The 144,179-nt window shown below is 34.5% G+C and overlaps 9 protein-coding genes, 1 long non-coding RNA gene and 2 pseudogenes across 12 annotated transcripts; 3 read left to right on the forward strand and 9 right to left on the reverse strand.

Annotated features, from left to right (window-relative positions):
• The first annotated feature begins 23,164 nt into the window (after window positions 1-23,164).
• On the forward strand, window positions 23,165-27,861 carry LOC143629189 (uncharacterized). The gene is made up of 6 exons (XM_077098530.1): window positions 23,165-23,282; window positions 23,400-23,544; window positions 25,139-25,296; window positions 25,494-25,578; window positions 25,672-26,759; window positions 27,292-27,861. Exons 1-5 carry the CDS (start codon window positions 23,194-23,196, stop codon window positions 26,746-26,748), a joined length of 1,554 nt encoding a protein of 517 aa, XP_076954645.1. The 5' UTR covers window positions 23,165-23,193; the 3' UTR covers window positions 26,749-26,759; window positions 27,292-27,861.
• On the reverse strand, window positions 26,951-27,506 carry LOC143629232 (non-classical arabinogalactan protein 30-like). The gene has a single exon (XM_077098555.1). The coding sequence runs from the start codon at window positions 27,504-27,506 to the stop codon at window positions 26,973-26,975; it is 534 nt and encodes a 177-aa protein (XP_076954670.1). The 3' UTR covers window positions 26,951-26,972.
• Window positions 27,862-28,815: 954 nt separating the features above from the next.
• LOC143629233 (non-classical arabinogalactan protein 30-like) lies at window positions 28,816-29,343 on the reverse strand. Its single transcript, XM_077098557.1, has one exon. It carries the CDS (start codon window positions 29,341-29,343, stop codon window positions 28,816-28,818), a length of 528 nt encoding a protein of 175 aa, XP_076954672.1.
• A 733-nt stretch (window positions 29,344-30,076) lies between these two features.
• On the forward strand, window positions 30,077-32,084 carry LOC143629234 (uncharacterized). Its single transcript, XM_077098558.1, has 4 exons — window positions 30,077-30,081; window positions 30,257-30,568; window positions 31,089-31,542; window positions 31,619-32,084. Exons 1-4 carry the CDS (start codon window positions 30,077-30,079, stop codon window positions 32,018-32,020), a joined length of 1,173 nt encoding a protein of 390 aa, XP_076954673.1. The 3' UTR covers window positions 32,021-32,084.
• A 61-nt stretch (window positions 32,085-32,145) lies between these two features.
• Window positions 32,146-35,166, reverse strand: LOC143629262 (putative methyltransferase PMT23; annotated as a pseudogene). The gene is made up of 8 exons (XR_013152920.1): window positions 34,701-35,166; window positions 33,957-34,106; window positions 33,571-33,841; window positions 33,358-33,468; window positions 33,078-33,240; window positions 32,704-32,943; window positions 32,426-32,620; window positions 32,146-32,341 (listed from the first exon to the last, which is right to left on the reverse strand). The product of XR_013152920.1 is annotated as a putative methyltransferase PMT23 (transcript).
• A 1,901-nt stretch (window positions 35,167-37,067) lies between these two features.
• LOC143629235 (ferritin-2, chloroplastic-like) lies at window positions 37,068-39,969 on the reverse strand. The gene is made up of 9 exons (XM_077098559.1): window positions 39,609-39,969; window positions 39,067-39,137; window positions 38,358-38,442; window positions 38,193-38,253; window positions 37,968-38,055; window positions 37,780-37,841; window positions 37,597-37,662; window positions 37,448-37,511; window positions 37,068-37,355 (listed from the first exon to the last, which is right to left on the reverse strand). Exons 1-9 carry the CDS (start codon window positions 39,872-39,874, stop codon window positions 37,306-37,308), a joined length of 813 nt encoding a protein of 270 aa, XP_076954674.1. The 5' UTR covers window positions 39,875-39,969; the 3' UTR covers window positions 37,068-37,305.
• A 3,792-nt stretch (window positions 39,970-43,761) lies between these two features.
• Window positions 43,762-45,148, reverse strand: LOC143629264 (uncharacterized). Its single transcript, XR_013152921.1, has 3 exons — window positions 45,053-45,148; window positions 44,883-44,971; window positions 43,762-43,808 (listed from the first exon to the last, which is right to left on the reverse strand). It is a non-coding gene; the product is annotated as an uncharacterized LOC143629264 (long non-coding RNA).
• Window positions 45,149-48,223: 3,075 nt separating this feature from the next.
• LOC143629263 (LOB domain-containing protein 12-like) lies at window positions 48,224-49,650 on the forward strand. Its single transcript, XM_077098578.1, has 2 exons — window positions 48,224-48,382; window positions 48,911-49,650. Exons 1-2 carry the CDS (start codon window positions 48,224-48,226, stop codon window positions 49,313-49,315), a joined length of 564 nt encoding a protein of 187 aa, XP_076954693.1. The 3' UTR covers window positions 49,316-49,650.
• A 9,175-nt stretch (window positions 49,651-58,825) lies between these two features.
• LOC143629236 (cytosolic endo-beta-N-acetylglucosaminidase 1-like) lies at window positions 58,826-63,940 on the reverse strand. Its single transcript, XM_077098560.1, has 11 exons — window positions 63,255-63,940; window positions 62,048-62,185; window positions 61,815-61,924; window positions 61,621-61,732; window positions 61,423-61,530; window positions 61,226-61,338; window positions 61,056-61,137; window positions 60,904-60,984; window positions 60,747-60,802; window positions 60,516-60,651; window positions 58,826-59,524 (listed from the first exon to the last, which is right to left on the reverse strand). Exons 1-11 carry the CDS (start codon window positions 63,732-63,734, stop codon window positions 58,826-58,828), a joined length of 2,115 nt encoding a protein of 704 aa, XP_076954675.1. The 5' UTR covers window positions 63,735-63,940.
• Window positions 63,941-76,048: 12,108 nt separating this feature from the next.
• LOC143629237 (cytosolic endo-beta-N-acetylglucosaminidase 1-like) lies at window positions 76,049-81,151 on the reverse strand. Its single transcript, XM_077098561.1, has 11 exons — window positions 80,466-81,151; window positions 79,272-79,409; window positions 79,039-79,148; window positions 78,845-78,956; window positions 78,647-78,754; window positions 78,450-78,562; window positions 78,280-78,361; window positions 78,128-78,208; window positions 77,971-78,026; window positions 77,740-77,875; window positions 76,049-76,747 (listed from the first exon to the last, which is right to left on the reverse strand). Exons 1-11 carry the CDS (start codon window positions 80,943-80,945, stop codon window positions 76,049-76,051), a joined length of 2,115 nt encoding a protein of 704 aa, XP_076954676.1. The 5' UTR covers window positions 80,946-81,151.
• A 4,167-nt stretch (window positions 81,152-85,318) lies between these two features.
• LOC143629190 (abscisic acid receptor PYL4-like) lies at window positions 85,319-87,042 on the reverse strand (annotated as a pseudogene). Its single transcript, XR_013152897.1, has 2 exons — window positions 86,662-87,042; window positions 85,319-86,226 (listed from the first exon to the last, which is right to left on the reverse strand). The product of XR_013152897.1 is annotated as an abscisic acid receptor PYL4-like (transcript).
• A 30,781-nt stretch (window positions 87,043-117,823) lies between these two features.
• On the reverse strand, window positions 117,824-120,244 carry LOC143629265 (laccase-12-like). The gene is made up of 6 exons (XM_077098579.1): window positions 119,968-120,244; window positions 119,732-119,883; window positions 119,362-119,606; window positions 119,146-119,274; window positions 118,102-119,058; window positions 117,824-117,996 (listed from the first exon to the last, which is right to left on the reverse strand). Exons 1-6 carry the CDS (start codon window positions 120,073-120,075, stop codon window positions 117,866-117,868), a joined length of 1,722 nt encoding a protein of 573 aa, XP_076954694.1. The 5' UTR covers window positions 120,076-120,244; the 3' UTR covers window positions 117,824-117,865.
• Between the last annotated feature and the right edge of the window lie 23,935 nt (window positions 120,245-144,179).

The following is a 144,179-nucleotide window of genomic DNA, read 5'->3' on the forward strand; positions in this document are numbered from 1 at the left end:
ATGTCGTGTTATTACCACCACCGGCGTCACCATTGCCATCGTCTTTGCTGCTGCCACCACCAACATCACCTCCGTAATCATCACCACCCACCATCATTGTAGTCATCATCGCTCCCATGTCTACGCCACTCATTCCACTCCCATTCCCTCCACAATCATATTTCAACTTTTTTTAACTAAATATTTACAAACTAAAAATAATTGCCAGTTATTTGTTAACCAAGTGTATCATAAAAACCATTTTATGTCAAAGATTCTAATTCATTCCAACTTTCAATCCTAATTGTTCAAAGTTTTTTTTAAATCTGATTACTTCAAACTCAAATTTCTTTTAACTTTTCATTCCATAAAAACGAATACATGAACCAAACACCCCTTGAAGTCTAAAGCATCCTAAATAAACAAAAGGTCATCCCTATTGGTGATATTTGTATCAAATCATTTTTAGTTACTTGCTATTTGCTTACGATATAAAAGGGTAATATGATAAATACTTAGGGTTGTCATAGCATGTCGGACACGACATGATAAGACACGATGATTTGTTGTGCTAAACACGAACACGACACAATAACTAATCGTGTCATTTTTTCAAAACATGAACCTGTTTAGTAACAAGTTAACCTGTTAAGGGGCCTGCTTAAATACTTAATGAATAATACATGTGTAACGAAACAAAAATTTTCAAAACGAGCATAAAAGTCTAAATTAATAAATAATACATAACTATTTGAAACAAAAAACCACAAATCTCACAACAAACTAGAAACAAAAGATGACAAATGCATATCATACTTGAAACAAAAAACCATATAAGCAAATCATAACATACATAAAAAATATAATATCGGGTTTTGACGGGCATTAATGAAATGTCTTTTGTAAGTATGACTATAGGTTTAAGACTTTCGGAGTGTAAGGGCTACCGTGTTGGATTTACTCATAAACGCAGTTCTAAATATCAGAGTTAATTAAAACATTCGCGGAATATAAAAGCTTTCGTAAAACATTTCATAGCAAAACACATCTTGTCTTAAAACAACATCTTGTCTTTCAAAATAAACAAAACATTAAACTTAAACGTCTTGAGTCTTCCGATGCCAGCCTCTTATTCAGTGCCACGTGTCTCCTCAAGCGAGCTGCTTCATCCTACTCACCTGCATGCATACTAAAAGTCAGCTACGCTGAGTGAGTTCTAGTTAATCATACATTATACAATACACATAAACTTATATCCTTTCAATCATACTTTCATACTTTCTTTTGTACTAACTTGCTTTCATATCTTATGTCATAAAGAGCATTACGCCCTACATTCCTCGAGTATTATTAAGGCTCGGTACCCTCCTTCCTCGAGTATTATTAGGGCTCGGTACCCTCATTCCTCGAGTATTATTAGGGCTCGGTACCCTCCTTCCTCGAGTATTATTAGGGCTCGGTACCCTCCTTCCTCGAGTATTAGTAGGGTTCGGTTCCCTAGTTCTCGAATATTAGTAGGGTTCGATTCCCTCTTCGTTACCATACAACCATACATCATACCTCAAGTATTATTAGGGCTCGGTACCCTTTTCGTAACCATACAACCATACAACCATCCTTTCCTTCTTTTATTAACTTTATCACGTTCATACACATAAGCATACGTATCATACTTACCTTATACATAGCGTTACAACCTGACAGTACGTGCAATATCCGAAGATCGTTCACGTACCATCAAGCAATCATTCATACATTCACATTATTCACATAAGGCATACACTTATCTCTTAGGATAAGCGTATTAACAAACATATTGAGTATGCACACAACCCCGAAAATATAACACATAATGGGGCTAGAAACTCACCTGAATCCTGTTACGCTCTCCGTTGATCGTTATTCCCTTCTTGAGCTGTGCACGGCTAACTGTATAATATTTACATGTATCAATTAACTACTACTACTCATGTTGTATTTCTATCTTTATATAACCCACAACGAACGGGGGTCCGGGGCAGCGCCTCTGGCAGCGGGGTCTAGGGGCGGCAGCCCCTAGCAGGGTCCAAGGGGCAGAGCCCCTGGCTGGGGTGGAAAAATTTTATTTCCATTAACTGTCGTAACACATTTTCCATTATAATTTCGAATCATTAATTAATTTGCTAACTCAAAAGTTCAAGGGATGAATTGTAATTAATTCATTCTTTTTCTAAGTCCAGGGACTGTTCTGTCATTTTATTAAACTTTCTAATTCGTTATTCAGTCTTTAACGAATTGACTTATCTTAGCGAACTGGTCATTTGTAACGAACTGAACCCTCTAACGAACTGGACCTCTGACGAATCCATCCTTGTACGAACCATTCCACATAGCGAATCAGTTCAAGTAACGAATTGGACCTTCTAATTCGTTATCTCCTTTAACGAATGGCTATAACGAAATGGGGGGGGTTAATTCGTTATCTTTTCCTTAACGAATCAGGACACGAACTAAGGCTAGTTCGTTATCTTTCCTCAGCGAATCTACTTAACGAATCACCCTTAATTCGCTAAATTCCCGTTAGCGAACTAGGGTTAGGTCAGGGAATGTCAGAAAATTCCCTGACATACCCTTAACCTCGTATTACTTTTCCGGCGCCGCCTTTCCGGCGCCGTCATTGCCGGAAAGCCGCCGGAAAAACGCGAACTCACCGGAAAAACGATTCTTAACTCGTTTTTCACCGTTTTTCGCCCCGTTCGATCCAGATCTGAGCTAGGGTGATCCCCAAGCTCATCATAGGTTCGGTTTATACCCGATTCCACCCGGATCTCGTGATTTAAACGGTTTAACGGTGTCGGCTCGTCGTTTCGCAACTTTATCTAACGGGTTAAGCTCATACAATATTAAACTATCGTTACCTCGGGTCGGTGCTCGGTTTCCTTCTTGATTTCGGCTAGAGATAAGGAAGAATTAGAGAGAAATCTTAAGTGTGTGTTTTGGGTGATGTATGGAATATGTGTGAATGAGGATTAAATGGATATTAAGGGTTTATATATTTATGGATCATGGGCTTAAGCCCATGGTCTTTCCTTCTTTCTTTCCTAACCCAAGTCCATAACCCATATTCATTTACCCAGCACTGGCCCAACTCGTATTCTATTTATCTAAACCGATAACGACCCACTATGAAATAACGAAATTTATTTTTATTATAATAACCGAAAGTAGGATGTTACACGGAGTATATATATTTATTTTTTAAAAAATAAAAATCTATGTAGGTTACTAACAGATTAACATGTCTTTAATATGTTAGGACATGAATTTAAACATGTCTTAAACAGGTTGACCACTCGACTTGTTTAAGACAAGAAACCTATTAAACTCAAACCCAAACATGTTATAACCCGTGTCGTGTTAACAGGTCCATGTCATAAATTGACAACCCTATAAATACTTATAAGTGTTAGAAAGTGTGGAGTACATCATTTCCGGTGGGTCCGAGTTGTTAAGCCTCTGATAGGGGTCTCGTTGTCTGGTTAACAAATTTACGACCATTGTGGTAAATTTCTTGAACGCCATAGTGAAATGCTAGTAAACGTTGCTTCGGATTTACATGGTTGATTGATAGTTGCATAAAAAATGATCATTTGTGGAAAAATGGTTGTCGATATTGAATGATCGCCTGTAGTTACAAATTGTCAGTAAAAACTTATGACCAGCGAGAATTGTGGTCTACAACAATAACTAGCGGAGTCAGCGGTAAATGAGACAATCAGTAACTAATCATAACTGGTAACAACAATCAACAACTTGGGCGATTGAGTTACTGCTGAAAGACCAATCATAAGTGGTAACTAAGTTATTGTTGAAGTAGTTCCAGCTAGTATTTTTTTTTTTGAACGGTCAAACTTATATTAAGAGTTAACGAGCAACAGTTACAAACTGATCCAGAATGTTACTAAATACGAAGAGGTTTATTGCTTGAAGATCAATTTTGTGTAAAAGCTACTTTAACACTATAAAAATGAGTTAGGATGAAAGTCATACCTCAGGAGGTCAACATCCAGAGATCTAATCCGATTTGAACAATGCATAAATTTATTAAGGGGATACTGACCCTTAAAAAGTCAACATGTAGTCCAACCAAATACGCTAATTTATTTATAAGTTTGATTATTTTTTTAATTTTAGGACGTATGTAGGATATAATATATTATGAATTTATGATATGTGACAATGTTCTCATATTATACTACCTCTAAAAGCTATAGTTTATCTCATTCTTATGGTTCACATGTCTCTCACACTCTTCATCTCACCAGCCCATTATTAAGGATTAGGAACCGATATACCATATCTTTGTAAATACTTGATGCATAAGCTTGCTATCCATGAAAAATATATGAATATTTCTAACTCCATCAACTATAAACTTTTTAATCTAATAATTCCTTTCGCAAGCCCAAATATCGGTGCTCTGTTATGTTTCAATTCGAAGAGGATTGTGGATCACATATATGGAGAGCAGGATTGCGACTAGAGTATGGAAGGAACAACATTACTAAATGGCTCCATTTGGCTCATATCCTTGATTTTTCGTTGGGTCAAGACGTTACCAGTAAGAAGAGGAAATTGATTCAGGGTATTATTCTCTTTGCATGATGGGCCATTTGGAAATCTCGGAACAAAGTGGTTTTCTCTCGCGAAGATAGAAGAAAAGATTTATTTTTAACTCTCTTCTTAATTTATCGTTTTCGTGGATTAACAATATAGATAGCAAAAATATTGTTAGTTGAGCTGAGTGGTTAAAAATCCCCTTCTTATAATATAGATGTACTTGTTTTATATTCTAGCTTTGCTAGCTTCGTTATAATATAAACCGTTAAAAAAATCAGAAAAAATGGACACCAAATTCTCATTTCACATTATACCTTCAAAATATTTTAGCAACCTCGACAACATCTAATTATTGTAAACAACAACAACCTGTCAAATAGAAAAGGGCGTGATATAGACAAACCGTACAAGTTACTAATTAGGGTGACTCTCAACTCCAAACTAAGTCGAAAGTCCATTTTATATTAAAATCGTTTCTTGATAGAATATCCTCTTTTATCGTTTAGTTTTTTCATATCGCAATCAGTAAAGAGTTGGTAAGCGATTAGGGTCCCAGATCGTCACTATGGAATAAAAATTTGATATTGAAATTAATGTAGATAGGACAATAATTTAGGAAAACATTACCAAATTTACAATTCATTAAGGTCCTACACCTTCCATGTTAGGTATGTCTTTCTCATGGTTAGCAAGAAATTTTGATGCTCCAAATTAATAAAGATACTAGTTTGATTTTTGTCGTGGTACTATATTAAAATGTGGGTCCTGTCATTGATCCACGAATCAAGGGACGACAATTATTTTATCATCTTAGAAAATCCAGTCAGGCACTAGTATTAATAAAATGGGAAGCGTGACAATATAAGAATTTCAGTCAATTCAGACATTCGTTTTTTTTTTCTTTCAATACCCCCGAATATTTTAACGTGGCGTAAATCTCTTGAGCCGGCCAAATCTTGAGCTTGGCTCGGTTTAATTTATAAGAGCTAGAGATCGAGTAAGGCTTATTTTAAATTTTATTTCTGAAACTTGAGTGGACACATAACTAGTTTTCTTTTTCTTCTTTTCTCACTCTCTCTCTCTTTATTAATTTCATCTTGACTACTCTATTATTTATTTGTTTCTTAATTAATTTATTTACATGTATAGCTATTATTATTTTTATCATCAAATGATATATATTGGTTAGTTAGTTATCATAATTTTACATATGATAATAAATATTATGTAAATTTATTAAATACAAAATTAAATACAAATTAGACCCATTTAGGCTAATGAACCCGTCCAAGTTTGACACGTGAAGCTTGGATTTGAACTTGTTTATTAAACGAGTTTATTTTTAGACTCGAGATTGAGTCCCGACTTGTTTAAGCTCGGCTTGATTCAAGCTTTTTAACGAGCCGATTAATTTTAAGTATCTCACAAACAACTTGACTCGCTTAAACCCCTTCATCCAACTACATGGTCATTCCGTCACATAAAAAATAAGTTTATTAATAAAAACAGTTTTCTTCACTTTTTTTATCCTGTCATTATATTTTTGTATTTTATAAAACTGGAATTAAGGATTTTTTTTCTCTCAAAATTTTTAATCTTGTTTAGCCTTCTTATTTAATTGAATTTAATATTAAAAAAAAGTATATGCATACTTGAGTGATTATATAATAATTTTGATGTATATTATCCTTAAACCAAAATCATAATTTTAAAAGGATTCACTGGTGTAGGAACCCTTAAAACCTTTTTGTGTCTTATTCACCTTCCATAGTGATTAACTTGTATGTTACAACTTAGCTTGCTATGCATTGTCAATTGTGCATCATGAGGCCCCTCTAGAAACATCTAATTCTCACTCTTATTACAAGTAATCAAATATTTCTTGACCCAAACTCTTGTACATTGTCCACATTCCACAACGTTGGCAAACCAACAAATTCTGTAGTACCATTTAAAGGGTAGGTATTGAAGTTTCGGACAAAGTATTAAGATCTTAAAATTGGGATTGCTTTCCCAACATCAAACATCTGACTAACATAGAATTTATATTCAAGAAAATAAACTATCTACTAATACTAACTTGCCCACTATTTTACTCTTTTAACAGTAGGCTCTAGAGATGCTAGTTGTAAGCGGTTAACCAAACCAAAACCGGAACCAAAATAACCATAGCCGAAACCGTTACTAGCCCATTGTTAAGATCCGGTTAGGGATTTTCACATAGAGTTCAATTAGGAACCGAAATTGGTTAACCAAACATAGATTTATAATCCGGTTAATGTTAATAAGGTTATCTAAATAGGTTAAGGTTATTATCGATTAACTGGTCAATAATCAAACCAAAGCGGTTACATTGGTTAACGATTTTCCACTCAAAAACCAGTTGGGAACAGTAACAGTTACCAGCAATAACCAGTTTTAATCGTTTGGCTAACAATCAATCATGGTTAGTAATCACTATTTCAAAAAGTGGTTAACCGGTATTTGAATCTCTAGTAGGATCTAGTAACAGGTTAACAATATCGTACCGTGATTAATGCATTTGTTACACGAGTAAACGTGACGATTATAAAACAGGAAAAAAAGAATTAGTATAAAGTGAACGAGTTACATCATACATGAGTCGAATTTGTTAATGGTTCAAAATTTATCCGAATTGTGTTTAGGGGGTGTTTGGGATTCCTTATTTTCATCAACTTATAACTTATAAACTTTTTGAAAAGTTAATAAGGTGTATAAAGTGTTTGGCAAACCATAAGACTTTATGGATTTTAACTTAATGAGAAGGCAAATTAAAGGGGTTTTGAAAAGTTAGGAATTTGTAACTTATTAACTTAATGAGTTTGATTTACCCATTACACCCCTCCAACCCTCAAAACCCATTACACTCATTTTAAAAAAGAGTGTCCTTTTTAGTCATTTTGGTTTTCCCCGATACATAAGCTAATCCAAACATGTTTTTATAAACTTCTATAAAAAAATCATAAGTTAATAAGGTCTTTTAACAAAAAGTCACTTTTCACTTAAATAAGCAATCCCAAACACACCCTTAGTAATACACTAGACGGGTGCCCGCGTGATGCAGCGGGTGTTTGAACCTGTTAATCACGTACAAATATAAGTGTTTATAGTTCGGTTAAAACCTTGAAATCGTTTAAACCGGTCATTGGTTTGACTTCTTTTTTATTTTTCTTTTTTACTTTCGGTTTGTTGGTCGGTTTCATAATTTTTAAAACGTAGTGAACGGTTGGTTCGTGGTTTATATCGGCAACTGGGCATATGAAACCAGAAAAGACTGTAAACTAACCTAATTGCAATATGATTCATTTTGTAAAATTTGTTGTTATTATTTCACGTCCTAGATCTTCCATTAATATTTATCATTTATGTAGTTAAAATTATCATTTTTTTATTTATGATCATCTCAAGTATCATATTATGTTGGTTTTAGTTAAAATTGATGGTAAATTTAAATTATTAATTATTTTAAACTAAATTTATTATTAAAGTTTGAAGCGTGAAACCACTGGAACCAGGCCGTTAATAACTATTCAGTTTCAACTTTCAATGGTTGAGTTTGGTTTTGGACAACAACAAATCAGTATTAACGGTTGGACTCAAAAGTTTAATTTAAAAACCATCAAAACCGACACTGAACACCCCTACGTGACATATTAATTTATTTAAAATGAAAAAAAATTACAACATTGCCATATCCAAATTAAAGAGAATAAAATGCTCGTTTTTATGGTGCAATTTGTTTATAAAAATATTAACGTATGAAAATGTTATAGTCGTTTATAAATCATGGGTGGGAAGTTAGTTTACAAGTTAAATTAAAAACATAATATGGTTAAACATAAGGGACCAAACTTGTAAGTTTAATAGATTGTGTTTAAAAGACATGTTTACCCTTACTAACACATGTACCTCATGCTTTAAATGTTGTAAATTAGTTAAAAATGAGTGTCTTAATTTGCCCTTGCTTGGTGTATTATATACTAGGTTAGTACGCTTGTTACACATGGGTTGATATTAGATATATAACACAATGTATATAAACTAACATACAATATAATAATATATAACGATATATAAACATTCAAAAACATCCACAAAAGGAAGTACACCAAACCATTGTCTACATAATCACCTAATAGAAACAAACGATTCATTTGTCTTATCAACCACATTAAACCATTAGATATTAACATTACTTGAACAGGATGACCTTGAAAACTTCCGTCCAAAACAAAACCATGCACCTTAACCACCTGAAAAATATAAACAAACCATGGAACGTTATTAACAATTAAACCAAAAAGTTAATGAATATTATAATGAATGGATGATATCTACAATATGTAGCTACTATGTTGAGGTCAAATAAAAATAAAACAATTTTATAACTTAAGTTTATAACCAGAAATAAAAAAAAATTAATCAATTTGGTAATTACAAATGAAAGTATATTAAAAATATAATATTAGAGAGACGGACATATTAAAAGTAATCAATAATACCAAATAATTAAAATTCTAATACCGTTAATAAAATATTCATGCTAACACAAACTAAATATAAACATAAAAGGTATACTCTAAAAGAATATATAAACATGTGGATTTTAAGTTTACTAAAAACGAACTTACATCACAACCCACCAAAAACAACAAACAACAAACTGTCATAACAAAATATTAAATAATTAAATTTTTAAAAACGTAAAATAATAAAATTAAAACTAAAATATATGAGTTCAAATAAACAAAAAAACCAAAATAAGATAAAGGATGAATACAAGAAATTAAAAACCACCATCATAAATAAGAAATGTATGTAAATAAAATCAAAACCGAACTATAAAGTCTTCAAAAACACCACCAAAATGAAGTCTTAAAATATAAATAACACCGAACACACTCAGGTGTATTTATTATTAATTACTAAAATGTAAATAAAATACTGTAGACTGCATTCGGTTACCCTGGATTTTTAAAAAATCAAACAACAAATTATGAAATAATAACAAAAGGGACAAAAAATAATAAACATAAATGGTAAAACTAAACATTACCGATTCATCCATAAAAACCATCTCAATCAAGAAATCTTCATTAGGTTTAATGTTATCCTTGACACTCCAAACCTTCAACACTTTTACCTTAATGGTAGAAGGAGTAGATCTAAGAACATCAATCTCGTGTAACATAGTAAACTTCTGGGACTCCATTGACCTTAAGAAATAAGAACACAATGAATTAGTAACGTATAATGAATGAAAAATGTGAAAGATAATTCAAAAAATATTAAAAGAAAACTGACATTAACTTGTATGAAGAAAAACAATGGAGGTTATAATTGTTCTAGGTGATTAGAAAGCTTAAAAACTGAACGAATATATAGTGTAAATTATTGAGTTATTTATGTTAAATTGAATATAAATAGAAAGGATTTCGAATAATGGGAAAATATAATTCTTGACATGATATAACAATTCCAAGGACATTATTATTTTGACTAATGTGTTTTGGACTAAATTTAAACTTGATTTCACATATATTGTTTAAATCAAATAAAATATATTAAATAATATGTAAAATTTGAATTGCATAGAATAATATAAGTTTAAACATTTAGAACCAGAATTAATGTAATTTGAATCAGTTTTGACTAACTTATGATGTTTCGTGGAATTGATTTTAGGAATTAGGGTATGTTTGGCAAAACTAGCTGGTAGCTATAGCTGGAAGCTGTTGGCTGTTAGCTGGAAGCTGTTGGTGCATGTTTTGTGACCGTCGCTATGCAATTCTGTTCAGCGTTGTGGAAGTACGAAGTTAGAGCAACTTCGCCATAGGCGAAGTTGTAACAACTTCGCCATAAGCGAAGTTGTAACAACTTATGCCATAGGCGAAGTTAGAACAACTTCGCCATAGGCGAAGTTGTAACAACTTCGCCTACAGGCCCAAGCCCGCGAAGTTTATATATATATATGTTTGTCTTGTTTAGGTTTGAGCATTCAGAAATTAAGAGTTTTGTGTGTTAAGTTCAAGTAGCTAGAGAGAAACCGAGAGAGAGAGTCGTGTGGGACGACCCGAGGTAGAGCTCACCTCGGGTCGGCCGTCATTTGTTTTCATGTTTGGTTTGTAAGTGTTTCGGTTATTATGAAAAGATCTGCAGATGTGTTTATTCCATTCGTGTGTTTGTTTGGCGAAGTTGCTCTAACTTCGTACTTCCACAACGCTGAACAGAATTGCATAGCGACGGTCACAAAACATGCACCAACAGACTCCCCTTTGACCGTTGCTCTCAATTCTAACAAACACAAAAGATCATCTGTTACAAAACATGCACCAACAGAAGCTGTAGCTGGTAGCTGTTAGCTGTAGCTCTTTAGATATATTTAGATGTTTGGCAGAGTAGCTGGAGCTTTTAATAAAACGTATAGAATTACTAAAATGGGCATAACTAAAATCAATAATAGTAAATGTATTTATTTTGGAAGGTTATTTAAGTAAATTATCATACTAAAAGCTTGTAGCTCTTTCTAAACGCTACTAGTAGAAGCTTTAAGCTTTAAGCTTTTTCTTCTGACTTAAAAGCTTCAAGCTCCTTGAACCAAACAGAGCTTTTAATTGAGTATGAGCTTTTTCTTAAAAGCTTGAAGCTTGTAGCTCCTAAAAGCTCCTAAAAGCTTCATGCCAAACATACCCTTAATGTCCTTGAATTGTTAGTTAGAAACAAAAAAAGAAACATGTTAAATAGGAAACAATTCATTTTTGACGGTATATTAAGAGAATACAAAGGAAACCTGTTAGTCAAACAATTAATATTCATATTTATTATAAATTAAAATTATAATTCAAATCATATACCAAAAATGTATAGAGATACAATAGATACATTCTATAACCTGATTTACTTATTTATAATTGGTAAAGTTGTTAGTCCGTATTATGTATTATTATTTATAGATTAAGAACATTTAATTTTAAATAAATTATTATGATTTGAATTATGGAATTTATTATTTATAGATTTATAGATTAAATTTGAAAAAAGAGTAATAATTTTAACTTAATTTTAATTTAATTTTTATTTCGTTATAATTACAAATTAGGAAATACTTAATTGAGGAAAGTCAATGTATAATATTATTTTATTAGGGTTTAAATTCTATAATTAGAATTTTATTATAGATGGTAGTGACAAAAATTAGGAAATAATTAATTGAGGAAAATCAACGTATAAAATCGAATTCGCTTATGTCCACAAATTAGGAAAGTCATACTAAATAATTAGAATTAATGAAATAGTTAATGGTGTGATTTATTATCAAAAACAAAAACAAATACTATTAACTTTTAACTATGATATATGAAATTGAAATATTGTAATACATGAATAAATTAAATCTATACATGAATGTTTAATAAAAATACAAATACTTCAGTCTTCATCAATAGTGATATTAGTATAGATGAGTCGAACAACAACCTGAAATAATAAAAATGAGAATTAATCATTATATTGTGGACTTTTAAAAAATAATTATAAAACGGAAAATTTAAAACGTGTTACCGGAAAAACGATATTGTCAGAATAGCCATGGTATACCGGAAAAGCGATAATAGTATAGATGAGTCGAACAATAACCTAAAATAATAAAAATGAAAATTAATAATTATATTATGGACTTTTAAACAATAATTAAAAAACAAAAAATTAAAAAGCTGTTACCGGGAAAACGATATTGTCATAATGACCATGGTATACCGGAAAAGCGATATTAGTATAGATGAGTCGAACAATATCCTGAAATAATAAATTAGATAATTAATATATATATAATAATTAAAAAGAAGGAAAATTTAAAAGGTGTTACCGGAAAAACGGTATTGTAAGAATGACCATGGTATACCGGAAAAGAGAAAGAAACTTCTATTAAGCATGAAAGTTCATATTTTGATTAATTAACAAAGTTAAATGAAGTTTTGAAACAAATATAAAAAAATCATCGTTATAAACATGATAGGAAAAATAAACCGGCAACACTTACCGGAAAAACTTAAAACGTCCACATATCACCTTCATGACCGTGTATCATGTCACCAACCTAAACTGATTTTTTTGAAATCAGTTATATCTGAAAATAAACATATAAAACTTATAAGAAAGAATAACCGGAAAAAATAATAAGGTTGCCGGAAATTAATTTATTGTAGTTTACCTTGGATCGGAAATATTAAGCAGAAATAAGAGGCTAAGAGCGGCCATCAGGGTTTGAAAAGTGTAAGCAGAAGAATTTAGACTTAAATACAGTATTTGAATTTACGGGTTAATGGGTTAATGGATAATGAAGACCCGCGAGAAATTAAGCTAATATGGGTTAATGGGTTAAATGTGGTTTAATTGTTGAGTTGGAATGATTAAGTAAGGAAATGGATGACATGGAGGTGAGGTGGCATCCTCTGTGGACACCCTAGAATGGTGCCATGTGAAAATTGTGTCATACTTTAATAGTATGTATAGATAGTATAGATAAAATAAAACTTTGAATTAATTTTCAAAACTTTCATTTTAGTCTTACACTGGGCCCAGCCCTCTTCTCAAGCCCAACTGTGAATTTGGGCCTCTTAATATGTTAAATAATAAATATCCATGGAAATATAACACCACCAGCAATTTCAAACCCAATAGCAAAGCATACCAGAGATCTAAATCCAAGTATCCAACTCCTCTCAAGAATTACAAACATTCATGTTTTACTAAAACTTAATTCATTTATTATTGCTAGTCAAGAAACAATAAACAAAATGCCATGTTAGAGGTGGTCGAGCTGGGTGGATGACGGGGTAACACTTTTCTGTTTAAAACTTATTTTGTGAAAAGAAAGTCGAATACAATTATTAAAGTTATATTTCTTCCATAGCAGTCGAAGATACGAGTGAAATGACACATTATGTTTTGGCTACTTATAAGACGAAATTACCACGCATATATTCCAGCGATCACTATATGATAGAACAAAATCCAAGTGAGAATAGAACAACTACATAGTTTGAACAAAGTGGATCACATTTTTAGTTTTATCATACAATAAGAAGAAAGAGTGAATGTTACTAATGGTGTGGAATACATATTTAACAGTGAAATATCTCAATATATTTAAAAAAAACACTTCGTATTTAAAGTATCTCAACAACAAACCCTTAACAATTCACAAACCCTCACATCAATTTCACCTTAGATTCCAAATTTCCTTTAAAAACTACACTTTTACTATATCAACAAATCTCCACAAACCCTCTTTAAAATTATTAAAACTATAAATACAATATGCCATAGGATCTTCATACATTATATTGGATCTTCACGCACCATTTTCATCCAAACGGTTTGTATCGGCCTATGCAAGTCGTATAGAACCTGATCCGTGTCAGTTTGTGTCGGAAGTTGTCATTTTTTGTGACTGGTGCCTCGTATAACTCTATACGGGCTTTATAGGGCAGGGCCTATATGGGACGTATAGGCTGCAAAAAGATGTTTTTGTGTTCCTCTGTACACCTGTCAGTCACGTGTGACCTATACGACTCATATAATATGAGTCGTATAGGCTTGTAAAATCACCATATGGGTGGTGTGTGAAGATCATATAATATACATATATTTTTATATAATATTTGTGAGAAGAAGACTCACACTCATCATCCGCTTATGCTAACTTTCGTTATGAACGCCACATGTAGATGTGAGACGTCCTCCACATCAACACATTTGCTTCTCCCTTGTCCACTTGATTCAATGTAGAATTCAACAAACCAAAAAGGCACCCGTTGTAGTAGATGCTCTTATCTCCATACAAAATAATCATATACTTTTTCACTAGATTTGGTATTTTATTGTTCAAGACATCGCAATCACATCTAGGGCTGACATATACCCGTACACGATAACACGAACACGAAACATGTATACATGTACACGGCACGAAAACTGATCATGTGCCCGTATCCCAAACTTGAACATGAACCTGTTAATATCAATTATACACGATAAGACACGATAAAAGTTGTTTAGAAACAGAACCTACAATTCACATACGAAACTACCAACTAAATTTGTAACATCCTTAAATTACAAGGACCAAACTTGTTTAAGAAAACAGTGACACAATAATAATAATAATAATAATAATAATAATAATAATAATAATCTATCTATTCTAATAAAAGACTACAATTTTTGCCACTTGTCAAGCTCATATCTCTCCTCATCATTTTTCAATAAATTTTTATATACGGTTCTTATTTTTAAGTCATTTCAATATATGAATCCAAGTTTATGTTTACTAAATGTAAATACTAACTGATTTATTCATTAACTTTAATGGTGAAATAAGGAAATATTAAAATTGAAGTTGCAGATCTGTTAAAATAAAATTTAAAAGTCACAAGTAATTGCAAATTAAAAAATTAAAGGTGCATTATTGTCGAGGAATTTGGATTTGTATGGTAAACTACAAATTGTTTTTAAGCGTGGATTCAAACAGCAGTGCATAATTTTTTATATAAGATTGGTTTCAAATTTGGATTTAAAATTTTCTCATATGCATTTGAACTCATGAAATGTGTATTTTCTTAATTTTCTACAAACATTTTGTATAAATATTACAAAGATGGAGAATACCTATTATACATATCTATCTTGGTGTTTAGCATTAAATCATTGAGGTTGAATAATATAATTATAATCTTTATGTATAACGATTTACTCTATGAACTATCTGTCATCTATTTATATGACTTTTTTGTGTAGTATAAAGGGTTTTAGCAATAAGAAGATCAATATTTAGTTTTCAATATTTTTTTTCATAACTCGGACCAAAATGCTTCAGAAACATATCTTTTATGACTTGATTTATACTTTTTCTATACATTCAAATATATTTAATTTAATATGTCTTATAAGATTAATTACTTAATTAAAAGCATTTGATATTTTAAACCAAAAAATTTTTAAACCAAAAAATTTGGTTCAATCCCATTCCATTATTTTCTTTTCCAAAAATCATTTAAGATACTGAAACCTAGAATATCGTTTTCATCAGTTATTTACATAATTCCTATATTATATTACCTTATTAATTTTATTTTTTTACAAATACAACGAATTGAGGTTATGTTAGTGTTACATGTTGGTTAGTACATAATTAAAGTGTTTATTATGATTTATATTCTAAATAATAAAAAATAAACAATCGATTCATTATATGTGGAATGAGAACAATTAACTTGGACAAATTTTTGATAACGCCAGCGACTAAGGCTTAGCCTTTAATACCTAAAAATATATATGATTTAAAAACTAAAAGTTTATTTTTGTTGACCCGAAACCTAGAATTCTTACCCAAGAACCAACCCGAATTACTTCGGTTTAGGTTCGGGTTAGTATTTTCTTGGGCTCGAGTTTCTCGGGTCGGGTTAGCTTGGGTTCGAGTACGGGTTTTCTTGGGTTGGGTTTCAGGTTACGGGTAAAAGTGACAGTCCTACTTCCAACTATTATATATAAGAATCACTACCTTCACTTTATGCAACTTTAAATCTATTAAAATTCTTCTAACAGAGAATAATCACTATTATTTGAACATGGTTATAAGGTTAGTATGTATTTGTCATTTTCCGGACAATTATGTTCATATGAATGAAACAAATCATTTTGTTATAGTTTAATTTTCGGTTTTTATGTTGCTTGATTATACAATATTTAACTAGGTTATTGTCTCGTGGGCGCCACGGGTGGAAATATAGAAATCGTCTAACAAACACATATAATTTCAAACGACAATATTTCTCGTCCTCGAAAATATTTAGTAGTTCTCATTAAGCCCAACAGTATGTATAAATCTTAAAATATTGGTTTTATTTTTTAATCTGTATTAATAATCTTTATATCCATGAAGACAAGTATCTACGACATATGATATATTGATAATAAAAAATCAAATTCGCCAATGATCTTGGCTGGAAAGTAGTTTAATATATTAGAGAAACAGAACTTTCTTTTTATATAGTACTCTTTAGAAATGAGTTTAATAGACTTTACCTAAATCTTGTTCATATGCAACCATTCTATTTATTTTCCTCCCCAAAAGTCATGCACTTGGCCATTAACATTTTCTCCATCTTATTTTTGCAAAATGAAATCAACCACAACGGTATCATCTTAGGAGGACTTACTAATTACTATAATGTAAAAAAGGTTTCAAATTTAATAATGAAAATATTAAATTGTATAGTAATGATAAGGTAAATAAGATATTTGGCCCTCAGTATAAATATATATGCAATTTGTAAGCACCTTAATGTTGTTTTGGAATTCCAATAAATGAGCAGTGTTATATCTAAACCATCATGGAAGAAATATTAAATAACTAATTAGTAATTAATCAATTTAAAGGTCAAAATTAAATTAACTACGTAATTGATGAATATAAAGTAAGAAATTACCTTGTAGTCAAATTCCACTGTCAAGCTCTTGATATGTAAGTATACTAAAAAAATAGTTTATTCGATAAATTAAGTAAAAAACCTTATACAACAAACACCAAATAAATTGAGGTTTTTACCTAACACTCGATTAGAGATTGAGCATGAGATGATAGTTTATATAGCCTTTTGATATCTTCTTTTCCATTAGTAAGATACTAATAATGTATTCATTTTTTAATACATACAAAAGGTGAATAAAATAACTTTTAGTGGTTCTTAAATATTTAGTAGTAATTGAAGCTTACTATTGTATAATAGTATTATTCCTCCTAATCATTATACCTCCACATGGGGCGTCATCACCATAAAACTGCCTCAAAAAAGCTTTTAATAATTCCTACAAAAGTCAATGATATAAATTTAAGTAAACATAATACATAAATTAAATATAAAAAATAAAAAAAGTCAACACATTTTCCCATTTATATAGAGAATAATTAAATATTTTAATTACAATTAATTCATAAACTGATGATTTTGCATAATTATGATAAATTGAATGATATGTGGTTTTGGTAATTGAATGTGATTTTAATCCGGTTATTCAAATGATTTTGAATTTTGGGATATTTAATGATATTAGAAAAGGTTAGTCTCACCATTTTTATTATAGAAAGTAATTAATTTTGATAAATGACTATCATAAAGTAAATTAAGAAAACTATTAAATGATTTATCATAAAGTAAATTATCCATTCTTTAGTAAACATCATTTTAATAAAGAAATATAGTATATACACTGGCTTAATTAATTGTATCATATCCCGTATAATAAATATCCTTTGAAGTTAGTTTATACATTTATTTTTAATTAGTTGACTTAATTAAAATTTTCAATTTCATATCCCGTCTCTAGTAAAAATTATTTAATATATAGGCTTAGTTAGTATACATTATTTTTTTATAAAGCTAAACAAAGTTATATGCTAGGCTTAATTATTTATGTTATGGTTAACTGGGTCTAATTTTAGATGTATGGGAATTGACAATTCATACCAATTACCAAAATTCGTTTAATTGATATGATTAATTATATTAATGGTAATAAATATCAAATACTAACTTATTATTGTACATTACTAATTTTATGCTCTAGCTTGAAATATGGTGTAGATTTAAAGATATCAATTTTAATTATATTGTAATTAATCGTGTTTAAAACATTATATCACCTAACCTAACTAAAACACGTATTATAAGAATATTTACAAAAAAGTAAATACATTAATTAATTAACAATAATAATTTATTGGTTACCTTAATTAAAACACGGTAATTAAAAAATTATAATAAAGACATATTAAATTGGTCAAATGTATTAAGGATTATATATTGTACATGAGCATCGAATTATTAACTATATAACCTATTTTTGTAAGTGGTCAAGAATTCGAATTTCAAAATAGGATTATTACTATATAACCTATTTTTGTAAGTGGTCAAGAATTCGAATTTCAAAATGGTTCAAATAAATAATTTTTATTATTCACTTAAGGAATTTAGTTGAAATTGACATTAAATTCACAATAGCTTGAAATATTTAGAAGAAACTAATATTTTTTTTATTTAATGCATGCATATTGAATAATTATGAAATGAGTTTATATTTATGGATGGTTTTCAAAAAAATAAAAAGGGTTGAAAAAAAGTAGTCAAATTAGGAATGAAAATTATGTTTAAATATGTAAATTTTATTTAAACCTATTCAATATAAATGGTCAAATTGAGTCAAATCGTTAATTTATTCAAATTCTTGTTATTTAAATATATTCAATATAATCAAATATGTAAATGTTATTTAAACCTATTCAATATAATTGGACTTTGACCAACAACAATATAAGATTGATTACTTACTATAGATAATTTAATGTATTATAGAATAATCACCTAAATTTCATTTCGGGATTATATAATTAATTAAATTACATAATTTGTGAAAAGTAAATAAATACATTAATACTAACATAAATATAAATCAATATTAAACAAAAATAAAATACATCTTATCAAACAATTCTCAATCCATGAAATTAGCTATACCAGGTTGGGGACAATAACCTGAAATGATAAAATTAAATATTAATATTAATATCAATAATAAATATATTACAAATTATGGAAGATTTGAATCATGTGAAAAAATGTAAAATTGATGTCATAACTTACAACCGGAAAATTTGAATCGCGTTGCCGGAAAAACGAAATAGTGAAGATCTCCATTGAATCTTCGATTTTGATATATAACCTAAACAGATTATAAGAAAAAATCATATAAATATTAATATAAATACAAACAAAAACGGAAAATTATCAGTTTAATCTTGGATTTTGATATAGAATCTAAAGATATTATAACAAAGTAATATAAAAATTAAAATAAATATAAAAACTTACCGGAAAACCGTAATAACTTCAACATATTAATTCAATCTTAGATTTTGATTTACAACCTAAAGAGATTATAAAAAAATTATATAGCAATTAAAATAAATATAAAACATTACCGGAAATCTTATCGGAAACAATAGAACCTTACCGGAAAAACGTATAACAAAATTGGCAATTACCGGAATATTGGAGACGGTTGAGGAATAAGCAGAGAGAGAGAGATTAAAATGGTTAGGGATTTGTTAGTGTAAGAATTACCGTATGAATGTTAGGTATTTATACACGAATTTCCTATTGTAGTTAGAAACAAAAAATTAGAGAAACTCAATTAACTTAAAATAATGACGAAAATTAGGGAATTAGGATTAATTATTTTTAAAAATTTCAATTACTGAAATGTAATGTTCACAAATTAAATCTATACTATATTTAAATCTAGACTATATTTAAATACGGAATTAAACTTATTAATGTAGAAATATAAATTACTAATTCAAAAATTGAGATCTTCTTTCTAGAGGTGAAAAATTCAAAAAAAAAAAATTCATTTAGGAACAATAACACTTTTAAACCAAAAAAAGAATACAAAAATGGACGATATAAAAACAACACAAAATAAAAACCTTAGACACAAAACTAATGGTTGATGACCGTCGTTTGAGTCAATCAAAAACCTAATTATTCTAAATAGTTAGAGCAAGTAGGGTATCGTATCACAAGGAGTATGTGGTTAATGCAATTCGTGTAAACACTTTCAAGATTATGAAGTAACAGATTTAGTGCTGATCACACAAACAATAGTTTAAATTAAGAGTACTAAGCAACGAACGAACAAGCGAGTTGTAAACAGTTAAACAAGCAAATCACACCCGGGAATTCAAGTAAGCAACCAAACAGTATCTCATGCAACCTAACAGATTTATTATTAACGATTAACTGAAAACTGATTAACTAGACAAAACCTTAGACGCCAACAATTACTTTACACACGGCACTGGTTATCAAACAGTCCTTGCCAGTGTGACTCGGTTAAGGGTAATTACACGTTTTATCGTATTCAATCTAACCAAACAGTTATATGACTAATTATCTAGCAACTGGTAACAGATCGTTCAGACCAACGTAAACCTAAACCGACCGAACACACATAAATACTAAACATCAATAATCATATATCAATCTTTCAATAACAAAACATAAGTATTCTTAATCACATGAGAAAAACTGTAAATGGTTACAAACTATACATCCCGGGTGCGATTCTATGAGATTAGCCGAGCCGAGACATCAACGAATCTTCAATATGGATGATATGGATCATATGTAGGGTCTTGACACGAGCTAGAATGATGAAAATCGCCTTCTTGGACTGCTGGAATCGCCTCTTGGTCGCCACAAAGGAAGTTAGGGTTTGTTGTTGATGAAAATAAAGATATAAACTCAAAATCCCGTCTGCACTCCCGTCGCGGCACGCGACGGGGGTCTTCTATGGCCCATTGCGTACTGCGATTGACCATAAGTCAACGTTTTCATTTAAGTCCCATCGCGGTATGCGATGGGACCCTCAACACACCCATCGCGTACCGCGATGGGTTCTGCTACAGCCAATCTTCAACAAATGTTATCGTTTCGTGTGCTGGACATCTCGGGTCTTCATTTCGTGTCATAACAGGTCCATAATAAGTACTTTAACGCCTATGACCTGAAATCCAATAATACACGTATGAAGTATTGATAGTTCTAGAATAAACAGTTAAAACTAAATAATAAACGAACTAAAACATATACAAATTAACCGACAATCAATGGTGTTTGCTAAAGAGAGTTTGAAAGGTGTAAGAATTACCGTATGAAACTTAACTATTTATACGGATTGAATTATGGTTGACTAAATTATAGAAGGAAGGTATATATGGAATTGATTAGAAACAAATAATCAGGGAATTTCAAAAAATTTAAAAAAACTTAAAGTAAGAACGATAAGTAAGGAATTAGGATTAATGGATTTTCAAATTTTGAATTTACTAAAATGTAATGTTCCAAATTTAGATTATTATAAATATAATATTATTTAATAACCTAAAAAACAGGTCAACATTTGTATTTATAGTAAATCTTAAGGATGATTAATAAATTACTTAATCAATTGAGCCATTAATAATTTAAATATTGTAATTGATATTAATATATTTGGTTGCAATTTTATATTTATGTAAAATTTATTAGTTCTAATTTTATATTTATGTAAAATTTATGTAAAATAATGATTAGTTAACTGATTGACTGATCATCCATAATTATAGTAAAAATCAATGATGCTAAATCATATACTTAATCAAATAATCAAATAAGCTACAATAGTTAATTAATTTTAGAAATTTCGTAATTATACAATTTCATTAACCAAAGGGGTGATTCTTTCCTAAATTTTACGATAATGGTACAAACCGGTCAAAAACCGGTCTATATTGAATTCTATTGATGAAATATATATTAATTATCTAAATTATATATTATCTAAAAACCAATAAACCTGCTGAGAGAAACAGAGAGTGTGAATAAAATAAATCATTAATAAAAAATAATAGCATAAAATTAGTTTCAAAACATATTTATACTTATAGTATACATAATAAATAAATCGTAATTAATTATTAATTATAATTATTAAGTAGAAACATAATTAAAAAGATTCAAAATTCAAATTCAAAATTAAACATTAAATGAAAGATGAAAGATAATACTTTAAGAGAATTTATTAATCTTATTTTAAAATATTATTGATTTATTTAATTAAGATGAAAAATGGAGAAGCTATTGATATACATGGAAACTCTAGTGAACAACCAATAGGAATGGGGGATTTTGACATAAAGCTTATTGCTTTAATAGTATAGTTAGATTGTAAAATATAAAATCAATTAAAATATTTTCATACACGGAATATTAATGACAACAAATTTATCATGATCAATCAATTTCAAATTCTAAAGATTCTAAGGATGATTATAACATCAAAGTGTTGGTAATAATTTTTGGGATAATTGTGTTTTTTTTTTGATAAACATGAGCAGGTGTTCTCAAATGATATAATATTAATTGATTAAAAACGATGATATTTTATGTGTATGAATATTTTTTTAATAGTTTCATGGATATATTATCATTTATCTAGAGTTGGTATGTATTTGGAGTAACTTTTTTGTCACACGTACAACAATACCCACTATATCAAGAGTTATAAACAGACCTATATGTTATCTTATTAAGAGTTAGAAGCAGACATGGACTAAAGATTTTGATTTTTGATAAACAATGTATACCTACTAATACAATCACAAATATAGTGTAAAAGGAAGTTTTTACTTATTTGTAACATATTTGTGTAATCTTAGTTATCTAATTTATGTAATTTTAATGTTAATTGTAGTTGTATTAACAATATATGATCAATTTGTTAAATGTATTTTATTTAATGGTTAAATTTTAAATTTTTCATTAATTATTCGTGTAATACACGAGCCCTCAAACTAGTAATACTAATAATAATAATAATAGTAATAGTAATAATAATAATAATAATAATAATAATAATAATAATAATCCCCTGTATCAAATTCAAATATTTTGGTCTCACTTACCCAGACACACACACTTGATTTGAAATCCAACAATGTCAAACACCACTGACAACGTCTTCTCATCACTAATCTCCGACGTCAAAACCTACACCGGCCAAGATCCTCTTCTCCCTTGGCTCAGGTATTAATATTCATTCCACAGTTTTCATCACAAATTATTTAAACCTAAATAAAATAAACACATTCTATTAATTTGATTTGATTGATTGGTTTAATAACTACTTTATTATTATTACAGAGGAATTAGGAAGATGACTGATTCATTACCCCCTCAGCTACTCAACCAGAAGCTTCCTCGCTTCCTTCAGAAATGTGTTCAGTCTTTCGAAACCGACACTCGTTACCGCAACGATATTCGGTACCTTCGCGTTTGGACGAAACTGGTAACATTTGATTAGTTCCTTTTGTTTACTTTGATTTTGGAGATTTTAATTTGTGTAGAGTTAGATGAATTTAGGGATGTAAACGAACCAGACAAGGTCTTGTCGTCCGTTAAGCTTTTGTCAGATAAGCGAATGAAATTTCTTGTTCGTGTTTATTCTTTAAGGAAATCATTTTTTTCCTGAACGGTTCACGAACACAAACAATGTTTATAATTAGATTGGCTAACCGAGAATTGTCAGTGTCAATGGTTCCGTCCGATTATCAAGTTTGTGTGGATATTCGGTACCTTCGGGTTTGGATGAAACTGGTAGTGGTAGTTTCTTTTGTTTACTTTGATTTTGGAGTGTTTTTTAATATGTATTGCTAGGGTTTGTGTTTGTTCGTTAAGCTTTTATCGGACATGTGAATGGTTTACGAAAACCTAAATGGATGTAATTTATCGTTCGTGCTCGTTTAATAAGGAAATGAACGGTTTACGAGCAGACACAAATGAATGCACACAATGTTTTATTTGATTTGGCTAACTGAGAGATTGATCAATGTTAACGAATTCAGTCTGACTAGCAAGTTTGTGTTGGTGTTTTTTAACTTTCAGTATTCTTATGTTAACGCCCTGCTTGCGGTGCGCGCATATAATGTATGTATGTGTGAACCCTCGGGTGGGCAAAAGTGAAATTGCACTAATTTTGATGTTATTTTACTAACCTCGTGAAAATAACGTTAAAAGTGGCGGAAGGTTAATCAGGCATCATGTGGTGGCGTTGATAGCCGAAAGACAAGGGTACATGCACCGATCAACTGGTGTTCCGATGATTGAGTGCTATGTGCCTTATGTCCAAGGCTTGATGCAAAACCACTATCGAGCCGGGGGTCTCACCGGAAGCAGCCTCTCTATCCCTTTGGGGTAGAGGTAAGGCTGTCTATATCTTACCCTCCTCAGACCCTACCATAGCTTTGCTATTAGTGGGATATACTGAGTACGATGATGATGAGTATTCTTATGTTAATTCACATACAAGTTAATCACATAAGATAAATTTAGGGATGTAAATGAATTGAACCGAGCAAATGGACGGAATTTATTGTTCTTGTTAGTGTTTGTTTATTAAGGAAATGAGCTTGTTCGTGAACGGTCTACGAACACAAATGAACGAGAATGGCTCAGTGTCAACGGTTCGGTCTGACTGCCAAGTTTGTGTTGGTGTTTTTTTTAACATTCATATTTATATGTTAATTTACATATAAATCAATCACATGATACTCGTATCGTTTTTGTTTTATAGTTAATAATTTTGTATAAATTTATATGATAAGACTAGAAAAGTCATAAGAAATATTATTCACCTTTAACGAACAAACATTTAAGGACGTAAACGAACACAATTGAACGAAGATGGCCTATGTTCGAGTTTGTTCATTTAGGTAATTGAGAGGAATTCTATGTTCATGTTCGTTTGTTTATTAAACGGACGAACACAAACAAACTTCCCGTCAAACGGTTTGTCGAATGTTTGGTTTGGTTACAGCCCTATGTATAACCAAATGATTAGGGTTTTAAAAGTTGTGGTTTATGTTTTTTTTGTTTATGTGTAGTTGGATTATGTTGATGATCCCGGTGCTGTTCTGGAGCATATGAAGGCGAATCATATTGGGAACAAAAGGTCATTGTTTTATCAGGCTTATGCTCTCTATTATGAGAAGATGAAAAAGTTCAATGAAGCTGAGAAGATGTACTATTTAGGGGTGCAAAAGTAAGTTTCTGGTTTTGATTATCTGATAATTTAGTTGTCAAATACTTATTTTTGAATAATCAGTTTGTTTTATTAAGAGTTGATCTAATATGCTGTTACTGTTGATTATCTAATTCTGATTATTCGATAATCGTTACTAAAACACGCATACAAATGATCCTGAATGTTAAGGCTATACTAACTAGTGCTGATGTCAGTCTTGCAGAGCCTGCAGATGAGCTTCAAAAATCATTTGATCAGTTTCTTCTAAGATGGGAAAAACACAAAAACAAAAGAATTCAGGTTGGTTTTTATAAACTTTACAGTTTAAGTTTTTGTTTCTACTTAATGTCCAAAATGCCCTTCATTATCTAATCGCATGCTAATGTCATGCAGCGCCACGAAGGGCGAAGCACTAGAAACCCTTCAGCAAGAAGCTTACAGAAGGATAGTTTACCTCCAACACAAGTTAAACCGAGAAAACCGGAGGACAAAAGAGTAATCTCACAAAGCAGTGGAGGTGAACTTGAAGAACCAGCTGGTGAAAACACGGTGGTGGTTCGATTTGCAAAAACCGCCATTGTTGGAAAGTCAACCGCTGAAGATGCACGCCACCATGGGCTCGTGGAGCCCACTATCAACACTAAAGAAGCCATGGAAGCAATAAACAGCATGTTTCGGGCTCCTTTAGGCCCAGAATCGTTTCAGAAGCACTCAAATAAAAGCAAATCAAACGACTTCAAGGTTTTTAATGATGATGACTCAGATGACATGGTTGACCGATCAAATGCAAACCGACCCGTGGAGGAACCTTTTCAAAAGTTCAACTCAAATAAAAGCAAAGCAAACGACTTCAAGGTGTTTAATGATAACGACTCAGATGCCATGGTTGACCGGTCAAATAAAAACCGACCCATAGAGGAACCATTTCAAATATATTGTGATGATGAAGATGAAGATATCAACAATAGTAAGAAAGACAAATTTGACCACAAAAAGGATTCAGACATTGCAAAAGGTGCATTTGTTTTTCCAAATCCTAAGGATGTTTCTCTAGAATGTTCCAAGAGGGCCCCGCCGCCGAAGTTTAGAGAAGATACAGTTGTGTATCGGTTCGTGGGGTCCACGATATCAGACGAGCCAAAGGTGGAAAATGTGTGTCATCATGGACTAGTGGAGCCCACAGTGAACTTAAAGGAAGCCATGGATGACATTAATAGTATGTTTGGAAAACCGATGGAGTTTGTGAGGCAAAGAAGACCAAGAAAGCAGGAGAAACCATTTGAGGCCAAACAAAGTTCCAGCTCGTTTTTGATACTTCCGGATGATGAAAGCGATCAGGTTCAAGAAAAGATTTGCAAGCCGAGTAGTTCATCTTCAAGAAAAGATGACGATTTGTTTGAGCAAACCGTTTGCACAAAGCAGGCCATGGATGATATTAATAAGATGTTTGCAATGCCATTGGACTTTTAAAGATATATATTGTAAGTGCTTTAATATGTTCTGTTATTTCTCAATTTTTTATCATATTGTCAAAACACACAACGCTATCTGAATCTAATCATTAAACACCACTTGATAACTTTAGTTTCATATTTGATAGCTGTTTAGTACAAACAATGTTAAGTAAATAACTGCTAATTCACCAAGTATAGCATGATAGATATAGAATAAACTCGAATACAACATTATGAAGTTTAGTGAGTCATGTCTGGATCACAATTAGTAGGACGAAAAGCCAACGGTCCAGATGCATACACAACTGCTTCGTAATTCTTTCCATACAACACTTTGTTCTCATATCTTAAAGGAGAGCCATTGATACCATTGTTCACATTTGACAAAAGATTGCATGATTGTAAAGGAGATGACACCAGTTTCACATGGCAAGAATGCAGAGGATGGTCTAATAAATAATGTGTCATCTTGAAATCTTTGAGTTCTGCATAAAAGTAGCCATTTTTATCGGTTTCAAACGCGTTATAATAGCTCACTCGTTTCTTGTGGTTTTTGCAGATAACACTAACTTTGGCAGCTGGGATTGGCTCGGCGTCGGTGAGAGACCATGATCCAAAGTATTTACAACTCTGGCAATACACTTTTCCTTCCACCACAACGGTGGCGGTTTTGTCTTGTTTAGCAGGTACCTCATGTGCGGTGGCGGTGACGGTGGCTACTACTGCTAGGAGGGCTAGTGTGAGGAGAATGGTGATAAATTGATTGTTTGCCATTTTTCTTATTATTGTTGTTTGATACTTGTTTGTGGCATGATGAGTATTGGGGCTTATATAGTTTGTTGACATGATTAAAAGAAAAAAAAAAGAGGTGGATTTTGGATTGAGAGACGTGGTAGCTACTATGTAAGTTGTGGAATTGAATTTAAATCAAAATTAAATTAATTTTCATGCTTTAAGATACTTGTAAGGTTTTTTATATTAAAAATAATAACATGATTAAGAGACAAGATCACAGGACTAACATTCAATCATTTAGTAGGTGCAACATACTCTTTTAACAGATTAAACAAACTTAGAAAGACACATTTATCGATTTATAATATTATTTGTAACGAATTATGTTATGTTAGTTTTATCCTCCCGTAGTGGTTAATATTATTGAAGATTGAAGACGTGAATGGCACTTATCATATGTTTTATATATTGTATGGTTGATTTTTTTCAAAACAAATAATAGAATCATATCTAATTTAGACAATTAACTTTAGATGCTTAATTGCTTATTAAAAAATAACGTATTTAATTCATGAACTCAAAATCAGTTATACTTTAACTTATTATTTTAGATAAGCCTTTCAGTATTCAATACAACTATACTAGATTTGTTAACCAAAGAGATTATCAATACTATCCAATAAAAAAATAAATTGCAGGTTTTAATAATATTTAGATACGTGACATAAATTATATTTTTGTTCTTGGATTTGAGTTAATGGTGTTATGTGCTAGGTGCTAGCTAGTACCGTCTGTTACCTGAAACTGATATTGTACACGTCTACCACATCAAAACCGAATATATACAATATGTTTAAATTTCTAGAAACTTAAAGTTATTAACTATGAAGAATTGTTTGAATTTTATTTCAAGTATTTGATTTTACAAATTAGGGATGAGTTTAAAACCAGGTTTCGGGTAATGGGATGTGTAACTTTTAACCACCCGACGGTAATGAGTAATCAAGCACGTTATGGATACGATTATGGGATACCTATAAAACATGATAGAAAAGACACTACTATGCTAGTTCAAAAAAATGCCATCAAAACTTCTAAAGTGTAGTGATAGTATTCTTGTAAACCAGTCATTTTAAAGTTTGCTAAACTCTACATATTATATTAATGTTTGTTTCATATTTTACTAGAACAATATTTAGTTAGTAACACAACTAGAATAGTGTAAGGCAACTATTAACCAACTCTTAGAAGATAATTTATATATATATATATTTCGTCTAACAAGATACATTCAAATACAAAAAGTTACAACAGTCATGAAATCAAACACTTCAAAACAACATCAAGTTTAGTGAGTGGTTTCAGGATCACAATTAGTAGGGCGAAAAGCCAACGGTCCAGATGCATACACAACTGCTTCATAATTCTTTCCAAACACCACCTTGTTCTCATATCTTAAAGGAGAGCCATTGATACCATTGTTAACATTTGACAAAAGATTGCATGATTGTAAAGGAGATGACACCAGTTTCACATGGCAAGCATGAAGAGGATGGTCCAATATATAATGGGTCATCTTAAAATCTTTGAGTTCTGCATAAAAGTACCCATTTTTATCGGTCTCAAACGCGTTATAGTAGCTCACGCGTTTCTTGTGGTTTTTGCATATGACACTAACTTTTGCATCTGGGATTGGCTCGGCGTCGTTGAGAGACCATGATCCAAAGTATTTGCAACTTTGGCAATAGACTTTTCCTTCCACCACAGCGGTGGCGGTTTTGTTTTGTTTAGCGAGTGCCTCATGGGCGGTGGCGGATGCTAGAAAGGCTAATGGGAGGAGGATGGATATGATGATGATGAATTGGTTGTTTGCCATATTTTAAGGATGTTGTATGACTTGAAGGCAAATAAAATGGAAGTTGTTTTGAGGATGAATAATATGATTGAGGATTGTTGCATTATATATAGTTTTTTTTAGTTATGCAGTTGGTATAAACGTGGTGGCTACTATGTGAAGTTGTGAATTGAATTTGAAATTAAATTTTAATTTAATGTTGTTTCATTAGAGTCAACACTACGTGAACACCATTGCTTATGGCTTTTGTTTTGTTTAATCTACTTTAAGATAACATCTATTTCCCTAAATTTTGTTTTTAGGTGACATATATATTTGTCATGATTATAAGATAAGTATCTATAGAAGGTGAGATATATAGGTTCCATTTGGGGTGTTAATTGTGCCAGGTTAATTGGACATACATGCTTAACCTTAACCTATTTAACTAAATGGGTATTAGTTTGAAACAAGTTGGAGGGTTGTAATAAACATGTTAGATAGTAAACAAATTGATTGTCGACCTGTTTAATTAAATGGGTCGAAACAAACAATTTAGCAATTGATTAACTAAATTATTTCATACTATCATAATTCATATATATAAGAGTAAACTGCGGTTTTCTTTCCTGTGGTTTGTTCAAATATGCGGTTTGAGTCAAGTAGTTTCAAATTTGCGTTTTTCGTCCATGTGGTTTCATTTAACTTGCAATTAAACCCGAATTCATTAACCATGTTAAGTCTGGTAGTTAAACCCATCAATGTGCCCCCTCACATGAGGTGCAATTTTGTCCTTTTTCATCCCAAATAAACCGGAGCCCTAATTTGTAAGCCCCCTCACGTGAATGGCACACTTATGGATTTAACGACCAGACTTAACGAGATTAGTGAATTCGGGTTTAATTGCAAGTGGAATAAAACCACACGAACGAAAATTGCAAATTTAAAACTACAGTACCCAAACCACAGTCCAGATAATCCTTAAACCGCAACCGCAAGTTCCTTCGTGTTTCCCTCGCTCTACCACTGACCGGTTTTTAATTCGTACAGTTCGGGTTGGATCGGGTGAGTTGACTGACCCTGATGCTATAACTGAGTGGACACATGATATTAAGCTGAAAGTGGCATTCGTTGGTCCGTTTTTGCTTCGGCATGCGGTGAATAATGGTGACTGTGATGCGGTGAGGAGTATGGTTAAGTTTAGTAGGACGACTTTAACTGAGTTGTCGACTCGGGAAGCTGAGTCGCTGTACCGTGTGGTGAAGAGGTAGTTCAACTCGTAAGTGTGTGTAAATGATGAGTGCAGGGTTGGTTTTGGGCTTAGACCGAGCCAAAACCAAAAGTTCGGGGATTCGGTTTTTTGGTTTTGGTTTAGGTTCGGTTCCGGTTTATTAAAATTTTTGGGCCAACAAAATTGGGCTGAAATAATGAAATTCGGTCTGAATCTTTATGTTAATTAATAGTTAATTATTACTTAACATTTGGCATAAAATGTATGGTTACACTATTTATTAAATTACTGTAAACTACTTAAAATTCAAAATCAAGATTCAAAATCCATAAGTTTGATTCGGTTCGGTTTTTTCAGTTTCGATACCCTGCAAAACCGAACCGAAAATTCGGTTTTTACGAAAACATATAAAAACTGTCAGTTTTTGTTTAGTTCTGGTTATTTCGGTTTCAAAATCAGTTTTTTTTTGTTTCATTATACTGTGGGCTTATAAACTAAACTCATATTTACATGTTACTGCCTCTTATCATTGTTTTAATTGCATTGTGTCTAATAGGTTGGATAACTCGGTTGACATGTTGAGTCTACTACTGGGGGGCGGGTTAAAAGTGGAGTCAACAAGTGGCATCATAGAAGAGGTAGAAGAATCTAGGTGGGCGGAGAAAGGGTGGTCGGAGTTACACGTGGTGGTAGCGTTTGATCAGACGGATGAGGTTTCGAGATTGATTAAAATGGGAAAACATTGGATGTTGGATTGCAAGGATAAAGATGGACGGACACCGTTGTATTTGGCAGCAAGCAAAGGGTATGAGAGGTGTGCTAGGCTGTTAGCGGGTGCAGGTGCTAATGTGGATGCGAAGCGAAATGACGGTTGTACTGCATTGTATAGAGTGACAGCGAAAGGTAACCGTCGGATGGTGAAAGTGTTGATTGATCTGGGAGCTGATCCTTTGATCGTTGCTGATGATCGCCATCGTTCTGCCATAGATGTTGCCCGCAATGAAGGATACGTAAGTGGATATACTATTAACTATTATACACACCTACTTGATTCAATAGCTTAATGATATTGCGGTAACAATGCAGAACGAAATTGTCGAAATCCTCGAACGAGGGGAAGACGTGTTGAATGCTGCACGACGTGGAGATCTACTACGACTTGAATCTCTGCTAGAACGAGACGCAGGCGTGGATTTTCGAGATCAGTATGGTTTGACAGCTATTCATATGGCAGCCATAAAAGGCCACAAAGACGCAGTGATGTTATTGGTTGAGTTCGGCTGCGATGTGGAATGCGTGGACGCTGAGGGCCACACACCACTACATTTGGCGGTGGTTGGCGGCTGCAAGGACACGGTCGAGGTGCTGATTAGCAGAGGAGCAAACTTGAATGCTAAGTGTCACAGAGGAGCAACACCTTTACAAGTTGCTCAAACAATGAAGAATGAAAATATAACAAATTTTCTCCTCAATCAACCTATTTCTTGATACAGTATATTGTTGGTAAAATTTGACATATTTCATATAAATAAATAAAAAGGTGGTTCCATTTATGTTTTTCTTTTTAAGCATTATGGTTTAACATTACATGATATTAAATTATACATTTTTGTTTACATTTTGGTTACCGGACGCCAAAAACCTTTCTGACCAACGAGGAATCGTTGATGATGTAAGCTAGTTGACCAATGAAGCGACCGAAAAATATGTTTTAACTTGTTTAACATGTCTAAGCTATCTTCCACTATCACAACTCCACCTGGTCGTAATATGCGGTCCATTTCAACTACACTGTCCAACATGTCACACCTGCAAAATTATTATATGTAAGTTCAGAAGTTATAGCAAAAACTATGTAACATGAATATAAAAAATATTTTATAGAGATTATACCTTTGGGTTAGGTTGCCAAAAAGGAAGCTGAAATGCAGAAGATCATAAGTTCTAGGGTAGGTACTAAGTGATTCGCACCAGTCATGGTAAATACCAATCAGCCCTCGGTCATATATTACAGGTAAAGTATCGGGCCCGTTAACAGGAACAATATTCACCACCCATAGGGGTAGATCCGTCAAAGCAGCAGCGAACCTGAATAGAAATTTGAACGTTCTAGACATCGGGTCCATTAACAGAAACAATAGTTATACAGTAAATAAGTTGAAATAACTAACCCGCCATAACCAGCATTCATATCCATTACATTCCTCACATTTGACCAGTTTACACCAAGGCCGCTCATGTAGACATTTCTTACAAGTTCAGACCAGTGTTTACTATCTTCATGAAAAGCCCGTTCAGCCTCCAGATTGGTTGAAAGAGTTAAAGGTTTACTTTTGAGCCTTTGAGGCCAAGGTGCAGGCCATGTATTTGTTTCTGGAATTGCAGAAATGCAGCCATCAAGTAGTGTATACCTAAACCAACATGAAAACGGTTATTATTATTATTATGATTATTATTATTATTATTATTATTATTATTATTATTATTATTATTATTATAATGGTTCTGCTGAAATAGTATTATAGTACAAACATGTTTCATCTACCATGAAGTTTTGGGCCGGATATTTTCATCACATGATTATTTTCTTTACGTGATTTGTAACACGAAGAAGTTAGAGGCTTCTCGTATATAACCAGCCCGATACCAGACGAGTCAACTTTTAGCCACTACCTTCCAGCAAATAGATTTGGTTAAAACTACCATTGCTGCAAGAAACAGACAAAAGTTTAACCAAATAGACAAATGATTGATATTATCATAATATTAATCATAATATTATTATGATATATTGAAGGGAACTTTAACTAAAGATGACACCATACATTCCCACACTTTTTTATCCCTTTCATCATCACGGTACACCGGTGTAGCCGACCAGATAAAAACGCCACCAGGCCTTAGAACTCTGTTTAACTCCAATAACGGTTTTCCACCTGAAAATTCAATTATAATATAGAATTTATAATAAAGGCTACAAAAGTCTAGAATTGATAACATTAAGTGTAACATTAATATTAAAAGTTTAGTACTGGTACCATATCCATCCCAGTGAACCCTGCATCGCGCACAGTGAATCAAATCAAACGCGTTATCTGGAAACGTTAGTCTTTGAGTTCCAATAACCGAGAGAGTGGTGGGAATTCCTCTTTCTAATGCAAACTGTATTTGAGCTTCATGTTCATCTTTTGGAGCAAATGACATTGTTATAACATTTTTGTCAAGTAAATAGCCACCAAAGCTAGCAACACCACAACCGACATCAAGAATCACCCGTGTGCGCTTTCCCCAACCGATTTTTGGTAGATTCTAGAATATTAATAAACAAGATTATAAACACAAGCAAGTGGTAAAATGTAACAAACTGCATCTTTGATGAGAATATAATAAGTTATTATTAATAACCAAATGTAGCAATTACTACCTTTTCTATGTATTGGATGTAATGATTAACTCCCTCTTTAAACTGAGTACCTCCTCCAGGAAAAAGAAGATAATTACCAGATCTTTTCACCCAGTTTTGTTCTTTCTTGTATTCAACAAGCTTAAGGTGTGGGACATTGTTAAACCATATCTGTAAATTACAAGTGCATGATTAAATTTATGAAAATTAATAAAAAGAATATTAATCTTGTGAAACATTTTCCAAACAAATGAACATCTTTAATGAAAAACACAGCAATTTTACATCTAAAAACAAGGCATGGCAATAGTAATGTTATGACCCCACGTTCTATGAATGTTATTCTTAAACGATTTAGTTTTGCTATCCATAAAGGGCTAGCGGCGCAGTTTGCTGCCTGTTTGCCTTCTGTATCGATGTAAACACTAGTTTTTATTGAAATGAGAAAAATATACTTTTTTAACCCGAACTTGTTTTGACCTATCGCACGTTTTCCTATACTTAAAAATGGTTTTAAAAAATGTGCAAACTGTTGGTCAAATTTTACTCTACCAAACACACATAGCCCACAGCTCTTAATTTAAGTTAACTAGTCTTCCAATGCATGGTATGATTATAAAAATAAAGTCCTAGATTGTTTATTCCAACATAAAGTCATTCATTTATTAAATAAACGGACTTCCTGTCAAACAGTTCACGAACTGTTAACTAAACATTAGGTTCGTTTACAAGCCGAAACAAACCTTACCAGAGTAGCAATCTCACCAGATCCCTACTTTTCGGCCAAGGAACCGGCACTTTATACCCCTCAGGCAGCGGAACCAAACACCTTGGATTAGGTTTCGGACAATACCGCTCTCTATGCTCCATATGCCTCCTAGACCTCAACGACTTGATCGCCTTCTTATTATCCAAACACGGTATGTAATCCACAGCCACAGAGCCTCTACACACCTCCCATTCGTACACTAAACTGCTATCACTATCACTATCATCTGTATGATCATTAACTATTTCAACTTCAGTTTTATTACGAATTGTTTCCGGTTCGATTTTAATAACCGGAGGATGAGAAGACGGTTGAGGGAGCTGGTAACGAACCGGTGGTTGCGAATTGAAGGCGACGAAGATGACTAGGAAGATGAGCATTGCGATGAAAGGATATCGACGTTGTTTGAAGAGATTGGGAACGGAAACTGCCATTATTGTTATTACTATTATTATGCGGCGCAGTTTGTTTTCTGTTTGAAGGATATCGGCCTTCTGTTTCGATGTAAACACCACGGGTATAATTATCGATGGATCGGAATGGGAAGTGAAGAGTTGAAAGTGAGGCCGCGGTAAAGAGAGCCGATGGGGTTTAAAATACAGTTGAAGTGTAGGTGAAGATTGATAATATTAGGGCCTTGAGGAGATTTGAATGATATAATATTATGGATAGTATCAAAGACACTCATATGCTATTAAAGATGGTGATCCCCTAAGCTGTTTAGTACTCCTTAGGCAATACCCACATGTCTAAGTAGTATGGAATGGTGCGGTAAACCTCATCGAGAATGATAAGTTAAAAAAAGGATTAGACCCTTAATCAGCATATTTGTGAATTTGAGAGTATTTAGGCTACCAATGATAAATGAGCTAAAACACATTGAATAATAGAGAAAAGTTAGCTCAAGCACGACTATGCATCATGCTAACTGCAAACCAAAAGCATGTATGTGCCCCAGTCACGTATAAAAATGCATATGTATTTACAAGTATGTATATAGATATACAAGGAGTAGAATCATGTACAGGTTAATTTATGAAGTTTGGTGTGAAATACCATCATGGTTGACAAATGAGGTACTAGATTCTCGCGGGGCTCATAATGGCCTCCTTCTGAACCAGACGGTATCATACCCAGTTACAATATGGCCCTATCCGGACCAAATCACTATCACTATGTGTTAAAGCCCCCCCCCCCCCTGTTCATTGTCATATCCTAACCATGATGAACATATTATCCGAAGTATGCCTCGCACGTTCCATATGGATCTCATTTGAGCATGCCGTTGTTTTCACACTTGTTGTGGGACTTGCGGTACGTCCGTGAAGGCGCGAAGTATGTAACCTCTTCATGAGAGGGTAATAATTAGAAATATTTAACTGAGATCGCCATAAGCAAAACTAATAGCTATATCTATCTATACAACCATTCTTTTCTTAGTTTGGTGGTCTTGATTAGGGTGGCCCATTGCGATTTATTTTATTGCTTTTTGTTCTCTCTTTATGTATATAATGTATATATGTGTGAACCCTCGGGTGAACAAAAGTGAAATTGCACTAATTTTGACGTTATTTTACTAATCTCGTGAAAATAACGTTAAAAGTGACGAAAGGTTAATCAGGCATCATGTGGTGGCGTTGATAGCCGAAAGACAAGGGTACATACACCATCAGCCGGTGTCCCGATGATTGAGTGCTATGTGTCTTATGTCCAAGGCTTGAAGCAAAACTAGTATCGAGCCGGGGTCTCACCGGAAGCAGCCTCTCTATCCCCATGGGGTAGAGGTAAGACTGTCTGCATCATGCCCTCCTCAGACTCTACCATAGCTTTGCTTTTGGTGGGATATATTGAGTACATGTAACTGATTCCACCCAACCTCCCAGTTCCCACTAGCTTTTTATTTTTCTTCTAATATAAATGTCGCTATTGGAAAAAATCTATTCCCTGACTAACCAAATATAACTTTCTTATAAATCATACTTAACACCTGCCCACCCCTTTTAAGATTCGAATATTTGGTCTCATTTTCCAGTGACTAAATCCATAAATTGCACCTCCACATGTCGGAAGGATACCATATGATACCAAATTTAACTTGTCATTCGCTTTCCAACTTTATATTCCCATCAAACCACTTTCTAAATTATTGATGTAAAGAAAAAAAACCAAACCACTAGCACATAAAAATCTACACTTCTATTAACTTTCCAGAACCAACTTATACTTGTCGGTTACCCATTAAAATTTGCTACTCTCCTAAATTAATTCAAATTTATTTGAGTCTATTAAACTTATAAAAAAAATAACTTATATCATTATCATAAAGTTTGCTAACTTACTAAAATCTGCTAAAAGTATTGGTATTTGTAGCAAATCACCCCATTTCTCGTGGTTCTTATTATTCAAATTCCAATATATAACCACAGATTACCGAACCCAAAACTTACAACTGAACCAAAATAAAGTCAATACTGGAAAGCATAAAGAAATATAGCACTATACAGTCTCCATATTGCAATTCTGGTGTAGCATAAACCAAAATGTTGATAGCAACTACCCTCCAATCTTATACCCGAGTGACCCCAAAACCTTCATAATCGTTCAAACAGCAGCACCATCGTTAAGAAGCGCTTGATCAAAATGCCAAACTCCTGATATTTCCAAAAATAGAAAAATTACTACTTTAAGCAACCGTATGATATATAGATTACCTCTCAAATATAAAATAAAAGGTTAAATTTACCATGTCCTTTGCCGACTCTTTTCAGTTGAGCAACATATTCAGATATCTTCTTAATCGCATCAACCTTTTAACAAAGTGAAAATACTATTAACAAGGTGAAATTACTTTATTGAATGTCAAATTATAATAAGTGAAACCTATAACTTTACCTGTTCACCCAAGAACTCGCTTTCAACAAAATCAGCTAACTGCACATCATTGTTCTTGTTGGCTACCTGTTGTCATCAAAGATCACAATTCAGAAACACAAATTCCGCTTTTCTTGACCTAATCACTAACCATTAATCGGTTTACTAGCAAGCATACAAATATAAAAAAAAAAGTAGTCATACCGCGTGTAAGTGTAGAAGTTTCTCATTTGTTAGTTTCTCCAATGACAATGCAAGCTCCATTGCTACAACAATAAAGAAATGAACACAAAATTATATAAACCAAAATAGATGACAAAATAAAAAACAAAAAAAAATTCAAGATCCAGATTTTGGGCAATCAATTTTTAATATCATTGCAAAGAACTTACCATAAAGGGCATCTCCTTTCTCTGCATGATCAAACTCTGACAAGGGCATCAAAATGGATTGCAGCTTCACTTTCCCGCTACGCTTGTTCTGAGAACAGTATATTTTAGAGAAACTTCTATGATTATAATCACCAAATGAAACTATTAAAGCATCAAGTTCTCAAGCATATAACAAGACATGATTATATAACAAGGACTGCAACTGCTAGGAATATTATTAAACACCTGGTATTCCATAAGCTTCTCAGCATGGTCCCTTTCCTCTTCGCTTGACTCCTTAAAGAATCTACAAATATTCATGTAGCATAACCCGATCAAACATCATCCATCTATTATTAGTACGAGTTTATTGGTAGAAATGAGTCAATGACAATGATTTCAGTAACTTACTTGGCTAACCCTTTGAGAGCAACATTGTCCCTATCAAAGTAGGCATACATAGCATGGTACACGTATGAAACATTGTACTCTAACACTGAAACAAACATGAAATACAAATTATTATTATTATTAGATTTAAGAACAAAGTCGCATCCAAGACATGAAAAAATTCACCTTAACAAAGACAAGTATGTAAAATTGAAAAAAATGATTAAAAAAGATTCAATCCCAATCAAACTAACAAGAATAATATAATTAAATACAGGATAGTGTATTTAATTATATAAACTATCATCAGAAATAAGAACAAAGTCACCATAAACTTATCGAAAAATTCCTTAAACAAAGACAACAGGCATGCAAAACTGAAAAATGGATTAAAAAAGGTTCAATCCCAATCAAACTGACAAACATTAGATTATTTAATACAGGATAGTGTATCGAGTATCATGTACAGTCACCTGAATCAATTAAAACCAAAACTCGTGAACCAGCAAAAACTAATTAAATACACGTCTAACTAGACCTTATTTCTCCTAATATTTTCATCAAGCACGCACCGTTCATTCTGGATTCACGTTTGAATTTTATAACCAAATGATTACAGATGTAATTTAGCAAGTCCTAAATAAATACAAGTATAACTAAACCTTAATTGTCCTAATATTTTTATCAATCACCTACCGTGTATTCTCGATTCATGTTTGAATATCAATACCAAGTGATTGAAGATATATCCAGTAAAACGTAGATAAATACACGTCTAATTTGACCTTATTACTCCTTATACTTTTTCAAACATTATGTATTCACGTTTAAATTTCAATACCAAATGATTAAAAAGATATATTCAGCAAGACCTAATTAAATACACGCATAACTAGACCTTATATCTCCTAATACTTTCATCAAACACCTACCGTACGTTCTAAATTCACGTTCAAATTTCAATACAAAACGATCTAGTTCTCTCATACAGCAAGCAGAGTAGATGTATTCAGCATTTACTGTGAACACAAAATTAATAAACTCGTGAAGATGTATTCATCAAGACCTAATAATATATACGTATAACTAAACCTTATTTCGCCTAAACTTTTATCGAACACCTACTGTGCGTTCTAAATTCACGTTTAAATTTCAATTATGCCACAGCATCATACAACAGTCATATACAGTAATCACAAAATCAATAAACCGAAACAAAAACTTAAAACACGAATAATTAATTAATTATTAATAAACCAAAAGAGAATAAACTACTTGATCTGTTCGTTAATAGCAGCTTCAGACTCATCAGCAAACTTCTGACGAGCAAGTGACTGTTGAGGCACAGTAGGCACAAGGTTAAGCTCCTTCTTCACCTCCTCAAACGGCTCGAACACAACGCCGGTTATCGGCTTACTGTTCGACGAACCGCCTTTCGCCGCCGCGCACACGACGGAAACAGACGACGGTGAGATTGAAGAACCGGTGATATTCTCGCCGGAGCGGAAGAAGATAGTTGGAGGTGCTCTGAGAAGCATGGTTAGTTATAGAGAGAGAAGTGAAGTGTGTGTTTTAGAGAGAGAGTGGGAGAAATGGATAACAAACGGTTTTTGACTGAGAAGAATAAGTGATAAGAAGACGAGAAAGAGGAGGGGATATTATTATTATTATTATTATTATTATTATTATTATTATGACCCAATCAGCGGTGGCTGTGTGGCCGTTGGATGGGATGACACGTGGAGGAAGGGATTGAGTGAACAGAGCAGGCGCGTGGTTTGCTCGTGGTATAGTTGTGGCGGCTGAACCCAAATCATCTGGAAACAAGTTAACAGAACATCCACAATAATACATTTTTAAGGGATGTTTATTTTGGTTGTTTGTCCATCTTATTCACTTTTATCCACCAGTCAGATGCTCGTATGATATAGCGGAACGCGACATTTAAAAGGTTATTAGCGAGCTAAGCCTAGCTCGAGTTGAACATTATACCGAGCCGACTCAGCTCAACTCGAAATTAAAAATAAAATCTTAAACTTGAGTTCGCCTTGTTATTTTGATATTTATATAATATGAGTACTTTTATTTATATTTTTGTAAAACATATAAAAAGATAATAATACTTACATAAACATAAGAGGTCAACTTGTAAGTAATCCTTAAAATAATAAAATTTGAGTAAAATTAAGGTACTATACTTGTAATTAATTTTTAGTTGTAAAACTAACTTGTACATTCATGCATTATATCCATGCATTAATGACTTGTACAGTTTAAACCGTTTATCTGTTTTTTTTAAATTATATTGACACGTCAATAAAAATAAGCTCGTTAAATGGGTATGTTCAGATTTAGTTTTAATCATAGTTTTGTAAAAAATATAACAAGAAAACCAAAAGGAATAAAGTTAGAGTATAAATATGGTAAACATGAGGGATGAAAGTCATAATTATTTATTAAATTAACAAAACTTGACTAAAGTTTAAGAATATATATTGTAAGTTTAAGGGGTATATATTGTAATTATAAAATCACAAATTAGAATTGTGGAGAGGGTTGGCTCTTGAATGAAAAATAAAGTTTGTAAAAGGGGATGTTGACGTGACAATGTTTTTTAATGTTTTTAGATAATTGTATTTTTATTATGTGACAACTGACTTGGCATGTTTTTTTTTTGTGTTTTTTTAATTCTTTATTGCGGATCCTTTAAAACCCGAGTTAATGACAATCGATTTTCAATTATTTTGTTGCCCTAGATTATCGAAATAACAGTGAACCATTCATATTTTCAGACATTTTTAACTTTTATATATTTATTTGATGTATTTCATGTTTTTTATCTCCATTTCATTTATATATAAGCAAAAAATTATCTCAAGTTTGGTTTTAGTCAATAACCGAACCAAACCGAAAAATAGCAAACTAACGAATTAACCGAACCAAGTTAATCGAAAACCAATTGGTTAATAAAATTACTTAACCGATGACTTTGGTTATAGTTCCAGTTTTAGCTAATAACCGAACCTAACCATGCTCGCTTCGATGCTTCTAAGTTTTGATTATGTTTTTTAAACTTGCTATGCGTATATGGAATATTTATATGAAAATGTATAACAAGTTGGACATCTTCTTAATATTCAGCTAGTATGAGTGTCCGCGAGTTGCGGCGGAAGGCAATGTGAATTCGGTTGGTAGCAGTTTGGTTTATTATGTTGCCAACATTTCTCGTGTGTTGCGGTGGGACTTTTGTTTGCATACAACAAATGTCTAAAGTGTGGTTCTCAATCATGTTTGTCGTTTAAACAAAAGGTGTATAGTTTAGACATAAATGAACACAATTGAAGATAAAGGAATGTGAACAAATACAAACAAACACAACTTTAAAGTAGAGGTAGATATGTAAATTAAAGTTCAAATTGCCATCATCATCACCATAATTGTATACATGTATATTAATGGGTTTGGGATTATTTTTTACCAAGTTATATTTGTGAAAAAAATGTTTAGATAATATATATATTTGTATACATAATTGTTCTTATTTGTATACATAATAGAGATGTGTTAAATGCATTATAATAGTGTTAAATGCATTACAATAGTGTTCATTGGTAGATTAACGCAATGACGCAGAACTAAGTGACAATCAACGGCTACACAAAAGTTCTAGAAATTATGTGAGACAGAACAGGATCAGCAATGCAAGTGACTCGGATAGCCAATAACCAACAAAGTGTGGTTAGCTTTCATTTGCAATACATATAACTAATCTGATTTGGGGTCTGGTTCACGGTCAGATGGGTCCAATGTCATATATGATAATGATATAGCACTTTGACCCATTCAACCATAAGTGGAATTGCATATCTTATTGCTTTAATTAACCTCTAAAAGTCGAACCGTAAAGAAAACAATATAAATTCATGTTATGTAAGTCAAACTATAAAAGTCAAATAGCATGTATGTTCCAACATGTGTAAGTTTTAGGGCGGCCTTCGAGGTACGTGAGCGGTGAACCGCACCCTCAACCTCAACGAATCACGTTTTTAAGGGGCGAAAATTACACACACACACACATATATATATGGATTTTGAATTAAATCATATGTATTCAAAAATTATATCTTACATAATACAATTGGATTTTGATCCTCTTAAAATTATCGGGCCCATTTTTTATTCATAATCCATTTGGTGAAGCTTAAGTTATTGGCGCATACCAAAATCAATAACTAAAATAATAACAAAAATCATGTAATACAGAGAGTGAGAGAGAACGCCGATCAAAATACGACCTCCGTCTTCGGGGATTCATCATTCCACATAACTTTAGGGGAATTGAAGATTTAAGATCATCTTCGGGGATTCGTCATTCCTCAGTAGCCCTATTGAATTTTGAAGCATTTGAACGAGACCCAAGATAATTTCACAAATGCAATGATTGCACATAGAATGTTGCTATTCTAGTCACGGTGGTATGTGTAGAAAAAAAAATTCAAAGTTGAAGTTATTAAAATCATGTGTACGATCCACAATGTCCCAAGAAATATTTAATGAACTGACGATGATAGCTATTGAGAGAGAAATCTTAGATAATATAAACTGCGAAGAGGTGATCAAGCAACTTGTTGTTAAGAATGCTAGGAGGGCTTCACGAATCGTCTGTTAGCCATTAGCTATTATTGTATTTGATGTTTTTATTGTTATAACGTTAACGTGATTTAAAATATAACTTATATATTTCATTACTCATTGGCTCGACTGAGGTATTTAAATTTTCAAACGGTCCTGAGCTTTATATATCAAAAACCAAAATTTTTGGGTCATTTTATAATAATTGATTAACGGAACCAAACTTGTCTTCTAAGTCATTTTATGCACGATGGTGTTGACAACTATTTCATACATATATGCGAAACAGATGATTTAACTAGAGGTTTTGGCTAAAGAAACATATATGTACACACGTTTTAAATTTGCTTATAACTCTTTTTGTTTCAATTTTCGATTATTGATTGGTTTTTTAGTTTAAACAATAATTATGCTGAGTACTTTTTCTATTCAGTTGTATCATTGCAATTAACAATTGCTAAGTTATAAACTATTAGTCTATCAGTAGCCAAGGTCAATAAATGTAACTAAATTGCAACAATAACTCACAAAACTAAATATACAATTAAAACAAGTGTGATTACACAAACAATTCGATCAAAATCACTAAATTAGGAAAAAGGTAAAACACTAAATCAGCTTCGCTCACCAAAAATAGGATTAATTTTATGAAGCCTAGACTTCTCCGTTGAGCACTCCTTACATGCCAAATAGAGCATTGATTAGGAATTCAAACTAAGCAGATTCACAAATAATTGTACTTCATATTTTGTTGCAATACACCCATCAATCTTACGAATACATGTTAAATTCTGGTACTGAAAGCAAACGTGTATTGTTTCCGGCTAGGTTTATAATGCGCTGAAATTATTCGAATACAAATAATCTAATTCAATTATTGAAATTAGTTTGCATACCTCATATAAATGTATTTTCTTAATGCATACATAAAAGCTATCTTCAATTTTTAACCCATCTATGGGTTAGCAGCAAACAAAGGTTCGTTAGTCCCATTATACTCGGTTATGCCTTCCTCGTAATCTATGGGTTAGCAACAAACAAAGGTTCGTTAGACTTCTTCCACACACCTGATTTGTTAAATATATGATAGCCTATTTACCCATGGTTGACCCGAAATGAACTTGACCCGTTTGACCTATGTGATCCGATAACATGCTGACCCGTGACCCGTAAACGAACCGATTACCCCAACATTATAACATTAAGAAATTTGGAAAACAAATTATTTGGCACTTTTTGCCCAAAAAAATGCTAATGCTTCAAGTATTGTTTTGCAATTTGAAGTCAATAAACCTGTCAGTTAAGAACCATGGTTTGCTATATTGGAAATGTAGTTATGGTTTTGCACATTTTTCTTCGGGTTGGTATCGAGTGCACTATATGTATCAACTTATAATCAAGATGACAATGAGTCGGGCACGGGATTCGTTTTTGTACGTTAACTTAAGTGATATGTATAGTTAAAACAAAATAAAAGTGTTTTATACTTTTATGAGTCAAGTGTCTTGTCAAATGTGATACATCAAATATGTAAAAAGGGTGTTTTACAAGTCAAGAAATATGGTCAAATGGGCCAAATCAAGTAAAAAACAATTTTAAAAAGTGTTTTATGAGTCAAGTAAACCGGCGAAAATAATGAAAACTTGCAACATAATATCCAATTCAATTGTTATTAAAAATATACACGTTGTGAATTTTTTTCCCAAAAAATAATTTCCTTAAATTTTGTGACAGAATGAGTAAATGTTTGTCTAATTCGATTTACCTGCGACATTTCGGTCAAGATTTCAGCCTAATTCATCTCAACATATCACATTTTAGCATTATACAACTTAAATAAGAAAATTCCGGTTCTGAATCGTATCACATAATAAAAGTAGGCCTATAGGCATCACAAATAAGTGTAATGCAAACCTGCTGATAAAGAGGCGTAAGTAGAGATGATAAGTACTCATATTGCTTTTCTGCGGCACCTCGTCCATTCCAGTTAACAAATTGCTGGCCTGTAACAAAGAGTATATAAACGTAATTATATATTATATATAAAGAAAGGGCATCCAAAGTTACCTCACTAATGTGACTACCATCTTTAGAGGAAGCTCTTTAGATGCAGACGCTGCACCAACAAGAGAAATCTGAATTTGAATTTTTAAAGAGACACACAACGCCATAACAAGCATGAACTATTTGACCAACACATTGTATTCTCATCGCATTCTTAAAATTTCCAGAAATCACAACCCCCTTCTGCGGTTCGAGGGCAATCCTGACTGACAACTCAATCATCTAGGGCATTTAAAATCCTACAAAACATATTGATCAAATGTAATATCAAGCTAAAATGCTTCAAGTCAGCACCAAACAAAGAAAATCACATCAATTTTATTCATTACAACAGCCAACAGCAACAAAAATAAACAAAAATAGATAATCACATCAATTCATTAAAGCATAAAAGTTATTAAAAAAGTAAAGGAAAAGAACTGACACCTGCGATGCGGTCCAGATTGACAATCGCAGGTGTGAATTAAGAACCCATTAAACAATGATTTCATTGAATTAGGGGTAACTGAGTGTCGCCGCCATATCAGTTTCGTAATCAAACGAGTCGGCATCCGTATTTTTATTCGCATTAAAGTCACCAACCCTAATTCACACACTAAAAATCGTGTAATCTGAACATGGTCATACACCATAACCATCATTAGCTATCGTTGCCCTAATTCACACACTAAAAATCGTGTAATCTGAACATGGTCATACACCATAACCATCATTAGCTATCGTTGCAGCCAGTCAGTACGAATATTACCCATTCGATACAGAATCGAAACCCAAATCACTGAAATAAAATTAAAAAATGAAACCTAAAATCGCTAGAATAGTAATAGGAATCAATGAAAGGATATACATGGTTTTGGTCTTTGTTGGAAACATGCATAAGACAAATTCCTTTGGTCTTTGTTGGAGTCCATATACATGATTATGAACAATAAACATATAATGTAACCAAAAACATGAAACGAAACAGATAACGAAGGGGTTTAACAAAATTGACAATAGCAAAAACAAATCAATAAGAATTACCCAAAAGAGCATGGAAATCAGAAGTGTACTTGGGATAGGAGAGCAGTGGTGAAAGTGGATGAAGTCGATCTATGTGGTCGCCACTTGCAAGAAAGAACGGTATAGAGCTGCTACTGGGAACAATCACAATCAAAATTTACAAATGTATGCTGCCATTGTTGTGGTGATGAATTATGAACCTATAGAAAAATACTGACATGAATTAGTGATAACGCCATAACAATGGTAATTACAGTAGACAGAAAAAAGATTGACAACCAACAATCAAAACCTAAGTGTGCAACAATTTTAAAATACACAATTCAAATAGAATGATTGAAACCCTAATTGGAATCAAAGCAATTCTAAATTGAAAAGTAAAAATTGAAACAGAAAATGAATTCAAGTGATTATGAGTCATAACCTGCAATGATTGTCATCACCACCATTGTTCGTTTTTGGTTGCAATGATTCTGTTCTTCATAGCGTCAATATATAAGAACTGAACTGGCGTTAATTCAATCGGCCGTTAATTGATCGGTTGGGATGCTCTTCAGTTGGTGAAACCTCTATAATAATTGAAGGTCTGCAAAACATCGTTGTCTTAAATTGAGGAAACTGATAATTGATTGGATTATTGAATGGTGACAATGAATGGTTACGGGAGCAATAAAGGATGGCCGGCGGGGTGAAGGTACAATAAATATTACGGCGTCTTATCTCTATTATATAGATAATAATAATAATAATAATATAATATATAATATATAATATAATATAGATAAGTATGTATTTGAAAGGAGGTGGTTGATAAATAGAGACGGGAAAAAAAGGGTAATGGTCATCAATATATGAAACAAGAAGAATGAATGTAGAGTATGAGGAGAAACGGAGAAAGGTGTGCTATCATCATCATCATCATTATTATTGAAGCTTATTCACAATCCAACTACTAAAAAGGTATTGATTCTTGTTTTTGAATAAAGTTCATGATTACATGTTTATGATTCACAACCTAACTGCTATAAATTTTGTGTTTTATATATTACAACATAGACGGTAGAAAAAGTTGAATTTTGTATTGTTAAAAGGCTAGACGAGACGCAAGTTCAAGATGTCCCCATTGAGGATGGAGAGAAACAGCTTGATGATGTCGATAAGGGAAGACGGTTCTTTAGGCATTTGAAGCTTCAACAAACAAGATGTTAGACTTTTGAGTAGCAAACAAGTACACATAGTTGATACGACAAGCCCTTGGGTGACCAAAGTAGCTTCTTTCGGATTTTTTTTCTTTTGGCTTTGTAAACTAATCGATTTCTTTGTACGTTCACTAAAACAACTTCGCATACGACGGAGTTGTCTTCTAACCATGTGACCCTCATCAATGACTCCAAGAGCACTAATTCATTTTGGTTTAAGTTTTAATTGTTTTAATTTGGAAAGTCTGGCCTGACACGAGTACAGGTAAAAAGGAGAAGAGTGGTGAAATTCAAGAAGCCAACTAGTAATTTAATGTTTTGTGCAAAACAACTACATTGGGACATTGGGTTAATACTTGATGCCCGGATTACAAATACTTATGTTTTGAATTTTTGATCCACAATCCACAAATACATATTTCTTTATTCTGGGCCACAAGCCCAGAACAACATATATTGGGCTTCCACTAAAAACTCACATTCAGTTTGGACTTTGGAGTAAGAAAAAGTAATCCGAAATGAAGTTTCTTTCTTTTTTTTTCATTTTTCCATAACTTTATAAATTCCACGTTCTGCATTTAAATTTTGTATCAGTTTTCATATCTTAGAATTTTAAAAATTGTTTCTAACAAATTCTTGAGTGAGAAGACACAAATTTTGCCACATAGGTTATTTATATAACTTGTTTCTAACAAACTTTTAAAAGTGAGAAGACACATTTTTTCGAAGAGAGTAGATCGACGTCAAGTAGCGATATATTTATATAGGTTATGGATTGAAGTATACGATCGAATAATCATGTATGGTTATCTTTTTTCAATATGAATGTAAAAAGTAAATAAATAAAATTTAATCAACTATTTAAATAACAGGAAACACGTTGATCCAAGTCCACTAGCATTCACTCACAACTTCCTGCTGCTCCCAAGTCATTCTTACTCTCTTTCTCTCTAGATCTCTCTCTTCACATACCACACACACACAATCAAAATGGCACCAGGACATTCTCCGTGTGCATCGTGCAAATTACTAAGAAGACGATGTGCCAAAGACTGCATTTTCGCACCCTACTTTCCGTCAAGTGACCCTCACAAGTTCGCAATTGTTCACAAGGTCTTTGGTGCTAGCAATGTTAGCAAGATGTTGCAGGTATCGACAAAGTGTGCATGCAAGTGCGTATTATCACTAAAAAACACTAAATTATCACAAGTAAAGAAAAAAACAAACCTAAATCGTTTATATTTTTATTAATATTTTTTATTTTTAAAATTGCGTACTTCTACATGTATATAAATGTGTATTTTTGTGTACATACAGTAAACCATAAACTTTTGTATATTTATGCACATATATGAATTCAAATTCAAATGTAGTACATGTATATATTATGTATAGGTAATACAATCTATACATTATTTACCAAATGTGTAGGGTATATATGTATAAAAAACGATATTTTTTTCAACTTCAATGAGTTGATTACATTTCTATCATTTTCATTCACTAAAATTAAAAATTAAAATTTACGACTTATTTTTCTCTTGTGTTCTAATATATGTGTACGTATATTTGTATATGTATATATGTACGTATAGTATACATGAAACTTTTCATGATTAACTTTTCATAGTAGTAGAATATAACCTAGTTAAATATTGGCACAAACTCATGTTGTAGGAGCTCGAGGTTCATCAAAGAGGCGACGCGGTTAGCAGCCTAGTCTACGAAGCAAATGCTAGAATGAGGGATCCAGTGTATGGATGTGTTGGGGCAATTTCGTACTTACAGAAGGAGGTTTCACATTTGCAAATGCAACTAGCCATGGCCCAAGCCGAAATATTATGCATCCCAATGCAACAAGAGCCACTCGCACCCACAACCGTTATTAACGGTCTGGTCCCGGTTCAGCCTGCTCACAATGTTTCTTCAGCTGATATATCATATCCATTTCTACACAACATGATCACTAATCATCATTATTATCATAATAATAATGATAATGATGATGAGTACTTTATAACTTCTAATAATGTAATTCATTGTGACAAACTAAAGAGAGAATCTTCTTCTCTATGGACATGATCATGATGAATAAACATCATTTAAATTATAATAGAACTAATTTTTAGATCTATATTATTGACTTTTGAAAATTTAAAGTCTTCCTAGTTGTTTATTAATTGTGTGTATTATTGCATGCGTGTGTAGTTAGTGTGTGAAAGAGAGTGATACTCACCTGGTTTTGTCTTTATTTGAAGTACTAAATCGAACAAAGCAAGTAGACAACAAAAGAATGGCAAGTTAGAGCAGGTAAATGTTAGAAAACATGGCTAGGTTTAATGGAGACCCTAGCATGTGCCCATATTAAAAAAGTAAAAAAATATATATTAAACGTAAATAAATATATAATGAAATAGTAATCCTTCAATTAAAGGTATCAAACGCGTTAGAGCATTCACAATAGGCCAGGTGAGTGAAGTAACTAAAAAGTTGAAAAACGTCACATTGTTATTTCATTGTTATGTTGGTATTCACAGAATTTCTTAGTAACATTTTTCTTAACGAGCGAAAATTTAACTAAAAATTAAAGCAATTATTTTTTAATCCTTTTATAAAATGCACTTTTTTTTAGAATATATAATTTACTATAAAACGATTACAATAAAGTGGCAGGCAAACGGGCAACAAGCTGCGCCGCAACCCCCTTTTGAATAGCAAAGCCAATCCCGCTAAAAACGAAGCTTTGGGACCTAGAAGCTGAAGAGGTTCCGTGTACGACGCGCTGAACCCTACTAAAAATTTCACAGCCTCTGGGGCTAGAAACCCAAATGTATCAAAGGCAAATGGTAGAAAGACATGTTGATTATCTAAACAAGCTTTCTCGTGTTTAATAACTTTGCCCGATTCTGCCTTCAACGCAGCCTGACCCACAACAAAACCACGGTCCCTGAGCCCAACAAGAGGAGACACTCTTGTAAGATCCACACAGGCGTGTTTCCCCATGCCCACCCGAACACAAGAATACCAGCTGGTCGTAAAGTAGACCTCCCTTCAAGAGGATCCGTGAGAAAGTTAACAGGGGCCTCATTTTTAACAGAAATCCCTGCCCGTTTAAGAACATCACACAGAACATCCCTAACCAAATTATGTCTGTATTTAAAGTCAGTCAATTCTTTGCAATGCACCGCATGGTCACCAAAAAAATCCAAACAGACCTTGCGAAACTATGAAATGGGGCATGACGAGTGATTGGGAAATAAGTATGGCCCGGATGCCAACCCCTCACGTGCACCCACGAATGCCTCGGCGCTTCTTCGTGTGCCACCCCAAATTAGCATGGTGTAATGGTGTTTGTTGCCTCCCTTGCTGATAAGGGGGTTGGTCACTACTCTTGGTCTTGTAATCCCTATTTCTAAAACATCACATTTTTTAAATTTATCTTTAAATTGTAATTAACTTTGCATATCTTATTTTTCATCTCTATGTTATTTTTCTTATTATTTATTTTCTTTTCTTCCATGCTTGAGGTATAAATCGAAATGCTCTAAATACGAACATTTAAAGTTTGGAGATTTAATTAGTGAATCTCTATAGCAAAATCTTCATATCTTGAAGATGGAAATTCATATGCAGAAGAGAAATCGAAGTTTTCATCAAACTTTAGAGATATTAAACGTGTATGGACAGAACAATACATGAAAACATCTATTATCAACCTAGACGTAATTTGGTAGAACATGCTTGAATTGTCTAGAGTCTAGAAGTTAGAATACGAACGTTATATTAAAAAGTTAATCAGAAAAACAAGAAAGTACTAATTAAAAGACGCATCTTTACTTAGTTTATTTGCCAAAATGCGAATCTTGAAACCTCAAACAACAGTAAACTTAAAGCTAAACTTTGTTTATCTTAATATATAATATGATTCTAAAACATAATATATTATGCATTGAACACTTGTAATTGTGATATATACGTTTGCAACGTGACCATCACATGGAGTGGGTGGTGGGTGAACTAGTGACTTTATGACAAGTAAAGAGTATATTATGCATAAATTAACAAGTTCTGCTGTTCTAATTAATATATAAAAATTTATATAAAATTATGAGTATTATCAATCAATCCAGGATAAGTCATGTTTAGATAATTGAAAAAAAAAAACAAAAAATAAAAAAGCGACGGATGCAAATGCAAGGGAACGTACTAAAAGATTCCACATCAATTTACTTAGTTTTAAGTAATGACCGAAGCATGCTTATAAAGTCAAAATACAAAACAAAGCTTGAATAATATTACCATCATCGTCATGTAACTAATCCAATAAAATCTATACGGTAAGGATAATATTTTCTACAATAGTAACATGTCACATAGCAATTAACTATTAGTTAGAAATATAATTAGAAACAAATATGTTTTTTTGTAAGTCTAGTTTCTATATATATGTTCCATCCCTTTTGTGTTCTTGGTGCTCGCCACAATTGGAATGGTGTGGACTAGTGGCTTGATATTACGCTTCTTTTGGTTTTATCTCTATCAAAATTGGTCGGTTGGATTGATGTTTCAAGACTTAGGAAAGAAAAAAGGAAGATTGTCGAAACAATTATCTGTTAGAAACTTTAAGGGTGTTTCTGTATAATTCCAAATTTACAGGGGTCATATGTGTAAATAGTTTGTTAAAGGTTTACAAGACCAGTAGTATAAGAGATTAGGGATCAATTTCTTTAATTGTAATTTTCACTTTACTTTTCATTCCTCTATAATCATTTTCTCAACTGAATACAAACCCTAATTTCTCATTGTTCTTGATAATCAAATTCTTGTTCGATACTGGTACTGTGTTTCAATTGGTATCAGAGCAATAGGTTAATTGCTATTGATTCTTGATCAAAGGACTGGATCAAGATCCCGGTACCAACTCCGGTACTCAAGACGATCGAAGATGGGAACTCCTCCACCTCCACCACGAGAGAACTACATGTCAATTCCCCTTCAGTGTCCGCTACTAACCCCGACGAATTACACAATCTGGTCGGTGAGATTGAGAGCAATTTTCAATCTGCACGGCCTCTGGAATGTGATTGAGCCGACTGATCCGGCTCCGGCGAACATCGATGTCAAGCAGAACAATGCGGCAATAGCGTATTTGTTCCAGGCGATGCCTGAAGAAATGGTTCTCCAAGTTGCAAATCTCACGATGGCAAGAGAGATTTGGGCAGCCATCAAGACTAGATACGTCGGAGCATATAGAGTCAATAAGGCGAGGTTAGCAAAACTCAAGAATGAATTTGAAGCCCTAAAGATGAATGAGAACGACAGTATAGACGAATTTGCAGCCAAGATCGTTGCCATTGCGTCTAAGGCGAGTGATCTTGGTGAACCTTTTGAAGAGAAGTTGAAGGTTCGAAAGATACTCGATGTTGTGCCTGAGAAGTTCATTCAGATTGTGGCTTCAATAGAGAAATTTCTTGATCTTGATACAATGTTGTTTCAAGAAGCTATTGGAAGGTTGAAAACATATGAAGAAAGATTGTCTTTGAAGCATAAACAGTCGGTGGCAGTGGCTAAAGATGACCAGTTGTTGCTCACCTACTCAGAATGGCAAACAAGAAAGAGAGATTCCGAGTCTAAGAACAAGAGTTGGGGTAAAGATGAAAAGGGTTTTTGGTCTATTTCAAAGAAGAAAGAAGGTGAATGTAGTAAATAAAAGAACCAAAATCTTGGTAGTCGAAAGAGAGTGGACAAGTCCAAGATCAAATGCTTCAAATGTGATGAATTGGGGCATTATGCAAGTGATTGCACTGGTGTAAAAGTAAAAAACCAGGAGGCAAATCTAACACAAACCTTTAATGAAGAACAAGGTCCAGCCCTGCTAATGGTTCAATCAGAAACTAAGAAGAAGAAAATTGTATTTCTGAATGAAAGCAATGTGGATCCTGCCAAGTTCCTATCTTATTCAAGTGACAAGTTATTATGGTATCTTGATAATGGAGCTTCAAACCATATGACCGGTAATTTGTTAATTTTTTCTAATATTGATAAAAGTATAGGAGGTAGTGTAAGGTTTGGGGATGGGTCTTGTGTTGAGATTGAAGGGAGAGGCTAATAGTGTTAGAAGGAAAGATGTATGAGCAGAGGGTTCTTACTGATGTATACTACATTCCTCACTTGAAAAATAATATTTTGAGCCTTGGGCAGGCTACTGAAAGAGGGTGTGAAGTAAGAATGAAAGATGAGTTTTTATGGCTCTATGAGAGAGATGGCAATTTGTTAATGAAGGTACAAAGATCACCAAATTGGTTGTATAAGATTCTGTTAAAAATAGGATCTCCTATGTGTTTTCTAGCAAACATAGACAGTTCACCATGGCTTTGGCATAGTCGGTTGGGTCATGTGAACTTTGAGTCATTAAGAGATATGACAAGTAAACAGATTATCAGGGGTGTTCCTTTGATTAATCATCCAACACAAGTTTGTGAAGCATGTTTGGCTGGTAAGCATTCAAGAAAGTCTTTTCCTTCTCAGTCATTGTACAGGGCAGAAGTGCCTCTGAAGTTAGTCTCAATGGATTTGTGTGGTCCAATAATGCCTACAACTCAGGCTGGGAACAAGTACTTTATGCTATTGGTAGATGATTGTACAAGATTCATGTGGTGCTTTATGTTGAAAAGTAAAGACTAGGCTTTTGACACTTTCAGACAGTTTAAATTGAAGGTAGAAAGTTAGTTTGAACTTAGAATAAGGGTTGTAAGATCAGATCGTGGAGGAGAGTTTGTCTCTCATGAATTTGGTCAATTTTGTGAAAGAGAATGTATTGTGAGATTATTGACTGCCCCATATTCCCCTCAACAAAATGGGTCAGTGGAGAGAAGAAACAGGTCTATTTTAAATATGACCAGATGTCTCATTAAGGCAATGAGCTTGCCACAAGATTTTTGGGCTGAAAGTGTACGACATTCGGTGTACATTTTAAATAGGGTAAGTACTAAAAGTCTGGAAAATAGTACACCTTATGAGGCTTTGAAGGGTAGAAAGCCAAATTTAAGTCATCTTAGGATTTTTGGTTGTGTAGGACATGTGAAAATCATACAACCAGGAATGAGGAAGTTAGATGATAGAAGTGCACCTATGGTGTACTTGGGAATTGAGGAAGGGACCAAAGCCTACAGGATGTTTGATCCTGTAAGGAAAAGGGTGGTGATTAGTAGAGATGTTCAATTTGAAGAGAAAAGGAAGTGGGATTGGTCTAGTTATTTGAATGAGGTTAGTAATAAAGATGCTAACTGGGTGGAATTTCTTGTACAAAATGAGTTTGTACATGAAGATGTAGAGACTGTAGCAGAACCATATCAACAGATTGAACAAAGTCCATCAGGTGGTCAATCCTCTACTCAAGCTCAGAATGTTACAGATACTAGTGCTGAACCCGCACAAACTGAGTTGAGAAGATTAAGCAGGGTGTCTACATTGCCATCTAGGCTAAACGATTTTGTGCTAAAAGGTAGTATGAGATATGGACTTGATAGACAAGAAGAAACCAACTTATTTGAGTTACTTCTTGTTCAAGATGATGAGCCATTTTCTTTCAAAGAGGCTGTGAAAGAAAGAGAATGGAGAGAAGCAATGAATGAAGAAATTCAGGCAATAGAAAGGAATAAAACTTGGGTTTTGGTAGATCCACCTCAGATTTGTAAACCAATTGGTTTAAAATGGGTTTATAAGATAAAGAGGAACGCTTTAGGAAAGGTATCAAAGTTTAAGGCAAGGTTGGTTGCAAAAGGGTATGTACAACAACCTGGTATTGATTATGAGGAAGCGTTTGCTCCCGTAGCAAGAATTGAGACAATAAGATTGTTACTTGCTATGGCAGCTAAGATGAAGTGGGATGTTTACCATATGGATGTAAAGGCTTCTTTCTTGCATGGTGACTTAAAAGAGGATGTGTTTGTCAAGCAACCTGAAGGTTATGAAAGGAAAGGACATGAACACAAGGTATATAAACTGTCTAAAGCTCTTTATGGTTTGAGGCAGGCTCCTAGAGCTTGGAACATAAAGCTTGACACAGGTTTGAAAGAATTAAGGTTCAAAAGGTGTCAACATGAACAAGCAGTTTATGTTAAAACCAACGGGGAGTCTCTTTTGATCGTGGCTGTCTACGTAGATGACTTGTTGGTAACTGGTAGTGATCAGCAAGAAGTTGAAGAATTTAAGCATAAGATGAAAAGTAAATTTGAGATGACAGATCTTGGATTTTTGAGCTATTACCTTAGAATAGAGGCTGCCCAAAAGGAAGAAGGGATTATTATTAAACAATCAACTTATGCTTTAAAGATTGTTAAAACGGCTGGTTTGGAAGACTGCAATGAGACAAAAGTTCCAATGGAACTAGGTTTGAATCTTTATAAGTCAGAAGGAGATGATGTAAGTGCAACTGATTATAGAAGACTGGTTGGCTCTTTAAGGTACTTATGTCAAACAAGACCAGATGTGTGTTATGTAGTAGGGTACTTGAGCAGATTTATGCAAAGTCTGAAAGATGCCCACTTGAAAGCAGTTAAACATTTGATCATGTATATTAAAGGTACTCTTCACTATGGCATTATGTATAAAAGAACTGGTAATGAAGGTCTTATTGGGTATAGTGATAGCAATCACTTGACTGATACTAATGATGGGAAGAGTACATCAGGTAATGTTTTTTACTATAATGATTCAGTGATTTCATGGATGTCTCAAAAGCAGCAAACCGTGTCTTTGTCATCTTGTGAGGCAGAATTCATGGCTGCAACCTCTGCAGCCTGCCAAGCTTTGTGGCTACAAGGACTGATTGGTGAAATAACTGGTGAAAAGCAAGAGGCTGTGGTGTTATTGGTTGATAATAAATCAGCTATTTCATTGATGAAAAATCCTGTCTTCCATGGTAGAAGTAAACATATCAACACTAGGTATCATTTCATAAGAGAATGCACTGAAAATGGTCAAATCAAAGTTGACTTTGTTAGTGGAAAAATGCAGTGTGTAGATGTGTTGACTAAAGCACTTCCAAGACTGAAATTTGCTGAAATGAGGCTTATGTTAGGTGTAGATGATTTGAAGGATTAGTTTTGGAATTAAGGGGGAGTTTGTTAGAAACTTTAAGGGTGTTTCTGTATAATTCCAAATTTACAGGGGTCATATGTGTAAATAGTTTGTTAAAGGTTTACAAGACCAGTAATATAAGAGATTAGGGATCAACTTCTTTAATTGTAATTTTCACTTTACTTTTCATTCCTCTGTAATCATTTTCTCAACTGAATACAAAATCTAATTTCTCATTGTTCTTGATAATCAAATTCTTGTTTGACACTGGTACTGTGTTTCATTATCATGACTACTTGGTGGGTTTTTTTTTGAGAAATAGGAATGAAAAAAGTATTCTCACAAGGGTTGAATAAGCATGAAGTTACTCTCAACGAATTTTTAAACTTTTCTTTTTTATGGTATTATGGTAGATTGGTAGATATTCAAAGTTAGAATAGGCTTCGTAGAGTGGTTAAAAAACCCGTTATTGATGATGTAGTGTTTGTGTGTTTTACCCTTTTAGCTAATTGCTAATTGGGTTTTTTTCATGTATATTTGACCATTTCAAAAAAAATAAAGAACTAATAATAATAATAATAATAATAATAATAATCCTTATGTTTTACTCTAGGAAATATTTCGTCTTAACGAATAATGAAGTTTCTTAAGTGTTTTAATAAAGTTACCACCTACACTTTTTAAAACTAGATATGAATCTTGGTTAATATATGGAAATTACTTTTAAGTTTAACCTACTTTAGGAGATAATTGTGAAGAAAAAAATAATTCCCTAAATAATCACCAAACTTTAAATGTTTTAGTTAGGTCATTATGTTTAAAAAAGGAATTAAAAAAAAAACAACTTCAAAACAATAGAATAATAATAAATTTTCGACGGCTTAATACTTCAATCACAATGTTATTGAAACTTGTCAAATGTCAATCTATTGATATATTATAGCATCTAATCAACTAGGGACGACATGAGGGATTGAGGGTGGTTAAGAGCATTCACATTCCACTAAGATATAGCCAAACATCATAAAAGAACACATAATTTATATTAGATCCCTATCCTACCATTGTCACCAGAAACATTCCTTCAAGTTAACAAAGATGTTGCTCTAACCAAAACCTAATTAAATCTTAATATCCAAATTCAACAGTTTAGTATGCATGTTGCGATAACCAAATGTATGTTTTTCCCTCATGTAAGTTCCTAGATTTGTCATTGTACTTGACGGCTCAAGAGCCTTAGTCAGCGACGCATCAAGCAACACGTGGATACATGTCAAATCTCAATGAACTTATTTAAAGAAAAATGCATGGTATGCGAAGACAAACAAGTACACAATAATGGGGTTAATCAGTAAGTGAATGTTCTCATAGGTGACAAAAGCATCACATGCCAAATATTTAGCATCAACAAAAGAGAAGCCAAAGTTAATAAATTACAAATATTAGAGAGAAAAATAAGAGTCCATGAGAAAGTGAGTTCTATGAATGAGGATGGTATGTGACAACAACATAATATGAAAACAAAAAATGGAACATACGAGACAAAAGTAGGACAAAGAAGAAGAATAGTCAACATGAGATAAGTTTAAAAAACTAAAAATAGTGGTTAGAATTTGGTTATAAAAAAATATTATGATTTAGACTATGGAGGGAGGGCTCGAGGAAGAATGCTTCCAAATGTGGGTTGGTTTTGGTTTCAACATGTTTTGAGTTTGAATTTGTTTTTTTCTGCCCAAAACATACCCAATATTCTACTTCTTTCAAGAAAGATATTTAAATTTGCAAACTTTATGTCTTTATGTAATAGTGATGAATATTATCAAGGTATTAAAAAACCAACTAGGGGTGTTTACTGTCAAGTTCAAACGGGTTTAAAGAAAATTAGAGCCCAAACTACTAACTACGATTTCGGTAAAAGAGAAACCAAATTGGTTGGGTTGGGCCAAACCGCTAACTACCCAACTTGGCTCCTATAAGTTCAAGTGTTCCAACTATTCCAACTTCCAATCCTAACCGGTTCCTATAAGTTCAAGTGTACTTTTTTTGGGTATGGCGACTTTACAATGTTCTTTTTTAACCGTTAGTTTTTTTTGTTAATGTTTAAAATGATAAGGTTGGCTTATAAATATAACATGCATAACTGCTAACTACTATTTCATGAAAAGATAAACAAACTCTATCAGGTTTGGTGGGTCTGCTAGACCAGTGTGTTAACTTTTTTTCTTTTTTTAATTGTAAGTTTGTACTAAAATTTAATAATGTTGGTCTAAGACTACAAAACTATGATAATTGCTATATTAAAAAATGAAATAATAATAATAATAGAGGTTAACAACCGGTAAGTTTACATGGTCGGTAACAAGTTCGAAACCATTCAACCGAACCGTTTTTTATTAGAAGAATCAAGACATACATGTGACAGTTCTATATGTATATAATATAACATAATCAGAAGCTTTGACTGTAGAAACACATCAACAACATGATACATGTTACAATTTAATAAAATCATCAAATTAATGGATGCAACCGAACAAACGGAGAATCAGCAAGTTCCTGGAATTCTCCATTAATGCCACAAGCTTGGATGATAAACTTAACGCCTGTAACGCCAGCTGGAACCGAAAGCGCAGATACATAATAAGCCTCCACTAATGCTACTCCAACATACTTTGATGCCTGTACTGATTCTTCATTTGTTCCATTTGTTTCATTTTCCACATAAATGTTGTACTTAGAAAACACAGAAGCAACATTACTATTCAACTTCCAAATAATATTAACCGAAAGTGTTTTGTTTCCTTGATGATCAGATTTCCAGTTGATATTTTGGCTTTCAACATGCCAGTTTGAAGCGGGTGGGAAAATGGTATTGTCTGTGGAACCTTTAATGGAAATGTGACCTAAAACTGCATGATATTCGGATGATGCAGACTTAGGGTCTGACTTGTAGCATAGAGCGTGGATTCCGGTTAATGTGGAATCTTGCATTGTGACATTAGTTTCTTGTATGATCCATTCGGGTACGGTTTCAATCTTTTTAACGTGATGGGGCATTATGACGGTGTTAAATTTACTGGAAAAACGCTCCATGGTAAGTAATGCGTCGCCCCATGACGCTAGAAGAATTGATGTTGTGTTTTCTGCATCGTCGTTGGTGTTGGTGAATTCAAGTTTGAGACCGATCACAGAGCTCCCTTCTGCTTTCACCTGTTGAATGTACATATTAGTTGTTTAAAATCGTGACAAGAAGACTGAAACGGCCGGGTCGGGTTGTGTTGGCCCGGAAGCACTTTTTGTCTATTTTTTTTAACTTTCTGAATGTTAACTATGATTACAAATTCTAGAGGTGTGCATGGGTCGGTTAGGAAACCAAGCCGAAAATTCTGTTTTTAAGTTTTCTAAAACCTTTCGGTTTTGGTTTTGCAGGCTTGAAACTTTTGTACAAAAAGAAGGCCTAAAATAGTGAATTTGGGCCTAAATTTTTGTTTAATTAGATTAACTGATTGTTACACATTTGGGCATAAAATTTTTTGGGTTACACCAATTATTATGCTTACAGTTCGGCTTTTATTTTATTTTTTATTACTGGTTTAGTATGGTTTTTTTAAGGGAGAAGTACACGCAAAACTGAAACCAAACTAAAAATTCGGTTGTTGAGAAATCATAAAACCGAACTGACAGTTTTGGTTATATCGGTTATTTTGGCTACGGGTTGGTTGTTTCGGTTTAGTGCACATCCCTAACAAAAACATAACTATGAGTGAAACGATTTAGAAGGTTCCTCTTTTAGCCAAAAATTCTGGTATGCAGAGCTGGCTTTGAGGGGGGAGGGTAGGCCGACCATCCCCGGCCCAATCACCCCGATAGACCCGATTAATTTTTTTTTTTTTGAAAAAAATATGTATACTTAATATTAAACCCAATTACTTAATTCATTTAGGCACATTTTTATTAAAAAAATTGCACAACCTAAATAATAATCAGTAAGCCCATTTAAACATTTAATTGTTTATGCCCATTAAAAGTACTTTTACCAAAGGCCCAAATTTTCTCGCCTTCGGTCCAAAAATTTTCAACGATTCTCGGGGTCGACCCTGCTGACATGGCCCGATTGAGATTAGCGCAACCCAGATTGAACCATTTATTAGTGAACATGTCGTAAAGTGTTTTATGAAAAGTCAGTTAATCAATGGATTACCGAGAATGTTAAGCAAAGTGGTGAAGTTCCCAAATGAAGTTCTCCCAGAAAGATTCTTTTGGTAATATAAGAATCGCCTTCGAGGACTCCTTTAAATGTAATGTTCCCTCCTCCACTATAGGATGCTCCTTTAAAACTAAAAAGTTACAACATCCAAATTGTATTTAAGAATAAAAGAATTATGTTAAAAATACAAGATAAAACTCAGCGAATACATATTCGTTAACTTACTCGATAAACGCATGAATTGCTTCGGTTGCAGTATCTTCAGAAAACTCGAGATATGGCTGTCAAATACAGTTATAACATGAATCTTAAGACTTATAACATTCAAATATTGTAGTGTAAAATGTGATATATTCCAAAAGAACTCACAAAAGTATGCTACCTGAAAGCTTTGATTTGAAAGATTATTCCAAGGTGCATCTGATACTAGATTTCCATCAACAGATAAATGGTAACCATGACCCTATTAAAAATAATGTAAACTATAAAATTAAAATAATGCTATAAAAGTATGCATATTAATATATTATGTACCTGATCAAAGTTTGAGTAGAAAGGAAGAACTTTAGGATATTTTTGTGTAATATCCCATGATTTCTCAACAAGGTTCCACCACCTAACACAAACAGAAGTCTAATATCTAAGAACATAACTATATAGTAAGATAAACATATAAAATTAACAATATCAAAATAATGGGATACTGATTCTGAGCTGTCTGAAAATCAGGTGGTTGTTGTGTTTCATAAACCCATCCGGGAGCAAACATGGCTGCTGACACACCATTCTTCTTAATTACATCAAGTGCTACATTTGTCTACTATGCAAAAGATGATGAATGTTACGTTAAAAGAAAAAATAAGACGGTATTTAAAATCTAATGAATATATTAGGCACGCACTGTCCATTGTCCGTCACCATAAGTGCCTCGACCAAAAACATCGATTCCCACGTAAACATCAAACTTTCTATCACCAGCAACAGCAGCCGAGAGGCGTGGATAATCTTCCTACATTGTAAACATTATATTTCATAAATAAAGAGTAGAGATATAAATCAAGTAATCAAAAGAGTGAAACTATTGATAGAAATAAAATACCTGCCAAGAATAGTTCAAGAATATGCCATCAGATATATCAAAAAATGGTTTGTTACTTTCATTCAGTTGATTTTGCCAATTCAATTGACCTTCAATGGTAACACTGTCATACCTACATAATAAAAATAAACCACACGCTTTGGTTTATAATAAAAACAAAATAAAAAATTTGTTAAAAACATGAAAACACCTACCATATAACTAAAGATCCGGGAACCGAAGAATGCATAACCTCGGTTAAATGGCTAACAAACTCTTTCAAAATAGGAATCTTTTCTATATCCAAACTGACCTCCATATTTATCTGTTGGAGCAGGACAATATAAAAGCTACCAATAACATTCTCATTTTATAAAACAAATCAGTAATATGTCTTAATTGGAAAATGTATAAGTTAAATTTCAAGACATGGAATATATAGAATTACCAGCCACCCATCAAACCCTAATGCCTCAGCAAGCTCAGCCAACCGCTTGGCATACATCCTGGCAACCGCAGGCGTTGCCAGTAACTGCTCGGCGATCACCCGTCCGTCATCCCACTCTACTATAAAAGTTCCCAATACCTGAAATTCAAAAAACATTTAGAAATGCTGCAAAAGTTCATCAACAAATTATTTTTTTTTTGTTATCTTCTATTATCATAAAAAAGACCAGTGTTTACAACGAACAGAAGACAAACAGGTAACAAGCTGTGTCGCCAGCCCTTTTGGGACAACAAAACTAAGTCTTTAAAAAATTATATTCATAGATCTTGGGTAGTGGTGCAAACGAGCCGAGCTGCTCGCGAGCTACTCTAGCACGGATCAATAAAAAACTCGAACCGAACCGAACCGAACTGAGCCAAACCTGAGCCTTAGATAAATCTCGTTTTAGTTATTGAGACCGAACTCAAGCCTTGTATGGGAAGCTTGTTTAGGCTAGTGGGGCCTTAACGAGCCATGTGCTTTTTTAAGTTTTACCCCTTCTAAGTATTAATCTCACACTACACATCCGAGCTCGGGCTAAGCTTTGACTTGTTTAAGGTACTACACGAGCTCGAGCTGAGCTTAGGCTCATTTAAGTTTTTCTCAAAATATATAAATATAATTAAAAATGTATATAAAATAATAAATTGTATATAAATAATAAATAAATAATAAACGAGCCAAGCCCGATCTGAGCCCGGGCTTGAAATAAACTCATGAGCCCATCTTAGGGCCTTAGGCTCACTTAAAATTTTTCTCAAAATATATAACTATCATTAAATAATAAACAAGCCGAGCCCGAGCTTGAAAAAACAACTCACGATCCAAGCTCGAGTTCTAGAAAAAGAGCACCCAATGACCCGAGCTTAGGTTGTTCAAGGTTTTTCTCAAAATATATAAATATAACAAAAAATGTATATTAATTGATAAATAAATAAATAATAAACGAGCCGAACTCAATCCAAGCCCGAGCTTGAAAAACAACTCACGAGCAGAGCTTGAGCTTTAGAAAAAAAGCCCAAAACAAATGAGCTCGGGCTCGGCTCATTTACACCAATAATTTTGAATCATAACATTCCTACTCATGACTCAAACAAAAAAACATTAAATACAAATGGTATAAACAAGAAAGATATATAAAAAACGTCAGCGCGTAATACAGAATTACCTTGACACCGTGTTTATGAGCAGCATTAACCCAACAAGGAGGCGGCAAAGTAACCAACTCATGAGCAAAATAAACAAACACATCAATCAAATACCAATGCCAAATCGCATACGCATCCGGGTTACTCCCTCCTTGAATCCACTTATCATCAATGTACCCTCCAGCCATATCATGGCACACCATCATCCTCCGTCTATTCGGCAACTTAACATCGGCACCGTTGCTAGAAACTAAAGGAACTGAAGCTTTGTTGAATTGGAAATGAAATGAATTGAAGTATGTACGGTTTTTAAGCTCTTCTAAGGTTTTGATCGGGTATGAAACGGGTGTGGATGGCGCTTTCGGGTCGAAAACGATAACGTTGGTGGTCATGTTTGGGGAGAATGAGGAGAAGATTGGATTGGTGATTGAGTTGTAGAAGGTTTTGATTGAGATTAAGGTTTGACGGGGTATATATGTTCTTAGGAGGTGGTTTAGCATAGGCTAAGGTTGTTGTGATTTGGGACAGATGATGATTGATGAAGTCTGTAAAGGTTCGTTGACTTTGGGGGTAAATTTGTTATTTGAATATGTGTTGGTTTAGTAAAAGGCTTGCTAATGTGCTGGACCGCTGGATGCATGTGATGGAATATTGACAGATGATTGCCGAATCAGTGTTTATTTTAAAAAATACTGGCGAATAAATGAATAATTCGTTTTTTTCCCCCGAATACCTGTATCCACCTCCGCTCTCAGGTTGGACAGTAAGGGTCGGAGAAGGGCAATCACTCATTCTTAAAACCAGCGTTCTTAAGGCCAAAGAGTCGGCGGAAAAGGGGGGAAAGCTCTCCGTTCCTGGTTCTCCTGTAGCTGGATCCTCCGGAACCACAAGAATCCTTAGTTATAATTAGAATGGGATTCCAACTCAGCACCTTTTGAACTTTTTGAGTGAGATTTTGAGAAGAGTTGCTCTTTGGAGAGCACAGTACAATGAAAGTTGTAAGCTGTGTTCGGGGGGGAGTTATTGTCTATCGTTGGCCTCTATGGTAGAATCAGTCGGGGGACCTGAGAGGCGGTGGTTTACCCTGCGGCGGATGTCAGCGGTTCGAGTCCGCTTATCTCCAACTCGTGAACTTAGCCGATACAAGGCTATATGATAGCACCCAATTTTTCCGATTCGGCGGTTCGATCTATGATTCGTACAAACATGCACAACTACACATACCAATTTAGTTTATTCGGTACGAGTTGCGGTATCAGGATTTTGGTATTCGGTACTTATGGTACGGATACGGGTGTTTTGGTATTTGTACCAGTTTATAATATGTAGAAGTAGTTTGTATGTTTTGGTATTGTGTTATTATGAATGGATTTGGTATTGTGGTTTATTGATTTTATTTTTGGTTTTGGTAGTATGTTTTGTTTGTGCTATTAAGGACCACGGTTTTGGTATTATGGTTTTGTGAATGTCATACCAATTTAGTCAATTTGGTACTCGTCCAGTACCAGTACTTATACCAACTCGGTTTATTTGTTACTAAAAAAACTGCACCAAAACAGTTATTGTACCAAAATACTAGTACCGATTCTGTACTAAATTAAGAGCCTATCTATGTGAATATATGATTTTCTGCCATAATTATTTTTAAACCATTAATTGATAATCATATCCAGGTTCCAAACATGTGGAGGTAGAGGTAGTGAGTTTGAATAATTCATTTCAATAGATATTATAGCAAAAACACACCTTTTTTCTAGCTTTAGCGATCAAAGAATTGAATACAATCCACACCCAAATAAAAAATTCTTGATTTCTTCTTGTTGTTGTTGGTCTTGAATCCAATAGTGTTGGGTCGTGGCTTTAGCTACTGAACTGGGTAGGTTGAATATTGATCAGAATAATGCCTATGGTGTGTTGATTTAAATCCTTTGTTCACGCTTCTGTTGTGTCACACCAAACTGAACTAAAGAGGCCGGTGGCCCTTTTCACTTGGGCCTGCCCATGAATTTAGTTAAGTGGGCTTCAAAACCTATAAGGTTAAGTAGTTAACCACCAAAACTTAAATAATTTTTTTTTACACTATAAACATTAAGTAAAACTTTATTTTGTAGAAATGCACCTAACTGGTCCCATTAATAAGATCACACAATATGTGTATCAGAGAATTCGAATCAACATAATTTGATAGAAAGGATACCCTTTACCACCTGAATGTTTCCTTGGGGCAAGATTTTATAATTAATTAACTTTGCAAATTATATTAAGATACAATTGTTAAAATCCTGAAATATAATTTTATAACATTAATCATTAATATAAATTCTAGCTTTGTATAAATCTTTAGTTTAATAAGTATCATACTTTTTATGTTTGAGGCTATGTATTGCAGGCTTCATGAATTGAGCGTGAGAACACACCACTTTAACGAAAAAGACATGAACAATGACAATGACAACACAAATGTGAAAGGGGCGCAACCCTATAATATGTGAAGATCCTAGAGGACATAAGGCATGTTTGTGTTTGATATTTTATTTTTTTAATTAAAATTAATAAATAATAATATAAAGCATTTATTTATTTCCAACTCATCACATTTCACATTTCACTATCAGTGCGAAAGTTCGTGGATGTAAAATCTGAAACCATCTATATACATGTGACAGTTTTTTTTTTATCACAATTCACATAGCCACAACACATAAACTAATTCTAGAGTTTCAATTCTTACCATAAAGAAGTCTAAACTTTTAACAGTAATCATAACAACCAAAACATGTGTAATTGACTCAAAACACAATTTGTTGATTTGTTCAACGAGTGTACCTTAAAACGCAAAATCTCCAAGTCGACCGGTTTGCGGGTGGCCGTCGTAACAGCGAATGGTTTGGAAGCTTTAAAGGAAGAGAGGTACCGTACGGGATGTGTGGATTAGCTTGGGATTCCAGCATCGGATTATCTGGCAAGTGCACCTTTTGGTGTTACGTGCACGGGGAAGAAAATGAAGCTACAAGCGGTGCATGATGTTGTGAATTTTGTTTCTTTTTTAATTTATTATTATTATTTTTTTTTACTATTTTCCTTGTTTTCTTTTAATAATTTCTTTTTGATTCCCAAATATACCATTGCATTGTTTTGTTTTACGTAAATATTTTGTACCAACACATTAAAATTTTTACATAACATCAAAATAATCAGGTTTTAGTTTACAAATATATCATGTTTAAAAAATTGATTGTATCTTATTGACATGTTTAATTAAATGAATGTGTTTTGCTTAACAATATTTAACCCACCAACCCTTTGTGACCCATTTAACTTATTTTATATCTCATCTACCGGATTAACATGTTTATAATTTGATCATCATTTGTCAAATTGTTTGTATCCTAAAATTACAATAGTGCTTATTCATTTGAATAATTTGCCATATTATATTTGGATAATTGTGTATCATTTTTTTATATACATGAAATCTTTTATTTAATTTGCATTCTTATATATGGGTGCCTTTAAACATATATGTAAATATAAATAAACCGAAAGAAACAACGTAAATAAATAAATAAAGCTTAAGATTGTATATAATAAAATTTTAGCAATGACTATGAAACTCGTAAATTAGTCGCATCCACTTGTTACTAAATCGATCGTTATCCATATATCGCTAGTTTTGAGACAAACGTTTCCCTAAATCAGTCACTAGTCACACGTTGCTATCATGGAAGAGTTTTGGTGAATGATGTACGGAAGGAACTATATACATTCCTCATTAAGGATGGTGGTCTTACCCCCTCGGGCACACGCCCGCTGATCTAGACGCCTTGGTTGCCTGCCCTTCACGATCAATGGCTTAGGTAGTTTTAACACATTTGCACATGGAACAACTCACCAACAGACTATGTGCTTGGGTTCATGATAAAGTCAAAACCTTAGCTTGGAGGGCTTCTTTAGACTGACTTCCCACTTGAATGAGCCTGGCCACTAGCCAAACGTGGTGTAACTTATCTTTATGTGAAATAATGGTGGAAGACTTGGACCAATACTCTCAAAAGTCTTACCGCCATCGGTTCAAACTTCAAACCAATTTGATTGAAAATTGGAAATATGTGTACACTAAGTTTATTAAAATGTAGAAAGAAAATGAATATGACTTCATTATCAATAAAGTACTTTCTCCAATGGAAATATAGTCAAAAAAGGGGAAATGTAAAAATTAAAGTAATAAAAGTATAAAGAAATGTATCAAGTTGTTGATATAAATACGAGGTGGGAGGATTCGATGTCAAGTTGTGGGGAAGTGGACCCCTTTGGTGACAACAAAGTAAATATTTAAGGGTGTTGAGAAAACCGTGTGCATTGTATTCTAGAATGATCATCGTTCAAAATTTAAAAAGGCATCAAATTCTTAAAAGAATTATAGTTGTTGTATCTTAGAGAGTTAGTATGATACATATATAAATTGTTATGTTTTAAAATATGATTGGAGTATATATCTAGAACATCTTTTGTAATCAATAATCAAGGTTGATGGTCTTTTAAAACTCGATATGTTTTTAATGTTATAATAAGTTTAAGCGAGATGTAAGGTATAAATATTAGTATCGACGCCACGCACACTCTGACAATGTGTTAAGTGGGGATTTGCCCCTTTCTTCATCGCTACGGGCACGAGACACGCCTATGCTAAACTACAATATTGTTCACATGCATATCTACTCTATATATTTTTTTTTAAAATTTTGTTAAATTTTATATTTAATGTAATGTTCATTTGTTTATTGTTAAATAGCTTGTGCGTGGTAATTTAAAAAGTAACTCACAACGTAATAACATTAGAGCTAGCTTTTATAACCTAACTTGTTAACAATGTATATGACACATCGAGTTAAATGGGTTTGTATCATGAAAGAATAAACACATCATACGACTAGAAACAGGTCCAAATGAAGTCAACCCGTGTAACCTATTTGTGACACGAATAACGTTAAAATTTATTCATTGAAACATCATAAGTTTTTAATATATAAATAATTAGTATTATAATTAAATCCTCTCTTCTAACCGGTTATCATAGTTTGTTGAGCATTTTATAACTCTAATTTCTTAAAACTTCTATTTTATTGTATTAATTGCTTCTTATTATTCACTTATATAACTTTGTTTGTTTGATATTTTACTCAAATGTTTTATATTCATTAAATATTTTATGCTTTTTTTTTTAAATTTAAATAAAGTAGTACTATGCTTGAATTATTTTTTTATATATATAAATATTAATTAACTAGTACAATGCTCTAAAATAATTTATCCCGTTGAATATAATTTCTGAAAACTCCTATTTTATTAGTTATGGGATTTGGATCAAATACAAATGAAATTAATGTGCTAATTGTGACAATCGTCAATTTCAGGTTAACTCCGTTAACTCAATTCCGTCAATTCAAACTTAAGATCACTGAATCTATAACACACAGTTCATTACATTTAAACTAGGGTTTAAATGACGCTTAACACTTACTACATGTGTAGTCTTTCGGGATTTGCACCGAAACGCAAACGAGTTGACGCAAACGATTGATGAATAAACGAAAAACGTCAACATAATAATTATGTGTTAACATATGTGTTACTTGATTATATTGTGTGTAATGCTAGACAAGAAACAAGAAATAAGTTAGTTAAGTTAGAAAAAAACAACAATTGAAAGTGGAGGGACTTGAGTGTAACTTGTTGTGTTTATAAATAGATCATAACAAGTAAACCCTAACTATTATTATTATTATCCCAACCCCGATCGCCCCCCCCCCCCCTCCCTTGTAAACCCTTGCTGCCGTCGCCTTCACACACACATTCAACCAAGAAATCAAGCTTGTGATTGAAGAACTAGGTGCTAGGAAGGTATAATTGATTATCCTATACATCCTTGTTACTTAATTTTGATGTTTGTTGGGTTAATTGTAAACCCTAACAGCCGATTTTGGTGTGTGTGTATAGTTAATATGATTGTTGTTATTTGAATGATGATTTGATAACTAGATTGAATTTTGTTACATGTAAATTGTTGTGTCTTTGATTTGAGTTCAAACACAAACCCTAATCAAGTATGTAATATGTAATTGATGTGCATGGATGGTGTTTATGGAGTCTAGAGGATCATATGAATGTATGATAGTTCATAGGTTGTTAATATATTGAGTTTGGATGCAAACAGTTTCTGGACAGAATGTGTATTTGATGTTGAAGTGACTGTAACGAAGTGTAAACGTGAAAATTTGTTGAGATTATTGGTACTACAGTAAACTAGGTTGAGTCTAGTTTCTAAAGAATATAAACTTGTAATTTTTGGAACAGTAGAAGTTAACTTTTATGATTTTACAAAAAAGTTGTGCAAAGCTGAGCTATTAGACCTGCTGTTAGGTTGTTTTGTAAATGTTGTATCTCATGAACTACGAGACCAATTGGGTTGGTTCCACTTCTGGAAGTTGACTCATTGAGTTAGGAACCTAGCCCAAGTAGTCTTGCATTTATTGGATTTTTCGTTTAACGGGAATTGCAAATAACATTCTGTTGCGCTTGAATTTGACTGTTATGAGTTTGCTGTAATGATTTGATGATTGTGAGAAAACTATGTGGAATAAAAATATACTAAAATATTTTCTGGAAACCTAAGACATATATGCTTCTGTAATGATTTTTGGTAAATTAATTGAGATGCTATGATCGGTGGAATAGTACAATCTTTTAAGTAGAATTTCTGTCTCGGTGAAACTAGCTGCTGAGTTTTGTGAAAATGCATGAAATATGATACTTGCTAATTTATTATCGTGTTTTGACCAAATTGCCCTTGAGGGGAATGATTGCAAGATAATTGTCATGATTTGACCAAAATGCCCTTACGGGGAATGATTGCTAGTGATGTACTTTATGAATACATGACACGTATATGATTGCTTACACATGTAATATGTCACAAATACACTTGTTAAAGTCACACACGATTCACAAACGAAACATGAAACATGTTATGTGCATAGGTATTATGTGCCGGGTCTAGAGACTCGATAATATTCCGACACTTAGAAAAATCTCTTTGTTGTTTTAGAACGCTAGAGAGAGTTTTTCTGTGACGCGCATCTTGGTGATTTAATTTGGGAATTTCTTCGCAAACAGTGAGTTTCACTTACCCCTTTTAAACTGTTTTAAACGCTTTTCACTTGGGGGAGATAACATACTCCACAACGCATTTAAGATTTTGTCATAAATTATATATCACTTGTAAAGGCTAAGTGGCAAACGAAACATTTGAAGTCCTACACATCGAACCGGTTAATATTTAGAATAGCGAGTCACTGTTGAGTAGTACTACTGGGTTTGACAAACCCCACCCAACGCTAAACTCGACTGGAGGTCGAGCGGGTGTAAATTTGGCTAACACGTACCATGGTCTGGATGACCTGGTGACAAGGCACTTAATAAACGAGTCAGCTTCGGTGTCGAACACTTAGTAATACTTGCTTTATAGGCTAGCTACCTATAGATATATAATTGACATAACACTATCTGGTAACGCTGTAACGCAAAACGCTGTAACGCTGTAACGCAAAACGCTGTAACGCTGTAACGCAAAACGCTGAACGCAAACGCTAAACGATTTATTTTTATATAATTTGTGAACTCACCAACCTTGTGTTGACACTTTTAGTATGTTATTCTCAGGTAGCCGAGGCGGACGCGCGGTTTAGGAACATGCATTGATTGAAAACGCTTTTATTATGCAAACTTATTTTTAACGGTTATCATTGGTTTTAAGTCGTCCTGCGTGACGCAACTTTAGATTAAAGGTTTTTACGCTTCCGCATTTAATTACTCGTAAACGTTTTCATGGTTTTGAAACTTTGTTTTATGGTTTGATTATAACTAATGATTCCGATCCTGTTAGTTCACACCCTCTGACGGTAAAACTCCGTTAGTAGATTTTGAGGGTGTGACACTAATCGTGAGAATCAAATAGATTAATTATATAAACAACTACAATAATTATCAAAAAGTAATAACATAATTACTCTACTTGTATATATAATTACTATACTTGATTCTCACATTTAACACGTTAATTTCATTTGTACGTTAATCTTCTCCATTAGTTATGTCTTATGTCTTATTATTTAGTAACTGATTTTTGATATTCATGCAATCTTTTTTGATGATTAAGATGTTTTATATTATTTTTTTAGTAAATGTTAATAAAGTATACAAGTAGACTATATGAAACTAGATGATTTAATAAACTTATCATAATATATCATGTATAATCAAATATTAAGGGTTGTGGGCAATTTTTAATCCTCCACGCGATTGTTCAAGTACAAGTGTACAACAAATGGTGTGTATTTTGATTCCGAATCACTTAATTTATTAGTTTCAAACATTTTGTTTCCATTTTTAGTGACTAACCTTTAAAATTTGGCTTTTGAAAAACTAAGGGGTCACTGTCGCCTCGTGAAACAAAATCGACTATATTAAATCTATGAGGTTGTTTACTACGTCATCGTCAAGTAGGAAACAAGTCTCTAACGTTTTTCTCTATAACGTTTCGTTTTGGTTTAAAACCTATTTACCGTCAATATGTGTGTGTGAGAGAGAGAGAGAGATAGGAGATTTCCAACTAATTTCAAGGGAAAATTTATAAGGTCGTGGTCAGACCTGTAATGTTATATGGAACAAATTGTTGGGCCATTAATAAGTACATGCGCATAAGCTGGAGGTAGCAGAGATGAGAATGCTAAGGTGGATGTGTGGACACACAAGGTTGGACCGAATTAGAAATAAGGTTTTTTGGGAGAGTTTAGGGTGGCGAACATATCAGATAAGATAAGAGATGGAAGATTGAGATGGTTCGGACATGTGAAGAGTAGAGAGATTACCACCCCCAATTAGATCTGTACAAAACATTACTATAGAGAGGAAGAGTGGTAGAGGCCGACCCAAATTAAATTAGGATGACATGATTAGGCATGATCTGCTACACTTGCATCTCTCCGTGGACATGGTTAATGATATGAATTCTTGAAGATGTAAAATTAACGTTAAGTACTTTTAGAAAGAATGTAGAGTTTGGATAAAATGTGTTAAGTACCTTATTTTTAGTGTTATAGGATATTATATTGTAATTTTTTACTCAATATATATATATATATATATATATATATATATATATATATATATATATATATAAGGTAAGGATCCAAAGAAAACCATTTACAAATTGAGAACTTTGAGAATCATTTTGGACCACTAAAACCACCTTTAAAAAAATATTTTAAAAAATCATAAAACAAAAAATAATAAAAATTTTAAAAAAGTAAAAAAACCAAAATTCTTATCTTTCATTCCGGTTTCATTAAAAAAAATAAAAAAAAGTCGTATTATACACATATGTATAATTTTATATAATTTTTAGTTACGTAATATACACATATATACAGTATCATTTATCTTAAAATATAAACATGTGTACAAAAAAAAACATGTAAATGTACATATATGGATACATTATACATATGTGTATATAATTTAGCTTAACCGAGTTTTTTTTTTATGAAACCGGAATGATAAAATAAGAATTTTGGTCTTTTTACTTTTTTGATTTTTATGTTTTTTTATTTTATGATTTTTTTTATTTTTGAGTTTTTTGTGGTCCAAAATGGTTCTCATAGTTCTCAATTTTAAAAAAGTTCTCTCATGATCCTGATCCTATATATATATATATATATATATATATATATATATATATTTAATTACTTCTTTGTTATCTTTTTATCCATTAACAATATCACCATTTTTATTTATCTATTTACTATTATGACTGTTTTGATATAGTATTATTATTATCTTTATGATGTGGTGTTAGACATTTTGACCTCAAAACACCATCTGATCTAAGTTTTGATAAAAGTATATATTCTCTTTTTTTAGCCACTTCTATTATATTTATTTTCTTATAAGTAGATAATATCTTAAATGATAATTTAAAAAGAGTGACGTTTCTGTCATAATTGATTTTACTAATGCATACTATGAGTTAAAAGAATTTTTGTCATTAATTCGAAACACTTGGGCCCGAGAATCTTGAAAATCTTAAAGGCTCTCATCTCTTACCGGTCACCACTTGGAAATGGTTTTTCTAACTTTCCATTTTAATTATTTTATATTTTGAGAGACTGAAAGTCATACCAAAATTATTTACTTACAGAAGACCAATAACTAAAAATTATACCCTTCTTTTAACAAGATTACTTGAATTAATTTACAATACAACAAGTGTAAATTAATCTTATACTACACTTTGTTCGGAAGCTTCTTGGCATATACAATGTTCAAGTCGAGATATATCATTTTCTATCTATTAATTTGTCTACCATACTCGTATAAACGTCCAAAATAATGTTTTGTTTGACATGTAAAACGTAAAATGGCCCGAGTTTTAGTTTGACTTGTTTGAACAATATGACTAAATTCAACTCATGCTTAACTTGTTTAGTACGGTCTTTTTATATGTATTTACGTTGTAAACGAGATTAGTATTAACAAAAGTTTTTAAAATGATATTATTTCACATTAAGCACTATTAAATTAATTTTATAAGGGCGCAGTTAAATGCATGTTGTAAAAATAATAGGTGCGCGTGTATACATATGAAAGTGTTCAAGCTTTATTGTTAACATAATATACTTGATCTTATACTCGACCCATAATACCCATCCGCATATTTAGATTTCAGATTTTCTGTTTTTAGTCTCAACCATGATATATAGACTAGATATCTTATCGATTTAATTTTGGGCTTAACTATTAGAGACTAGATGATACTTCTGAGAATAACGTGTTATTTAAAGATAACTGTAAAACTCGATTCATATCATATGTATGAAAGTGTTCACTATTCTTTGTCTTGTTTACTCATGCATTTAAGCTTATCTAGACAAATATTCTACCTTAATTTCTTCTTATTTGTTTGCCGATTGTTCCAACTCATGGAATGCCTAGGGATGATAGAATATGCGCGCTTTGCATGCATTGATATGTAAACATAAGCATAAGTATATAATATATAAACAATAAACATATATGATATTAAGAAGCTACATATAGACATGAACATTTTATTATTTTATACACAATCATACGTAAATACATTATACATGAGTATATGGAACTATATATGCATAGAAAATATATAAATAAGAATGTCATATATTTTTAATGTATAAAGATAACAACAATGTACAGTAAATATATTTAATGTTTTACGCTTATTGTGTAAGATGATATAATGAATCATAGCCTGAATTAAATGTAACGTTATACGAGATTGACACATAGAATTACAAAGATAGAGACTGACAGAATGTTAAGGATAGATAAAGTTTTCAAGATATCCACAGGATTGGTTTCTAAAATGAAATGAAATCACTCATGTCTTCAATCACCCTCTCTGGAGATAGATATCATGGAGCCGGATACTTAATTGGTTAAATAATGCATCCCAATTGTTTATTCATAAACAATGAATAATTATTTGAAGAAGACGAATAGAGCCCACAGGAATACAAGATATTATCAGTTTTGCGATATTTATATACGTCAGTTTTTTTTATGGGTGAAGGCTTTCGTATCTCTTCAATTGAGTATTCTTTTTTGTTGGGTTTCGTTTGATTTGTCTTTGCGTAGTTCTTACTTTTGATGTAGTGCTTTTTTATGAGTCCGTTCGTATTGATGTATCATCCTATATGGATATCTGGTTGTTTAATTAGTGACAATTAATTTTAATAAAGCTAATGTTCTATTTTATTGTTATTTTTTTAAATTGAGTGGGTAGTATAATAGGTTACGGTATGTCTAACCCAAAATTAGAATATTTTTTTTAGATCCGAGTTATAACTTTAGGTTATATCTATCACTTATTATATATGATGTATCGATCATGTATTTATAGTAGTGATACCATATATCTCATTCGAGGTAATATGTCCTATTTATTTATTGACTTTCTTTTTTGCTAGAGAGATCAAAAGTAAGTTATTTCGAAAGATTCCAAATAATCAACTTGCTCAATAAACCACAAGATATTAATACTATCAATTATTAGCATACATGCATTTCATTGTTTATTCAAGTTCAAGCTTGATTTAACGAATGATTATTAAAAAGCTAAAAACCACATTACAATTGGTTGGGTTGGGCCAAACCGCTAACTACCCAACTTGGCTCCTATAAGTTCAAGTGTTCCAACTATTCCAACTTCCAATCCTAACCGGTTCCTATAAGTTCAAGTGTACTTTTTTTGGGTATGGCGACTTTACAATGTTCTTTTTTAACCGTTAGTTTTTTTTGTTAATGTTTAAAATGATAAGGTTGGCTTATAAATATAACATGCATAACTGCTAACTACTATTTCATGAAAAGATAAACAAACTCTATCAGGTTTGGTGGGTCTGCTAGACCAGTGTGTTAACTTTTTTTCTTTTTTTAATTGTAAGTTTGTACTAAAATTTAATAATGTTGGTCTAAGACTACAAAACTATGATAATTGCTATATTAAAAAATGAAATAATAATAATAATAGAGGTTAACAACCGGTAAGTTTACATGGTCGGTAACAAGTTCGAAACCATTCAACCGAACCGTTTTTTATTAGAAGAATCAAGACATACATGTGACAGTTCTATATGTATATAATATAACATAATCAGAAGCTTTGACTGTAGAAACACATCAACAACATGATACATGTTACAATTTAATAAAATCATCAAATTAATGGATGCAACCGAACAAACGGAGAATCAGCAAGTTCCTGGAATTCTCCATTAATGCCACAAGCTTGGATGATAAACTTAACGCCTGTAACGCCAGCTGGAACCGAAAGCGCAGATACATAATAAGCCTCCACTAATGCTACTCCAACATACTTTGATGCCTGTACTGATTCTTCATTTGTTCCATTTGTTTCATTTTCCACATAAATGTTGTACTTAGAAAACACAGAAGCAACATTACTATTCAACTTCCAAATAATATTAACCGAAAGTGTTTTGTTTCCTTGATGATCAGATTTCCAGTTGATATTTTGGCTTTCAACATGCCAGTTTGAAGCGGGTGGGAAAATGGTATTGTCTGTGGAACCTTTAATGGAAATGTGACCTAAAACTGCATGATATTCGGATGATGCAGACTTAGGGTCTGACTTGTAGCATAGAGCGTGGATTCCGGTTAATGTGGAATCTTGCATTGTGACATTAGTTTCTTGTATGATCCATTCGGGTACGGTTTCAATCTTTTTAACGTGATGGGGCATTATGACGGTGTTAAATTTACTGGAAAAACGCTCCATGGTAAGTAATGCGTCGCCCCATGACGCTAGAAGAATTGATGTTGTGTTTTCTGCATCGTCGTTGGTGTTGGTGAATTCAAGTTTGAGACCGATCACAGAGCTCCCTTCTGCTTTCACCTGTTGAATGTACATATTAGTTGTTTAAAATCGTGACAAGAAGACTGAAACGGCCGGGTCGGGTTGTGTTGGCCCGGAAGCACTTTTTGTCTATTTTTTTTAACTTTCTGAATGTTAACTATGATTACAAATTCTAGAGGTGTGCATGGGTCGGTTAGGAAACCAAGCCGAAAATTCTGTTTTTAAGTTTTCTAAAACCTTTCGGTTTTGGTTTTGCAGGCTTGAAACTTTTGTACAAAAAGAAGGCCTAAAATAGTGAATTTGGGCCTAAATTTTTGTTTAATTAGATTAACTGATTGTTACACATTTGGGCATAAAATTTTTTGGGTTACACCAATTATTATGCTTACAGTTCGGCTTTTATTTTATTTTTTATTACTGGTTTAGTATGGTTTTTTTAAGGGAGAAGTACACGCAAAACTGAAACCAAACTAGAAATTCGGTTGTTGAGAAATCATAAAACCGAACTGACAGTTTTGGTTATATCGGTTATTTTGGCTACGGGTTGGTTGTTTCGGTTTAGTGCACATCCCTAACAAAAACATAACTATGAGTGAAACGATTTAGAAGGTTCCTCTTTTAGCCAAAAATTCTGGTATGCAGAGCTGGCTTTGAGGGGGGAGGGTAGGCCGACCATCCCCGGCCCAATCACCCCGATAGGCCCAATTAATTTTTTTTTCTTTTGAAAAAAATATGTATACTTAATATTAAACCCAATTACTTAATTCATTTAGGCACATTTTTATTAAAAAAATTGCACAACCTAAATAATAATCAGTAAGCCCATTTAAACATTTAATTGTTTATGCCCATTAAAAGTACTTTTACCAAAGGCCCAAATTTTCTCGCCTTCGGTCCAAAAATTTTCAACGATTCTCGGGGTCAACCCTGCTGATATGGCCCGATTGAGATTAGCGCAACCCAGATTGAACCATTTATTAGTGAACATGTCGTAAAGTGTTTTATGAAAAGTCAGTTAATCAATGGATTACCGAGAATGTTAAGCAAAGTGGTGAAGTTCCCAAATGAAGTTCTCCCAGAAAGATTCTTTTGGTAATATAAGAATCGCCTTCGAGGACTCCTTTAAATGTAATGTTCCCTCCTCCACTATAGGATGCTCCTTTAAAACTAAAAAGTTACAACATCCAAATTGCATTTTAGAATAAAAGAATTATGTTAAAAATACAAGATAAAACTCAGCGAATACATATTCGTTAACTTACTCGATAAACGCATGAATTGCTTCGGTTGCAGTATCTTCAGAAAACTCGAGATATGGCTGTCAAATACAGTTATAACATGAATCTTAAGACTTATAACATTCAAATATTGTAGTGTAAAATGTGATATATTCCAAAAGAACTCACAAAAGTATGCTACCTGAAAGCTTTGATTTGAAAGATTATTCCAAGGTGCATCTGATACTAGATTTCCATCAACAGATAAATGGTAACCATGACCCTATTAAAAATAATGTAAACTATAAAATTAAAATAATGCTATAAAAGTATGCATATTAATATATTATGTACCTGATCAAAGTTTGAGTAGAAAGGAAGAACTTTAGGATATTTTTGTGTAATATCCCATGATTTCTCAACAAGGTTCCACCACCTAACACAAACAGAAGTCTAATATCTAAGAACATAACTATATAGTAAGATAAACATATAAAATTAACAATATCAAAATAATGGGATACCGATTCTGAGCTGTCTGAAAATCAGGTGGTTGTTGTGTTTCATAAACCCATCCGGGAGCAAACATGGCTGCTGACACATCATTCTTCTTAATTACATCAAGTGCTACATTTGTCTACTATGCAAAAGATGATGAATGTTACGTTAAAAGAAAAAATAAGACGGTATTTAAAATCTAATGAATATATTAGGCACGCACTGTCCATTGTCCGTCACCATAAGTGCCTCGACCAAAAACATCGATTCCCATGTAAACATCAAACTTTCTATCACCAGCAACAGCAGCCGAGAGGCGTGGATAATCTTCCTACATTGTAAACATTATATTTCATAAATAAAGAGTAGAGATATAAATCAAGTAATCAAAAGAGTGAAACTATTGATAGAAATAAAATACCTGCCAAGAATAGTTCAAGAATATGCCATCAGATATATCAAAAAATGGTTTGTTACTTTCATTCAGTTGATTTTGCCAATTCAATTGACCTTCAATGGTAACACTGTCATACCTACATAATAAAAATAAACCACACGCTTTGGTTTATAATAAAAACAAAATAAAAAATTTGTTAAAAACATGAAAACACCTACCATATAACTAAAGATCCGGGAACCGAAGAATGCATAACCTCGGTTAAATGGCTAACAAACTCTTTCAAAATAGGAATCTTTTCTATATCCAAACTGACCTCCATATTTATCTGTTGGAGCAGGACAATATAAAAGCTACCAATAACATTCTCATTTTATAAAACAAATCAGTAATATGTCTTAATTGGAAAATGTATAAGTTAAATTTCAAGACATGGAATATATAGAATTACCAGCCACCCATCAAACCCTAATGCCTCAGCAAGCTCAGCCAACCGCTTGGCATACATCCTGGCAACCGCAGGCGTTGCCAGTAACTGCTCGGCGATCACCCGTCCGTCATCCCACTCTACTATAAAAGTTCCCAATACCTGAAATTCAAAAAACATTTAGAAATGCTGCAAAAGTTCATCAACAAATTATTTTTTTTTTGTTATCTTCTATTATCATAAAAAAGACCAGTGTTTACAACGAACAGAAGACAAACAGGTAACAAGCTGTGTCGCCAGCCCTTTTGGGACAACAAAACTAAGTCTTTAAAAAATTATATTCATAGATCTTGGGTAGTGGTGCAAACGAGCCGAGCTGCTCGCGAGCTACTCTAGCACGGATCAATAAAAAACTCGAACCGAACCGAACCGAACTGAGCCAAACCTGAGCCTTAGATAAATCTCGTTTTAGTTATTGAGACCGAACTCAAGCCTTGTATGGGAAGCTTGTTTAGGCTAGTGGGGCCTTAACGAGCCATGTGCTTTTTTAAGTTTTACCCCTTCTAAGTATTAATCTCACACTACACATCCGAGCTCGGGCTAAGCTTTGACTTGTTTAAGGTACTACACGAGCTCGAGCTGAGCTTAGGCTCATTTAAGTTTTTCTCAAAATATATAAATATAATTAAAAATGTATATAAAATAATAAATTGTATATAAATAATAAACGAGCCAAGCCCGATCTGAGCCCGGGCTTGAAATAAACTCATGAGCCCATCTTAGGGCCTTAGGCTCACTTAAAATTTTTCTCAAAATATATAACTATCATTAAATAATAAACAAGCCGAGCCCGAGCTTGAAAAAACAACTCACGATCCAAGCTCGAGTTCTAGAAAAAGAGCACCCAATGACCCGAGCTTAGGTTGTTCAAGGTTTTTCTCAAAATATATAAATATAATAAAAAATGTATATTAATTGATAAATAAATAAATAATAAACGAGCCGAACTCAATCCAAGCCCGAGCTTGAAAAACAACTCACGAGCAGAGCTTGAGCTTTAGAAAAAAAGCCCAAAACAAACGAGCTCGGGCTCGGCTCATTTACACCAATAATTTTGAATCATAACATTCCTACTCATGACTCAAACAAAAAAACATTAAATACAAATGGTATAAACACGAAAGATATATAAAACGTCAGCGCGTAATACAGAATTACCTTGACACCGTGTTTATGAGCAGCATTAACCCAACAAGGAGGCGGCAAAGTAACCAACTCATGAGCAAAATAAACAAACACATCAATCAAATACCAATGCCAAATCGCATACGCATCCGGGTTACTCCCTCCTTGAATCCACTTATCATCAATGTACCCTCCAGCCATATCATGGCACACCATCATCCTCCGTCTATTCGGCAACTTAACATCGGCACCGTTGCTAGAAACTAAAGGAACTGAAGCTTTGTTGAATTGGAAATGAAATGAATTGAAGTATGTACGGTTTTTAAGCTCTTCTAAGGTTTTGATCGGGTATGAAACGGGTGTGGATGGCGCTTTCGGGTCGAAAACGATAACGTTGGTGGTCATGTTTGGGGAGAATGAGGAGAAGATTGGATTGGTGATTGAGTTGTAGAAGGTTTTGATTGAGATTAAGGTTTGACGGGGTATATATGTTCTTAGGAGGTGGTTTAGCATAGGCTAAGGTTGTTGTGATTTGGGACAGATGATGATTGATGAAGTCTGTAAAGGTTCGTTGACTTTGGGGGTAAATTTGTTATTTGAATATGTGTTGGTTTAGTAAAAGGCTTGCTAATGTGCTGGACCGCTGGATGCATGTGATGGAATATTGACAGATGATTGCCGAATCAGTGTTTATTTTAAAAAATACTGGCGAATAAATGAATAATTCGTTTTTTTCCCCCGAATACCTGTATCCACCTCCGCTCTCAGGTTGGACAGTAAGGGTCGGAGAAGGGCAATCACTCATTCTTAAAACCAGCGTTCTTAAGGCCAAAGAGTCGGCGGAAAAGGGGGGAAAGCTCTCCGTTCCTGGTTCTCCTGTAGCTGGATCCTCCGGAACCACAAGAATCCTTAGTTAGAATTAGAATGGGATTCCAACTCAGTACCTTTTGAACCTTTTGAGTGAGATTTTGAGAAGAGTTGCTCTTTGGAGAACACAGTACGATGAAAGTTGTAAGCTGTGTTCGGGGGGGAGTTATTGTCTATCGTTGGCCTCTATGGTAGAATCAGCCGGGGGACCTGAGAGGCGGTGGTTTACCCTGCGGCGGATGTCAGCGGTTCGAGTCCGCTTATCTCCAACTCGTGAACTTAGCCGATACAAGGCTATATGATAGCACCCAATTTTTCCGATTCGGCGGTTCGATCTATGATTCGTACAAACGTGCACAACTACATATACCAATTTAGTTTATTCGGTACGAGTTGCGGTATCAGGATTTTGGTATTCGGTACTTATGGTACGGATACGGGTGTTTTGGTATTTGTACCAGTTTATAATATGTAGAAGTAGTTTGTATGTTTTGGTATTGTGTTATTATGAATGGATTTGGTATTGTGGTTTATTGATTTTATTTTTGGTTTTGGTAGTATGTTTTGTTTGTGCTATTAAGGACCACGGTTTTGGTATTATGGTTTTGTGAATGTCATACCAATTTAGTCAATTTGGTACTCGTCCAGTACCAGTACTTATACCAACTCGGTTTATTTGTTACTAAAAAAAACTGCACCAAAACAGTTATTGTACCAAAATACTAGTACTGATTCTGTACTAAATTAAGAACCTATCTATGTGAATATATGATTTTCTGCCATAATTATTTTTAAACCATTAATTGATAATCATATCCAGGTTCCAAACATGTGGAGGTAGAGGTTGTGAGTTTGAATAATTCATTTCAATAGATATTATAGCAAAAACACACCTTTTTTCTAGCTTTAGCGATCAAAGAATTGAATACAATCCACACCCAAATAAAAAATTCTTGATTTCTTCTTGTTGTTGTTGGTCTTGAATCCAATAGTGTTGGGTCGTGGCTTTAGCTACTGAACTGGGTAGGTTGAATATTGATCAGAATAATGCCTATGGTGTGTTGATTTAAATCCTTTGTTCACGCTTCTGTTGTGTCACACCAAACTGAACTAAAGAGGCCGGTGGCCCTTTTCACTTGGGCCTGCCCATGAATTTAGTTAAGTGGGCTTCAAAACCTATAAGGTTAAGTAGTTAACCACCAAAACTTAAATAATTTTTTTTTACACTATAAATATTTTGTACCAACACATTAAAATTTTTACATAACATCAAAATAATCAGGTTTTAGTTTACAAATATATCATGTTTAAAAAATTGATTGTATCTTATTGACATGTTTAATTAAATGAATGTGTTTTGCTTAACAATATTTAACCCACCAACCCTTTGTGACCCATTTAACTTATTTTATATCTCATCTACCGGATTAACATGTTTATAATTTGATCATCATTTGTCAAATTGTTTGTATCCTAAAATTACAATAGTGCTTATTCATTTGAATAATTTGCCATATTATATTTGGATAATTGTGTATCATTTTTTTATATATATGAAATCTTTTATTTAATTTGCATTTTTATATATGGGTGCCTTTAAAGATATATGTAAATATAAATAAACCGAAAGAAACAACGTATATAAATAAATAAAGCTTAAGATTGTATATAATAAAATTTTAGCAATGACTATGAAACTCGTAAATTAGTCGCATCCACTTGTTACTAAATCGATCGTTATCCATATATCGCTAGTTTTGAGACAAACGTTTCCCTAAATCAGTCACTAGTCACACGTTGCTATCATGGAAGAGTTTTGGTGAATGATGTACGGAAGGAACTATATACATTCCTCATTAAGGATGGTGGTCTTACCCCCTCGGGCACACGCCCGCTGATCTAGACGCCTTGGTTGCCTGCCCTTCACGATCAATGGCTTAGGTAGTTTTAACACATTTGCACATGGAACAACTCACCAACAGACTATGTGCTTGGGTCCATGATAAAGTCAAAACCTTAGCTTGGAGGGCTTCTTTAGACTGACTTCCCACTTGAATGAGCCTGGCCACTAGCCAAACGTGGTGTAACTTATCTTTATGTGAAATAATGGTGGAAGACTTGGACCAATACTCTCAAAAGTCTTAACCGCCATCGGTTCAAACTTCAAACCAATTTGATTGAAAATTGGAAATATGTGTACACTAAGTTTATTAAAATGTAGAAAGAAAATGAATATGACTTCATTATCAATAAAGTACTTTCTCCAATGGAAATATAGTCAAAAAAGGGGAAATGTAAAAATTAAAGTAATAAAAGTATAAAGAAATGTATCAAGTTGTTGATATAAATACGAGGTGGGAGGATTCGATGTCAAGTTGTGGGGAAGTGGACCCCTTTGGTGACAACAAAGTAAATATTTAAGGTTGTTGAGAAAACCGTGTGCGTTGTATTCTAGAATGATCATCGTTCAAAATTTAAAAATGCATCAAATTCTTAAAAGAATTATAGTTGTTGTATCTTAGAGAGTTAGTATGATACATATATAAATTGTTATGTTTTAAAATATGATTGGAGTATATATCTAGAATATCTTTTGTAATCAATAATCAAGGTTGATGGTCTTTTAAAACTCGATATGTTTTTAATGTTATAATAATTTTAAGCGAGATGTAAGGTATAAATATTAGTATCGACGCCACGTACACTCTGACAATGTGTTAAGTGGGGATTTGCCCCTTTCTTCATCGCTACGGGCACGATACACGCCTATGCTAAACTACAATATTGTTCACATGCATATCTACTCTATATATATTTTTTTTTAAATTTTGTTAAATTTTATATTTAATGTAATGTTCATTTGTTTATTGTTAAATAGCTTGTGCGTGGTAATTTAAAAAGTAACTCACAACGTAATAACATTAGAGCTAGCTTTTATAACCTAACTTGTTAACATTGTATATGACACATCGAGTTAAATGGGTTTGTATCATGAACGAATAAACACATCATACGACTAGAAACAGGTCCAAATGAAGTCAACCCGTGTAACCTATTTGTGACACGAATAACGTTAAAATTTATTCATTGAAACATCATAAGTTTTTAATATATAAATAATTAGTATTATAATTAAATCCCCTCTTCTAACCGGTTATCATAGTTTGTTGAGCATTTTATAACTCTAATTTCTTAAAACTTCTATTTTATTGTATTAATTGCTTCTTATTATTCACTTATATAACTTTGTTTGTTTGATATTTTACTCAAATGTTTTATATTCATTAAATATTTTATGCTTTTTTTTTAAATTTAAATAAAGTAGTACTATGCTTGAATTATTTTTTTATATATATAAATATTAATTAACTAGTACAATGCTCTAAAATAATTTATCCCGTTGAATATAATTTCTGAAAACTCCTATTTTATTAGTTATGGGGTTTGGATCAAATACAAATGAAAGTAATGTGCTAATCGTTTTTATGGGTGAAGGCTTTCGTATCTCTTCAATTGAGTATTCTTTTTTGTTGGGTTTCGTTTGATTTGTCTTTGCGTAGTTCTTACTTTTGATGTAGTACTTTTTTATGAGTCCGTTCGTATTGATGTATCATCCTATATGGATATCTGGTTGTTTAATTAGTGACAATTAATTTTAATAAAGCTAATGTTCTATTTTATTGTTATTTTTTTAAATTGAGTGGGTAGTATAATAGGTTACGATATGTCTACCCCAAAATTAGAATATTTTTTTTAGATCCGAGTTATAACTTTAGGTTATATCTATCACTTATTATATATGATGTATCGATCATGTATTTATAGTAGTGATACCATATATCTCATTCGAGGTAATATGTCCTATTTATTTATTGACTTTCTTTTTTGCTAGAGAGATCAAAAGTAAGTTATTTCGAAAGATTCCAAATAATCAACTTGTTCAATAAACCACAAGATATTAATACTATCAATTATTAGCATACATGCATTTCATTGTTTATTCAAGTTCAAGCTTGATCTAACGAATGATTATTAAAAAGCTAAAAACCACATTACAATTGAAGTTTTATCTTACATGAGTTTTAAATGTCAGTAAACAATGAAATAATATATCAAAATATTCCATGCAGACCTCTAAATCCTTTCTTCTATATAGTGTAACATGAAACCATGTAAAAAACACTAGTAAAAAACATGAACAAACAAAATAAAAAATTGAAACTTTGTTCTCTAAATCTCTACCCACATCATGGATCAAGTAAAATCCATGAAAAAAAAAAGAAACACAACGATCATCAACACATTAATCCACAAGCTTGTCGATTTGAATCCGATTAGTTATTTACTCTTACGTCACGCCATAGCTAAACCATCCCATCCGATTTCACACCATCGAACAATCAAACGATCCGTTTTAGACCATAGACAGTCAAGCTTTGATTTATTTCTTTTTGTTGAAAACAGCCCTCCGACATCCACTTGGACACTAGTCTGAAACGACGTGGGATTAGATATCGGACGGTGTGTGTATAGCTGACCTCTTTAAACCCGTTACTCTCAGTTCTTCACCAAATTATTCTCAGCAAGTTGCTTCAACGAAATCAAGTTACATCTAACAATAGTATCCACAAACACACACGTCTCTTCCTTAGTATTCTCCGACGGCACATCCACAACATAAGACTCCACAACAACCGTGTTCTCATCACAGATCGGTGTGGAGGGTGGTAACAGATCTGTAGTTATTCAACCGATGGTCACCACCCACAACACTAAAACTCATAACATGCTGATGATCATCAAGGATCTCAAGTCTTTCGGTGCTGGATCCAGCTGGCAGTCCAGACACCACGTGGACTTCTCTTTAAGATCCCACATCACCGTCACCGAGAATCACATGACAGCTTTTCAGGAAGTGCTTGTAAACCTGAGAATTTATATTAATATTTCATTAAAAAAAAACTAGTGTTTATATTGATACAGAAGGCAAGCAGGTAAAAAGTTGTGCCGTTTACACGTTTTGAATAACAAAACTGAGTCATTTAAACAAAATAACCTAAGGTTTGTCAAAACGTCAGACCAGACGGAGAAGTTATATCAAGATTTCATTAAAAACTAGTGATTATATCGATACAGAAGACAAACAGGCAAAAAGTTATGCCTCTAAAACACTTTTTGAATAACAAAAATGAGTCGTTTTAAAAAGTTATTTGGGTCTAACGGAGAAGTTAAATTAATATTTCATTAAAAACTAGTGTTTACTAAAATCCAATGTTTATATCGATAAAGAAGGAAAACAAACAGACAAAAAGTTGCGCCGAACACTTTTGGATAGCAAAACTGAGTCGTTTTATAAAATTACCTGAGGTTTGTCGAAACATCGGATGACAGACCAGACGGAGGAGATGGGAGCGGATATCGTTTGAATGACGGCGGAGGAGCACTGGTGTGGCCCAACCGTGTGGGTGTGGTGGTGGGTGGATCTTCCGGGATGTAGATGGAGGATGGGAGTCTCCATACGGTGGTGGTTGGTGGTTGGCGGTGGTGGTGGGTGTGGGTTGGATTCTTTGAATTTGAATGGGTGAAGGCATGCTTTGTTTTTTTTAATAATAATAATAATAATATTAATGGGTGTGATGATAGATACAGATAGATAGATAGATGATATATAGTGTGAGGAATGGAGTTATGTATGGGGAGCAAGTTGTAAATTTTAAAGAAGAAACACAGGGATTACGCCGGACATGCAAGTGGTAGCAAGTAGCAACCAACTTGCATATAATCTTTTTCATCTTTTTTTATTTCTTTATTAAGGAAAAGATTTATATGAAAATAAAAATCTAACTGTTTTTCTTTGAAGGAAACTAGTTTTTTAGGCCGCAAGACTGTTAAAACAGATTAAAAACTATTCGTAAAAATGTTTAATTATGTAGATACATTGTGTTGTGTTAACTCGACAAATTTGGAGTAAAACGTAAAGATTATTATAGAAAAGAATAACGAAGTCGAAACAGTATTGCAACGGGACTGTTAAAACAGAAAAAAAATAGACGTAAAAATGTTGAACCACACATACAAGTTGTGTCGTGTTAACTCGCAAAATTTAGACGGAAATGTAAAGCATTATTGCAAAAAATAATTATAAGTCGAAATAATATAGCATGATTCAAGCAGGTTTGAATTAATAATGAAAGTAAGATTATTATAGATTATAAGGTAATTTATTAAAATTTAAAGTAACCACAAATGTTATTTTGTATTTTAAGGAAGAAAACCAAAATGTATATATAACATGCAATAAAAGTTAATCCATCTACTGATCTACACAATCGCCATGTAAAATGAGCAACAGATTAATTAACTTAATATATCAACCATTATTAGGACCCTCGTAGTGACGGAGATTGAAAGAGAGATTGAGGGGCGATTGGAAAGGAACAACCTGGGGATACTGTGACATTCGTCAAATTTGAGTCTCGAGTTATATTCGTATTTTAAACTTTTATTTTGTAAAAAACGCTCAAACATTTTTAGAACCTTAATTTATTTATTATATAATAATATTATGGACATCGATTATCAATAAATCGATGTTTGTCATATTATAGAGTCGTTAAGAAAACATAAGGGGTCCAAACCGATTTTTCGTAAAATTGTTATTAGTTTAAGAAACTTTAAACTAAATTTAAACTTGTTTAAAACTTGAGGGGTTATTTTTGAAAATATATATAATACATATATATATAAAAGAAACCCTAAACCTAACTATAACAACACAAACAAACCCACAGCCGCCTCCCTCTATCTCGTTCATTTTTCGGCGCCGAATTTCGACGGCCGGCGCATCTCCGGCGGATCCGGCGACACCCCACCACCTCCGAACACCACCCACCACCTCCACCGCAACCATCACTCCAACCACATCACACCAGCCGCCACCTTCCACCTTGTAGTCGTTTTTCCGGCGAACCCGAGCTCCGGCGACTCCAAAACACCACCATCGTCTCCGGCTCTCTCTCTCTAACCTCAGCTCTCTCTCTCTACTCTCGGCTCCCTCTCTCTCTACTCTCGGCTGTCTCTCTCTCTCTCTCTCTCGCTACCTGCCGCATTTTTCCGGCAAGTCTCCGATGGCCGGAAATCGGTCCGACGACCCCACTCGGCTACAACAATTTCTCTCGTCCAAACTACATATGGTAAGGAGATTTAGAGTTTTGTTTGTCTTGGTGTTTAGCTCATAACCGGTAATCGAGTCCCGAGTTCGTTTCCCCTTAAACCGACTTTGGAGAGTGTCAGGAATTATATTAGTTATTTTATTAACATCATAACTTATGATAAGGCTTATTATCATTATTATTATTAACAAGATAATATTTATTATTATTATTATTATCATTATATTCTTAATTTATAGATTATTATTAATATGATTATTATTATCATTATTAACCTGATTATTAAGTAATACTATAAATTCTATTATACAAATATTATCTATTTTTTTATCGAACCGAAACCCATGTCGGGCCTAGTTGTCGTTTCACGCCATTAATACTCGAGTTACATTTTTACCACTAATACTATTAGAATTACAATGTTATAAGTATAAATTATTATCTTTAATATGACACATATAATTTTCATAATAATAATTATTATTAGTAAAATTCTTAAATCGATTAATAATGTATTCAACAACAAAAGTAATTATTATTATATTGTTATTATTATTACTATTATTAGTTTTAACAACAATCCTCGAGTGGTAGTATAGTTATATATCATCAACATTATCTTATATATCTATATCTATATATATATATATAACATATTTTAAAAATCATTATTATCATTTATATCTTAAACATTAATAATATTATTATTAACCTTATTATCAATTCATTTTTATAAAACCGAACTCTTGAATTAAACTAGTCTTGTTTCTATTTAATATTGGTTTAGTTATTTAAAAGCCTAAATAAAATAATATTATTTTATTTTAAATTATCAATTAAGTGTGAGTCCCTAATCGTTAGCAAATTAACCGGTAATCCGATTTACAACCGAACCTCATCGTTCCATGTTTCCAATATAGTTTTATTATGGTTTCAAGTTCATTAATATATATTACGTTATTTATTTTAGCTAAGGTGTTTATTGTTTCAAGTCGGATCTGTTCGTTTACCGTTCGAGCTTCATTTATTTATCTATTTATTTCTCGGTTCATCAGTCGAGGTGAGTACTTTCATACCCCTTTTTCCATCTTTCATTTTGGGGTGACATTTCACACTTATCAAACTAAATGCTTTATATACTTGAATCTTAAACCCACAAACGTGATTGTATACCTTACTTGAATAATTGTTCAATTTGGTGTTCTATGCTTACATGCTTATATGCTTATGTGTTTATCGTTTTTGGATGGTGGAACTATAAATCCTATACCATATGGCAACCCCTTATGGCAAGGTGTCGTTAACGTAATGCAATTTACGATAACTAAGAAATCCTAGACTACTCGGCAACCCCTTGTAGCTAGGTGGTGCTAATGTGTTTAGCAACCCCTTATAGTTGGGTGTCGCTAACTTGTTAGCGATAACTATTTTATCCAAATTTATAGCTTTTATTTATTGTTTTGTATACAAGTTTTGTGGCTCTTTATTTATATGCTCAAACTTATGAATTGCTCACCAACCTTTGTGTTGATAAACTTTATTTTATGAAATGTTACATGTTTGACTTTTGTTGACTCGAGGACTTGATGAAAACGTTACCAAGACTATTAGGGTATTAGTAAAATGAATAATATAATTGTTACTTATATTCAATTCGTTCGTGTGAACGAGATGTGTTGATTATTGATTTGTTGAAATAAAATGAGTTGAATAAATATTGTCACTTTAAATAGTGTCTTGTGTATTTGTCCAATCACGTTGCACCCCGGCATGTTCCGCCTTTGGACGGGGTGTGACATTTTATGAATCGCCTTGCAGGTAAAATAAAATAGAATAAGGAAAATTGGTTTTAAATACTCTCAACTATGCCTTATTGGTAAATAACAGTCCCAACTGAACACTTGGCTAGTGACGATCCCAACTAATTGTGTATTTGTTTCTGATGGTCCACGACTAACGGATGATTAACTCCGTTAGTCTGGTGCTTACGTGGCATGCTTTGTTGTCAAAACCTTGATTACGTGGCATAATACGTGTAACATCCCAATTTTTTATTCGGATAGTAATAATAATAATAAAATATGATAGGATAAATAGGCTTAGGGAAAGATGGGCCTTAGGTCCATGGGCTTAAGGGAGTATAAATACCCCTTAAACCCTAATCCTTTCCATTTTTATCCTAATCTACACACTAGCCTACACCTTAAAAAACACACACAACACCATCTTATAACCTGAACCAAGATCCGAAGGCGAAAACCCGAGCTTGTTGGTGCTGGAACGTCGTGACGGACCAAAACAACATCAAGGCTTAACCGTGTTCGTAGTTCGACTCATTCAAGGTACGTTTATAGTTAGAAATCGTTCGTATAGGTTCGGTTTGATTTGGGAAATCATAGATCTGCGTTAGTTTGTTATAAACGAACCCAAAACAACAAATATTACTGGAATTGATTAGCATTTGATAGGTTAATTGTTAACCTAAAAGAACCCGTAACCTATATGCCTAAATCGCACCCCTTAAACATCGATGTTAGGCCGATTTGATGGTTGGGGTTTGTAGGCGCTGGTCAGACGATTCCGTTGATACCAAAATCGTGATATTTGGTTAAGAAACGAATGATTAATTGCAGATCTAAGATCTGTTGACTATTCGCTGTTCTTGACGATTTTGACTTTGACCCTTGAGTCAAAGTCTGGATAAGAACTATTGGTGATTCGTTATGGGTGATTCTTTAGCTAGTTCGTTATGGGAGCTTTGCGAATCAGAGGGTGATTCGTTAGCTAGTTCGTTTGGGAGATTAGCGAATCAGAGGGTGATTCGTTAGCTAGTTCGTTATGGGAGCTTAGCGAATCAGAGGGCGATTCGTTAGCTAGTTCGTTATGGGAGCTTAGCGAATCAGAGGGCGATTCGTTAGCTAGTTCGTTATGGGAGCTTAGCGAATCAGAGGGCGATTCGTTAGCTAGTTCGTTATGGGAGCTTAGCGAATCAGAGGGCGATTCGTTAGCTAGTTCGTTATGGGAGCTTAGCGAATCAGAGGGCGATTCGTTAGCTAGTTCGTTATGGGAGCTTAGAAAATCAGAGGGCGATTCGTTAGCTAGTTCGTTATGGGAGCTTAGCGAATCAGAGGGTGATTCTTTACCCAATTCGTTAAGGGCAAAGTAACGAACTAGGAGTTTAATATAAAGACAGAATGGTCCCTGGACTTAGAAAAGAATTATATAATTACATAACAGCCCTTGGAGTTTGGCAATTTATGAAAGATACCTTTAAAGGTTAATGAGTAACGATTAACTAACCAGGTAATGATTTAATGAAGTAAAACAGCTTAGACGTGTAAGACTAATTAAGTAGCAATGAGATGACTAGAGCGGTACTTAATACTGTAATTATTAAACAGTTAAACGCGCACAGCTCGAGAAGGAGTAACCATTAGCAGAAGAAGTAACCGAGTTCAGGTGAGTTTCTAGCCCCTTTTCCTTGTTATGTTTTCGGGGCTGTGTGCATACTCGATGTGATCAGTTAATACACTTATCCTAAGTGATAAGTGTATGCCCTATGTGATATATGTGTATGGTATGAATGATTGCTTGTCGGTACGTGAACGATCTTCGGATACTGCATGTACCGTTAGGTTATAAATAAAGATATGGATATTTTATTAAATGCAAGGATGATTACTTGTCGATACGTGAACGATCTTCGGATATTGCATGTATTGCCAAGGATAGCTATGATTGTCTCCTTATATGGATATTAAGTGATAACTTATATACAGAGATCCCTATACGGATAATATACAGAGTGATCCTTTAATGGAAAGTAGAGTGTTCCTTTAATGGAAAGCCTTGTGTTCCTTTAATGGAAAGCATAGTGTTTCTTTAATGGAAAGCATAGTGTTCCTCCTATGGAAGTATATAGGATGTTTCTTCTATGGAGAATATACATATAGAGTGTCCTTCTATGGAGAATATAAATAGTAGGGAAATAGTAATAGTTCTTTTAATAGATATTATGTGACGTCCTCTTATGGATAATTATACAAGGTTAAGATATGTATGTATGTAATATGTGTGTATGTATTGTATGTCGCCTGATTAACTAGAACTCACTCAGCGTAGCTGACTTTTGGTATGCACACAGGTGAATATGATTAAAGAGCTAGCATGAGGTTGGCACATTGCATGGATCGAACGGCTGGCATTTGAAGATGGAAGAAATGATGTTTTAATGTGATGATTTGTGTTATGGCTTTAAAGAAAAGATTAAATATTTTGTAATAAACAGTTACATTTTTATATTCCGCGAAAGTTTTAATAAACTCTGATTTGTAGAACTGTGTTTATGAGTAAATCCGACGCTAAAGTAGGGCTACCGGTAACAGGGCCTTACAATACGTGGCGCAATCTTTTGATTTTATTACTCTCTCTCTCTCTCTCTCTCAAGTTCTCAATCTCTCTCCCTTTTTCTTCCCCTCCCGTAAAACAATCACCGCCACCCACTACTACATCCCATCCCACACCACTGGTCATCTCCAATTACACCCCCAAGATTTTTCCTCGGTTTCAATTCATCAAACTTAAACCCCTAATTTCACTACCACTCACCCAATCTTGTTCAATTATCTTGTTCAATGGCAGAATCCATCAATTCACGGCTGTCTACAAAAACTATGTGTCGGAATTTGAGCTTTCAGAGTGCTAAACGAAGGTTCAACACCAGATCCGATCTGGGAGGAACTAAAGAACGAAGCACCACCACTATGGCGGCAGAAACAAATGGAGGTTCAGAGCTAATTTCGGTCAGAAGAAAGCACCAGCACCGTGGCGTTGAGTTCAACGGCTGGCGACATCAGTGGCATTCAATTGGAAGAATTTAAAGTGAACATGGTATTTAGGGTTTTGGTAAATGGATATAAATCTGTTAGTGTAAACATAGCGACATATTATGACTCGGCGGATGATGGTGAGGGTTGCAACGAAGGTGTCGCCGGAGAACATGGTGTGGAGATGGAGAAGACGGTGAACTGTTCACCGGATGATGTGGATATGTAACCTATTTATATATGTTATATTATAATTATTGTTATTATTATTCCTGGTTGCCACGTATTATGCCACGTAATCAAGGTTTTGACAACAAAGCATGCCACGTAAGCGTCAAACTAACGGAGTTAATCATCCGTTAGTCGTGGATCATTATAAACAAATACACCATTAGTTGGGACCGCCATCAGCTAAGTGTTAATTTGGGATTGTTATTTGTCAATAAGGCATAGTTGGGAGTATTTAAAACCAATTTTCCATAAAATAAAGTGCAATACTTGTATATATAGATAAAAAAGAAAATAGTAGTTACAGAGTACAGCTGGCCGGGGGGAGGGGGGTTTGGATGGTCGACGGCCTCCGACCCGACACCCCGCTAAACCCAAATTTTTAAAAAAAATATTATATGTATTTTTATGAAAAACGATATGTATATTTAATGTTAAACTCAATTACATAACAACAAGCTTGATCTAGTTACAAACGGGTTTAACTCACAACCAAAAGGTTTTGTGTTATAGTCTATAGTGACAAACGGGTTCCTAGATCATAACCAGAAAAGCTTATTAAAAAATTAATTTGTTTAAAGATAACAAAATATTTACTTTACTTCAAACCCAAAATATTTTTCGTCTTCGATCCAAAATATGTTTTCAATTCTTGGAGCCCGCTTCCCTCTAGTTTAAATATTTAAATTCAAGTAATTTCTGTTTTTAATGGTAGGAAGTGAATGTTTCATGAATCTTCCGCACCACCTGACAATATTGTCCTTCACGAGATATGTGATACCATTTTGAACCTTTAACCTCTAACCGTTTGTTGAATTTAATTCTCTCTCATATATGTTACACGGAAAGCACATGGATATATAGAGTCTGGATGTATATATGGACATGCGATACGCGCGAGAACCTGCCTTGCCTCGATCGCCACCAAAACTATCAATACCGACTGGGTTCCGTTACAATCATACTATCATATTTATCTTATTTTAATTTTAAACAACGGTTTTGAGAATAAGACAGTAGAGAGATAAAAAGGATGTGCATTTCTATGGTTTAACATGAAAGGATATATTCCCCCACCCTTTATAATAGGCACTCATTTTTATAAAAGAAAATAGAAAAAAGAGAAAATTAGCATGTTTGTTGAATATTTCGAGACGAGCAAATATAAATACTAGGTGTACATGAAACATAAACCAGATATATAAGACCAGTAAAATCCGCAAGACCTGTCACTCATGAACCCGTTTCGTCATACCTGTTTACTGTTAAATTGGGTTGGCTCCTGGGTATAACATAAGGAAACATGTGAGTATTGAGTCGGGTCCGGGTCTAGAAGCTGGTATGAAGGAAGACCCTTAAAACCCATAAGTATTTCATTGCAAATAAAAGTCTAGTTTTATACGGAGATGATCATGATCGGTATCGAAACCTAGTTTTTGAGATCACCGCTATCACATATCAACACCTATGTAGACTCCCAAATTAGATGTCAACTCATTGAATGATCAATAATCGCAAAGATCATCATTTTTTTTTGTCTTGATTGGTTTCATAGCTTTCATCATATATAAGGTGTGTATCCTTTGATGGTTGTATACATGTTCAGGTTGTACTATGGCTTGATGAAAACTGTATACATGTTCAGGTCCAATGTTTTATGACTTGACTAACAAGTTGGTGGCTATTCAAATTAGATCAGTTGAGGAACTACATATTGAAATTGAAAAATAATAGCCCTAGATATTTATAAGATCATAATACACTGAACAATTAGCATAAAACTTCTTCAAGCATTGAAGTTTTCTTTATCATTAATTTGAGCATACTTGTATTTTATATATTACGATAATTTCCATAGGAAATAAACAACTACGTAGTTGAACTCATCTCACTAATATATTTAGCACATCATTAAAATTTTGAACATAATATATTGTATTTTATAAATTCGGTCACGATATATTGCCCAGGTTCATTCATCCTAATGCTCTTGCATTAAAAAAAGCAATTAGAAATAAAATACACAATTATATTTACTTTATATATACAATCTAAAATTATTTGTGTATTTAATATGGAATATACGTTTATCTATTAGCGTAGGCCCTTTTAAATAATTGACATATGTAATTTCTGTTAATGGAAACTCGTATGGGGATACAGATCGGTCACAATAATCATATGTAATATGTCAAGTATAAACATGTTGAATGGCGTGTTTCATGAGTAAACAAGCTAGCTAGAAGCTTAGGTGTTTCTGATCAATAACGATAATGACAATATTAACATGTGGATTCATATAAATCGGTTATAACAACAAAGATGTTCTAGAAAGTAACATAACTTATCGATAATCGGTGGAGAGTGATCAAGGAGACAAGACATGGGCATGAATTTGTATTGTTACATCATATAAAGGGTTTGATGAAACTAACGAGTTTTATATACAAATAGCTAAAGTTCACCTATATATATATATATATGTGTTTAAGTTTAAGAAAGAAATCAAATTGTTGCAAGAAATGAGAAAAATGAATATGAGCCACTAGTTATATTTTATGATTTAAATATTTAAAAATAAATTAAAAAAATATAAGTGCAACAATAAATGCACTATCTCTCTTCAATTAATACAACTAATATAATTATAATAAATCTCTCTCTAGTTAATATATCTAACTAATTTAACTACAATAATTAAAAAGATAAAAAACACTACTTTAGTTTATTTTTTATTTACACATTCTTCATTTTATTCAACATACATACAATTTATTCATATAATAATATTCTTTATATTAAAAAAATAATTTCTACTCAATTTATTAGCATGTTTTTAACACTAAATATCAAAACATAATATATTTTTTTTTTCAATTAGTATGCCTATAAAAATTATTGTCATAAATAATAATAAAAAAAATATAATACAAATGTGTCCATTAAATGTAAACAATAAATATACAACCTACACATAGTTATAGAACCTACACTTGTTTTTAGCGATAAAAACGTACAACATACAAAAATTTTACAACTTACATATGTAATTCGACATCAACAATTATATAAACTACACAAAGATACACATATCTTACACATGCGTAGGTTATATGTTTTTCGTATGTAGGTTATATGTTTTTTTATTCTTAGAACAAGTGTATGTTATATGTTTTTGTGTATGTTGTATATTTTTATTGACATTTAATGCAAACATGTGTATGATAGTTTTTTGTATTATTCATTACAATTTAACTACGTGTTTATGGATATTGATATGTTGAGTTTGAAGAAATTGGTTTTGAATAAAAAGAAATTAATGTATGAATAAATTGTATTTGTGTAAGATAAAATTTTCGTGTGTAGGTTATATGTTTTTCGTGTGTTGGTTATATGTTGTCTTATTCTTGAAACAAGTGTAGATTATACGTTTTTGTGTAAGTTGTATGTTTTTTGTTGATTTTTAATGCAAACACATATAATATAGTTTTTTTGTATTATTCATTATAATGTAAGTATGTTTTGATAAATATTAATATATTGAGTTGGAAGAAATTAGTTTTGGATATAAAGAAATTTTAATGTATGAATAAATTATACTTGTGTAGGATAGAAATCAAGACACAAAAAATAAGTTATAAAAATAAATGAGTTCTTAATATTTTCCAATTAGAATAATTTAATTAGTTATATTAATTAAGTAGATAAGTATTATGGTTTATTAGTTATATTAATTGAACAAAGAGAATGATTAATACTCTCTTTATTTAGCTTTAAGCATTTAAAACTTAAAACAAAACTAGTGACTCATATTAATTTCTTTCATTTATTACAATAATATCATTTCTCTCTTGAACCATCCCCTATATATATATATATATATATATATATATATATATATATATATATATATATTCTCGATCATTTTGATGTAAGACAAGGGGCGCAACATAGAACACCCCCCCCCCCCCCCCCGGGTGGGGGGTGGTTAATTGCTTCGCTTTTATCCCTTTTTGTATTGTTTGTAGTTATATTGTATTTGTGTGTATATCTATATTGGAAGTTTACTTGCAACTTGCATTTTTCTTCTTTCAATCTTACATCCTTTTAACAACTACCATCTTCAACTTGATTGTTTCTTTTAAGACCAGAACCCCACTCTTTTAGATGATGCTTATCATAAAAGTACCAACTGGCCGTTATAAAAGTCTCCGCAATGGGTGGAAGGATCATTCATTTACATTATACACTAATATCTCATTGTCACATAATTATCTCATACAAATTAAACACTATTCCAATCATCATTAAGTTTCTAGGTCCTACTAATTTTTAACCTTTTGTTTGTACAAATATATATCCACTAGTGACGAGGTTTCAGTTTGAACCTCCCTTAAAGCATTTTAAGTCACGGCCATATATATTATAGAGAAAATAAAACCTTTTGTTTCATAAGACATGCTTTGATTAGATCATTGACAAAACCTTAGTTTAAATCCATGATTTTTGAATGGAGAGTGTTCAAAGTATAAAGTTATATGTGTATCTTGCCATCTCGTAATATTAGGATTGCATTAACTATTAAGAACACCAACGTATACTACATGATATCTCGACGCCTCCTGAGTCTGATTTTTTTCTTGATTTAGGTGCGTTGAAGAAAAAAAAGTGCTTTTAGGTAGTGTATTAGAATTTAATTGCTTTTAGGTAATCCTCCATCTGAGATGGCGGATTACATGTACACGCAAACAAGCTTTTCACGTGTGTCTTCAAGTCGGATGTCATGTCAACGGATAATACATGTGGAATTCTCTATCTGAGATAGAGCTATCTGAGATAGAGGATTACATAAGCTCATTTTACCACCATTTACTGTGGACTTACCATATGGAGTCTCCTATTTTACCTCTTGGACACATGTCACAAAACCTGAAATCCTCCATCTCAAATAGAGCATTGTCACACAAAGAATATATTCTAATAACTCTCGTGAATGAAGTGTATTCAACATTTGGAATCAGTAAATGTCATGTTTGTCACCATAAAAATGTATTCAGCTTTCTCGTGAATAAAACATTTTTTTATGAGTGAATTATCTGCATTGGACATTTAAAATGTAACCCTAGAAATCATCCATCTTTACATTTAAATATAGGATTATAACTATTCTTTACACACCCTTAATACAATATTAATTAACCTTTAATGTCAACGAATATGTTACATTTACGTATAGTTAGTTAGGGGCTGAGATAAAATAACAATAGATTTTATACATTACATTAAAAACAATGTATGAAAAACCCACATGAGAAGGGTTTTCCATATTAAAAATGAAGTGATGAATTTATAAAATCTATTGTTATTTTATCTCAACCCCTAACTAACTATACGTAAATGTAACGTATTCGTTGACATTAAAAGTTAATTAATATTGTATTAAGAGTGTGTAAAGAATAGCTATAATCCTATCTTTAAATGTAAAGATGGAGGATTCCTATGGTTACATTTTAAAAGTCCAATACAGATAATTCACTCATGAAAAAAGGTTTTATACACGAGAAAACTGAATACATTTTTGTGGTGACAAATATGACATTTACTAATTCCAAATGTTGAATACAATTCATTCACGAGAGTTATTAACATATATTCTTTGTGTGACAATTCTCTATTTGAGATGGAGAATTTTAGGGGTTGTGACACATGTCCAGGAGGTAAAAAAGGAGACTCCATATGATAAGTCCACGATAAATGGTGGTATAATGAGTTTATATAATCCTCTATCTCAGATAGAGGATTCCACGTGTATTAACCGTTGACATGGCATCCGACTTGGAGACACACGTGGAAAGCATGCTTGTGTGTACATGTAATCCGTCATCTCAGATTAAGGATTACCTAAAAGCAATTAAATTATAGTACACTATCTAAAAGCATTTTTTTTTTCTTTAACCCACCTAAATCAAGAAAAAAATCCCTGAATCTATAGTCCATTGATATATAGGACCGGCGAACTGAAATCACGTCATAACTATGTTATTATTAAGACAAAACTCATGTCTAGAAGAAAGTTCACGAGACAATAGCAGAATAATTATAACAAAACTTAAATAGTTATTACACTAACTATATAATACAAGGATAGCTAGAAATAAAAATAATTCAAATAATATCCCGTGGTTTTGGTAATGGTTAGGTAATGTGGTATATAGAAAAAAATAATTAGTTAAACTTGTAACGACAAATTGAAAACCTAAGTGGAATTTAGAATCACCTATCAAAACCTATAAGGCTATAAGTATCAAGAAACTATAAAAATCCTAGACATACCTATACACTTAAAACACCAACATATTCAGGTGACCAGCCTCAATCCGACGAGAAAGAGAAAAGATAATGACTCAACGATGGTAAAAATCACTCTTGATAACTGATAAAAGTAATGATCGAGAGAACCGAAAATTTGTAACACCGGTGAATCAAATTCGAGTCCACAACTAAATAGCCCCTTATTAAATATTTCCGCCCATCTGCGAACAAGTTTTATTATAGTGTGGGAACAAGTTGTTTCTATGGAACAACACAACCAGTTGTCCCAATGCTTGTTTCTTCGTCACCAAAGTTGGCTCAATTTAGGGATCCCAAATATTTGCTTTAAAAGTACAACTACTTGTATAGATGCGTGTCAAACATAAACACGAATTAACACTTGGAATTGTAATATAAAAACAGACTTTTCTTTGCCAAATGGTGACAATAAATTATATAGTTATATTAATGAAATATCATATTATATGTGCAAATAGATAGTATATATCTCTTGAAATGTGGCTGAAAAGAGGTTTAAAAATGTTAATGATCTTTCTTGACTGATCATCGATCATTTCAATATATATGAATATTTTATATTTTTTTTAATAAAGAAACAAATATCAGTACGGTTTAAATTTAATATATTGTAGTAATTTTGAAAAGGTGAACTTTAAAAAAGAAATACATTAATATATTTACAACTTTAAATAAAATATTAAATTTAAATATTTTTGGAAACCATTTGCATAATATAAAACAGACAATAAGCATGGTTGGTAGGAAATACTTCATATATTAACAACTTAATTTTGATAGATTTAGTACTCGTAACTCTTTAGTCGATCAATATGAAAACGTCTAACGATTTCTACTTATAAGTAACAAATTTTTGGAAAAAATTATGGAAATTAATTAACTAATTAAATTCACATTTACATGATTCATTTTAATGTCACATTATTCTTTTATCTTTTACAAAATTACATAGGAAGCCATTTAATTAAATGGATCTAAACTCATGAGAATTGAAGAGTGAGTGGATAAATAATAGAAATGACACCCAAAGTTGCTAACGCAAAAGACAAACCACCATGGATCGTACGTACGTCTAGTTATATATTAAGCAACATGCATGCATGGGTCATTGATCCAGCTTTTCCAGCTGATGTAGACTTTATCGCAGTGATTGGACGAATCTATCCAAACACCGATCTATCTCATAGATTCAAATCTTTTACGACTTCACCTTTAAAGCTGACACATTCCAATTAGGCTACTAATTCAATATCCAAACTTAGGTATTTTGAAGTTGGTCTTTGAATCTTTGATATATAATAACTTAATTACCAAAACAATAGAAAATAAAATAACTATTATTTATTTTTCAAGCTTTGATATTTAGTAGCTAGATTAAACTAAAAATTAACACTCTTTTTTCTTGATTATGACAAAAATAAGCATCAACTAGAGACTTAGATACAAAAGTTCCGTACTAATTAATTAATGCGCGCCCTAATAAATTAGATACAATCTAATACGCTAAGTTATTAGATTGTTATGAAATACCATGTGTGAATCACAGTTTAAATAGGACAGGATCAAACTAAACCATAGCCAAAAAATAAAATATGACCGGAAATGAAAACTGCATAACAAAAATTGGTTTCGCCTCGAGCTAAACTGATCTTAGTCGATACATGCATATTTACCTCGAAATGAAAACCCACACCCACCCTTCTACTTCACAGGCCGAAAAGCCTCCCTTCCCCTGGTCAGCACATTCCAAGAAATTCACCCCTATTTCACATAGTCACTTACGCACCCCACCCTGTCTTCTACTGAATCATACACCACTGAATCATTCACTCCTATTTCACATAGTCACTTACCTTTTTTTCTGTCATGCACACCAACTGTTCGACCTTTTGCCTCAACCAAACTTCTTGATTTTTCGCTCTTGTTCTTTCTATTTTCCTTTTGGGTGCTTAAGGGGGTATTGTGAGTTGGAGTTCTACCCATTTTGCTTTGTTTTGGAGCTATACCTTCCTCCTCTTATGCCTTAGCGGTTGTTGTGGGGTGCTAGATGGGGGTGAGCAACCCGTAGTTGCTCCCCTCCTTCGAGTGTGAGGGGTTTGGTCTCTGTTTCTTGCTCTAACTCATCTCGAGTCGGGGTCTTTAGGGGTCCGGTGTCTTTTGTGATTTGTTTGTTTCTGTTCTCGTGTGTACATGGCTACCATAAAAAGAATTCGAAACGTAAATACAGGAGGGCTTGGTCCTAGCTCCACTTACGGTTTAAGGCCATGCCCCTTTAAGCATTTCCACGAGTGTAAGGATGGTAGACCTGGGTCCTCGGGGTTTTTCCGCCTAACTGAGCACATGCAAAGTACCCATTTCAAAACGGATACTCGGAAGAACCTTTTAAAAGACGCTATCTCTAAGGATTTGGACCTGTTTATTGATGTTGGGGAAGCCCTTCGGGAGGGGGATAAATGGTTATGTGGGAGGTGCATGACGTTGCATGCCCTTAGCAGGGGGTGCAAGCATGCTGATGGTGTCTATTCTTTTTCTGTGGATTCTGGAGATGCTGGAGAATTCATTGTTGGGATCCAGAAACCTAATCGTGTGTCTGTGGATATGGACCCAAGTCCATCTGTAGGAGTGGTTGGGGATGTATCCCTTTTGGAACGGGTTTTCTCCCTTCCCATTCAAACGGTTAAGAGCATCCCCCCAAGTTGTCGTTTGGCGTTTGCTCAGACTTTGGCATGCGCTTTACGCAAGGTAGTGGTTTCACCAGGCTCGATTGAGAATTGGGTCAAATTACTTTTGTTGCCGCGTTGTACTTTAAGGGTGGTGAAACCTTCCACTAGGCAGGAACGCAGGTCAGGGAATCGAAAGTCTTTGCAATGTAGTAGCATTCAGCAAGCACTTGCGGTGTGGAAAGATGGATCTGGTTTTGCTGATTTGGTTCTTTCTCTCTTTGATAACGTGGGGGGGAGCTTTTTTTCTAAAAGAGAGGTTGGAGGGGAGGAGGGTTCTGAAAACAGCCTTAATATTAAACAATGTCTCAGGAAAGTCAGGGATGGTCATTTCACAGCTGCAGTCAAGGTATTATGCTCAAGTGGGGTTGCCCCTCTCGGAGATTCAACCATGAAAGCCCTCATTGATAAACACCCAGTGGTGCCGCCTCCGTCCTTGCCTTCTAGCTCTGTCGTCCTGCCTACTCTCTCTGTGGATGGGGACTGTGTGCTTAGATGTATCCGATCATTTCCTAAAGGGACCTCATGCGGGAGAGACGGGTTGCGGGCGCAACACTTGTTGGATGCTCTTAGTGGTGAGGGATCAGTGACTTCCATGGGGCTGCTCTCAGCCATCACTGAAGTCGTCAACTTATGGCTAGGGGGTCTGTGCCCCAAGGTGCTCGCTGAGTTTATTGCTTCGGCCCCCCTTACCCCTTTATTAAAGCCGGATAATGGAATTCGGCCCATTGCTGTGGGGGCTATCTGGCGTAGGTTGGTTTCTAAAGTGGCTATGAAGATGGTTGGGAAGGAAATGACTCAGTATTTAAGGGACTTTCAGTTTGGGGTGGGGACCCCTAATGGGGCAGAGGCGGTGCTTCACAGCGCGAACCGGTTTCTTAACTCCTTTCACGCGGACGGCTCTTTAGCTATGCTTACCGTGGACTTCTCCAACGCCTTCAATATGGTCGACCGCACAGCTCTTCTCCGAGAGGTTCATCATCATTGCCCGTCTATCTATCTATGGGTCCAGTTCCTTTATGCCCAGCCGGCTAGGTTGTACGTTGATGATAAATGTATAGGGGCTACTACTGGGGTTCAGCAGGGAGACCCCCTTGGGCCCCTCCTCTTTGCCTTAGCATTACACCCTCTTGTTCTCCGGGTACAAAACGACTGTAACCTCCCATTTCATGCTTGGTACTTGGATGATGGGACTATTATTGGTGGTGCCAACGAAGTCGCTAAAGCCCTAGACATTATCAACTCGGAAGGGCCATCATTGGGGCTGAAACTTAATATTAAGAAAACCGAGGTTTTTTGGCCAACGTGTAACGGGGTGAAAGTCAAAGATGGGCTCTTCCCTAGTGGGATTGGTAGACCAGAGAGAGGGGTAAAGCTCCTTGGAGGGGCTGTTAGTCGAGATCCCTACTTTATTAAGGAGTTGGCGAGGCGGAGAGCATCTCGTGCGGTTGATCTTATGAAACTCTTACCTTGCCTTAGGGATCCCCAGAGTGAACTCCTCCTGCTTAGGTCTTGCATGGGGGTTGCTAAGTTGCTTTTTGGGTTACGAACCTGCCACCCCCATATGATGGATGATGCGGTATCCTGTTTTGATAAGGGGCTACGAGAAGCCATTGAAGACATAGTTGTATGTGGAGGCCCGTTCTTTGGTGATCTTCAGTGGCGACTTGCATCTTTACCGATGCGCTTAGGGGGTTTAGGCCTTCTTTCGGCTCATGATGTCGGGGTTTACGCTTTTGTAGCGTCGAGGGCTCAGTCTTGGAAGCTACAGAATCACATCTTAAGGAACAGCGGAGTTGTCGACCTGGACCCAGACTATGTGCAGGCCCTGGAACGCCTAAATGGCGCTCTCCCAGACTTTGACATTGGCGGTTTCTCTAATATGGACACCGCCCCACCAAAGCCTCAAAAAACTTTGGCGAATGCCCTTTTTGGAAAAATCGCTCAGAGCCTGGGAGAAGTTTTTGGATTGTCCCCCCGACAGAAGGCGGTTTTTGAATGCTTACAAGGTCCTCATGCCCAAGATTTTCTGACCGTTATCCCGATTGATGGCTTGGGCCAAAGCATGTCTGCGGTCGAGTATAGGGCCATTCTTAAGTACCGTTTGATGGTCCCAATGTACCCCGAAGACGAAACATGTCCGATCTGCCGTAAGGCCTGCCTGGATAAATTCGGAGAGCATGCGGTTCATTGCAAGGAGATGCCTGGGTTCAAATACCGACATGATTGGGTGCGGGACGTTCTTTGGGACATCTTAAGGCGAGCTGGGATATCAGCTAAAAAGGAAGCCCCCGTAAACTTCCTTACAGACCCCACGGAAGGGAGATCCACTCTACGACCGGCAGATTTGCTCGTCTTTGGTTGGGCCGGGGGAAAACACGCTTGTGTTGACCTCACAGGGGTATCTCCCTTAGCTGGTTTGAGGGATAATGGGTTTGTAGCTGGGCAAGCAATAAAAAGGGCTGAAACGAAGAAGGTGGAGAAACATGCTAAAGCCTGCGAAGAGAACCAACATGTTTTTGTCCCTCTGGCTTTTGATACATTTGGCTCCTTGGCACCGGAAGCTATCCGTTTTCTAACCAGGGTCCAAAAGGTTGTGCATAGCAATGTGTCGACTCCAAAGGGGCAGGGGTATGTCTTTAGCAGGTTAGGGTTTGCAATTCAGAAAGGGGTGGCGGCGCAGCTTGTTGCCCGCCTACCTGCTATATTGATGTAATATCTATGTTTCATCAGTAGAAATAAAAGGTAAAATTAAACAAAAAAAAAAAAAAAAAAAAAAATTTTTTACTACAAATATTTGGAATCATATGTGTATGTATAACAATATTAGAATAAGACATAAATATATTTCGTTAAGTTGACCAAATCAAACTGAACAATCCCGGTTTTTGAAATCTTATAGGAAGAACAAAACCGAAAAGTTGTTTTTAATTGTAAAAACCTAGAACAAAAAATGAAACGTGCAATTCACTTACCAATATTTACCATGGAGTGAAGTGAAGTGATTAAGGTCCCACATATTTATTGGCAATATTGAAGGTGGTGATTGGTGATGACACAAAAATCCAAACGGTTCATGCATGGGGTGCATGAACCCCAAGTCTAAAAACGTCATGAATGATATATTAAAAACATATATATATATTTTATCATATGCTTTGTTTTGAAAGTATTCTTTACGCATACAACTATGAACTATGTTAAGTTATAAATATCTTTTTTTTTGTTCAATTAATACATTTAAGTATGTAACCGGACTTCTCATTAAACCCACCATTTTACCAATTAATTCACTGGTGAAATTAGCTTAAAAAGGCGACTGATAATATGATTAATATCTAAAAATATTTCAAGTATACTGCATAAAAGTAACAAATAAACGAACTCAATAATATACGATTTAAAAAAAAAAGGTTTTGCATATGCGGCGTGTTAATTAATTAGTTATATTTCCAATTTGAAGCAACTTTTTTTCTTCAGAGACGAAAACTGTTTATGAATATAATAAGATAGAATGAATTTCAAGAATTGTAAACATATTACGTTATTAAAAAGTTTTTCACATTTATATTAAGACGTCTAGGCTTAAATCTTGTTAGCTACGCAAAAGAAACACTCGATCTAAATAAAAAGATCTAAAAAGAAAAATCTACTCAATGAACCGAACCACCAGGGTCGAATTCCCGTCCAACCGAACGGTCCTGTCCGGTCTTAGTAACCCGACATTATTAGACAAAGATTATATATATATTTGGAACATGTATTAATATCTTTTCTTTTAAACATTAACTATAAATATTTATAAAAACTACAAAAATATCTTTTCTTTTTTCTTTCAATTTTGTTTGTCTCGTTTCTGTTTTTTGTTCCATCTTGCATTCACGTCACACAAAACAAACAGAAGTATAAATTATGTCATACTAAATATATAATCGTGTGATTGAGATCGTCCCAACGCTCTACTTTTTCAAATACTGCGCCCGTTGTATTGCTTACAGCTGATTACTTCGTTACTTAAGTAAGTGAACAAATTTTTTTTACATGTTTCGCTTTTTGAATAATATTATATATTATCGAGTATTAAATATACAACACTTAAAACCTTACGAGTATATCAAATATGATGTTGGCAAATATTTAGTATGTCCAACCAGTGTAAGACTATAGTAACTCTCGTAAGAGCATCCGTAACGATAAATCGTAACATCTGCGCTACTTCAGATTTTAAACTATTATAAAAAATCTTTAACTTTATTCCACGTCACCAAATCTCCACAAACTCAATAAAAAATTATTAAAGTTACATATATAACATGCATGTATATTTGTGATGTGAGAGAGTGAGACGGTGAAATATCAGAGGACTCACCCAAGTCATCTGCTCTGCAGTCTACAACCACAAATCATGGCTTCCTAGACGAGACTCCACAACGTAAGAAATGCTTTTGGCTTGGGTTTGTATTGTTGGGTTTCGGCCTTTCGGTGTAGGCCCGGTTTATTATTTGAAGTCCAAATGGCAGACCCGACCCGGTTTGGATTTCTTGTTTAATAAGATACTAACCCTAGTTGCATATCTATATATATGATTGTTTTGTACTTGTAATTGTTGTCACTCAATAAAGAAATACCTAGTTGCCACCCGTGGACGTAGCTCAGCTTAGACCGAACCACGTTAAATCCTCGTGTCGTTTATTGCTTTCGTGTGTCGTGTTTGGTTTGTGTATGTGTTTAATCCTAACAAGTGGTATCTAGAGCTTAGGTTCGGATCACACGAAAAACACGTTGAACCATCCCGTCACACCGCACCAGTAGGTCGGATATCTAAAGTCGGTAGCAGCCGTTTGTTTTAGTGTTCCGTTGGCAGAAAACCGCCGCCGCCACACTAATTTCGTCTTGACCGTAACCCCCGCGACGGTTGGAATTTGTTCAGAATAACTGGTCGCTGATTTAAAGATTGCGGTAGAGAAATTATTACTTTTGGGTGAGAAAGGCGTCGCTTGGAATTGTGGTGCAGATTAAAAGGAATTTGGACCAGAAAAATGTTTTTTTCATTTTTTTTGGGCCTCATGGAATCAAAGGGCAGTAGCCATATTGTTTTTCCTTTTAATTTGGTGGGCTAGATACAAGGGCAGTAAGCCCAATTTGGTTGAACTTGTGTGGCCCAATTCTTGGGACAGTTTGGCCCATAAATAAATTTGGGTCGGGTCAAGATCTTATTATAGCAAAGCACAAGCTAGGAAAATCAAGATCTTATTTTTTTTAGAAGAACGGTTGTCGAGTCAGAAGAAGCGTTAAAGAAACCAAGAACCAGTACAAACCGCATTTGTCAGGTTTTATCGTTTCAGTTTCTGATTTATAGTTCGTATTTCCGCTGCGTTTAAAATAGGTTGATTATTTAACAGAGTTCAGTAAAACAGTTGTTAAGTTCAGGCCCGTGCGATTGTTGTGTTTGTCTCTGTTTTATCCAGTTTTTCGTTTTAGTCATTGTCATGGCAGAAGACGGAAAAGTTTCGATACTGAAGTTTGATGGACAGAAGTTTGGTTGGTGGAAGATGCAAATTGAAGCGCTACTTTGTCAGAAAGACTTAGACGTAGTGTTTGAGGATGAAAAACCTGAAAAGTTGTCAGAAGCGTAGTGGGAAGAAGTTAGACAAGAAAGCTAGGGCTTGTATTACATTGTCGTTGTCGGAAGATGTGGCATTTAACGTCACAAAAGAAACTACGGCCCGTGGTATGATGGAGGCACTATCCAACATGTATGAGAAGCCTTCGGCAGCGAATAAAGTCTATCTTATCCGAGAGCTAGTAACAACCAGAATGAAAGAGGGTGGGTCAGTTACAACGCATATCAATAATCTTAATTCGAACCTCTCCCGCTTAGCGTCAGTCGGCATTAAGTTTGATGATGAAGTTCAAGGTCTTTTATTGTTATCCTCTTTGCCCGAAAGTTGGTCGCAAACAGTGACTGCAATTTGTAGTTTGTCTACAAAAATTACTTTTGATGGGATTCGGGATTTGATTCTTGGAGAAGATTCAAGACGCAGAAATTCAGGTGAATCATCAAGTAATATATTAGTCACAGAAGGCAGAGGTAGGGGAAAACAACGAGGCGGTGGGAGTAAGAAGAGGAGTCAGTCTAGGACTCGTAATGATATTGAATGCTGGGGTTGTAAAGAGAAGGGACACTTCAGGAATCAGTGTCCGAATGGTAAGAAAGAGGTGAACGTTACAGAAGTCAACACTGCAGAAGAATGCCCAGAGGATGAGTTTTACGTTCTTAGTTGTCACACCCTCAAAATCCACTAACGGAGTTTTACCGTCAGAGGGTGTGAACTAACAGGATCGGGATCATTAGTTATAATCAAACCATAAAAACGTTTAAATGCAAATAAGTGCGGAAGCGTAAACCATATAAATAAAGATGATTCAAACAATGCATGTTCCTAGACCGCGCGCCCGCCTCGGCTACCTGAGAATAACATACTAAAAGGGTCAACACGAGGTTGGTGAGTTCACAAGTTATATAAAAATAAATCGTTTAGCGTTTGCGTTCAGCGTTTTACGTTAAGTGTCTTGCGTAACCACGTTACGGCGTTTAAGCGTTTTGCGTAACCTCGTTACGACGTTTAAGTGTGTAACCACGTTACAGCGTTTGAGTGTGTAACCACGTTACAGCGTTTAAGTGTGTAACCACGTTACAGCGTTTAAGTGTGTTGCATTACCAGATAGTGTTATGTCAAATTATATATCGATAGGTAGCTAATCTATACAACAAGTATCGCTAAGTGGTTCGCGACCGAAGCTGACTGTTTATCAAGTGCCCGTCACCAGGTCCTCCAGACCATGGTAAGTGTTAGCCAAAATTTACACCCACTCAACCTCCAGTTGAGCTTAGCGTCGGGTGGGGTTTGTCAAACCCAGTAGTACTACCCAAAAGTGACTCGCTATTCCAAATATTAACCGGTCCGATGTGTGGGACTTCAAATGTTACGTATGCCGCTTAGCCTTTACAAGTGATATATAATTTATAACAAAATCTTTCATATGCGTTTATCTCAGAAAATATGTTTATCGGAGTATGTTATCTCCCCCAAGTGAAAAACGTTTGAAAACAGTTTAAGAGTGGGGTAAGTGAAACTCACTGTTTGCGAAGAATATCCCAAATTAGATCACCAAGTGATGCGCGTCGTAGAAACTCTCTAGCGTTCTAAATAACAAAGAGATTTTCTAAGTATCGGTACGTTTAACGAGTCTCTAGACTCGGCACATAATACCTATGCACGTAACGGATTTCGTGTTTCGTTTGTGAATCGTGTGTGACTTAAACAAGTACAATTGTGATACGATACATGAGTGAGCAATTACTTTCGTGTCACGTACTAATAACACACTTTACTAGCAATTATCCCTGTAAGGGAATTTTGGTCAACAAACAAAATTAACTAACCATTATTCCCCATAAGGGCAATTTGGTCAATTCATGGCAATCAATTAGCAACTATTCCCCGCAAGGGTATTTTGGTCAAAACATAACAAATATACAAAAACTATCATATTTCATGCATTTTTACACAACTCAGCAGTTAGTTTCATTATGACAGAATTTCTACTTGAAAGATTGTACTATTTCACCGATCATAACGTCTCAATTAATTCACCAAAAATCACCACAGAAGCATACATATCTTAGGTTTCCAGAACATATTTTATCTTATTTTTATTCCACATATTTTTCTTATAATGACCAAAACATTACAGCAAACTCATATCAGTCAGATTCATGCGCAACAGAATGTTATTTGCAATTCCCGTTAAACGAAAAATCCAATAAATGCAAGACCACTTGGGTTAGGTTCCTAACTCAATAAGTCAACTTCCAGAAGTGGAACCAACCCAATTGGCCTCGTAGATCATGAGATATAATATTTACAAAACAACCTAACAGCAGGTCTAACAACTCAGCTTTGCACCACGTTTTTGTAAAATCATAAAAGTTAACTTTCACACGTCCAAAAATTACAAATTTATATTCTTTAGAAACTAGACTCAACCTAGTTTACTGTAGTATCAATTATCTCATTCATTTACCACTTTTACATCCCGTTACAGTCATTCAATCATCAACAACACAATCTGTCCAGAAACTGTTTTCATCCAAACTCAACAATTTAACTATCTATAGATCACAAATCATTCATAGAACATTCTAGACATCATAACTCCTATCAATCATACCATACATACATAGTTAGGGTTTTACTTGATATCAAACTCAAAGACAACAATAATCATGCAACAATATCAAATCTAGTTATCAATCATCATCAATTAAATCAAGAATCACATGAATATCATAATACCAAGAAATCAGCCATAAAGGTTTACAATTAACCCAATAAAACTAACAATTAAACATAGAGGATACATAGAATAGTTGTGTATACCTTCCTAGCACCTTAATCTTCAATCAAACTTGAAAGATCTTGATTGTGTGTGTGTGTATATTAATCGATCTCAAGGAAATAAAGGGAGGGGATGGCTGCCGATTTTTGTAGGGGAATAGGTAGGAGGTTAGGGTTTAGGTTTACCATGTATTTATAAAGGAATATGTTACACTTTGGCCCCTCAACTCCTAAGTATTACTTTTTCTAGAACATTCTATCATAACTTGCACATTAAGTTAACATTAAGTATTACTTTTTCTAGAACATTCTATCATAACTTGCACATTAAATTAACATGACAATAATATTATCACATAACACATAATCCTAACACATAATTATCACATAATTAGTGTTTTAGTGTTTTTCGTTTATTCATCAATCGTTTGCGTTTCGGTGCAAATCCCGAAAGACTACTACACATGTAGTAAGTGTTAAGCGTCATTTAAACCCTAGTTTAAATGTAATGAGGTTTGCGTTTAGATTCAATAATCTAAAGTTTGAATTGACGGAGTTGCGTTAACGGAGTTAACCTGAAATTGACGATTGTCACATTAGTGTTGAGGGTAACGTTGATGCTTGGGTGATGGATTCTGGTGCATCGTTTCATGCCACTCACTGTAGTGAAACGATAAAGAATCTAAAGTTTGGGAATTTTGGAAAGGTTCGACTTGCGAACGATGATATTCTAGAGGTTACGGGTATGGGAGATGTTGATTTGATAACTTCAGTCGGTACTTCTTGGACTTTGAAAGATGTTAGGGTTATTCCAAGTTTGAAGAAAAGTTTGATTTCATTTGGGCAGTTGGATGACTAGGGTTACGATGTTAAGTTCGGGAATGAGCAGTGGAAAGTAGTCAAAGGGAATCTCGTTGTTGCTCGTGGAAAGAAAATTGGTTCGTTGTATATGGTCGATATGTCACCGAAAGGAGTGGATCCAGTTTTGGTGAAAGACAAAGTCCGGTTCACAGAATCTCGTGGGCAGTAGAAGGTTCGTTTTGCAAGTAACAAACCCAGAGCCAGAGTGAAGATTCAGGATGAACGAGCTAGGAAGGTTAAATCAGTCAGAGGACATCGTGACAGTGGGAGCACAGGTCGTGTTTCAGTTACAGTTCCAGGTCGACAGTGGATTAAGAAAACCAATATTCCAGCTGTAAAAGTCTCTCCAGTGGATTACTTGCTGAATATGGAGAGTGTTTGTTCTCAGGGTATCTCAGGATCCGGTAGTTTGTTTCAGTGGGAGCCGGTAGGGGCAGAGAACGGGTCAGGGGCAGTTTTAGCCGTGACTGATGTGTTGGAGCTCCGGGGAGCTTCAACGGGTCTTCAGGTTAATTGATGAGAAGGCGGTGGCAACTAAAAGTTAAATGTTTAGATTACAGAAGTACAATCAGGAGTGCAGACGAGAGTACTCAAGGCCTCCGAGTGGGAGTTTGTTGGGTTTCGTAGGCCTTTCGGTGTAGGCCCGGTTTATTATTAGAAGTCCAAAGGGGAGACCCGACCCGGTTTGGATTTCTTGTTTAATAAGATACTAAACCTAGTTGCATCTCTCTATATATGATTGTTTTGTACTTGTAATTGTTGTCACTCAATAAAGAAATACCTAGTTGCCACCCGTGGACGTAGGTCAGTTTAAACCGAACCACGTTAAATCCTCGTGTCGTTTATTGCTTTCGTGTGTCGTGTTCGGTTTGTGTATGTGTTTAATCCTAACATGTATAGCGCCAACTGATTCGGACCTCCGATATGGGTGCTCTAAAGGATAACACAAAATATATGACGTGTTAACTCAATAATATTTTATTTGAATGTTAAAAAAAGTGGTATTCTTTTTTGTTGGTTGCAAAATAACGTTTTTTTTTGTCTATGATAAACCTTTTTTTTTTTCTTTTTTGTTTAAGATTGGTTTACAATAAACTTTTAAAGCTTGTTTGCACATTATATTCTCTGTTCCATTTCATTCCCTTTTTTCATTCCATTCATTCCTGCTATGTTATCTAAAGCTGGAAGTAACCCTATACGTTGAACCGATTCTAACCCAGCCAAACCCGACCTGAACTAGTCAAACCCGGTTCTTTGACTTTTTGAAGCCAGCTAAAATCTAAACCGGTTTTGACTTTTTTTTAAAATATTTTATTACTCTGGATTCGGTTCCAATCCAAACCACTTCGTGGAAAAGAAGAAAACTGTGTGCACCTCTATCTAGCTGGAAGCCCGGATCAAAAAAGTATGGGCCGACCCTTCCAAGTGTTTGATACGTGGATGGGCCACGACATTTTGATCCACTGGTCACAAATGTGTGGCTAGCTATTAGAGGCATTTTGCGGCACAATTTAATAAGTTGATAAATAAAATACCACATGTATTGGAACTGGAATTTTACTTGAAAGAAAGAAAGGTAGAAAACTGATTTGGGACTTCATTCGTGTATGATGAAAGAAAGCAAGTTACGTACACGTGTGTTACATTGGTTAAAAAATTAAATCTCATTCATTAGTTTTTTATATGATTTTGGTTCTTCAAGTTACAATAATCATATACAGAAAACACATTAAAACTCTTGAAAAATCACAAGAGCTGAAAAATGTAAATAAACTGCTTCTAAGTATATTGTTGTGTTAGTTACAACATATCTCACTACTAAACTAACAGTTGCAAGAGTTTATGTCGATAAAAAAAATTACCAAATGATTCAAATTGAAGGTTTAATGATATTAACTTATTAAGTACTATTAATAACCAACAAAAATTAAACTTGTGTGGCTTGCTTTGTGTCTTTTCTTTATAATTCATGTCTTAGGTTATAAAATTATAAACAAGAGCAACTGCATATTTGGTAATATCAGCAAAGAAAGTATAATACTAATAAAGTTATAGGCATTTTATCACAATTTTTTCGGTTTTAAACATGCTATGTTATTAAACTTTAATTTTAGATGATCTTGACACATTTTTACTGAACTCCAACAAAATACAAGAAACCAAATAATATAGTGAGTTTTATATGTGTAAATGTAAAAAAAAAAGTGTAAAGAAAACATGTTCGGAACCAAAAGTTATATATAAAAAAACTAGTTTTGACCCTAACCTGTACCGACCAAACCAGTTCTTATCCGTGGCGACGACTGAGACGACCTGTCCGTTTTTCCAGCTATATGAGAACACAAGTGAAAATTTTGACCAATTTACTTAAAGGGTCAAATACAAGTTGAAGTTGCTCGAAATGTTATACTAAAAGTGGGCGTGTTTCAAGTGAAACTTGTTGTGGCACGTTATGTAAATCAGAGTAAAAATACTGTTGCAAAGATTTTATTCATATCAATTAAGTATCTCACTGAAAATCAAACCATCATTCCTCCCATATAACACTTTTGAGATTCTTGTATAGAAGATAGAACACAAACAAATCATAATAATAAACAACCAATTTAAAAGAAACATATTAGTATTTCGAACACCTTACTCATTATTTTACTCCTTACAATGAGTTTGTATAAAAAATGGATTTGCAACACCCATAATTACAACCATTTTCCTATCATTTATAATAGTAATGTATATTTTATGGCCTTAATTTGTAAGATTTTTTTTAAAGAGTGTTGTGCCTATAATAGACAACACAATGCCATCACCACCAGGATTCTGTTCTAAGAAGATATTAATTTTGCTTCATGAAAATAAATGGAATAAAGGAAACAAAACTAACCATGACATCAGTGTATTTTAGGGATCAAAACAACTTATTTTATATAGGAGCTTGCCTGAAACTCTAGTTGATGCAAGTTTATGACAATGAATAAACATAATGACTTTCACCATCAGTTAACATTTGACAAAAAAAAATGCGCATAATTATTAGATCTGAAAAAAAGAGTAATAGTATGCATCATCATCAATATACTATTCTCCTTAAGTATTATGTCACTTTAGCAAAATTTATTAATACATATAAAAATGTTTATTATATAATATTAATAGTAAAAAATATTCAAATGAGATGAGTCATTTTCGTATTGCTCAGAGTAAAAACGAATTGTGGCACATTCTAAATTGGTCACTAATAAAATAAAAACATACAACACAAATTTACACACACTAAAATGAGTTTCAAAAGTTCTATATGCGTTCTCTTATTTATATTTTTTTAACTTTATTTACCACTATAAAATTATATATACATCTTTAATATGGAATCCTTAAAATATTTATTAATTGTTTTAATTATATAGTTATTATTTTCAAAGTTGAACAATAATAATGACACTTAACAAAAACTAGGACAGTTAGGTGTCATGTGACACTATTATAATAGATTAATAGTTGATATGTCGAGAATATGTAGATTAACTATATGTGCCGAATCCTAGTGTGATTGGTCTGTTGTTGTTTGTCAACCTGGTTAGAAGTTAAATTATGCGTTGTGAAGCGTCATTCTGATACGTAGGTAATAAAACATTAACTAAATAACCCATAAATTTTATGCAATGAAGGGGGTTAGTTACCAAGTTATAAAAAAAAAACAAAAAGATGATATGTTTCCTTGCATCCAATCACAATGGTCTAATAATTGGGAAATGAGAATTGGCTGGCGACATTGGAATGGTGTGGATGGGGAGCAGCATCCTTTAACCTTGCAATTGCAATGATTGAAACCCTGTCATATTAATACCACTCTGAACCAATAAGTAATGTGTTGTGATTTATGTTTTTTTGTTAAAATATTTACACATCCATATATAATTTGTGACTAAGCTAAAAGTAAACTAATACATACAATATTAAATTTATTCAAATTCTGAAGTTTTATCAAAACTAAATTGTATTTAAAATAAATTTGACCGTTTTTTTAATTCATATGACATTAAATATGGCTCTATTTTTTTTAATAAAATTGAAAATTAATTGTAAATAAAGAATAATAAACCTCTCGGTAGAACAATCACTTTACTAGTAAATTGGTGATAGTGAGGTTTGAACACCATACCTCTCACTAGTAAAGTGAGTGCTTTACCATTGAGTTGAGGATTCATAAGCAATGGATAATTTAAGGATGAATGGTTAAGGTAAATATATTTTTCCTTTAAATCTTTGGTCTTAGTGGTATTATGAATATACATATAAAATGCTTATTAAGTTGTTAATTTGGGCAATGTACTGGTTTGATGATGATACCAGTATGATAGTTGAGATGAATCACGGGAAGTAATTACACTACTTGTATATATAATTACATTATTTGATTCATATGTTTAGCATGTTAATTATCCTAATTTTTAATTAACAAGTATTATGTATTATTGTTGTTATGCAGCTTTATATTATTTATTTCACCCAAGCCGTTGAATTGCATAATGTGTTGACTTTACTAATACTACCTTTTGTTTCATGTATGTACTTCTGTTATGGTTAGGTGTACTACTTCAGTTGTACTTTTGGTTTGGTTGGGGTACTTCAGTAGTGCTAAATTTGTTTCTATAGTCCTAAATATGTGGTTCCTGATCGATAAATTCATTTGAATTAAACATCACCTCTTTATTGTCACGTTTCTGCATTATTTTCAAGTTTGTTAAATAACAAACTTATTATCCCTCATAGACAATAGCCAACAGTGGATATGCCCATTGAGCTTCTAATATTATTCAACTGGTTCTGATATAACATATGGTTAGTCACCTTTTCAAATTTTAATAATATTCCTTTTTAACAATCAAGTTGTGAAGTTTGAGACAACCTCAATTTGTGTCTTGATACTTTATTTATGTTGTTCATTGTATCAAAGCAAATAATATTGGATGAGCGGATTAGGTACGATTAGATAAACTAAAATCTCTCTCTCTCTCTCGCTATGAGTTCGTGAAGACGCGGGATAAAAGTTATGGACTTTTAGTAAGTATATATATTTATGTTTCCTACACTTCACGTATATTTTACACTTTCGTTTGCCTTAGTTTCGCCTTGGCGTATAGACCGGTAGAGGAGCGTATATGTACACTCTTAAGGGAGCTTGTGTTAATTTTCTAGTTTCATTGTTTTGGTTGTCACAGCTGTTACTACTACAGTTTTTGCACCACCTCTATGTTACCGTAAGAGTACTACTATTCTTATTAGTACTTTATGAGTTCTCTTTGTTTTGATTCTCTTAGCTACATTTTATATTATATATTATCTGATTTATCTAGTGTACTATACCTGGAGAGGTCTCAGGTTCGAATCTTGCTTCCACTACCATAACCTCTTGAAGGCCACTTAACAAGCGCAAGCCCGAACCCCTTTGTTAGCACCGCATTAGCGGGTCATGTAACTTTTCCAGTAAAGATTCTCATAGTTTGCTAGCTAAAAATGTAATTACCAGAATTTGCATTCATCTCTTTTTTGTTAACCCTCTTTAAACTACCTTCCTACTTATTGCGTACTTTTCGGTTTCTTGTCATTTAGATTCTTGACTATAATTATTTACATTTTGTTGTTAATAGTGTATGAATATCTATGCTACCAGGATTAATATTTGCATTTTGGAGCATGAACTCATTAGTTTGGTGTTGGTTTGAACTTTGATAACAACGATAATAAGATCACCGAGCTTAAGAGAACAAATAAAACCAATCATAATACTAAAATAACAATGATCATTGCTTTATACTCAAAATAGTTATGAAAACTTGTCTGCTCATTGATCTAAAGTACAATAAGTTTCATCTTCCAAGCTTTTAGTGAAGCCGGAATGTTACAAGTGAATTAAAACAAAAACAGATAAAAATACAACAAAGAATACAATATAAGAGTGCCCAAATCCCAAATGTGGGTTAAACAAGTATGACATGTTATTAATTAACACACAGGCAAGTCTGCTGGTTGCTGCTGCAATGTCTCAAGTTCTCCGACTCCGTTATCTACTAAAAACACCGTCGCCAAACCCCACCCGATATGAACATCCAAGTGACAATGCATAATCCAAGCACCTAATGAAATCAGAATACAAAAATAAGTTAAGTTTTGTATTTCATTCATTTTTTCTAGTAAGTTTTATTAAAAGAAGCAAATTTGTTCTATATATGTTTGTTTACCTGGATTATCTGCAACAAACCGAATGACTGTCCACCCGTTAACCGGTAAGCTAGCAGTATTTCTCAGTGGTGGATCCACAAGGTTGAATTTAGACGTGTCGGTTGCGGGGTTAAAGTTACCAAATCCTTCTGCAAGGATGTAGAAATCGTACCCGTGAAGATGGATCGGGTGATTTTCGGCTGTGAAGATACTGGTCCCTTGCAGCACAATCTGCACTTGTGATCCGTATTTTAACTTGTAAACTTTAGTCCCACGTGTCGGCTGCCACAGAGAGCGGCTTACATTGCCAGTGTAATCGAATGCCACGGGTGGCTTAGCGGGAAAATCTGTCGTGAAGACCCCGGGAACACCGCGTTGGTGTGCTTGTAGGACTGAGAAGTTTGACGGGAGTACGAACGAGACGTTGTTCATGCTGGCAGTGAATCGGGTTCGGTTTGGTGCTTGACATGTGTTGGCAGGAGCGCCTGGTGGGCACTGGTTTAATCCCAGCCCGGCGGTGATGAATAGATTTTCGTCGATTTTGTTTGGAACCTCGACTTTTCTTGGGCTTCGGAAGCTAGTGGTGAAGGCAGTGGCGGTGGCAGTGTCGTTAAATGCCGGGAGAGTTGGCATGACGGGTTTTGAAGCGATGCCCTTAGCGGGGCACGGGGCGGTTTTGTACTCCAAAATGGCGGTTGTGGTGGTGTTGTCAAATGGGGCTCCTTGTGCACTAGCGTAGGCACGGGCAGCGATGTAGTATCGGGCGGGTGGCTGGTCGGCTTTGACGAGTACATCGGTTGTTTGACCGGGTCCGAGCATGAGGACATTGGTGGTGAATGGTTTGACATAGGATGCGTCAGCACCAACGACTGTGAGTTTGTGGTTAGCAATGCTGAAGAAAAGTTGTTGGTTTAAAGCCGAGTTGATCACCCGAATGAGATTTGTCTCGGCTGAGTCCACGGGAACTATGACCGTATCTACATTATACAAACAACAGATCATGTTAATAAGTTATAAAGTTATAAAACGACGATAAATAGTAATAGTAATGTTAATAGGCAAACCTTTGTTGGAGCAGTTATAGAGATCGCCGGGTTGGCCGTTGATGGTATATGCATCGGAAACATTCGGAGCGCCTCCGGTTCTCATGGCTTGCCTTATGACAGTCAGTGGATTAGCATTCCACCATTCCCCTAATCATATTATTATTATCATAATAAGATTATTATCATAATAATGCAAAAAATGGCAACTTTATGGTATTGGATTGAATGGGATACCGAGCATAAGGACTGATTCGCGATTTGGTTTAGGAAACGGGTATGAATCGCCTTCCTTAGGACGAATGACGATAGCACCATAGACCGTGGCGCGGACCCATGAGTTATGTGCATGCCACCATAGTGTTCCTTCTTGTCCTGAAATCCTGAATCTGTAAGTATAGCTGCCTCCTGGTCTAATTGGGCATTGAGTAATGAACTCAGGCCCATCAGCCCATGCTGTTGTAATTTGTCTTACACCATGCCTAAAGAAAAAAAAAACTAATATATCAGATGTGACAGTTTTGACTCATTTACTTATGACTATTGATTCAAGCCGTGTGTTATATTAAACTGTATAATCTAAACGTAAAAAAAAATGTGTTTATACCAATGAATGGTAACATTCTCTCTAGCCCTATTGACAACATTTATGACTAGACTATCGCCATTATTCACTTCCAAAGTCGGGCCGGGTAATTGCCCATTCACCGTCATAACGTTTTGGGTTTTGCATAGCTTTGTTATTTGTGTGTCTTGAACCTAATCACATGCCAAATAGTTAGAAACCATAAATGTCACGAATAAAAGTTACCTATATAAAACATTTAAGATAAAAAGACATACAACAAAATCATGGTAGTGAGTTTTTGCTTTCGCCAAAGAAGCGACACTCAAAAACACTAGTAACAAGCTCAAAATCGACAATGTAGATAGACCGTTGCCACACCCCATCGTGTTGTCAATGTCGTTTCTGCTCTAATGATGGTGTGTATGTGTGTGTAGATGACTTGTGGAATTGGGTGAGAGAAGAGTGGCTTATATAGAGCACAAGATGGTGAGATATTAAGTTGTTTGAAGTTGGCAAAGTAGGTTTAGATTTTGGGGTGATGGTCAGTGACTCAGTTCACAATGGCAAAAATGTTCAACACTGAGTTGGTGCACCAACTGACCTATCACAGTTTGATTAAATTTTCTTCATTGCTTGCTTCATAAGTCTTCTTTCTTCTATTTTGGGGTTAAATTTAATAAAAAGAAAAAAAAATTAAACATGTGTGTTTTCTTTAATGGAGCATTTTCACCAAGTTGACTATGTATTATTGTTTAACCCATGGATGGGTGTGAATATTATGGCTACAAGGTTGTAAATTATTATGTCATGGAAATAGTCTTTTTCATAGTGCAAAAGATTTGTTGTGTGTAGACTTTTTTCTCACCAACTATGAGAAAAGCCCATTGATTTTTAGCCTTAAGAGTATTAGTTATTAATTATTAACAATTTTTTTCTTCATGTTTTAGTTACAATGATTTAGTGATTGTAACAATTTATTCACTATTAAAATACAATCAATCTAACTATTTTGAAAAAGAAAACAGTTCAAGCAACCAAACCGTCTAAACATCAAAATAACCTTGCTAGTTTGGTTTTATGGTTGTCTAGAAACGTACTTAATGTCTTGGCTCATAATCGTCAAAATGAATCATGCCGTGAACACTTACGCTCCTTGTTCAAACCATTTAAAGAGGTATCAAAGCAGTCGCTCCTTAAACCAATCTTTGATGTATTGCATTTTTAGCAAATGCAATGAGAATCACAAGACTTTCAGCATTGGAACAAATCCATTGGTAGTTCTCAGTAAAGGTAGGAACCGTCGACAACAATTGAACACTCTGGAATAAAATCTGATTCGAGATCTTATCTTCATATGTTCTGGCCGATAATTCGTGTAGCCACACCCACCCGATAACCACTCAAAATCGGATGGAAAGCTTATATATCCTTAATCCTACATAATTGCTTATGGATTACCAATAACACAGTGAATTTCAATTTTATTTTCCTTTACCGAACTTTATTTTTAAAATATTTTTGTAGTTGATTTCCAAATAATCACCAGAATTTAAAAAAAAACCACCAAAAATGTGATTGTATACTTGTTCACTTGATTTTGAAGTAAATGTAATCACAAACACACCTTGAGCATCAACATTATAATCTATATCCACATCTTTATAATTTTACAACCAAGTCTAATTTTTAATCTCTTTATATCTCACTTACAAATACTTATTTCATTATATTTTCTTTTTTATATACTTATAAAAAATATATAGCGGTGGTGATAGAAATATAGGCGGAGATGAAGATTTTAAACTAGTTGTAAAATAAAGAAATCTTTTAATTTTATACATAGAAACTTTTATGTGAATGGTGATACTTAAGGCCATGTGTAGTGAAGGGGCAACAATTGGGGGCGAATTGTGACACGTGACGCCCAATCAGCATGGAGTGGAAATTTGCTTTTGAAGTGTAATGGTGTAGGGGCTACAAGTTGGGCCTACAGTGTGTTTTTTATTATTTTCTTTTTATAACTAAACTAATTAAATAAAAACCAATTTATTTAAATAATTAAATAAAAATGCATTAAAATTAAAAAGAAATACAAAAAAATAAAAAACATAACTAATAATGCATTAAAATTAAAAAAAATACATAACTAAAAATATTAAAAAACATAACTAAATAACATACTAATATCCATAATATTTGCGCATTTTTTCAATTCGTTATCGTTGCAATAATGCGGCCTCTTCGTGTGGCTCGGCCGCTTTGAGGGATTCGTATTTTTCACTCAATTCCCCAATTCCAACATTTGGTCAATCTTTTCGTGTTGTTTGTTGGTTTCGTTCATGACATCGTTGAGTTCCTCGACACATTTTTTTTTGCTTTTTGATGATTTCTCTCATGGTAGCGGCGACTTCCACGAGTGTCGGTAGGTTTGGGTTGTTTGTAGGATTCATTTTGCTAAATTTTTTGAAGAATTTGAGTATGAATTGTGTATGAAATGGAGAACAAGGTGTATGTTTATATATATATATATATATATATATATATATATATATATATATATATTGTTTAAATTAATTTTTTTTAAATATTTGACCGTTTTACAACGGTCATATGAATATAATAATATTAATTTCTTCTCCACTCGGCGACAAACTAACCCCGCCCCCGCCCCTTTTCACCCAAATATCGCCCCCGGGGCGCTGTTATAGCCCTTTGTCGCCCCAATTCGCCCCCAACTCTCGCCCACTACGTTTGGCCTTAGGCGATGCGTAGTGGTGGGGCTACAAATTAGGGCGTTTTGCGCCGTGTGGCGCCCAGTCAGCAAGGGGTGAGAATTTGTTTTTGGGGTGTAATGGTATAGGACCTACAATAGTAATATAATAATAATATATATACATATATATATATATATATATATATATATATATATATCTTACACACAAATATATATAATAATAATAAAAACAAACAACACAACAGACATGCTGGGCGAGAAATAGACCCCGCCTCCGCCCTTTTTCGCCCCAATATCGCCGGGAGGCGGTGTTCCTTCAACTTGTCGCCTCTTTTCGCCTAAATTATAGCCCCACTACACTCGGCCTTAGTGATATTGACTTATTGTAATGTTGAACCGTTCGATGGCATGGGCTAGTATTAACTATTATGTTATAAATTATGTATATATTTATTTTTTTTATTATTGATTGCTTTTTCCAAATATGTACATGCCATGAAAATTGAAGATTAGTTTTGTTAGAAAGAATAAAAAATCTTATCCATTTATTTTAGACTTGAATTGTTGAGATTAGATTGAAGAGAAAATCAAGTGTAAAACAATGGTAAGAGCAAAATACGGATAACACATTTGTTGATTTTCTCTCTTCACATGCAAGACATATGTCAAATACCCCCATCATTTTAAAACGTCTATAACTTTTTCATACGACATTTAAAAAAAAAACAATTTCACCATAATAACGAGTGTTTTTTTTATCTTTTATATGAGTACCATATTGTTATATAAAAATAAAAAAAATTCATGGGTTTTTTACAAATTGTGTTTTACCAAAATTGCATTTTACAAAATTGTGTTGTATAATTGTGTTTTATTTTTTCATAGTGTTTTTTTCACTGTGTTTTTGACATTGTGTTATCTAATTGTGTTTTTCATTGTATTTTTGTCGTTGTGTTTTTATTTTCGTAGTGTTTTTTGCATTTTGTTTTTTTCGTTGTGTTTTTTCGTAGTGTTTCCATTGTGTTTTACCGGTGAAATTTCCGAAGACTTTTCTGGCAAGGTAGTGGCGGTGGTGGTTGTAGGAGATGAGTGAAAATTTAAGTGAGTTTTTAAGATTAATTAAGTGAATTTTGAAATTAAATTAAGTGAGTTTTTAATATTAAAGTAGTAGATTAAAATACCCCTATTTTTAGACTTCTTAGGAAAAACAAACTTCTTGTCTCAACCTTCCTCATATTACCTATACCCAGGCTTTATCTTAAGTAGGTGTGGATTTGGTAAATAGTGAGTAGTTATCTACTTATCTACTGCTTAAACCTTAAGTAAATACTAACAAAAGGAATATTACTGTGAGAGGATATTGTTGGTAAATTAATCTGATTTTTGAAAGTCAATTGAGAATTAAGATACTCTATCTAGAAGACGGTGATGACTTTTCATGGATAACGTTATTATATTACTTTCTAGCAATTATTTAATTTGTTTTTAATAAAGAAGGATAAAGTAAGTAAATAAACCTATAGGATTGTCCAACTAGCTCGTTGTTGGAAACTTAGCCGGTAAAAACACGCTCGAATCTAGTTTGATTTGTAAACTAGTCAAAATTAACTCGCTCAAATTATTATCTTTCAAACGACCAACAAAATTTTATAAACAAATTAGCAAAGATCTAAACCATTGGATACAACTGTACAAGTACAACCACCAAAACAACATAGACAAATAAAGACCACCTATGCCTCACCGTCTACTACAAACAGACAAACAAAACACTAATTACAATCGGAATCTATATCAATCATCCCATAGAAAACCTCTCCTTTTCGACCTACTTTTGATTCAAAGAAAGGTGACAACTTTAATCTCTTCAACGTACCAAGCTACGCAGTTGAGCCGAGATACATTTCTTTACCACATCGTTTCTCGTTTTCCAAATACACTACTTGCTCAAATTAATCCCTGTATTTTATGATGTTGTTTTTTGTTTTTTTTTTCTTTTTTTTTCTATATAATTATATTCATTTTACTCCTATAGTTAAATAATGAAAATATAGAGAAAATTTGTTTAAATGTCTTTGTAATGGTTAAAAGATATGATTTGATTGTGATTTTTTTTCATAATTAATTAATTAATTATTATTTCTGTACTTTTATAAATGTATAATCAACTATCACGAGTTTTTTTTATTTCTATACTTTTAACATCCAAGTTCATCTTCATTAAGTTCAATCTATTAAGCTTAAATTTTCAATTACACTTAGAGAAAATAAAAGGTACTAATGTCGCCCCAAAACTCTCCAATTTGTCGCCCCAAAACTCTCCAATTTGTCGCCCATTACGTATACCCTTTTTAGATTTTACTTGTGTTGGGATAGACATGATAAATTAATGATGATTGATATATTTTATCTATGTCAAAATATAAAATCTAATCTGATTACTAATATGACTAATCATGTTTATAATCGAGATAAGTATAAAAACATGTGAAAAGAGTTGATATATTGTAAAGAGATGGTGTCATGGTGAAATTTTAATGCGATGTAAATGGATTGACGGTTTGTATATTAAAAATTAAAAATTTTCATTCAATTTGATACGATTTAAAATTCCAAACTTTTCTTTTAACGAAACACATTTTCGTCTGAAGAACAAAACATGTGATTTGGCTCACCCATTCAGAAGGAAACTATATCTAAACTTACAACTAGATGCTATAAGTAAAGGGCGAAGCTTCTTTATGGCCTGGAGCCCCCTGTAAATTCACGCATCTTCGTCCGCAAATTTTTATACGTACTAACCCCCCCCCCTCCCAGCCGACCACGTATTTTTTGTCTAAGCTTCGCCACTGCTCGTTTGTTTTTATATATTTTTCGGATCGAGAGTTATGTTATTGACTAATTCCGACAATTAAAAATGGAATATCACCGATCTCTCTTTGTAATGAGCACTTTTGACCTTGGGGTGAAAACTAAATCAGTGACGTCATCAAGTAGATATGGCATGGAATCTTAACAGGGATTTGGTGATTCCTATTCCAGTTTCACGTTTTAGCCAATTTCCATTCCGAGACATGACTTTTATGCTATAGCAGATGCCTCTACCAAATCCATTAATTTGATGTGAAAGTAAATATTATCTAGAAACTTAAGACTACATTTGTCACAACAATAATAATGTTAAATATTATCCGAACTTGACATTCGTATTAGATTATTATTAGTCATGAACATGATACAAATAGTGATGTTTATGTAAATATGTCCACGTTAAGGTTGTAAGTTGTTTTATTATCAAGATGAAAACGTAGCGAGCCAAGTAGGATTTGTAAGGGAGCAACCGCCAATCTAAATCCGAAAATTATCAAAGAGTTTATGTGGAAATCCGTTCGAGAATATGAACGCTTTGGTTATAAGATTTGTAGGTCCGTTTATCTCTAGATCAAGTGCAAACTTGATTACCCAATTAATCATATTTGTGAATTACCAGTAGATGTGGTAATCAGATCTACGATAGAGAGAATTGATAAAAACAAGTGAACTCCAAATGATTCAGCTAACAAACATGATTTGGTTGAACGACTAGACTAACACGAACGGCTAGTCCATGCTACGCTAATCTATTACAATCACAAAAATGAGTCTTAACATGAATATACCTATTACGATGATTTCAACGACTGTACTAGCATGAAAAAAAAAACAAAAACAATATATAGACCTCAGCGAGCTGTGAAACTACGAAGTGTCACAATTAGTCTGGGCGACACTTCGAGTATCGCTACTACATAATATTTCTTCATGAGTTTTGGTGACACTAGGAAGTGTCGTGAGTACAGGCGGCACTCTTGGTGTTGCAGTAAGTGTCGCTATCAACAACTAAGTCAACCAAAATGAAATCTTAAACTCCTTAATTTGATCGTCGTTATTACTGATTTTAGCAGACTATATTATCCTACAAGACGACATATCAACAATTCTAGAGTCACAATGAACCACCTTTTCTCTAACAATACATATGTTGTTAAGTGAGTTTAAATTGCATTGAGTTAGATAACAAAAATAAATAAATAAATAATCATAACATTTAAGTGAATATCGCTTAGTAAAATAATTAAACTTTTGTTTTCTGTTTTTTTTACTTGGGCTATCCGTTGGGGATAGTTATCATGACACCATCATATCCACATGGGCATGATATGTACGCGCCAAAGAGCATTTCACCATCCCCATAACGCTCCCAATGCCTCTGCAACTCCACGTCTCCACTCTTGGTAAATGCGTTAATTGTTTGAACCAACAAAAAAAATTCCACGTCACCTCACTTTACCATTATTTTTTTGTGTTTTAATTTATACATGGTTTAATGGGATAGTGGATAGTTAAAGCTAGTTAAATCACAACGCTTAAATAAAGGGTGAGCTGGTTATCGCCCATTGTTTGCGTGATAGTGACGTGACACTATAACTAACAGTTCTTAGTTAAGTCACAACACACGCTCTAATGGAATAAAACTCTATTGAAATGTGATAATAGCTTAGATATTGATTGTTAAAGTCGTTCCAAAACTCAAATAAAGTATGATGGTTATTACATATAATTTTAGTTATATAAAAATTGCTACCAAAAAAAAAAGAAAAGAAAAGGCTCTTGAAAATAGATTTAGCGGCTTGTAAAAAGTGGTTTCTAAATTGTCACTTAAAAAGACACAATAAAGTTGGTTGCAATCAACCATGGCCCGTTTCTCTTGTCCATACCCAACATCAACATACATAGAAACGACAATACACATAGGGCCTAAAACGGTGAGAAGTTCGTTTATGTCATCCGTTTAATAAACGAACCGGACATGAACATAAAATTTTTGTTCTGTAAGCTTAACGGACGAACACGAACAGAAGCCGTGTTCGTGAACGTCCGGTAATAATTATAATTTTTGAAACTAATAGTAATAGTTTATGTTCGTTTTTTTATTAGAATCGTTTATATATGTTTGTCCATTAATGTTTATTAGTGTCGGTTAGTGTTCGTATGCCCATTAGTGTCTGTGTTAGTGTGTTCGTTTGTCTATTAGGGTCCGTTAGTGTTTTTTTGTCCAATAGCGTCCATTTACATTATTAATGAACTAACACAAACGGACATGAACAAACTCAATTCCTTAACGGATGGACATGAACACGAATTTTCGTTTGGTAGAGTGTTCGTGAACCGTCCGTTTGTCCGACAAAAGCTTAACAAACGAACACGAACAAGGTCCTCATCCAACTTGGTTCAATCCATTTACAACCCTAGCTACACACTCTCTTGGACCACAACTCAAATGCCTCATAAATGGGACCAGTTGAAAGTGTTTTCCAAAATAACCAAATTTCCCGTACTGAAACAATGAAACAACAAACAACGCGTTACCTATGTTTTTTTTTCTCTTGTGTGAATATGTTTAACTTAATAAAACGAAGTGACTATTATTACCATTGCTTTTAGCTTAATCATTTGACCAAACTAAATTTGCGTAGACACTAATTTTCATCCACGCTACGAAAGGTACGCTTTTATATAAGTTATAACATCTAAATAAAATATATCGATCGTGTCCATCAAAATCATTTTATTACAATTTAACAAACGAGAAAAATGCCAAAAAGGCAATATTATTCGTGATATAAAAAAGGCCATGATGTGGCAAAAGTCACGATTAGTTAGGTGTTGAACAACAAATAGTTGGTTAGTGATGCTCCAAGTGAAAGTGATAGTTTCATTATGATTTGGTAGGTCGTCCATCTCTTCCTGGTATTTTTTTCTATAACAAATGAAAATAATTAAAGATATAGTTTTTTATTTGGTTTGTGCATAGGGTGTATTTTTAGATTTGTTTCTAAAATTTTGCTTCTTCTGTTAACTATGAGAATTTGTCTCAGGAAAATTTGTAAGATAACGTTATTGAGTCAATACCCTTCTTGAGATAAGATAATGTAAAACACAATTTGTGTTAAGCATATTAGCTTTAAATGAGTTAAAGATAGAAAACCAACAAAAGCTAGATTAAGCCATGAGACATCTGCTAGAAAAAAAAATCAAGCATTTACTACCATGACATTAATCAGTATACGTGTGAAAAGACAATGCGGATATTTTAAGATTATTAAACCTCGTATCAAAGTGAATATTGTTAGCGGACTAGTATGTAATACATATGATTAATGGTAAAAAAGAGGTAGTGTGTTATAAAACATGCCTTCAATATTGTAAACCTAAACATAAGTGATAGAAATTATAACTTTTTAATTTAACGGGCAATTCTAAAATTCTTTTTTCATATATATATATATATATATATATATATATATATATATCATAGGAAGACTCGTATTTTATTTATAAATTTACGTACGTGTTCACTTTAAAATATGACGTTTTCACTTCATTAAAATTCAAATTTTTATAAAAACTCAAATTTTATTTATAAATTTACGTACGTATTCACTCTATTATGTCACGTTTTCACTTCAATAAAATACAAATTTTCATAAAAACTCGAAGAAACAATAAAAGCACATAATTTTAAGATTGTTTATTATTGCATTTCTAATAATCTAGTATCTCTACCATATATCCAATGGAAAATAAAATCTGGAAGATATGAAAAGTAAAACAAACTTTACTTTTAATTAAAAGTAAGTCTATAATATTAAAAATTTAATAACGTAAAACAAGTAAACAACCACAAATGAAAAGCATTGTCATGAAAACAGTTTTCAAAGTATTTGTTGGGCTATGAAAAGGTAGGTTTCAGCAGAGCCCAGTTGGACCCGCAAGACTCACCTCAAAGAGGGACGTCTGCGCAGTTGAACCCACAAGACTCACCTTCAACAGGGACGTCTGCGCAGAGGCTAAACTCGCAACCCCTTGAAGAGGGACGTCTGCGTAGAAACCAACTGGACCCGCAGGACCCACCATGCTCAGAGACGTGACGTCCTTACGCGCAGTACGCAAGCTGTTCCCGCAGGAAAAGCCTCCCAATGGTGAAGTACTCCGCCTGTTCCCGCAGCTGCGGATACAAGCCATCAGGGAAGGCTACCTGCGCAGCAAAGCTACACGCACAAGGCACTTAACTCTTAAATAATTCAGTAATGTCACCTGAAGAAGGAGTGAGCAAGCCGGGAACACTCCCGCACAAAGCCGGGAGAACTCCCGCCCAAATGAGCCAGTCCGTACGATACTGGAGGATCTTTTGTACTGTACCTGACGAGGTATGGACAAAAGATCTGACCAAGGATACGACAGCTCACTGACAACAGTATGACGAGCAGCACGCTCTTGTACTGTATGTCACTATTAGCCGCTGCCTACTCACCAACCTGTCGGAGGACGTGCATGGCCTGCAGTTGGTGGAACAGGAATAGTACACAGCCGGCCTGGTCACTATCAGCCGCTGCCTATCCACCAACCACCAGCATGGCATGTGCGTAGCTCACAGTTGGCAGAACAGGAACACTATTCAGCCGGCTGTACCTTCTTGAAAACCTTGTAGGTTCCCTGGATGGATCTGCACGGGATATCTCGATCTACGTAGGTGCGGAATCCCTGCGTAGGTCGTTACGAGCGTAGAAGACACGAATAGATCAAACACGATACGATAAACAAACACGTTATATTATAACCAAAACACGTGATACAATATCACTATTACAGACACGAACTCTCGTCCTCACGTTACAGCTCTCGTAACTTCGATAATGATCACACGAACTACTTTTCTAAGCTCAGCCGTAACCTATATAAATACACGACAACTTCGCCTGGCATGTTCAGGCGAAGTTGTCCATAACTTCGCTTGACTAACAAGTTCGCCTAAACAGCGAACTTGTTAGTAACTTCGCTTAAGACATATAAAACATAATTAATCATTACAGACTCGATTACAGACACTAGACTATGAACTACTGACATTATGCACCAACAGACTCCCCCTTGGCAGTAGCTTCATGTCTTGATCTTCAAGCACGTGTCTTGTAATCTTCAATCTCTTGGTCTTCATGCATGTACTCCTTCTCTCACGCATACCGTGACTACTCGCTGATATTTCCTCGCTTCGTCTTTCCAAGCAGGAATATAAAATATCTTCTTTTCATTTAACACCTGCAGATCAGCTTTCGATAAATTAACAAGATGCATCGGATCATACACTCTTAGCACTTCTTGTTCGTCTTCGTCTTCCATCACGGCTTCAGCAGTCTGGCAATCAACATACCACCATTTAAGATCTTTCAACACATCTTGAGGCATAGTCTTCATTGGAACCTCTTTCATGCATCGAATCGGTTTGTACTTCATTACCATCCATGGCTTGCCATCTGCTCTCATTCCTCTTTCCTTATCTTCCACTAGCTTTCCCTTCTGTGGCTTTAATAACTCAAACTTCTTTTCTTTAATACTTTCTTTCCACACGATCTTCCTAATAACTCTGGCCATGTTGTCGTCGCTTCTATTAATCAACCCCAATCTAGCCAAATCCTTCACCTCACATTCAGGCAATGTATTGAGAGATCTCAACGTCCTCTTAAAGTATTGGATCCCATCATATCTTTTCACCACGAACACTTTTAACTGTTCATCATATAGCCAACAGATAATTCCTTTCTTTGATTCAGCATAGCCTTTGATATTATAACTTTTTTTGAACATGGTTGGAACAGCAGGCTTCTTAGTTTTGATAAACCAATGAGCATAGCCTTCCTTCCATCTAGGCTGCTCCTCCCATTCTGTATCATCATCTACTGTATCTTGACATACATCTGACTTTTCAACTTCAGGGATCTCGTGTTCAACATTCTCCTCAACTATTTCACCTTCTTCAACATCATCTTCTATAACAATTTCTGCACCAATCTTTTCAATCTCTTCGACTGGTAGAACATCATCTTCACACATAAATTCATCATCCAACATATCATCATCCAACTCCTTCAAGGCATCGATCACATCATCTCCCATCTCCTCGTCATCTACCATCACCACCAGAACCGCCAGCTGCACCTGCAGACTCCCCCTGAGCTGTGGAAGTCCCAAGAGCTTGAGTAGTTCTTGGCAACTCACCACCTGCACCTTTCGATGCATTGGGATCATCGTCTCTATCATTTCTTCTCTTTGTCCTCAACTCGTCGCCTTTACAGGTCGTCTCCCCCTGAGATGCCAAGAACTCCTTCATAGCATCTATAATTTTCAATCTCGACACAGTCGAAACACCTTTGTTAAACATCAAAGAACATGATATACGATGTATCGACACTACGAACCTTGAATACGAATCGGAAACTGAAAGAAAAGAACAAAGATTGAAATCGGAAAACAAGTTCGCCCGAAACTGGATAAGTTCGCTGGAATTTCGGAATAAGTTCGCTGTGTTCTTGGAATAATGAAACGTTTGACTTTTAAAAACCTTTATATAGGGTCTGGGTTATACAGGCGAAGTTACGGTTAACTTCGCCTAGGCGAAGTTATTCACTAGTTCGCCTGTTTAACAACTTCGCCTATATTTACAAAATCAAACCTCATAATTTGAACATTTTGCAATTAACTTTTAAAACTTCCTTTAAAGAGTTAAAAGATACAATCAAGACCAAGTAACCAGTTATAAAATCATAAAACTACCTAAGTACGAAAAACTTTTAAAAATTAAAGTACAAGGGATCAAATTTCAGTCTCGACAGGGACTACTACGTTTTAGAAAAGATCCGAACAGGAATCATACTAATTACGTGACTGTCACATAGATCCGTGTTTAGCTGTATTATGACATAAAGAAACAGGTTGTAAGCAGGTAAATAACTTAAAATGGTTTTCATCATTTCTGTGATACGAGTTAGGTTCAATTATGCCTCAAAATTTAAGTGGGCAACAACTCAGAGATTATGATGCCTCCTATCTATTCTCAAAGCGTATTTGGCTTTCCCCAAGTCACCCCGAATTGACTTCGACCCATAGTGTCTGATTAAGTTTGTAAGTACTCTTCATCTGCTTCCCGTTCTCTTTCTTACTCCATGATTGAGAAGTCTTGACATTGTCAGCTCTAGAAAGTTTCAATAACTTATAAGGTTTTTTTTTTTTTTTTTTTTTTTTTCGAATAAACATTTACATAGACTTCAGAGTAGTAAACAACTGCAAGTCCCGAATCTGGATCACTGCAGTTTCTTTTCACACTATCTTTACGGGAATCAGAACACTTACGGGCTCGTGTATGACTGGGTAATCGCTTTTCTGCCTATCATTCGGAAAGATATATATGAAGACATGCAAAACTCTTAAGAAGTTTCCACATAAATTCGAGTAGATTTAGTTTGTATCACTTCTACTTTTACGCACCATAAAAAGCTACCATGACATACAATGACTGTTCTTAAGCCTTTTAAGCCTAATAACTTCACTAGTTAAGCACACAGAATCAGTATATCTATCATTTTCCAAGGTTGGATCAATTTTCTGTTAAACATAGCAAACGAACTTCTTACGAAGTAGTAGACTTGAAAAATAATTTCATTTCCCTTAAAGAAAAATTTAACTTCTATCGCCCCGACCAAATCAAAGTCTTCAGGTCAACGGCTATCCCGAAGATCCAATGGATCAGCTGGACCGACCACATACTAGTATGTGTCCTTCTAACTAAGTATGATCGACTAATTTTAAGCGAAAGAATGAAAACTCATCATAAACCGCCCCGGTCACTTTTAGTCGTCTGGTTAATGGCTATCCTCATATTCTACAAGTAGAAATGAGGACCAAACATATCCTAAGACATGTCCATCAAACTGAGGTAACCGACACTATCTTTACCGACATCAAACTGAGGTAACCGACATTGCTCTGATACCACATGTAGGTCCCCCCTGGGGCGTCGCCGATCGATACGAGATCCGCAAGAGGTCTAGGAGTGCGGAATCCTCCTAGACTCGTTAATGGTGTACAAGATGAAGAACACAAACACGTATACGAACAAATACACGAACAAATACAAGAACGGGATAAACAAATCTGCAGATTCTTTATAATAATAATTAAACAAACACGTTACATACCGTAACATAAACAGAAACACGTCCGACATGAGGTGAGCTCTGCCTCGGGTCGTCCCTAACGACACTCTCTCTCTGTTTGTTCTCTCTCGACACTCAAACTGTAACACACAACTCTCTGAATTACTGGATTCTTAACCTAAACAAGACACACGTATATATATATATAAACTTCAGTAGGCGTCAGTAGGCGAAGTTGTTCATAACTTCGCCTATGGCGAAGTTGTGATAACTTCGCCTAAGGTGAAGTTGTCCTAACTTCGCCGTTGGCGAAGTTGTTCTAACTTCGTCTAAGGCGAAGTTGTTCTAACTTCACCTATGGCGTCTCCGCTGGTCTGAATTGCATAGCGACGGTCACAAAATGCACCAACAGTCTCCCCTTTGACCGTTGCTCTCAATTCTAACAAACACAAAAGATCATCTGTTACAAAACATGCACCAACAGACTCCCTCTTAACTGATGATCTTCTGTTTGCTCATCAACCAGCCGTGTCTGAAACTGTCATGTAGCTTCACAAATCTACCAATCACCCAGCGTCTTCCATATCAGATCTCCCCTTCAGTGTAAGCTTCTCCGGCTATAATGATTAAGGTCTTTGAAATGCATGCATCCTCGTGCCAATAGATCATCTCAACCAATCACGTGAGTCCATCTGACTTCACCAACACGTGAAGTTGGGCGTCCTCCACAACTTCACCAACTCGTCGGCATACGATAAGGTTTAATCTTCAACTACTCAACATCAAGTGATCAATTTCATCACAAAACCACCTTGACAGAATCTAACACATGACCATTAATTAATCTGAAGCATCTTCAATCACCAGGGATAATGATCAAGAACATAAACACTTTAATTCCCGATTAAATCCAACTTGTTCCAGAATTTTCACTCTAATAAATGAGCATCACGTTTCAGGATCCAATTCTCGAACGCCTTGAAAATAACATAAATAATATGCTCTGACCGCAATCCAGTAATGACGAAAACCTTCAGTTCAATTTGACTTTCTTCAGTTGGTCAACCTCGAACAACAACAATTTCATTGCCCACAAACACCCAAATATGTGTCAATATCCAGTTTCAATCAATATCCCATTCTCAAACTCAACTCCATATCCAGAGTTGACACGTATTTGTTCACACGTAAGACCAAGAGATAACAAGTTTCACTCGTTGACGGAACAACGTCTTCGGTCTCACAATAATCGTGTACACCTGGCCATACAGACGAAAACTCCAAATACTGGTTTTTTTTTTTTAATATGCACAAAAAGCATGGTTACTCGGGATTGATCATCCCATTCAACTCAACAAGGTTTTGAAATCTTGATTTGTCAAACGCTTTAGTATATAAATCAGCGAAATTATCAAGCGTATCCACCTTTTCAAGCACAATCAGTTTCTTCTCAGCACAATCCCGTATAAAATGATGACGTATGTCAATATGTTTAGTTTTACTGTGCTTCACGGGATTGTTAGTTACTGAGATAGCAGCTGTGTTATCAATGCAAATAGGAGTAAGTGAGAAATTCAGACCATAGTTGCGCAACTGTTGTTGAATCCAAAGAACCTGGGAGCAGCAGTTGGATGCTGCCATGTATTCTGCCTCACATGTTGAAATTGCGACTGAAGTCTGCTTCTTGCATTGCCACGACACCAATCTGCCACCTAGAAACTGACATCCTCCAGTTGTTGACTTCCGACTCTGATTGCACCCTCCATAATCAGAATCTGTGTAAGCGACTAGCTCCAAGTCTCCTCCCTTCGCGATCCTCTTCACACCCTTCATGTGAGATTCCTTTGGGTTTGCCTGAAAACGAGCACAAAGACAAACTGCAAACATAATATCAGGCCTAGAAGCAGTTAAGTACATTAAAGAACCTATAATAGCCCGATACTGAGTTGGGTCCACATCTGCGTCATTGCCAGAATCAGCACCCAATTTATGGTTGACGCAGATTGGAGTATCGAATGGAGTGCTGTCCTCCATCTTGAAGCGTTTGAGCACATCATGGACATACTTGGTCTGATGAATGAACATCCCATCCTTCTTCTGATCAACCTGCAATCCTAAAAAGAAAGTTAGTTCACCCATAGCACTCATTTCAAACCTTTTCTTCATGACGGCCTCAAACTCCTGACACATGGAGACTTTTGATGCAGCAAAGATAATGTCATCCACGTAGACTTGCACCAGCAGGAAGTCGCTTCCTTCTCTCTTGAAGAACAACGTGCTATCTATCTTCCCTCTTTCAAACCCATTTTCAAGCAAGTAATCTGATAAAGTTGAGTACCAGGCACGAGGTGCCTGATGTAGTCCATACAACGCCTTACTTAGCTTGTACACGTGATCAGGAAAGTCTGGGTCAGGAAAACCCGGAGGTTGCTCAACGTACACAACCTCATCAACTTTCCCATTTAGGAACGCACTTTTCACGTCTAACTGAAATACCTTCATCTTCTTATAAGCAGCAAATGCCAAAAACAATCTAATGGCTTCCAATCTTGCCACAGGAGCGAACACTTCATTATAATCAATCCCCTCTTGTTGATTAAAACCTTTAACGACTAGCCTCGCCTTGTTTCTTATAATAATCCCTTTCTCATCTCTCTTGCACTTAAAAACCCATTTTGTGCCTATCGCATGCACATTCTTTGGTTTTTCAACCAAAGTCCAAACTTCCATTTTCTTGAATTGAGCCAGCTCTTCTTGCATGGCCTCGACCCACGAGCTGTCCTTTAGAGCCATTTGGTAATTCTTTGGTTCAATCTGGCTGATAAAGCAGGTGTACAAGCATTCGTTGATTATGCCTGTCTCCTTAATGCTTGTGTAAACACAGGTGTGCTCATTCAAGCTACGTCTTGTTTGTACACCGGAGGACACATCACCAATCACATTCTCCAAAGGGTGATCTTTATGAATTCTCGTGGTCGGAACAGAACCGACATGCAAATTGTCTTCCAAGTTAGAAGAGAGCTAGTCAATGGTTGTTTCTTGCTGAGAGTGAAACGGATTGAAAAATTCTTCTTCAGTCAAGGCAGCAGGGGTATCGATAGCATTTGATGAGGAAGGTTGACATTTATCAAACAGCTGTCTTTGCACTAGATTTTCTTCCTCATCAAGGATTATCTTCGTAGCAACTCTCTCTTCTTCTTCTGCACTATCCAAATACGGTATGTTAAAAGACTTAAAAAGTCTATCATAGTCGAAAAACTCAGCAGGTCCGTTGCTTGGTTTTGGCGGTTTGTAACTTGTGATATCGGTGTTACACACCACCTCAACCTTGCTGGTCGATGTATTAAAGACACGTCTGTTGGGAGTCCCAACAACATAACCGACTAAGATTCCTTCATCGGCTACTTCACCAAATTTAGAATTTGTCTTTAAAATCGAACAAGGGGACCCGAATGGTTCAAGACCACTCAAGTTGGGCTTCCTCCCATGCATAAGCTCATAACACGTTTTATTAAGTCTTTTAACGGTCAAGACTCTATTCAGGATATAACAGGCTGTAGCAACAGCTTCAGCCCAAAACACCACAGGAAGCTTCGAATCAGCCAGCATTGTTCTGGCTCCTTCAATTAACGTTCTGTTCTTCCTTTCAGCCACTCCATTCTGTTGCGGAGTATACGGAGCGCTGTACTGGTGTTCAATCCCTTTCTGAAGGCAGAAGATCTCCATCTCAAAATTCTTGAACTCCGTTCCATTGTCACTCCTGATGAACTTAACCCTTTTATCCATAACGTTCTCAACTTTGGTAATCAAATTCTTCACCATTTGAGCCGTTTCATCTTTTGATTTCAGGAAATATACCCACGAATATCGTGAGTAATCATCAGTGATCACCAAGCAATAAGAAGTACCTCCTAGACTTTTTGCATTCACGGGACCGAAGAGATCCATGTGAAGCAATTCTAGAGTACTGACAATAGAATTGACCTTCTTGGTGTGATGGGATTTCTTGTGCTGCTTTCCCTTCTTGCACGCTAGACATTTGTCTTCAAAGTTGAAACTTTTCAAGGGAACGCCCAGCACAAGTCCATTCTTGACAATGTGGTTCATCTTCCGAAGATGAATGTGCCCCATTCTCCTATGCCACAATTCGGACTCCGATTCGCTCGCTTTTGTCATAAGGCATGATTCTTCCGTGGCCATTTCAGTCGACCTCATATCCATAATATACGTATTCCTCTCACGTGGAGCCTTCATCACAATCCACTCCTCTGGTATCTGAAAACCAGGATGTAACACAATCGCCTCATTCTTTGTAAAATGTACGGTGTACTCCTTATCACAGATCTGTGACACACTCAGCAGATTGTGCTTCAATTCTTCGACAAAGTTTACTTTTTCTAGAGTCATCTTTCCATTAGACACCGTTCCCATTCCTGTAATCTTGCCTCCACTTTCTCCAGCAAAGCTCACTCTCCCTCCTTGAACAGGTTTCAAATCGTGTAACAAGTTTTTGTTACCCGTCATGTGCCGGGAACAGCCGCTATCCACAACCCAAAGATTATTGGCAGCCTGTTCAACTGTTCCTGCACGATTAAAGCAAAAGATTAGAATCTAGGGACCCAAGACCAATTGGTCTTGGATCTATACATCCCGAACTTTGGCTTTCCAAAGTTAGTCTCTGTATAATTCCTGTAAGTCCTATTAGTATACCTCCTTGTAGATTGATTGTGAGGCCTTCCAAACCTTTGTGAATTAAAAGAATTATAGCTTGTGGTTTGGTTATTAGCAGTGTAAAACTGAGATTGGTTTATTTGAAAACCTGAATTAGTCACATTTCTGAATTTTGAATGGTTTTCATTTTTACCAGTATTATGATTACCATTAGACTTATTCTCAGTTTTAGTAGGCCTCACACCTATGAATCTCTGCTTCATAGGGCAATCTGCAACTAGGTGCCCTAATTGATTACACCTAAAACAACACCTATGTTCAACCTTTTTATCAACAGGTGTTTTAGATGTCGAGGCATTATTACCGCCCGTTTGTGTCACATAAGGTGGGACATATGGGTTTAGCGGAGAACTCTTTTTAGTTGTTTTATCTTTCTCTCCACTATCTGGCAATACCGCCTCCTCTTTTGCCTTACCAGGCTCGGATGACTTATCCGAACTTGATGAGACTGGACTCGGATCAGAAATTTTAACACTTGAAACAGGCGAACTTGTTTCGCCTCTACTAACATCTGGTTCTTTACTAGTTACTTTAATTGGAACTGTCTGAACAACCTCAAAGTCAACAGATTTCTGAACACTAGGATTAAAAGTGTAATTGTGATTATAAGGTGGTGGAACCTCATGATAACCAATTCCTCCCCTCTTAACAGAGGAACCTTGATCACTAACAAGGTGATCAAGAATAGCAGAGGAATTTCTGAACTGCTCAAGTTTTCTATTCGGTTCCACCACTTTCACCTGGTGATCAGCAATCTGTTTTTCTCTTTCAGCTATTAGCTTGGTTTTTTCTTCCAAAACTTCATAACTTAGATCAATCACTTGTATTTTTTCAGCAAGTTTTGCTTTTAGACTTTTAATATCCTTTTCACAAGCTTTTATTTTAACTTTATAGCTATTTTCTCTTGCTTTAGTAAAGTGATGATCTTCTTTTAAAGTTTTAAACTCAGCATCCAAACCAACATACTGATCAGTTATAGTTACTAATTGCTCAGACAAGTTTTCACATTTAGAACAAGTAGGTTTAGAACATACCTCGGAGAGCTGGTCTTTAACATCTGCCATGAGAGCTTTTTCTTCTCCGGTAACCTTCTCATTTCCTTTAGTTTCAACCTTCGCCAAATTGGCCTATTCGAAAGTTTCTTCAGAATGCAGGTTCCAGTTGTATTCACCATCTTCTCTGGAAATCATGGCACTATAATCTTTAGAACCCCCATTATGCTGTGTAGACTTGCCTTGACCACGTTCTACACGCTCATTTCTGCACTCCTTAGCAAAGTGGCCGTTTTGCTGACAGTTGTAGCATCTTACCTTCGTCTTGTCAAACCCTGGCCTTCCACCGACAAACTTTCTTCCGGTCTTTTTCATAAACCGTTTCACTCTTCTCACGATCATAGCCATCTGCCATTGCAGATCCATTTCTTCCAGATCATCAGCATCAATCTGGTCATGGTCTTCATCCAACATAGCTGTATCAACAATCTTCCCCTGAATGTAGTTCTCATAGGAAGCAATAAAAGAAGCATAGAGAGCAAACTGCTCTTCAGCAGATTTGACACTCATAGGCATCTTAGAGTAGTTGTTGCTAGGAATACTTGGAGAGCAACTACTCTTGCTTGCTTGCGGTTTAGAAGCACTAGATCCACCTGCTACAAAGCAAACATCACCATTCGTGTTGACTGACACATGCCCCTCATGTGATGAGTTGGCACCCGACTCTCCCTTCGAGTAGTAGGCAGCTGATTCAGTCTTCGAACCTGAACTAGAGTTGACTTTAGCACCATACATACCTGGATCTTGAACCTGATCCGTAGGTGTCTCCTTTCTAACCATGTTAAGCTCAAAGGTTCGGAGCTTGTTAACTGCTGTCTCAAGGTCATAGTCAGCAAAGTCTTTATCTTCTCTCATCAACAAAGTATACATCTCCCATTTTGGTGGGAGAGCATCAAGAAGCTTCTCAACAATCTCATCTTCTTTGTATGCAATTGAATAGTTGCTGAGTTCAGTCATCAGATGATAATATCTGGTGATGATATCATCAAGTGATTCGTTTTTCAGATACTTGAAGACTGAGAACTGGGTTTTGAGCAATTTGATCTTCGAAGCACGGATTCCCACATTTCCTTCAAACCGGTTCTCAAGAGCTTCCCAAAGCTCTCTTGCTGTCTTGTACTTTCTAAACGTATGAAGGATCTCTTGTGGAAGAGCCATAGTGATAGCAGCATGAGCCTTGCTCTCGGCCTCATACATCTTTTTCTCTTCATCTTCCATTTTGCTGTACTTCTTGATCTGATCACGACCTTCGTACACCATAGTTGGTGGTATATAACCATCCTGGATGCACACCCACATCTTTGCATCCTGGTACTTGACATATTGTTCGAACCGATCCTTCCAAGCAACGAAGTTGGTTCCTTTAAGCAACTTTGGGGCCTTAGTAGCTGACCCTGCTTCTACTTCCATCTTAACTAACTCTGAGATGTTAATTGACGACATCTTTCCTCGAAAACTAAGAAACCCGAAAAAATCAAAAAAAAAAATTTCTTCTGAAAAGTACTGTAGGCGAAGTTACGGATAACTTCGCTTAGACTTAACTTCGCTGGATCTTTCTTAAATTCTTCTGAAAAGTACTGTAGGCGAAGTTACGGATAACTTCGCTTAGACTTAACTTCGCTGGATCTTTCTTAAATTCGCGTGACTTGGCGAAGTTGAGTGTAACTTCGCTTAGGGTAAGCGAACTTAGGAAGTAGGCGAGGTTGTAGAGAACTTCGCTTGAGATAGGCGAACTTGAGAAGGTAGGCGAAGTTGTTGATAACTTCGCTTAACCTTATATCTTCGCCGAAACCCTACGAACAGTGACGGCAACTTCGCCTGATGAACACGAAGTTTCTGCAGATCTGATTTCTGGGCTTTTCGAGGTTTTTGACGGTGTAAAGGGTTGAATACGATGGTAGGAGGTAAGAATGACACAAAACACAGAAAACACGTCCCGCGAATAGTCGAAACGGGACGATTTCTACACCCGCGTGAATATCCCGAACCACACAATCGAGCCGAAGCTCTGATACCAATTGTAGGTTCCCTGGATGGATCTGCACGGGATATCTCGATCTACGTAGGTGCGGAATCCCTGCGTAGGTCGTTACGAGCGTAGAAGACACGAATAGATCAAACACGATACGATAAACAAACACGTTATATTATAACCAAAACACGTGATACAATATCACTATTACAGACACGAACTCTCGTCCTCACGTTACAGCTCTCGTAACTTCGATAATGATCACACGAACTACTTTTCTAAGCTAAGCCGTAACCTATATAAATACACGACAACTTCGCCTGGCATGTTCAGGCGAAGTTGTCCATAACTTCGCTTGACTAACAAGTTCGCCTAAACAGCGAACTTGTTAGTAACTTCGCTTAAGACATATAAAACATAATTAATCATTACAGACTCGATTACAGACACTAGACTATGAACTACTGACATTATGCACCAACAAACCTACCTTCGGCTATAAATACTCCAACACGTTGGAATGGTATTATCTTATCTCATATCTCATATCTCATATCTTGATATATTACCTGATATCTTCTCTAGCAATCTCTTAATATACACTTATATTCAAGAGCAATCTAGTCTGATTCTCACCCGGAGGGTGGTCACAAGGAGGTACCCCCCCTTCTCAGTGACGAGCTCACGGTGTCTGTTTTGCAGGTTATCAGAAGAACCATCTTTGCCGGACCTAACCCTCGTGGGAAACATATATTTAAACCCCAGATTATCCGTAATCTGCCCGGGGTCGATTAGTGTTTCTTCATTGGCGCCATCCGTGCATAAAAGCTAGAACTTAATTCTTTTTCAGTTTTCTCAAAACTTCTGGAAAAATGGTTAAAGTTACTCCGGTCCTAAAACCAATGAGTGATCAATAAACCCCGGTAACCACAACCCCAGCTACTGGGGGGAATACCGGCGACTACACGGTTTTTACGAACACTACCCCGGTTACCCAAGTCGGGGCAAGTGCAGTAAATTTTACGAACACTACCCCAGTTACCCGAGCTGGGGCGAGTGCAGTAAATAATCTTTCACTGGGATTCACCGATACCCAGTTAGAGAGACAACGAACGAGGCTCCTCCTCCAAACACTCGATGAAGTTAAAGCGTGGGCGGAAGCACGTCAAAAAGAATTCCAAGCTGAGTTGGATGAACGCTTACGTTCACTCCAACAGGCTGATGAATTCGGAGAGTACTTGGACGATGATTCGGAGGAATCCGATAGTGACGCAAACCCTCGTCATAGGGCGACTGGGAAGCGTAAGGAAACGGACTCCCAACCGAGAAGGCATTTTGGAGAAACCTTCAAACCAAAAAACGCGGGTGGAAACCCACGTGACTTCTCCAAAACATTTAGACCAACTGCTGCAAATGCGGGAACGTCCAAATTTGCAAGGGACATTGCGGAAGCAATCGCCCCGAAAAGTGCCAAACAGATGTCTTACATCGGCACTTACGATGGTATATCTGATCCAGACGATCATTTGAACAGATTCATAGCGGGGGAAACAGTCAGTAATTGGACGGAACCTACGTGGTGTTACATGTTCCAAATGACGCTTGTTGGGCCAGCTAGAGCGTGGTTCGATCGTCTACCGGTCCACCACATCTACGATTGGGCAGACTTCCAGCAGAAGTTCAGCCAACACTTCAGCCAACAAAGAAAGTATACCGAAGAGCAATGGACAATCTTCAACTGCATCCGAGAGGAAGATGAGTCTTTACTAGACTTCATCACGCGCTTCAATTCAAAGAAGCTAAGTCTGGGCACTATTAGCGAAGATCTTGTTCGCGCTGCTTTCATCCAGGGCGCGAAAGACCCAGAGCTCATCCGCACCTTAACGGGCAAAGATGGCATGCCGTCCACATGGGATGCCATCATGACAGCAGCTAAACGCTTTGCGGAAACGGAGAAGCAACTGGGTAGAGATCTCCCCCATAGCACAAACCTCTACACCCAGAAAACAAGAGAAGACAACGTCCTTACCGCCCGACTAAACAAAAAGCGGAAGCTAGGCATTTGGCAGTCAAGGGTAAACTTTGACACCTCATCCGGCTTGCAACATCGGTTAAGCGGAAGGGATAACATACAGTCAAACCAGAAATCCAGATGGACGCCACTCACCAAAAGCGTCACCGAGATATTCGCCATTGAGAAGCTCCCATGGCCAAAGGCTCCAATAATCCGACATCGTCACAATGCTGATCGGAGCAAATACTGTGACTTTCACAGGACAAAAGGCCACAACACTGAAGAATGCACAGACTTGAAGGACATCGTCGAAGCATTTGTCAGAGATGGGACGCTCACGCACCTCGTGGCGTAATGAACGCTGAGCAGGCTAATGCGTGTAGAACCCCAGTTGGGGAAAACACGAATAAAACTGCAGCTTCAATGTCGGAGACTACATACTGCGTAAACAACGAGATTCCGAACCAAGTGCATATCGGCTCGAAAGGCTCGATGACACTCCCAAGAACATGGAAGGGAGCTCAATTACACAGTCTGCATGTAGATCAATTCCAAACTTGTAAAAGGAAAGGCCCAGAGCCACTTCTAATGGAAATGATTCTCCTTATCACATTGACGCTGATGGTCTTACATTTATACTTTATGAACTTTCTACACTGATATGCCGGTCTTCACCGCATACATAAGTGGGGAAGTAGGTCGTTGCGTGTGGAAGGCGGCAAAACCCGCATAAACACAAAAAACGGCAAGAATTTCTAAGGAAAAGATGAGGAAAACATTCACGCAGGTCAGTCATAGGTAAAGTTTGGTGATCCCACTAAATGAAAGTGCCGGTCCTAACCGCACAAATCATGATAGAGGAAACCGAACTAACCTATTGACAACTGCGCGACGAACGGTTAACTTATTCTAAACACTTAGAAAATTTCTAAGGAAAAGATGAGGAAAACCTCC

Source organism: Bidens hawaiensis, unplaced genomic scaffold (genome assembly GCF_021521415.1).
Source record: "Bidens hawaiensis isolate Kalapana, Puna unplaced genomic scaffold, B.hawaiensis_p1.1 tig00005179_1, whole genome shotgun sequence".
Taxonomy (NCBI): Eukaryota; Viridiplantae; Streptophyta; class Magnoliopsida; order Asterales; family Asteraceae; genus Bidens; species Bidens hawaiensis.

Bases quoted from the DNA above. Each gene is read 5' to 3' on its own strand.
- LOC143629263 (XM_077098578.1), top strand. From the start codon at position 48,224: ATGGCACCAGGACATTCTCCGTGTGCATCGTGCAAATTACTAAGAAGA. The intron at 48,383-48,910 runs GTATCGACAAAG...CTCATGTTGTAG, and splicing joins ATGTTAGCAAGATGTTGCAG to GAGCTCGAGGTTCATCAAAG.
- LOC143629235 (XM_077098559.1), bottom strand. From the start codon at position 39,874: ATGCTTCTCAGAGCACCTCCAACTATCTTCTTCCGCTCCGGCGAGAAT. The intron at 38,056-38,192 runs GTGTTTAATAAT...TACTGTTCTCAG, and splicing joins AGAAGCTTATGGAATACCAG to AACAAGCGTAGCGGGAAAGT. The intron at 37,663-37,779 runs GTATGACTACTT...TGATGACAACAG, and splicing joins AACTTCTACACTTACACGCG to GTAGCCAACAAGAACAATGA.
- LOC143629237 (XM_077098561.1), bottom strand. From the start codon at position 80,945: ATGCTAAACCACCTCCTAAGAACATATATACCCCGTCAAACCTTAATC. The intron at 79,149-79,271 runs GTAATTCTATAT...CTGCTCCAACAG, and splicing joins TAGGGTTTGATGGGTGGCTG to ATAAATATGGAGGTCAGTTT. The intron at 77,876-77,970 runs GTAAGTTAACGA...GTAACTTTTTAG, and splicing joins GCAATTCATGCGTTTATCGA to TTTTAAAGGAGCATCCTATA.
- LOC143629265 (XM_077098579.1), bottom strand. From the start codon at position 120,075: ATGGGGTGTGGCAACGGTCTATCTACATTGTCGATTTTGAGCTTGTTA. The intron at 119,275-119,361 runs GTATCCCATTCA...TAATATGATTAG, and splicing joins CGAATCAGTCCTTATGCTCG to GGGAATGGTGGAATGCTAAT. The intron at 119,059-119,145 runs GTTTGCCTATTA...TGTATAATGTAG, and splicing joins CTATAACTGCTCCAACAAAG to ATACGGTCATAGTTCCCGTG.
- LOC143629236 (XM_077098560.1), bottom strand. From the start codon at position 63,734: ATGCTAAACCACCTCCTAAGAACATATATACCCCGTCAAACCTTAATC. The intron at 61,531-61,620 runs GTATTTTATTTC...TTTACAATGTAG, and splicing joins TCTTGAACTATTCTTGGCAG to GAAGATTATCCACGCCTCTC. The intron at 60,985-61,055 runs GTACATAATATA...TATTTTTAATAG, and splicing joins TCTACTCAAACTTTGATCAG to GGTCATGGTTACCATTTATC.
- LOC143629189 (XM_077098530.1), top strand. From the start codon at position 23,194: ATGTCAAACACCACTGACAACGTCTTCTCATCACTAATCTCCGACGTC. The intron at 23,283-23,399 runs GTATTAATATTC...TTATTATTACAG, and splicing joins CCTCTTCTCCCTTGGCTCAG to AGGAATTAGGAAGATGACTG. The intron at 25,297-25,493 runs GTAAGTTTCTGG...TGCTGATGTCAG, and splicing joins TACTATTTAGGGGTGCAAAA to TCTTGCAGAGCCTGCAGATG.
- LOC143629234 (XM_077098558.1), top strand. The intron at 30,569-31,088 runs GTAGTTCAACTC...TGTGTCTAATAG, and splicing joins CTGTACCGTGTGGTGAAGAG to GTTGGATAACTCGGTTGACA. The intron at 31,543-31,618 runs GTAAGTGGATAT...GTAACAATGCAG, and splicing joins TTGCCCGCAATGAAGGATAC to AACGAAATTGTCGAAATCCT.
- LOC143629232 (XM_077098555.1), bottom strand. From the start codon at position 27,506: ATGGCAAACAATCAATTTATCACCATTCTCCTCACACTAGCCCTCCTA.
- LOC143629233 (XM_077098557.1), bottom strand. From the start codon at position 29,343: ATGGCAAACAACCAATTCATCATCATCATATCCATCCTCCTCCCATTA.